Source organism: Phalacrocorax aristotelis, chromosome 12 (genome assembly GCF_949628215.1).
Source record: "Phalacrocorax aristotelis chromosome 12, bGulAri2.1, whole genome shotgun sequence".
Lineage (NCBI taxonomy): Eukaryota > Metazoa > Chordata > Aves > Suliformes > Phalacrocoracidae > Phalacrocorax > Phalacrocorax aristotelis.
This window is the reverse complement of record NC_134287.1, coordinates 6292753-6436931: the sequence shown is the minus strand read 5'-3', so window position 1 is coordinate 6436931 and position 144179 is coordinate 6292753. Positions and strand designations below refer to the sequence as shown.

At 38.2% G+C, this 144179-nt stretch overlaps 1 protein-coding gene and 2 long non-coding RNA genes across 8 annotated transcripts; 1 reads left to right on the top strand and 2 right to left on the bottom strand.

The window, feature by feature from the left end:
• Nucleotides 1–5923: 5923 nt before the first annotated feature.
• On the bottom strand, nt 5924–17633 carry LOC142063512 (uncharacterized). Of its 2 annotated transcripts, XR_012662794.1 has the most exons (5): nt 17339–17633; nt 14632–14803; nt 12655–12842; nt 7118–7182; nt 5924–6184 (listed from the first exon to the last, which is right to left on the bottom strand). It is a non-coding gene; the product is annotated as an uncharacterized LOC142063512 (long non-coding RNA). The 2 variants fall into 2 exon arrangements; XR_012662795.1 differs by lacking the exons at nt 14632–14803; nt 17339–17633 and adding an exon at nt 12933–14529.
• A 23921-nt stretch (nt 17634–41554) lies between these two features.
• Nucleotides 41555–110370, bottom strand: LOC142063510 (heparan sulfate glucosamine 3-O-sulfotransferase 1-like). Of its 4 annotated transcripts, XM_075107321.1 has the most exons (3): nt 93456–93541; nt 89846–90041; nt 41555–43161 (listed from the first exon to the last, which is right to left on the bottom strand). In XM_075107321.1, exon 3 carries the CDS (start codon nt 43040–43042, stop codon nt 42113–42115), a length of 930 nt encoding a protein of 309 aa, XP_074963422.1. In that variant the 5' UTR covers nt 43043–43161; nt 89846–90041; nt 93456–93541; the 3' UTR covers nt 41555–42112. The 4 variants fall into 4 exon arrangements, with proteins under 4 accessions (XP_074963422.1, XP_074963421.1, XP_074963420.1 ...); XM_075107320.1 differs by lacking the exons at nt 89846–90041; nt 93456–93541 and adding an exon at nt 109579–110370; XM_075107319.1 differs by lacking the exons at nt 89846–90041; nt 93456–93541 and adding an exon at nt 108937–109452.
• LOC142063513 (uncharacterized) lies at nt 53494–63603 on the top strand. 2 transcript variants are annotated; one of them, XR_012662797.1, is made up of 4 exons: nt 53494–53568; nt 53710–53809; nt 61191–61280; nt 63493–63603. It is a non-coding gene; the product is annotated as an uncharacterized LOC142063513 (long non-coding RNA). The 2 variants fall into 2 exon arrangements; XR_012662796.1 differs by lacking the exon at nt 63493–63603 and having other exon boundaries at nt 61191–61666.
• Nucleotides 110371–144179: the final 33809 nt, after the last annotated feature.

Here is a 144179-nt window from a genome sequence, read left to right as displayed (position 1 = left end):
CCCCCGCCCACCCCCACCCCCCGCAAGTGTGGCTTTTACAGGTTTTTTTTTTCCTTAATACTGTTGACTCATCCTTAGGCATGTGTTTGTATGGGTGATCTATTGGTAGAACTTGGACATACGCAGTTGTACTTTTCACTCATGTGGTGCAGAGCTGCCTTAAACTGCAGATTGCTCTGGGCTGTCAGGGTACGGCTCCAGCTTTCTTAAAGGGAAAGTAAAAATAATTGGTTTCAGTTTTGCACATTAGGGCAGGCTAAATCTGAACAGTTACTGAAGTGTTTGTGCCAGCCACTCTCTCCCTTGCAAGCAGTATCTCTGAACTAAAATGCTCCATTATTCATGTGTTAAGTTATCCATCTCAAGTATATGATAAAGGTTGCGAGACGCTTTTGCACGCAGGTATCTTCCCCAGAGTACCAGTGAGGAAACAGGCTAAACAGTTCAGTAGCTGACAATTCCCTTGTGTCCTGAATAGGACAAACAACTTGTTCCACAGTTCCCTGGAAAAGATTGTTGAGCTTATTGTAATATTATGACTGGGGGCGATAAGCTGCCCTAAGCCTCTGTCTCTATCAAATATGTACAGCTCTACAAAATGGCTTAGCATTGCTAGTTTCTCATATCTGAACTATGTCTTCCTCAGTTATGACCCAAGCGGATCACTCAATTCAGCAATGTAGGTGTACTCCTACAAAATTTTCCTTTTAAGTCCCTGTAGACTCATTGACTTAAAGGAAAAAAAAGTAATGTTTAAAGTTTAGCAGTGATAGAAGTATTTGAGCCATGGGCACCTTGCATTTCATGAAAAAGGAGCATGTGGGAACAGTTTTAAAAATTCTTCTCAATTTGTCTTTGTTTGCAGGGGATTTTGCTGTCTTCATTCACTGTGCTTCGTTAGTGCACTTATTGAAATACTAACTAATTCAGTGTAATACTGGGGAACCTAGCATGTTCAGAATTAAACCTCACTATTTGTGTTTGTGGAAATCTACACAAAGATACTGGTGGAAGCAAATCTTTCTAAAGATTCAGTTTCTTGACATAAGCAGAGACAATCTTAACAGTTCACTGCTACCTCTTCTTTCTCTCTGAATCACAGTCACATGCTCCTGCTGCTTATTTTGTGCTGGCTCTGGCTTTTGGCTTACCCCTCCATTACCCAGCTCAACTCACTAGTTAGTTTCCAATGAAAGATTAATTGAACAAAAAAGTAGCTTTCAGCCAGATTAGCAAGGCATAGGGGAAATATGGACTTCACATTTTAGTAAAAGCAAGATCAGCTGGCCTGACTGCAAAACCATGCCTTCAAAGTACAAATAGCCAGAATAGTAGGAATTTTTCTGTGTCTTGTCCCAGGATGCTGTAACTGGTAACTGTGTGCAACCCCCCCCCCCCCAGACTGGGTTGTCTCTCTGTTCCAATTGGAAATGGAGTAAGTAATGTATGCTAAACAGCATAGTGAAATAAAAACCTTTGTTATTATTTAATTTATTACTGTAGCTCTGTTAGTGTATCAGCGGAGGGCCTTTTGTTAATATGAAACATTAGCAAGTGTGGATCGCTTTCATTGACATTTGTTTGCTTGAGCTCTTATTACAGGTTCCATATAGATTACACATTATTATTGTCATTGGATAAAATTTTTAAAAATAATGCATTTCAGAGGTTGGTGGAAAAATACGTACATGTTAATAAAATGTGAGGATTGCTTTCACCTGTAAATATGTGGATTGGCTCACAAGATTTCAAGTACTTCAAACATTTTCTTGAGTGATTAGGAAATGGTGGTAGCACTTCTGAACAATCTGTTAGCCTCAATTACAAAGTAAGGTCCTCAGCTGGTGTAAATGAGTAAAGATCTGTGGGCTGAAATTATGTTGATTGACAGCAGCAGGCTCAAAAGTTTTTGTCCTATACATTGAACCAAAGTTCATATTTTAGTATTTAGGAGCTTGTTCAAACTTGAAAGTTGTGCATTAATAAAGCGGATTTCTGAGCATATAGTACTGTTGTTGCATCTAGTCCTTAGTTTAAGTCTGAATCTATTAATTTCATCAACAACTAAGCTGCCTGTGTCCAAAAGCATCACACCCCCCAAATTAAAAAATATTACATGTTTATACTCTGAAGAATAGTCTTGTTTCAGTAGAATTACTAATGTAAGAAATATAAGTAAAACTTTAAGGCTTATACAGCTAATTTATATCTTAATATTTGACATTGTGACTAACAGGTTTTGGTTTTATTTTCCCTCCAATCTGTTTTACAGCCACAGGGGCAAATACGTTTGATCAGGTTCAGGCAAATCCTCTTCAACTTTAATTACTCAGAAATAGAAATGGAAAAATACAGCAGCTTGCTCTACAATGTTGTCACTGAAGGTATAAAAAATTCTCAGCAATCTCACTAACAAGAAGCCTCCTATGTTTTTTCCTGCGTCCTTTGAAGTATCAGTATTACCTTTAGAAACATAACAGACAAATTCAAACAGTGGCCTTGACAAAAGATGAAAACTTCATTTAGCTTTGGTACAAGTTACTGATATCAAACAAGCTGGGAAAGAAATTAGCGAGGAGACAGAATTATCTTCTTACCCTGCCAGAGGGAGTAACAGCAAAATTAACCTTGAAAACTGTTTGGAGAGCATTCTTGTGAAAACAGTATGACACAATGTTGAAGATATGGATATGAAGAGGCCAACAGTTCTTAACTGTTTATGGGGAGTTACACTTTATTTACTGTGTTTTTGAAGTAATGTTACAGCAGACCTATTTGTGCTAAGATTTCTGAGTGCAAACACAGGATCTTCTCATTTTCTGTAGCTGAAGGATTTGTAAATTATTATATTGTTCACCCCTCTCCTTAAAAGCAAAGTTTCATTCAGGTATCTATTTTGAACGTGTCAAAAATATGGCAACCCAGTCTTAGTCAGACTTAAAATACTTGCTCCTGCCTCAGGCTGTTTCAGATAGTCCTCAAGATGAAATAATTAAGTGGAGTAAGAATAAAATTCAGACTTTTTTGATATGTTTGAGGATCTTTTTTCTACTTGTAGCAACCTGCTGAAAAACTATCAGCCATGCATCTCATACGCTACGACTAGAATTCGTATTTCAGGATGTGAAATTTTGTTAATGTTTAGGTCAGTAGGGAATCCTAACTGGGATATATTTGCTCTTGACTGCTTGCTAATATTTGGTGGTTGTGATAAAGTGTTCTAGTCTGTTTTTTAAGAACACCTTTCTTATTTTTTAATTAGTGTGTCTTAGGGTATAATTTTGGTACCTTCATTATATGTTTTCAGATCTTAGTTTAAATATGGTTACGGGGTAATTGATATATAGCGTTATGGGATAATTGTTATACTAAAACCAAAACAAGCCATGAAGCATTGCATTTCTGCTTCCAAAAATAGAGAATTTTGACAAGTACTAGCTAAATGTGAACTAAACTTGGTCATTTATATAGCCTTTACTAGAAAAAAATGATCTTATCATATGTTGGTTATCTCACAGTAACTAACGCATAATATTCTTAAATAGATTTGGTTATCTGCAGTTTCCCTGAAGTTTAGTGGTTTGAGGTAAATTATTGAGGTGAAAATTTGGGTGAAATCAGTCTGCTAATTTATGTGAAGAATGGAAATAACCATGTCCGTGTTAGAGTTTAATGTGTCAGTCAGCTTATGACAAAAGGACATAGATCTCCACCTTCATGGTAAGAAGTACAGGTATAAAGGTACTTGGCCGACAAGATAACACAGACTACTTTGAGCTGTGGGGAAAAAATATCACCTTCTTCTGAGGTTTTTGTCTCTAGAGACAATAAATATTTCAAAAGTTACTTTCTGTATCAGAAAAAGAAATACTTGCCCAGCTTAGCAGCAGCTTGTTATTTTTCTTGAGTGTTGACGAAGAACAGAAAACCCTTCAATGAGCAGTATTTGGTTTTGCCAGTTTAATCTCCTGAGCAACGCAACCTGTTTTGGGCTGAAAACTTACAACATTTCAAACTCATGGAACAGCATCCTTCACATGTGGTTCTTTGAGACTGCTGAACCAACTTACCAGTTCTCTGCTACTGAAAGGTAAAGGTTGTTCTATACTTAGAAATATAGCTGCTATCTGCTTTCTTTTGTATTTCAGGTTTTGTTTGTTTGTTTTTGTGGGGTTTTTTGGTTGTGGTTTGGTTTGGGGTTTTTTTTTTTGGGGTGGGGGTGTGTTTGGGGGTGTGTGGGTACCTCACCCCGAAAGTTTTGATGTAGAGCACAAAATTGCTAACAGCAACACCACTCCTAATAGCTAAAGAAAAATAATTCAATAACAAGCAAAATCCACATTTCATTAAAAAGTTAAAGAAAAATATTATATTTCCAGCCTTTCTCACCATACAGAGTTCTTCCATTACAAACTGAGTATGTCTACACTGAATTTAGGTTCTTTCAGCATGATATTAATTAATAATGTAACTGTAAATGTAGCTGATAGCAGGATCCTACAAGGTTGCAGTCTGTAACCTAATTAGAAGTAGACATTTTTGCGATCTACAACAAACCTGTTAATAAACAACCGAGTCCAAGGTACTAAGAAGTTTCTTGTGTGATTTTGAATTTTGATTTTGAATGTCTCCTCTGCAGCTGCCCCTAAGAGATCCCATTTTTGAAACAGTCTTAATGCAGAATTTTCTTAAAGAGATCTGATTTCTAGGAGCATGAAATTTGGCACATGTGTAAATGACACACCTATATTCCTAATAACTTCTGAGAATCTTAATCCAGAAGCTCACTCACTATGATAAAAGAGGCTGCCGTTCAACTCTGTAGGAGCTACTTTGGCCCTGTAACAGATATTCAGCAGAATGACTAAAAGGGTCACGTTTTGTGGGATCGTGTTTATTCTGACCGTTTCAGAGCCATTCAGGTCATTAGCACATACTGTGTGTAGAAGTTGTTCAAATATATTTTATTCTATTCCAGAACAATACTATTTTTAAAAGTCAACATTTTTCTTTAAAGTTATTAAAAATATTAAGTTTTTCTAGGCTTGCAGAAGACACATAGAGAAACCGCTGTATTGTATTGCACTAAAAACGTGTTCTTTCTGTAGATCTGTGATTTAACCAATTGTTCACAGTTGGTTTCTCGTCTTCGGGGAGCCTTTAAAAAAATACTTAATGAATTACAGCATGATATTTTTCTCTGCTGCATGGGAGATGGAATCTTCTTTGAAGACTGAAGTCTGAAAACCCCTGTCTGGCAATTTGATGATGCTGGACAGTTTTGCCATTCTGATGAAAAATAAATTTCTCCTGCTGCATTCCAGCACTTAATGAAACAAAGACATCAGAGTAAAGGATGCGCAAGAAGAAAGAGAGAAAGGGGCAACATAAAGGACAAGTGAAAAGGACTGGAATTTATATTTAACCAGGGGAATATTAGATTAGCTAGAAGTTACTTTATATTACCATGAAGAGGACTGAGATATGAAGTTAAAGGAGAATTATCGCAAATAACTGCATAAGAATAAATACATTTTGGAGGGATTTTAACTTTCCTGAAGCTTTTAGATATATATGTTGTGTCCCTTTCTATCAGTATGACAACTGCAGTGGCATAAGGTCTGAAATTTATTCACTTAGGTTTTCAAGGTTTAGTCTTGCTTGCTGAAGAGTTAGAGAAAACGATATTTCCATTTAAAAGTTTCCTCACTTTTAATGAGAGTAATGTGGTTTGACCTTTTGACAAGACAGAAAGCTGGCTTCAGACTTGTGTAAATGTGATCACTTTATACAGGTTATGTGAAAGAAAGTTCTTATATAATAAGGACAGATAGGAAGGGTTGGACACCAGGAAAAAGTTATGGCTCTATGGAAGTAAAATGTTATATTTTTCTTATATATCTATATATTTCTATATATAGAGGTAATTAGGCCAAGATTTCACTACAGATGTCCTCATGGATTTATTCAGATGCTTCTGAACCTAAGGGTCTCCTGACACTTCTGTATTTATACAAGCAGACAATTTTTTCTTTAGCTTTGAGGGATTCTCTTAAGTAGTGCCGGGTAACCGCTCATCTCTCCGAAAAGATTCATCCAGCACAGCATTGCACAATGGTCTATTCTTCTATCATCAGTTGAATTGTGACAGACTTCTTCCCCTTCATAGCGGAGTTGCAAGCTCCTAAAATGGAGAAAAAAACCCAAGCGAACTATTTCAGTTTGTGAGCAAATGCAATCCACGTCTGGCAGTATCTGTGACTGAGAATATCTCTAAGCAGCCTCTGTACCATCTACACCAACTTTTTTTTTAGAGAGACAGACTGATAAACAGCAAAAGGGAAAATATTTATTTTTTTGAGAGACACTGATAAACAGCAAAATGAAAAATATTTATTTTTTTGAGAGACACTGATAAACAGCAAAATGAAAAATACTTTCTTTTTGTGCAGTAAGCATTCACTCTTCAAAAGTTGTTTCCAATCTTAACCCTTTATGCCAAGTTCTGAAGTACATTGGGTGATTTGTGTGAGTCATAAACACACCAGAAGAACATCTCACACTATTTTGACTAAAAAAATTAAGGCAGAGTGAATATTAAAAATGGTCTCCTGAACAGAAGATTTTTTTTTTCAGTCAGTTTCACTGTGCAGGTTTAAAGACCTTTCAATATTTTATATCTTCCTTACTTTTTTTTTACCTAAGTTTTCACTGAATCTCCTCTGAAAAAGTTTATTCACAGAAAATTAAATTCCTTTTTCAGTATTTATATATACCTTTAAAAATATTTCAATAGAATTAAGGATTTAAAGCTGTATACAAATCAGAGCTTTGATAACACTGACTTTTTTGTGGTGAAAAACTTTCCCTTTTCTGCAAAAGGACTTTTTTGATGAAAAATATTCTCATAAGGAATCTATTAATAATCTCAAAAGCCATTTATGTTATGCCTTTGCTCCCAAACTACTGCAAAACACTTCTCAAACCAGTCTCAGAAATACACAGGTGAAATGCAGGACTACATAAAAATGACCAGAGTTATTGTCTAAAGATTACTCTTTTGAACGGGAAATCAACATTTTCATTTTCCAATTTATAGCCAGAAAATTCATCTTACCAGACAATGTAGTGAAAAGATTTATATCTTCTTGTTAGAATGAACTCTCTCTGAAGGTATTAAGCCTTAGAAAAGAAAAAGGGTTTGGGATTATTCTGCTTTTTTCCCTGAGTTAAGATCCATCTTTGTTTTGATTCCCTCTTCTCTGTTATAATACAGTAGAAGGTGGTCTGAAACTTCTGAAGTGTGATTTTGTTTTGATGCTAAATATTGCAAATGAGCTGGAATTCATGGAACTCAAGATCTCAAGGAGCCTGAGAAGGCTTAATATGAGGTGGTTGTTTAACAGGCTATTAAGTTTTACCCATCACCACTGCTGTTGAGCCTAGTAATTTTCTTTTACCATGGTTTGTCTTTCAAAATATTACCTAATTTTGACTGAAACATCAAAAGATGGGACCCTTATTTTTCTTGGTAATTCCTGCCCCCTTCCCCTGCCCCAAGTAATCACCCTAAGGTCTTGATTTGCGTTTCTCTTTTTTCTGCTTCTTATTATTAGTCCTTGTTAGGCTATTCCTTAGGAATTAGATCATGCTCTATTATCTAATATTTTTCTCCCCATAAAGGTAGTTTGTACCGCTCTGTGATGACTGAAGGCCAAACAGCTCCTCTGCAGCTGTTAGAACAAAAAAATAAGACCTGCATTCCACTTGATCACTGATAGCTGCGAAGTTAGAAACGCAAACCAGTGTCAATATTTTGCTCCAAACTTTTCAGTAGAAAGCTTTTCCCAGTGAATTGCTTGTAAATGAAAGGACAAGGATTTCAGTATTTAATCCTATTGAAATAATTAAAAGTTCCATTGTCTATTTCTGGCAATTGTGTTATGTATTTTCTAATAAAAATGAAATTATGAATTTAGAAAAGATTAAGGAATTAATTCTGAATATTAACCTCTTTTAACTGCTGCCCAAGAGAGTGGAATGGACAATTATGGTAGGTGATAACATATACTCGTGATTTGCTCTTTTTAAATGGTTGTTTACATGGGAAATTATTTAAATATAGATTGAGTATTCCCTGAGTGCATTAGTCTTGATTTTTATTTGGGCCTTAAACAGGTTTCCAGTGTTGAGAGGGAGCATTTTTGTGTAGTTAAATACAAAGGTAGCTATTTCATCATTCAGTTGAGTGTTCTAAGATCAAAACAATTTTGATCCTATTGATCCGTTTAGTAACAGTTTTTCAGATGCAGTCTGCCAGATGATGTTGCTGAATGAAATAATTAAGACCTGCTGGTTTCAGCCTTGTTTTATTTAGATGTTTGGCTGTCTGAATTTCAAGAGAAAACTGCCTTATGGATGTTACTTGAACTAGCAGCTGTCCAGAATTTCTCAGTTCACCTCCCATCGAGGAAGAGTAAGTCAGAGAAAAAAAAAAAGCTTTTTTGGTACTCTGGCTCTGAGCAATAAAGGCAAAGAAGTGACCAGTATTTCAAAGAGTATTTACAAGGGGGTGCTTCCTTTTGTTGTATCCCTCAGGGCCGTTGTCAGAGAGGAAGAGGCTGCTCTGCCAAATGTATATCAACTGTTCAATTTATTTTATGCTTTGCTTTTGCCAGGAATCAGATATTAGGATCTTTTCTACACCAAAATTCAACATAGTCCTTCAACGTTGTTACTGCCAAACAGTGTCTAACCGTACAAGGGAATTAGTTTAGCCATCCTTTTTCAGGACAGATTTGCATTAACACTGGAGCAGGCTGCCCAGAGAGCTTGGGCAATCTCTGTCCTCAGAACGTTTCAATACCTAAATGGAGAAAACCCCAAGGAATTTCATGTGGTCTCAAAGCTGACCCTGCTTTGAGCAGCAATCTGCACCTAGAGCTTCCTTACATCTGTTCCACCTGAAAGTTGATCTTTTTTATGTGATAGGGCTGTAACACTGAGCTATATCTGTAGGAGAAAAGGAAGGCATCTTGAGATTGTTCCACCGCAGTGATCACACCTGAGTTAGCCTATTAATTTTCAACAGACCAGAAAGAACTTGTGAGGGTTTGAAGGAGAGTGAATTGTGGATTGACCTAGAGGTGGTCACTGCAGAGCTGCTGTTTTTGGTGAGCTAGTTCAATAGCTTATTGCTGCATGTCCTGAACTTTGTAGCTGAACAGTCAAACCGCATCTCTGGTGTTATTAGCTCAAAACTTTCCCTGACTGTTACATCTAGCAAAATGAAAAAAGCAAAGGTCACTTGTCCTGTCTTTTATTTTTGAACACATTACTTCCAAACCAGAATAAAAGTCATAGCATTTAATTCTTTCTCTTTTTGCAACTGTTATTTACAGGTATGCTTAAAAAAATCAGTTTTATGTTAAAAAAAAATTTCCATATACCTTGTGTTATTATTTTTTAATATGTGAAGATAAATAGCCAACTGATAAGGTGAAATTGTTATTGTGATTGTGTTTTTAATTGATTTTTATCAGAGGTTATAAAGACTGTGATTATAGTGGGTACATTATTGCTGAATTCTATAATCTGATAGGTGAATATTTTAACATTTTTGGCATATTTTCTTTACAGGGGTTTAGTAACAATAGATTTGCCTTTATTACAGCAAATAATGAATCATGTTTAGTAAGATTATACTATTTTGAAACTTGACATTTAGCTTAGTCTTGTTTTTTCAATTAATCACAATATGGTAGTATTTTTTAGCTAGGTTTCTTCAATTATCATTAGAATGAAATAGTTTTACAGGCTGCTGAAACCTGCTGTTGAGAAATTAAAAATGTAAGCCTCAGAAAATTTCCCAGTTGCAGTAAAGATTAGGAGTAGGGTGGGCTAAATACTGACCTAATACTGCCCACTTACCTTCTAGTTGTCCTTCTACCAAATGATGCCCTAGTTCTATCTTCCAGTAGCCCTGTTCTGTTATCATTGACAAGTCCTAAATTCAAGAAATCTTGATGTAGTCCAAAACATTGATGGAAGGAAAATGGAATGAAAAGTGAGAATACCATGTGGAAATATTTATTTCCTTACTTTCAAGGGGGGAAAAAAGCACTTTCTAAGTTTGACGGAGAAGGAAATTTACTGGCAAGCTAAGCTGGTATGATTTCTGTGGACTAACCTAGTTTCTCCAAGTGATCCTTTACTGCGTCAGTTCCAATATGGCTTGTTTGACTTGATTTTTTTTTTTAAAAGCACACTAACGCAGTAAAGCATGCCAGTGACAATGAAAAAGCGAAGGTCTTTTAATCATGATGGTACACTGAATGGACAAGCACCGGCACTGGGGCATAGGAGGGAGCAATACTGCATAGATGGCCTGAAAGTGGAGCTAAATCTGAGCAATAAGCATGATTTGGAGGCACAGTCTGAGGATACACAACCGATGTAATCTAACAGCTTGCTCTTGTGAGAATAGGTAAATTCTTCAACTGTTCCTAGCTGCATGATCCCACCTTTTCCCTCATACTAGCTCTAGTACTTAACTGATTCTGTGATAAATCAATTCAGATCTTTAAATCATAGTCAAACTATTCACTCTCCTTTCTTTGTCAGGTTAGCTTCCTTCTGGTTCACTGAGTTAAATTGAGTCAATGCAGGGTATACGATATGCGGGAGAGTCAGAACAAGCAGAATGTGAAAGAAGGAGAAAGAACAGCTTATATAGTCACGAAGAAGCAGGAAGAACAAGATCCCCCCCTTTTGGTGGTGATGAACTACTAGATCATTTCAAGACCTAATGTCTAACTTAATCTCATGCTGTTGCTTTTCAAAACAGCTGAACAGTTTTCATAAAATATAATTCTTAGTATTATCTTTATTTCATTTCAAAGTTAAATACTGAATGTTCCTTTTTCCTGGACCATTTCTGGGCAACACACTGATTTGAAAGCGCTTGTCTGATCCTCTTTGCTAGCTCTAGCAAGTTACAGAATTTGACAGTAAAAATTCTCAGTATGAGCCTGATTTCCACTTTCTATCCTTGCTTTGATTGCTGACACTAGCAGATGGCTGCTTAAAAAGATAATTCAAAATGCACACTTATCTATCGCTTGAAATTATCTCTTGCTTTACACAAGACATTTAATTCAGTGGCTCACAAAATAGTATAACTTAGAATTCCTAATGGTCCATCAACTTAGTTACTTTGACAATGATCCAGTGAATGCAAGAAGTCATAAATGTGCTCAATGGCATAATCTGTGTATTTAATTAACAATGCCAAACCTGACTGATTCCAGAAGCATGATTTTCTTCCAGTTTGCTCAAGTGGCTGGAAATATGAATTTTGAAGGTTTGACTGTAATATGGTAGAGTGTATGTTTATTAATAGTATCTAAATCTGAAGGGATTCCAGGAAGAATGGAAATTTACTGTACAGAATACGATGTGGCTTGTATTTTCTTCTTTCTAATTTGCATAGTTAATATTATCAGAGGTGCATTTGCCTGATTGTATTGTTATAATGAGATTTATCTAGGACCAAAAAACTTAAAATCTAAGAATGAAACTGTCTGGGATTTTGGAGCTGATGAGAATTAAGTGAGCTAGAACTGAAGTTGCTTCTATATGAGAAAATAGGATTACCTTTGTGCTAAAGTATGAGGTTTTATTTTGTACGGAGAGTTAAGTCCAAATTCAGAATTAAATGTACATGTTTGTTTTAACATTGAGAACTGGAAAATACAGGAAGACATTTGGTATTTGGAAATATTCGAACAGAATATTCATCAGCTCACAATGGTGATGGTAGTCAAAGTGCTTATTATACAAGTTTCTGCTAGAATAAAGGGCCCAAGCATTACTTAATTTAAAGAATGTCAACACTCTACAGACTGTGTGCTTAACATATGTAGGCTAAGTACTCTGCTAAATCGATGCTGATGGGAAGAGGTTCTTCAACTAAATGCATATATAATCTATTCTGTGGCCTTGTTATTCAGCTCCCCATATCACAGCCTTTGAAGCAGATCACAGAGTTTGTTCAGCTGAGCTGAAGAAAGACTTGTAGAAAGGTTTTTCTGTGACAGAGCTAGGGAAGATACCAAGGAGAGACCTCAAAATGAGTATGAAAAAGTGTCCTAGAGGCCTGTAGCAATATTTGGAGAAACATAAAGTTCAACTTGTAAAGAAAAAGTTAATAGAGCTCACTGTGACTGAACCCTCAGTGCTTGGTCTGTTCTTTTCATGTGCAGTTCAATTAACAATCAAAACTAAATTTGGATATGGTTGCCATGATTTTGTCAAGTCTGGGATTCTCAGATATTGGTTTTGTTTTACTGGGTTTGTATCTCTTTATGTTCAATGCATAAATTGATTCTAAACTCAGGAGCACTATGAATGATGATCATGCAGAGAAGTAAGATAACCTGACTAAAAAAAAATATATATTAAATGTACATAACTACAGATAATTGCTAAGTAGTTTGCTACTTAGGAAGTAAAACCAGATTATTATAAAACCCCATCCTTTCGTATGAATTAAATTGTCAACTTGAACTGTAGTGAACTCTTTAGAAAGATTAATCTTGATTTAAAGACATCAAATCACAGACAAATACTAAAAGTTTCTAATAGGTAATTTACCTTCATGATTAAGATTGTGTGCCTTATTCTCAGTTGAACTTCAGCCTCTGGTAATGTCCTAGTATCCAGTAATATCCTAGGAGTCAGTTTGCACTCAATGTTTTCTTACTTCAGGGTCTCATGTTAGGTAGGTAGGAGAGTTGGGAAGTGATTACTTTTCAAACAATGACATGAACACTTTCTGTTCACTGAAAAAAAGAAAGAGATTAGCTCCCATTACTTGACTAAGTTATTTCATAATTTATATGCTTATAAATCTTTATGAAGCATTTACTAACATCCACCGCAGTCATCTATGGCTGGTTCAAGGGAAATTTGCCAGAAGAGGAGCTGAATACATTATAAAATACTGCTGTGGCTCTGTACAGTTTTCTTCTTAGGCAAGTATCTGGGTCTTCAAGTGCATGCTTATAAGGAAGGCAGAAAATATATTAACTTTCAAAACTTAATATATACATAATTGCATACCAGCATGGGCATTACATTAGCAAGTAAACAAAGTATAGATTTTAGAAAATGACCTGCACCTTTCCAAATACATCTGATGCAATATAATTTCTAAATGGAAAGTTTTGAAGACTGTAAATTATATCACTAGATGGCAGTAAGAGTCAAGTGAAATGAAATGAAATAGCCATCTAAAGCATCTCAGGGTTTTATTTTGAATTTACTGTCTCAATATCAAATGTAGATATAAATGTAAGGCATGACATTCTGCTATGCCCAAATCCAGGTCAGATATAAATTATGGTCATTCATAGGTCTGTTAACAGGAGATAAAATAGTACAAAAGGCCATTTGCAATGCTTTCTAGGGCTTTGAGGATCTTAACAGAATCTTCAAATTGTTTGATCTGGTTGGTGCTTACAAATAAAAACAAAACAAACAAAAAACCCCACAAAAGAACCAACAAAACAAATAAAAAAAAAGGGGGGGAAAAAAACCCAGATAAAAACCAAAAACTCCCCAATCCAGCCAGGAAGTTAGCTGCACAATGTCCAAAGTGGCTGTTTCTGATGTAGTAAGGCTTGGAGCCTAGAAGACAGGAAATGAACTAGTGAATATAAACTGTTATAAGCAGGAGGCAGATGCTGTTCCAGAATCTTATCGGATAATGTGTAAATTGAAACATCTAAAATAGTGTCCGTTTATAGGATTCAAACAAGCTTAAAGCAAGAAAACTGTAGAAAATGTTTTGATGGCATGGAGGAAACAAATACAGTAATTATGAAATCAAGATAGTAGTTTAAGTCATTAGCTGATTTAACAGCAAGGCTAGTTTTCTGTGTATTTATTAATCAATAAATGTGCTATGTCACCACTGTGATGTGGCACAGATATGCTGTATAGCCACTGGAAAAGGAAAATAATCCATCACAGATACTGTGTATAGCTCCTTTGTGACACTGGAAAGGGAGAAATAAGTTGGCCACAACTTCCTAGCAGAGTTCCCCTGGGTTAGACGAACTGCTGGTTGCATGTAGGTGCAGAAGCATAGCCAGTACTTCACAGGAATTGATTATCCCCCTCTACTCAGTAGACCACATCTAGAATATTGCGTCCAGTTTTTGGTCCCCCAGTATAAGGAAGACATTGATAAACTGCAGCCAGTATAGTGGATGGCCACTGGGATGGTCAGAAATGGGCTGGAACTCACCCCCTGTGAGGGCAAGCTGAGGGAATGCGGCTTCCTCACTTTGGAGAAAAGGCGGCATCGTGGGGACCTAACAGCAGCTTCCAAGCAAAGTTACCAAGCTGGACCCAGGCCCTTCACAGTGGTCCATGGTAGGTGGATGAGAGACAATGGCCATGAGTTGAAAGAAGAGAGGTTCTGACTTGGTATAAGGAAAAACTTTTGACCATAAGGACTGTCAAGCATTGTGGGATCGTGCAGCTTCATCCTTGGAGGTTTTAGCAGCCCAGCTGGATAAAGCCCTGAGTAACCTGGTCTGACAGCCTCAGCTGTTCAAAGCTTACCTTGGTTTGAACCAGAGGTTGATCTAGAGACCTCCTGAGAAGGTTTCCAATGTAAATTACCCTATAATCCTGTATTAACCAGCCAGATGCAGGTTTATGAATGTGGAATGGAACAAGGTCAGAGAAGGCACACTGCAACACCACGGCAATGAACTGAACAGCAGATGGCACCCTAAAGCAGGATATATAAAACAGTTTAACAGCTGTTGGAACTTTAAATTAATATTGTTAAAAATTTCCCATAGTTTATTTGTTTCCAACTTTCAGTATGTTAAATGCTATCCCATACACGTTAGGTATCTCTTCTAATGTTCTTTGATCTCTTCTGCTCTCCTCTTGTTCTCAAACACTCCCCAAATAGTTTTCCTTATCTTCCCTACTTTGTCCACTACACTAATTTTTCTTCCAATGAGAAGAGATGCTATCACCTGTACCAGAAAATGGAAAAGCTATGAATAGTTATTTGAAAAGAAAAAAAATATCTAGATTATTTTAGCTGTTCTGAGGTGGCCAAGAAGACTGCCTCAGAACTAAAAAACTAAATCAACATCCTGATTTGTAACAACTTTTAATTGGATAGCCTACAGGCTGGAAAATTTTTAAAGCAAATGCTTAATTTAATCTCTTCATTTCCAGTCTCCCTTAGAATAGATCCTCTGTGTGCTCAGCCACAGGCACCATCTCACTTTTTGTATTATTCACAGTGAATAAACACTGACACAGCACCCTTCCTTCCCAGATGTCAGGTGATATGCACAGTATCTGTGTGTGTGAAGGGCAAAATAATATTACCGCTATCCTTTTCGTGTATGCTTTAATAGCAGTAAAGATGAGGTAAGACTCAGCTTCTGCCTCCCTTGCTTGTATCTGAATAGTGCTTTCTTCCGCAAGCAACAATTTAAAAGGAATTAATCAGTCTGAGTACGGGTAGTAAAATCAGCCTTGAACTTAAGAGGATGACTCCTTTGCTGCCTCCAGTAACTGCACTAGAAGCAGGTAAGTAAGAGCTTCTATAACAGCCAAGCAGGACAGGGCTGAGATTCAGTCTCAAGTAAATCTAGAATCAACAAAGACAAATTCTGGGCTTTCCTCTGTGTTTTCTGTTAACAACATACAGAGAGCTGAGAGATCTACCGAGTTGTTTGTTTGTTTTCTTAAAAGAACTTAGAAACACACTAACTAGTTCTGCTGCAAAATGTACATTCCCAGATCCAAGCTGAACTTGCTGTGTTCTTTGCCAAGAACAGGCAACAAATCTGCTTTCATGTGAGCATAATGACCTTAACAAAAATGAAAGTGCAGCAGAGTAAGCCCTTGAGTGGACTTTCAGTAGCAGAAAGGCATTCTGCCAAGTTTAGGTAAGAAGGCTCTATGCAGATATTCCTCCCCTCCCCCTGTAATAAACAGCATGTAATTACCAGCACTGACTCTAGCAGCAGGAACTGACATTTCATAGAGTTTCAGAATGCAACTTGATTAGCCTTTCAATGTTAAAATTAAAGCTGTGAGAGCTCAGGAAGGTCTGCCAGCTCAGCAGACTCCTAGGTTGGTTTGGTTAAAGAAAAGTTTTTACTATTCCGTTTGCTATGATTAAGGTGAACTTAGTTAAAACAATGAAAATATAGAAAAAATAAGGATAGCTTGAGGTCCTTATAAATTAGAACAGCAAGAGATTAGTGAGAATAAAAAACACACCAGAGGGAGAGGTTAATTTGGGTTTGGTATTTACATGTATAAACAAAACTCTCCTTACTCAAGAAGCTGGATGTCTGAGCCCCAGAACCTGTACTGTATTTCTGACTTGAATTGACACTGCAATACTTTGAGGAGGAGATAGTTTTGCTCACACTTAAATATTATTAATTGGTTTTTTGTATAAATATTATAATCTTACAATGCACCTGTCGTTACAGGGTCTTCATTTCTTTTGCTTTTACCACAGTCTTTGTTGTAGGTTTTAAGGTTCATACTTAAAGATGAATGGTCTGTTTCATGTCTACCCTAATTTGAGTTATAAGTTGCACTATCTTTTGCTTTCCCATGACAGGGGTATGAAGAGTTTTGTACTGTTTGTTAAACCATTGAATTCCCCACTGGCATGGGTCTGATACTGCAAACTAATTAGTAAGATGAAGCTAGTCTGCATTACCTCTTATGTAGAAATTATCAGTATGGATGTGCATTAGTTCCAGAGAAGCTGTAGAAAAGATGATGACACAGCATATTTTCATTGGTATTTTTACCATCAACACTGAATGAGTGGTTCTAGTCCCTGACCTATTCCTATCATGAATTTGTATTTGCCTGAGATAGACAGTGTATACAGTGTCAGTGTATATTGTTCAGAGAGAGAAAGAAGTAGCTTTTGTAATATCTTTTGTTACCTTTATGTTAGATGTTACTTGTATACTGTATTCATTAGAAAAACTGAATGTAGTGTTTCAGTTGCCTGAACAACTGAAAACAAATGTATCATTTTACTATAAGCATGGGCTCTTAAACTTTAAATAATAGACAAAACCAGTATCTAGTATAAAGAAGAAAATTCTCACGTTGAGGCTTTACTTTTTACATCTGTTTTTACACCATGGTTTTTTTTTTTTTTTTTGCATTGCTCAAAGACCCAAAACCCTGTAGCAATGAGCTTCAGGGTTCAAAAGGGCTCAAAAGATTGATTGGGTGCTGAATGTTAGGGTAGAGAGCTCACCCCTTTCTCCAGAGGCATTTCCTGGATACAGCCACATCATTTAGAAGATAAACTGAAAATACAAATAAACAAAAATGGTCATTCCAAATGTGAGTTTCATTTGCAGTAAAATAAGACTGTACAGCCTTTCTCCTATCTCCATCCTGTACAGCATGCAATTTGTGATAAATGATGGGGAAGTAGCAGGGAGACTGTAAAATCCATTGCCCTCAGCTGCAACCATTTATAGGCATACATACATAAATAACTAAACTGAGATACTGGTTGTCATAATCTTCCTATTTCTTTTCCTTTTTTCTCCCAAGTCATTTCTGGTATGTGTTCAACCAACCAATTCTCACTTATATTTTGGTCCAAACCAGAGAAGTCAGCCTAGAAGGCTGACCTCCTTATTTTATCATAAATTCAACTGTTGGTAAGTGTTGACATGGCACAATGCAATATTATGTACTTAGATCTTGAAAGCACTATAGTTTTAGATCAATGTTTTCTTAGGATAGTTGCTTTGCTGATAAAGCAGAGTAAGTTGCCCAAGGCAGAACAATGCAGTAATTCATCTCTGTTGCATTTGGAACCTGAGTTAGCATGGATGTATTGGCACAATCTTGCACAATCTTGCATTGTTCCATGTAGGCTGACACTCCTGATGTGGAAACAACTCCTGCCATGAATGAGTGAAATTCTGACAGCAAAGAAATCAATAGCAAAAATTCGTGGAGGTCATTGCTGTCAGGGTGTTGCCACTAGATGCCAACAAGCAAGAAGGAGTAAAGTGATGTCAGGTGCGTGCCTTTTGAAGCAGAGGTAGGGTCAAAAGCATAGCCTTATGTTTTCTTTGCAGAAGAGTGCAAAGGAAATGAACACTTGGGTGTCATAGTTCTGGAAGTGTTATAGTTCTGGTTTCTTAGTTTAGGCACCCAAATTACGTTCTTCATATGAGAGCATATAACCCCTCCTGTTGGTGTGGAAACTGCAAATTAGTTTTATATCTGTTTAGCTTTTTCCTGGCCTGATTATTACACACACCAGCTGCTGTTATCTATTCTGTTTCTTTACACTGTCTTCTAAACTATGTAAAATGTTCTTTCTCTTTATGGAAAGACCTTCAGTTTTCTGTGGTTGAAATTTCTTTAAATCAACCTAGCTGCAGAATAGCCTTTTAGCTCTGGTTCATCCTCCTACAGGCTCTTCCTATATCTTTCAAGTCTGAAGTCAAGTCCTTTATCACCCTGTTGCCTTGGAATCTGCCTGCTGGGGCTCATACTGTGCTTGTGGCAAATTTTCATAACTTTTTTTTCTATGGACTTTACCTTTTCTTTTGGTTCTATAAAGTAGGCCAAAAAGTTGAGAAGCCTTGCGCCAGTTTAGTCTTCCCAGGAGAAATCTTCCTTATTCCCTACAAATACTGGTGGCTGGTTGTTACTGAATTTCTTCTTGCTGTTATCTTCATTCATTATTTGTGTATCTCCTTTACCTGGCCCAGGAAATGGGTTGCAGAACGAAACCATTACACACTTGATGCCAATCTCCTGCACTGCCCATCACCTCACTGGGGGAATTGGGATGGACAGAACATAACCCATGGTGAAAATAAAGGAAGTTGACTTGCAAGTGGGAAGGGGTAGGAGTTTGGCTTGATCTGAGCCTGGGGAAAGGGGAAGAAAGATGTTTCTATATGTGTTTGTTTAATTACTTACATTTCCTATTTCTTGACACTTGAATCAGTGATTAGAAGTTTGTGTTAACTGGCAATAAATGAAATTAAGTTAAAAAAAAAAAAAAAGCCTGAGTGTTAAGACTGCTTTGCCTGTGACAGTATTTAATTTCTTCAGATCTGGAGGCAAAGTCACAAGAAAACTTGGACTCATAAGTTCCGCTATAGTTTGGCTTTGCTGCCTAGTTTCCCTAGGATATCCCAGTGGAACAGGGTTGGAGACAGCTGGGAACAGCTATATCTGGACACTTATCTGGGAATAACTCCTATCTAGTTTACATGCTTGGGCTAATCCAAACCTCTGTCCTTATGCCAGGTGACAGAACTAAGAGTTTCAAATATCTTCATGTGTACTTAGCTGTAGTCTTAGGAATTGCCTCAGTTGAACTTTCATTTGGTAAGTGTATTATGCAATTTTAATCACCAGGCAACAATTTTCTGCCTTGAATCCTAATTCTCTACTGGTTTGCACCTCGTGTATTAATTTGCACATATGCGGAGTGAAATTAGGTGTTAAATGAAACTAGTTCAGTTTGGTAACAAATTGCATACCCTTTGAATAGGTGTAAATTATTGTGATGAAATGTAAAGGAGTAGGGATTTGAACCCTTGTGGCAAAATGATTTTGTCTGATCGCTTTCCTGTGATGTGGACAATATAAAACCCCTTTTTGCCTATCTTTATAACTATTAAAACATCTATGTGTATTATCAGATTATACCAGCCAATAATCAACATTTAGGGCCTGAAATTGTCATCTTTCTCTTTCTTAAGCTGTTAACAAACAACCAGCTCAGTAATCGTTCTTCAAAGAAAAACTTTTCATTTAAATAATAGTTCAGTGTAAGCACCAAAATTTTTGTCAAAATAACTTTTTTCTGAGATAATGACCATTGATTACAAAGTGGGAGTGGTATCCTGTGGTTTCTAAAGCTAATGTCGACTGTATTCTGACAAGTAAATTGTACTACAAACCAATTTTTATTTGTACTGTTTTTAATGTAACATTTAATATCAGTTTAGAAATCAATATTCAGTGAAAATAACTATGGAACTACTGGTTGGAAGAGAACTTTGAGGGTCATCTAGTCCAACATCCTGCTCAAAACAAGACTATTACCAACATTAGATAGCCAGCTATGGCCTTTTAATGTAAAAAGAAGGCGTACAGGAAGAGGAAACTAGCATAAGCGACAAAGGAAGATGCTATAAAAGCATTGTTTGTGCACTTAGGGATGAGATCTCTGAGGCCAAGCTTAGCTGGAGCTAAAACTCGGTAAGGACTTAACGAGTAGCCCTAAGTGATGCTGCTAGTATGGCAGTAACAAAAGGAAAACGTAGGTCTGTTGATGGAAGGGTCTAATCCTGTGTTAGGCTATTTCTGAAGCTTTTAATTTGCCTGCAGTTGACTAAGCAACAGCATAAGCATTCTTGATGGCTGGTTTTACAATGCAGGATTACATAAATGAATCTAATACAACTACATTATTTTATCTAGTTCTTTTACATCCTGCTTTTAATATGAAATATCAGTTTCTGTGTATTTATTATACCTCAAGTTGTAATAACACTCCACATCAGAGAAGAAAAAGTCATTTGTTATCATCGTGGCAGGAATGCCTGCAGTTATAAAAGTTGTATGTTTCCTGTTGACACTAAGCTATAGTTCATAAAACTTCAGCTGGTTACAGCTAACTCAGTGGGACTATGTGAATTTCCATCAGGTAAGGATCTGACCCTCAGAAAATAAATCTAAAACAAGCCTCAAGTTGCTAGGTGATAATGAAATAACAGATTTTTATTTAGAGTTTTAGATATTTTTTCATTAAAACAATCAAATCAAAACAAAGTAATTCTGATGTTAACAAAGTATTTGGCATTCAATATGATTGCTTCAACAATTACTTTCCCCTCATTGTATCAACTTCTCTAATTCATTTCTTCCTCTTCTCTGCCAGTAACAGGTCCTTCCCCATGCTTAAAAGGGAGGGTATCCAAACATCCTGTCTGGTACTCAGACCACATTTGCTTTCTCAGTGTTTTCTCTGCCAAAAGAAAATGAGGAAGCAAATTCTCTTGGAATTTGGAAAGAAAGCATCTGTCTTTGGCTTTATGCTGAATGCTGCATTACAATCACTTTGTTCCTTAGCTCCTGTACTTGGAAAAGTTTGAATTTCCCAGTGATGTCAGTATTGGCAAACATGTTGAATTATTGTTTAAAAAGGAACCCCAACAGAGATTCTTAAGTAGCTACAGTTTCTTGTTGTGAGATTGTTTCCATCATTATAGCTCAAGACTAAGGGAAATTACTTTCAGCAGTTTTTGTGCGCACACATGCTCTCACACTCTCTCTTCCTGTGCTTGCTCATGCTCCCTCTCCGACACTCACATGCTCTTAGCCTTAATTTAGAGAAAAATCCCGAAAGCTTTGAAAAATAAATTACGGAAACTGGAACATGCATCTGACAACAAGAAAAGGTTTCCTAATTGATTATATTTGTCCTTTAACAAGAAATAAGATGTCCTGTCTATCTTTTAGGTTTTGTGGTGTGCCTATTTAATGTTTATAGCTATCTATCAAGAACTATTTGAAGTAACATGTATAAAGTGCTTTAGGTGAGTGCCCCATGTTTCTGTTCTCCGACAGTGTTCTACAGCCAATGACTTAATGATGTCAGTTGGTTAGCACTTAACTTTGTATTCTTTATTTTCAGTCTATGACTGAAATAGGGGAGTGATTTCTTATCTGTGCATCATGGCAATCAAATACATTTTCAAAGCTTCCAGTTCACTCTCTGGTTTGTCCTAAAAGTGAAAGGCCAAGAATATTCTGAACAAACAAAAGCAAAGAAGTCTTGAACGAACATCCTTTTGATCTTGCAGCATGGAAAGAAGATTAATTGGTAGAGCTACTGAAGGTGGACATAAAAAGGCAATGCCACTTGAAAAAGCCAACTGAACTACTTAGCTAAACACTTGGCCAGTTACTTGTAACACTATACTGCTAGCAATAGTTTGAAGTCTTCAAAGAGATAATGGCCTGAACTTTATAGATGTTTGAATTTCCAGTGTTCTACTAAAAGGAAATATTTAAAAAAATTAAAAATGAAGTATTAAAAATGTTAGGACCATAAGTTTATTCCTGTTAAAACTCAAGCGTTTTGCTGTGACTTTCTGTGAAAACAGAATCAAGTGTTTATGTTGCCTCTGGTGATTACTAAGCTGATAGTACTGTAACACTGGTTAAATGAATCCTAATAATGCCTACAACCCTAGTGCTTATATTGTTCTAAAACTACTTTCAGTATGAATAAATGATTGGAGAAAAAAAAGTGTAGATATTTAGAGGACAAATACTTCTAAAAATGTGTATTATACCCAGTACCGTAAAATCACAGATTAAATGCAGCAGGTTTTCTGTCTGCCATCTAAAAGAAGTTTATTAGTTCCAGAGTCTGCCATGACTAAGAGCTGTCATTCCTCATCAAGTCCAGCTCTGAAACCCCAAAGCTCAGACAAGACAAGGTGACTGCCTTGGTAGAAAAGTCCCTGAGGGTGTTTGGGTGATTATCAGACTCTGAAGGACAGCCTAGTCCTTCAGCTTCCTTAAGGCCTGCTTTTCTAGGAATTAGCACAGATCTGCTCACTGTGGGCTTGATAGCAGACAAGAACATCTTTCCAAGAGTCAATCAGAGCTTTTAAATAAAAACATGACAACATAACTTAGAGGAACTCTTGGCAGAACTCGACAACTTGGTGTCATTTGAGTATTTGAATGAAGATATTAGTTGACATGCAAGCAGAGTAGAAACTGCTGCCAAGACAAGGTTTGGACAAAACTCCTGTAGGTATATTTTCCAAGGCATCTTCAGATGTACTTCTCCCTTTTCAAGTACATTTAGACTGGGGGAAAAGGAAAGAATAAAAAGAATGTGGAAGACTTAGCCTTCAATAAACTCATACAGGACACTGGGAAAGCAAGAGAAACGATGGAAACGGGCACCTTGAAAATGGATATCTGTTTAGGGCAACAGCTGGGGGGGTTGGGATTTGTTGTGGTTGGGTTTTTGGTTGTTGTTTTCTTTTTTTCCTTTTTTGTTGTTGTTGTTGTTGTTGTTGTTGTTGTTGTTGTGGGGGTTGTTTGTTTGGGTGGTTTTTGGGTGTTTTTTTTTCCCCCTCTTTCTTTTAGTAACTCCTTGAGGAAACAAGGCTTACTTGGTAATGCTGTCCCTCTCTGGTTCTCTCCATCTGGTCATTACACCCATAATAACATTTAAAATAATAGCTACTTTCAAGCACATTTGTAATATACTTAAATTTCTATGAGATCTGTGGAAACTGGCACGTAAATGCAGGAGATTTATTCAAAATAATGTCCCACTAAGGGAAAAGCAGGCAGAACACACCTGGTTCGTTGGAATAATGTTGAGGTTCTTGTGGTGAGTAAAGTTGGTAGGGGGATCAAAGGATAAAAATTCAAAGAAAGGATCCATTACTTGTGCTATTTATGATTTTTTTTTTCTTTAAGAAGACGTTCTTAAATTCTGTGCAACAGCTAGGAAGGAAATGTAAATTTTTAAGATCACATTCTTCATATTGGAAAGAGATTGTCTTATAAATACTCTTAGATATTTGATTGTCTGCAAATTCTGTTTGGGACTAAAATTTGGACTATAATCCTTACTGTCATGTTTGAAGATGGACATTTCTTGGAATAAAAGTTTAAGGCATACAAATAATATATCATCATACAAATAGTGAATCATATTATTGATAAAGTCAAAAGGTGCTTGAAATGTTGAACCATTAACTAGTTCTAAACTGGCTGTCATATTTTATAGCCTTAATACAAGCTTATCAGAAGTTACAGCTGTTATTTGTCTAGAATATAGAATCATAGAATAGCCCAGGTTGGAAAGGACCTCAGAAGATGACCTGGTCCAACCTTTCATGGGAAAGGGAGCCTAGATTACCTAGCACCCTGTCCAACTGCAACTTGAAAACCTCCAGCAATGGGGACTCTACTGTGTCGCTGGGGAGGTTGTTCCAGTGAATGATTGTTCTCACTGTATTAAACCATGAAATTTCTTTCAATTATTAATAATCCGCCTTACATACCAAGAATATCTTTCAAGGTATTGGATTAATTTCTTTCCCTCTAGTCAAAGCCTGACTAGCTAAGCCTTATTATTTCAGTTATTACAAAGTTTAATAAACCTGGAGAGAGGCTTGAGGAAAGCATGGAGGACCTGAAATTAAGACATGCAAAAATTGGATTTAAAATAGAGGCAGTTGCTGGTAATGATGTTTACACAGTAGGAATAGCTTATTAAGGCGATGTCATAATGACTGTTTCCAGCAAGTGTGGAGTAATTGGCTTGAGTAGCCACTTGATGTCATCCTGGTGCTATGAAGTTTGTTTAAAAACCATTTAAAAACCAGCTTTGATTCAAAGAGAGGGATTGTTTCAGTGAACTTGCCTCATCTATATTCCTAAAGTTTTTTTCAGTTCTCTGCAAACCTTTTGCTTTTTTTCTTTTTCCCCTGAAGTCATGCAGAACCTGATTATGAAGCTTTCTGATGGAATGCTTAGTCTCTTATATTTTTTTCTTTGATTTGAAATAGCTGCAAATTTTTCAGGAAAACGTGACTCACTTATGCCTCATGTAACTAGGCTGGTATCGACAGTTATCCTAATTTGGCCCAAATACTTTATTTATATGGAAAATATGTAGGAAACCTTTCAAGAGTTTGAGTGGTGGTTTTACTTCCAGGCTTATTGACCTGTGTTATGCCACCTCTGTCCTTTTTTCTGACCACCAACAAAACAGGTATTTTTGTCCAGGAAAAGTTGTTCTTTAATGTTTTCTCCTTGTCATCCAACTTGATATAAAGAGTAAAAGGTGTCATTTGATCTTTGTGCATTTCTTTGGTGGGGAGGGGAGAGGGTGGAAAGGATGTTTGTCTCTTAGACAAACATCATAGGATTCAGAATAAAATTTTATTGGACTTTGTGGGAATTAATTTTCTCTGACACTTTTGCCAGAGTAAAGTATCCCTGATCTCTTGAAGTATCTTTCTCATACCACTCTTCCTCCTTCCACCTAGGCAGATCAACTTCCACCTAGATCAACAAATTTTCTACTGTTTTTTAAATTGCCTATGACTTGTCCTGTTCTTTATACTTGTTCTTGGTTCTTTGACCGTTAGACCTGTATTTTCTATCATACAATTCATAATATTTTCCCAGAGCACTTCCCTGGAGTTGTAAAATATTTGCTTTGTCAGACTGCCACTTTGTTTTCATGACAACATTATATTCACAAGAGATTACAAGTTTGTATTGTCATTTGAAACTTTCACAAATTCTACCTCATATTACTGTGTAATCTAGAAGATCATCTACCGTCTATAAATCGATACAAGAACATCTTTCTCAAGTTCAAGGAATGAATAAGTCAGTGCACAGGCTCACTGGTAATCTGAGAAACCCTGTGTAAGAAACTGTTACTCGTTTCTGTACCTGTTTGCGATCCCAGTGCCTTCTCTGGTAGCCGCCTAAGAAAGGTGAAGCTGAGACTGAAAGAGTCCAGATAGGTGTTAAGAAATTGATTAAAGCTATAGTAGTACTTCTATAGGAACAAAGAGAGATTGAAAAGAACTGGGAGAATTCAGTCTGCATAAGGTGAATAATAGCGATTTGATTGAGGTGAGAAGATTCGTAAGAAATGACTGTCATCTATTTAGCTCTGTCTCAAAGTATGAAGTAAGGAGATGAAGTGAAATTAAAGGACAAAGGGACCTTTTTTCCCAGGAGTACAATCATTCATTGGCATTTGCTCTTTCAGGAGGTCACTGAGGCAAGTCAGGAGCTGATTGTAGCCGCCTTTTAAGGCTTCATTAACAGCAATTAGTAGAAAATTTTTCCTTTGAGTACTTTGCAGAACACTACTACTGAATAAATCAGATACAGGTTCAAAAACAACGACCTCCAGAGCACAATGGCATATAAAAAAATAGGAGGTATATGAATGAAAGAGAATGCCTCTGCTTGAACTCCCACAATTATTTATGGCTGTGACAGCTCTTTGGGTTACTAGAGTGGGGATGAATACGGTTGTTTCCATCCAGGTTTAGAGATAAATGCCTTTCATTTGCTCTTCTCACTGACAGCAATTTGGGTAAGATTTATCTGTTCAAACTTGAACACTTACAGTGTAAATATTTGCAAATGTTAAGTCTTTTGAAAAATTCAGTGAATGGAAAGATACTTTTAGGGCAAAATTTGTATTTTCTTGCACAGAGGTCTAAAACAGTTCAGACAAACTGTGTTCAGGAAGTGAATATTTCTTCCCCTGCTGCATATTACTGAAAAATCTAGACAATAAACTTACAGGCATGTAGCTACAATACAAGCATACAAAGTTAGGTAGATGAATCTCATATTGATCATCACTCACAGTTGCTCACAACTGTCTTTTATAGTTGCAGTCCTGCAAAATGTTGAGATATTGTCTACAGCCTCTTCTGCTTCTACTTGGTGTCTCCTTTCCATTAATTCTTCTATATTGACTCCTGCAAAAGTGCTATTACAAAATCATATAGCTTTTATTATTCTCTGTGATGGGTTTAATCAGATATTTATGGAATCAGTCCTCTGTTTATATTTTAAAGTTTTAAAATTGGACTATTTTGGATCTGCTAAGACCATTGTGCATAAGAGTTGGCTTTTTTTGTGTTTTTCAAAATTCAGACAATAATATGCTTAACTGACATAAAGTCTTAGTGACTTTCCAGTTGCTGCTAATCCACATGGAGTTTTCATCTGTTTAATGATAGTCTGCATACTGTAACTGAATTTTGTAAAATACGCTTTGTTCCTGCAGACAATACCTGGTGTGTTAAGATCGAATCACATTTCCACAGTAGCTCTTTTCTGGCACTCTAGCCATCAGGGGAAACTCAGAAAAGGTGTAGATGCAATTTGACGCTATGTATTTCACCTGAATGCAAGAGCAGATGAGAACCTGGCTTCTAACGGAGACAGATGGCTAGCTACCAAAGGCATTTTTAGTATCTCTTTGATCATATTACTTCAGACATATGTGGTTACTTATCTGTCTACTTAAGGTTTTGTGTATACCTGATTGCCTTATAATCTTGAATGATTCATTTTCACTATGCTTCCATGAAATAGGAACACTGCATTTACTAAGTGGGGGCAACCTATAGTTGTTCCGCAGTGCCTTATGTATGCTGGAAGGACAGTGTTTACTTAAGGCACTACGCCATTCTTCTGGTTGATGTCCTACAGAAAAGCTCTGGGATTCAGGGAGCCTTGAGTGACTTGTCCAGGAGCGCGTAGAAAACAGAAGTCTTGCTAGATCAACACTGTTAATACTGTTAGAGCTAAATGGTTCTTAGCTGTGCGTAGATGGTTATTAATCTGTTATTGCAAGATTTTGATGAATCTTAAATTTAACCTTTCCTATACTTGAGTAGTTTAGAATATTTTTCATCTATCAAACAAAGAAAGTTTAAAAAATTGGCATATGTAAACTTAGCTAATGTAAGCATTTAGATGACTTTAAACAGTTAAAATTTATATATCCTGGATTAATAGAAATTTGAAATGAGATAAGATTTTCTTAGTTCATAGAAGGGATAGTGAAAGCAGAGAAATTACAAATTGATGTATGTGAAGCAGTATGAGAGATGTGACTGATAAATTATCTTCTGATATGTTAATGAATTCCAGATAGAGAAGTTGACAAGATGATGATTTATTGAGATTTTAATAAAGTAAATTAAAAATTGAAAGGTGATCTGAGTGAAAGAATCCCCAGGAATCTTCTGAAAAAATAATTAGGAGTTTGAACATTTAAAGAGGATTTTTATAGACATAGACCCTGATACTCACATTTGCATTTTAAATAGATACATCTGAAAAATCTACTGACTGAGTCTACAGTCAATACCAGTTCTCCTTATACTTACATAGAAATAACAAATTTTAAAATACTTATTTAGAAATATGTACTGTCCTCTTGCATGCCCTAAAAAACCCCGTAGTCAGTGCCAGACACTTTTCGGCCACCCAGAAAATCCTGCGTGCCTGTTTGACACTGATGAGTAAAGATAATACATAGACAGATGCAAAAATACTTTAACAAATCAGATATTTGTGATTAAGCTTAGCTTTAGTCAAAAGAAAGCAGTTAGGTAGGACTTCTTCAAGGAAAACTAATTCTAAAGTGCTACTTTTTTCTGTTTTGCTTTCCCACAAGAAACACAGACAACTACCTGTAGAAAAAATAAGAAACTATTGCAGAGGCAGGAAAAAAAACTGTAGCTGTTGGCTCAGACTGCTAGTCATTCTAATTAACTGGCTGAAACTTGTACAGCTAAGATGTTATCTTTAAAATCCAAGAACAGCCACCATGGCTTTGGTTTGTCTGAAAAATGTTCTTATTGGCTCAGTATCTGATTCAACGTGTTTGGTTGTTAATGTTCCTATTGTCATTTTCTATCATGAGAAGCACATTATATAAAATAAGTGTAATTAGGAGATAATTCTTATAATACAGAATGTTTCTAAAACCATCAGTATTCTGTCTACACTACAGTAAGCATTCAAATGACATGGATTAAATTTGAGAGGAAAAAAAATCATCTCATATATCTAAAAATAACAATGTAATGGATGAGGTTCAACACACTCAATATAGTTACATAAAACACATGAGAAACAGTACCCCACTTAATTTTACCTATCTAATGTTCTCCTTACATGATACATCAATTTTTTCTTTACGGTTTAACTCAATATTTATTTTCTCTTTTAAAATAAAGATCTGTTTAGCATTTGTTGATTTATATCACACACACCCCGCCCCCCGCATCTAGATAAATCTGCAGCTTACCACAATAAATTTTAACTTTTTCCACATGAAATATGGGCACTGTTTTACGTGCCCCATGTATGACAGGAATGCTTTTAATGTTGACTTCTACTGTGCGGTTTGAAATGTCTCTCAGGACAGAAGCTCTGTTGAATGTCTGCTTTTGGAGTAAATAAATGCATGCCTTTTTCTCCCTCCCTTCTCAGGTGTTCCCAGTAGTTTGATTTCCCACCCCACCCCTATAATTGAAAGACATGGACCTATTGCATTTAAGACATTTGGACGAGAATTTATTTTCTGTTCCATTTTAATTTGTCAAGGTTTATCAGTAGATCAGACATAAACCACCACTGATGCACCACTACAGAGAACAGGCTACCTGTCCCCAGGGACGTTTGCTCATAGCTGAGGTATAGGCACAGTACGGCTGTGGTCTGCGGCGCAGTTCAGCGAGCTGCTTAGGGCATACAGTCGCTGTGACTGTGTATTGACTGGTGCAGGATTACATATGCAAAGGGTGCTGACAGTGGTTCACATCAACAGAGGCACTGTCTGCAAAGGGAGCGTGGCTTTTTAATTTTATTTAAAATTCTATAGCATCATGTAAAGAAATTGTCCCAATAGCACTTGCCTTTCCTTTTTGCAAAATCTTCCCTGGTTAAACATGCATCCAATTTAACTCCCGCTGATGGAAGCCACAGTAAATCAACAGCTGGCCAGTAAGCCTGGAGCTTTGAAGTCAAAACCGCTCCTTCCTCTTTACAAAACGCTTTGAAACAATTTCATTTCTCTTCAGTTATTTGGTCACAGAGATCGAGGTATGGATAAACTGAAATAGATGTGCATTGGATGGAGGAGAGATTAGGATCTACCAGCATACACTGCTGGCTTCCAAAGACCAGAAGGAACTTTCACATTGTCATTTTTTACAAAATGTCAGAGTACAGGTATTTGGTTGAGGATAAACGAAGAGATCTTTGTGAAATTGTTGCTTCCTAGCACTTTAAAAAATTGATATTTCATTTGTTAGTGGGTTTATAAATGCAAACTTGATGTCATTTCCATCCATAACAGACTTACTAACTCCTAGGTCTAATTCATCAAGGAAACACAAGTATGTTAGCTATCAAACCGGATGTTTATTAAAGGATGTAATTTATACTTCATTCTCATAGGCAGAATGCCTGACAGTATTGGAGCATGAATATAGCTCTAATCTGATTTAACTCCTTTCTTGCATAAACATATAGGAAAACTTCATGACTGCGTAACAGCAAAATCCAGATGAAATGTGGATAATCGAAGTAATCTAAAGAACACTATAGGGCATAGACTGAAAAGTTGGAATTTCTGTTTAACGCATGTTGCACAAACCTTTTAAAGAATAACACATCACATTATAAGGAAAAAAAAGAATGTAAAGAGTATGTATCACTGATTATTATCAACAAAAGATTATATCCCCTAGATTAACAAAAGTGTTTGTTCATAGAATTTGATCTAAATGTAAATTCCTACCATGAGCCAAATTCAGATTACAGTAGCAGAAGAATTTGGCTTTGAATTACGTCACTAAGCATATAATTACATGAGGATCTGATGAATAGAGGTTGGCCCCTGTGATTTATAACTGTTTACCTTACCACATTTTTGTATCATCTTCTCTCTGACACTGCAGATCCAGATAGTTCTCCAGCTAATTAGCTAGAAAGGAAGTGTGTAATGAATCTCTCTCCAACTTTCCATCTCCCGTTTGAAGTGCAAGTCTCAAGGTAATCGCTCTTTTTCCCCCAAAAGTTTCAGCTATTGGAAATTTGGGAATACATTAGTGTAAGTATCTTGGCTTATTATTTTTTAATTGAAGAAAATGCCTATCTTTTCTGGTTGAAGAGAAGATCATGGATATATAACACTAGAACACCCTGAGGGCTTAAAAATGGAAGGTAAAATCAAACTGAATAGTATAAAGAAACCTGTGATTTGGCTTTCAGTCTTGCAGTTCTTTGGAACTGGCTTATTTTTCTAAGCCACCTGGGACAGCAGATGGTGCCAGCATGCTTTTGAACCTCGTTATTTTCTTACCTGTTTTTGCCTAGCATTGTGTAGCACAAGGTTCTGGTTTGGGCCCTATACTTATGCGTGAAGCATAATCTGATTTATTGAGAGTTTGAGAGCAACATGGCCTGAGTTATCATTAGCATCATCTATATCTAGTTGCAACTAAAGGAGACATGCAATTGTTTTCCACTTATATGACTGAAGTACGTGATAAAAAGGCGAGATTAGCTAAGACAGAATCCCTGTAGGTTTAATTTATCATGATTGGTTCAGGCAGGAGGTCTGAAGAAAGTGTTATTTCCCTAGGCCTTTTGAATTGTGATGAGGTACCACTCCTGCAGGCCAGCAGGTTGCGCAGTCTACGTGCTGTTATTGACCAGAGGCTGCAATTCAAGGACCTGAAGGCACTGTTAACTTTATTGCAATGAAAATGAGATCAAGCTCTGTTTGAATTCCCTGGAGATAATCACGATGCATATCTTTGTGAAATGGCAGACAGATGAAAGAAATCTGGGCAGTACATTGGGCAACTCGCATAAATGATCTGTTGCCTGCAGCTGGTTCACTATGTAGTTGTGTGTTATTGTTGCAAGAAGAGATTAGCAGAAGGGAGTGTGACTCTTCACAATGTTTTGCTATCTGTCTCAGCTGCCTGGCAGCCCAAGGTTTAAGATTTTTCATGTTAATATTTAAAGTCCCAAGAGGATTGCATCCCAAGTGCATTTTTGAGCTTCTGATGCCCTGTATTCCATTTCAATCTTGACGGTTAGGAGAGAGAGCTTTGGGGCCTGAGGGCTTTCTGAAATGGAATAAGCTGAAAAGTGTACAGTATCTTTTCCTCTGGAGTACTGGGTGTGTAGAATGTTTCCCTCCAGAGCTCACAAATTTAGTATATTTAAAAATATGCTTTCCACCTATAACCAGAAAGCTTTGTGCAACATACTTATAGTTGCAATTATTTCACTGTTAGTAGCTGTGATTTAAAGTAGCGGACTAAGGAAGAAAGACTGCAGAAATGTTTTAATCTTATTAAAGAGTCATCACTCTTTGCCTTGGACATTGCTTATGAAAAATTATTTCATCTTACTTCCCAGTGTTTTTGAGGATCTTTGATTACCCTTACTTATTTTAAATCATAAGATATTAAATACTTCAGACAAATAAGATTTTTATGCTCTTTACTTGTAAAATGGACAAGTGGCAAGCTACTAAACAGGCTGAGACTCTTTTGCTACAGGTATCTTTATTACTATATCTGTATTTCATCTGTCTCATGACTATAAGATGAGTAAATCTGAATTCATCTTCACACCTAGTGAAATTTGGACAGGTTTACTTACCTTGAGTAGGATATAACTGTATCTGAGGTCCTACTGAAGACACAGGTAGTGAGATGAAAATCCCAGAATACAGCACATTCAGATCAATGGCCCAGATCTGCAGCCTTAGCTCAAGCATTACATCTGTCGTAGCTAGGAGTCTTTCCTGGTCAAAGGCTACAGAATCAGTCTCCCATTTGATTTGTTTATTTTGATCTTCCTATCAATAAGGTACTGCAAATGCTAAAATGTCTATTCAGACTCTTCTGTTGCTCTTACTTTTGGTATCGTATTATCTTATGTATAAATTGGTTAGATATAGTCGTACAAAATTTTTCAACCAGTACTACACTTAAGTCAATTATGTAAAATTTGGCAGCTGCTTTTGCCCAGGCTATTACCACTTAAAAAAATACTGCTGCACTGTTGTTCCTTGATATTCAAAGAGATCTAAATGATGATCAGTGAATAACAAAGAAATGGTCAATGAACAACAGCAGCAATAAAAAAAATATCTTTTGGTAGCTCAGATAAAATGCTTTCTAATGTAAACTAAAACGAATTAAAATAATTTCTTTGTGCTCGTGTTAGTGTTGAAAATACTATATTTATATTTATGAACCGGTGGCTTAAGCAGCACTGAAGGCGTACTGGAAAGTGTTAGAATATATTCTGTCATTTGGCTCAGCTTTAGGCAATTATACATGTAAACATAATTACTGTGGTACTCTTTTTTTTTTAAACATATTGGTCTCAAGTTTGTGATGAATGAATCTGAAATGTGTTTTCATGACACCTTTTTGAATTGAATTAATCCAATATTAATTTATTTTAGATGTGCCAGAAGCATCATCCTATTACTAATAAGTTGAAACAGACAGCAGGAAATGCAGGTCCCTTCCTAGCATTGCCAGAATGCATCTCTGTGTGTATCCAGCAATCTGGGTGATATGTTGACAGAATGAGGCCAGCGATGCAAATAAAGGAATTTTTTCCCTCCTCTCTCCTTGCAGTAAATACACTCATTTATATACGAAGTCAGAGAATGCAGTTTATTGCTTGTCATTGACTAACTCACTGACTAGAATTTCTACAGAAAAATAAAATTGAGAGCAATAGCTTCTATATTAGCATTATTTTCACATATTTAATTTCTGTATTAAGTGATAAGAATATTTTTGTTTCGGAAAGTACAGTTATTTCATTTGGCTTATCAGCCACCCAAGACGGAAGTAGCATTCTCTATGTATATGCATTTCAGGCTAGATCCTTAGTACAAATTAGCTACTGTTTTACTGCAGTCACTGTAGCTGACTGAATTCAGTGCCACGTTACATTAGTGGAGCACATGAATCCAAATGCTTCTGCTAAATACAAAACACATACTTTTTTTTAAAATGGAAGGTGAATTTCTTCCTATCCTCCAAAAAATATCCTCAATTGTTATGCTTGCTAACGTATGTCAGAATTAGCTGTTTTGTCTTAATTGCTTGCAGGTTTGTACTCTGATTCCCTGACATACTACCACAGCACAGAGACAAAATTTATTTATTTCTGAAAGCCATAGTATATGTTTTATCTTTTACTTTTCTCAGATCACAAAAGCTCAATTTAAGATCAAAACTACTTATTCCACGAAAGAGAAAAGCCAGAATTCATTAATAAATGAAAAAACCACAGAGAAGGATTTATAGATAGAGGAGAAAATCAAAGATAGTGGGTGACTGGCAGTGAAATTGAATTTATGTGAAATAAACATCCTGGGATTTAGTATTTAAAGTGAGATAACATAATCCTGTTCCCTTTGATCATAGTATACAGATGATCAGGATAGGAAGTCATGCAAGTATATATAAATGAACTATATCAAATAGTTATTTGATAAAAAGGAATCTTGGACAAAGGACCCTAACAAGAGAACAAGCTTCTGTTTTTTCTGGCTCGTTGTATCTAGTAGCTACAGAAAGCTGGATTAGTATATTTTATTCATACTTTTCTGGGTGGCTGTATTTGTCTAGAATAATTACCATCTGTGATGACTGGGGTTTTGGACAAAAATAATGGAGGACCCAGCAGCTAGTAAAAGAAATTAAACAGAGCTTCCAAAGTGAGCTTGCTGTTATGGAATGGAATATATACCACAATTTGGTAAAAGTCTGTCTTGTGGGTAATCTGGGGGGGTGGGGGTGGGGGGGAAGGCACCTAACTGCACATTTCCACACGAGCACCCTAAGAACTGGAAGAAAGACTTTTTTTTCTGATTGAAGCCTGAATGTCTGCTTGATGGAAGGGGAAACCACTCTTCCCAAGCTCACAAAAGATGTTGCAAGAAGTCATTTGGATGGCCGAAGCAGTCCTGATCTCGCTATATCATCTGGAGCACACAATACTCAGTATGATTCAGCCTGTTTTAAGTGAGCAGAGTTTTTCATATGCCATTTTTTCCAGTCATGGAAATGTAAGACTTAGCTACCACCCTACCTAATCTTTGTATTTTTAATGCAAGTGATTAATATTGTGAACGCTGCCCTTTTAACATGGAAATCAGCTGGTAAAAAGGGTATTTGCTATGAAAATATTTTTTCAAGGGAGAGGCAGGAGGGTGCAACACAAGGCATAAAAGAACTAAAAAAGAAAGTGAACAGTTTTCTAATACTACTAAAAATGTAACTTTTGAATGGAAATCTCTTATTTAAGACACTGAAATGAAAATGTTTTTAAATTCTTAGATTAATTTGAATTTTAAAATTCCAAGTTTGTTATTAAACAATGTTGAGATTTCCCCTCTCCTTAATTAAAACACACAGAAAGTTTATTTCTGAAATGTATGAAAGGCAGTTTACTTGAACCCTGTTGTGCTATGCTTACTGTACCTAAACAGGTCCTAAGTGTGTGACCAATTAGCCTTTTTTTTCCCCAGAGAATCTGTTAATCTATTTTATTCATTTTGTCATATGTAGACTTGACAAAAAACGTCAATCACGTAAACATGGGTTGTCTGGCAAACACATACTGGATGAAGCTTACTCTGAATCTAAGACTACAATACCCATTCTCTGCATGGTGAGAGTATTTAGAGCAGTATATGGTGCTAGCTCACAGAAGATATCTAGAGCATGGTCTAAACAGACTTCAGTTTATTAATACAAGAAATAACATGTGACAGATAGCTCATACTGGAACTGTTGCCCCTGGTTCAGTGTGCCATCAACAGGATCACTTAGTGCACAGCTGTAGATTCTGCTTGGTTTTGTTTTAGACAGAGTGTGTTTTGCAAGCTGTGTATGGTGCGTGCGTGTGTAACTATAGCATATGTTGTTTTATGAGCCTTTAATCTTTCTTCACTCAAGGCAGCAATGTACCCCCTGCAGTTTACAGTGTTCCATCTGTGTCACTTGTCTTGAGTTGTAGATTTGTATCTTGGCAGAGTATAGAAAAGGTATCTTCAATCTTCTTGTGACAGTTGCGCAGCACTTTTCTAGGCTGACAGTCCTTGTCAAAGCAACAAACCTGCGCTATTTAGTGCTGCTAATTTTCCATAAGGAATTTAAAAGTGCCCAACACTTAGTGAGGGAATTGTTACTTCCCATCCAATTTGCCTTAGTAGCATTGCAGCATTTCACCCAAGGATAGACGTAATATATTCAATCTGTTCTACAGTATTGCAGTATTTCCGGATAAGATGAAATACAGTGTTTTAAGAATATATATTCACGTATGGCCCTAATAGCATAATGATCATAAAATTAACTCAGGCATGTAGAATACCTAGATAAACCCCCGGAGTACCATGTTACGTACTCCTGTGCATCGTCTCATCGCGCCAGTCATAACTTCGAAATGTAACTGTGCCATATTATGTCAGCAAATATTTAGCAAAGAGGGCCTTCAGCTCAGGTTTTATTGCAGTATAGTTGCCCTTGCCTTATGTTTTCCTATTGCAAATTTGGCTGATACGTTCCCAATAAAAAGTTTACAATGGCTCAAAATGTTCACATCAAAAGAGTTAAAAGAGTAAGAAAAATCTTAGCCAGCCTGAGTGGCAAAGGGAATGGATTCGCAATTACCTGTGCTTCACTTTTATTACTGACATCTGATTTAGATCTGTAAGACAGTGCTTTAGAGTAACAATATAAGAGTTTAATGTTCTTCAGAATAAGAAAAACTGTAACATAGTTGTATTATGTAATGAAGAGAGAGAAAATACAAAGAGGTTGTTAAACTATTATCAGTCCCTATATCAAAATGTTCTTCACCGAGAACTGTAATAAACAGAAGTAATAGTCTTAATTCTGGTATGATAACTCTACTTTTATTGTAGTGTGACTCAAACCACCTTTGTATCTCAGAGGAAACAATACAAAACCAGAGAAATGTCCTTTGAGAGAAAAGAAAAAACGTACCACTGGTAAAAGGCTTACCCTAAGATGTTTTCCTTTAAACACTTACTGGGAGGTTTTTGTAATGGAACTAAAAGAACATAAAATGTAAAGGCAAAAAGACCATTTTGTATCAGAAAGCAGACTTCATAGTACTTGTTACATGGGCTAATACATGAGATACTGTACATTTTACGCCACATCTATTTTACCAGGAAAGTAGGATTTACGTCAGTCTGGTTTAATCTGTTGTATTTTCCCTAAGTAGCAGATTCAACCTCAAGTACTAATTTACGCTCTGCAGTTCCGTTAGTATCTTGGCTTCCAATAATTTTTCAGGAATTGTGGTAAGCTCATGTCACTGTTAATTAACCTTAAAGACATGACAGCTCCTCTATAATCACACAATGATACTATAGAATCTTTTTATCCACCGTCAGTTCTAACTTTTAAACTTGTTTTATAAAATAGCAAAATGATTTAGTAAGTCACATTGAAATTTGAAATAATCAAAGTGGAAATTACCTGGACAGTAGCTAAATATTGGCCATTAACTGCTGGTAATGATTAATATGCTAGGCAAATTAGTACTGATTTTAATTCCAATGTGTCTGTTCATTCCTATGGTAAAATTCAAGCTTTTGAAGGAAATGAAGGCTCAAATCCACAAGTATAGAAAATAATAATCTACAGGAGTATAATATTTACTTAAATAATTTAAATATTCCTTTTTCTGCAAGGAAATGTTATCAGGAGCATTGTTATTGTGCAACTCTTTCTATGAATCAAGGTATTGGGGCAGGCCATGCCTCTCTATTTTTTTTTTTAAACTGTGCTCCTATAAAGCAAAGTAATAACCCGTATTTCTGGTTTTGATCACATAGATTAAACAAGAAATTATAGGAATTATGATGATATTAAAATTTGTGTCCAACTCATTAAAGCATCTGAATTGACAAAGGCTATAAGCAGTCAAACTTGCTGGAAGCAACCCGATTTTTAAATTTCTTTTTGATGCACTCTTGAAATGGCCATGAAGACTGAAAGCTCTGTATGCGGATGCGCTTCCCTACAGTAGTCAATCTAATCTTTCTTCGATGCATTTTATAGGATTATCTGATGGCTTTGTATCAAAAGGATACTGAAGGAGTTGATGTTGTGTAGCAGCATCCAACAATGTGCACTGAGCGTATGCCCTCTGTAACGTTCTCCACAATACTGCCTGTGGATATTCCAAAAAGGTCTCTGCTTTAACAGATATTCTTTGAGAGGAACTGTAAATGCTGTATTAAGGCTAAGCTGTGAAAGAAAAGACTGGAAGTCAGCCCAAGGCCTTTGAGCAGCTAGGTACAGAGGGCACAATGAAAATATCCTACCCTCTTCCTGGTAAAATAACGGGGGTGAGAGTAACAGGGGTGATGAACATCTCTGGTTTTTTTCAGATTAGTTAAGTACTAGGAGCTTTTTGGGGCAAATACTTAGCTCTTAAGTTTCCCACTGCTTTTTCTGTAAGTACTATAGGTAATATATACAGCCCATATAAAAAAATACTAATATGAGACTCATCTGGTTACTAGGTGTGAGTGTGCTGCTTATTGTGGCAAAGGCTAAACTGATCTGCTTACAGCTGCAGTTGCTTGATATTACTAATTCTCAGTGATACTAGATCAAAGCAAAGATAAACTATGGCATTTAATTAAAAAAAGGAAAGGAACAGTATTTGAAGCGAAAGCTTAATATTTGTGGAATGCGAAAAAACATCAGAGCGCTGCTCAAATAATAAATTCTGCAGTAGTTTTACACATGTGACTGCATCGTCTGTTTCGGATGCTCCCAACACCCTTCGAAACAACTGCGTGATCTCCTTAAGCAACCTTCCCACAGGAAATTTATTTCTGCAAACACCTCTTGAGCATCAAATAATAAGAAGAAAGTGCTTTGATGACCAGTTTGGAGAAGAGTAGTTCATGGTTTGCTCTCAATTGTAGAAATTCATATGAGATATTTGTAATTTCTTAAATTGTAAATAGCATCTTTAAATTGACTGTGAGCTGTCAGTTCTTTCCAAAATTTGACTAGTGTTGAATTCCAAGTGCCAAAAATTGGGTACTTTTTATTTCAATATTACTGAAGTGGATCTTCTGTTAAGCTGATCTGCTCCCCCCTCCTGAGGATGAGGGAAGGAGTGTTATCTTTTGAAGACAGTAAAAAACGAGAAGGTCAGGACTTCATGAGGCAATATTTTTTCAGACCACAAAATGAGAAACTGATTGAAACAGTGTGTAATGTTAAATTATAGTCTACTATATTTATTGAATTCTGTTATGCAGAGGTTAAGTTGCATCTTTGCAGACCATTTACCAAAACAAAACTTCAGATGAGAATCTTGATTTATGTAAAACCAAGACAAAACAACCAACCCCTCACCCAAATTATAATATACATAATATAATTCTTCTGGTATTAGTAAACTCTAAAATGATAATTGAATTCATTCCATCAACTCTGTCCTTCCCAAAAATGCTGAGCAGGAATGAAGAGTGCTAAGAAATCAAGTAGATATATGCATCACTAATCCATACAGATCAGCTCTCCTTGAAATGTAAATTCCAGAACAGGGACCTGCATTTTCAAAGATGTATATAGCTTCTGCCAACTGGTGTTCCTGCATTCAACTCATTTAAAGATTAGCTGTAAACTTCAGAAAAGAAGGAGAAAGACTTGAGGCCTGCAAGTATAAATACAGAAAGATGTTAGAATTTTTTTAAATTATTTTTTTCTTGGAAGCCCATGAAATTGGATGTGACATATAGACGTGCAACCTCTTTAATTACTGGCAACTAGCTGAAACCTTTGTTAAAGTATAAATTTTTTTCAAATTAGTTTCTTAAAAAAAAAAACCAAACCAAAAAACAACCAACCTCATTCATATTCAGTACTATTAAATGGAATCATCATTGAAAAGAAGCAAACCAAGAAGAATATGGGAAGTTTTAGAATGTATAAGAAACTGAAAGCAATGCTGAAAGAACAGCTACAATCTATGATATATACCTCTGTTATGTTGCTACCTTCAATACTGTCTTTCTGAAATTAGTGGACTGGAACGCGTTCGTTCACCATTGAGACTGCATTGGTCAGAAAGGACAGGCTATGTTAAACAATATAGGGAATCTGGATTTGGGGCTTCTGTTATCAGATAAAAATGTTGTGCCCACAAAACACAAAGTGTTGGTCCAATATAAAATCGCCCTCCTGATTCAGAGTTCAGAACTTTTTCTAGGTTAACTTTTTACTTGACAAATGACAAAGAAGGTATTGTTATATGACACAACTGTAATTGTTACAGTTTACCTATCCAGCGTCCTTGTGGAGATGGTGTAAGACCAGCATAAACATCCTGTTCTTTCCACACCCGGCTCAGAGAAACTTTGTACTTCTGAGTAGTGCCCAATCTGATCAATATTAATGATTAAGAAGCCACAAGGTGGAAGAAGTAAATAACAATTTTGACCATCTGTAGAAATGAGATGTAGTAAATAATCATGTCAGAAAGATAGTTTCAGAAGTTAATTATAGGCTAATGACAAATAAACATAATTTTCTCCCATATATGCACATACAACTAGCAGAGGAGATAAAGAATAACATTTATTACATTATTTTTAACATTTTATATTTTTGAGGGAATACTTGGTGAATGCTATTTCCACATAACCTGGCTGAGTCTGACTCTGTCCAGCCTCAGTGGAATATTGCTACCTGCCTAACATCTGACCAGCCCCTTCATAAAGTATTCAAAGCGTAAAAATTCGTGCTGCAATATGTACCTTTTAGCCTGTGAAGCGGAAGAGCTGAATCCCACAATAGGAACATAGACTTCTGTAGGCTGCGCAGTGGCTTCGACAGAAGGGGACAGGTTCAGGATTCCCAACAGGATTAGGTGGAGTTTGCTGTGATGCTCAGTGTGGGCCCACACAGCTACAGCTCACCAGCGTTCTGAGAAGCTCAAAGAGGAGTGCACCCAATGAATGCTTCTACTAGGGGGTGCACCAGAGCTCCTCGATTGCAAGGTGCCATTTCAAACAAGCAGATCTGCATCTGTAGTTCTATCTGGCACCATATTTAACATTTCAAGTTGACTTTCTTCTTTGGTATTGACATATAATAAAATGTTTAAATGAAAAGGAGAACAGACCAGCACAATACTGTCAAACAAAAAAAATATTAAAAACTAAAAAACTCTTAATGCAGGGGTATAGATGGGTGTGGCTTTTAGATATAATCTGAGCATGGCGTACTTAGCATATTGAACACTGTGTCTGAGATATACAGTATAACCAGATGTTATTTTAACTTTGAGTACATCCCACGAGAAATGACAAAATAAGAATACTCCCTGCTTTGGAGGGCAAGCAAGTAAATTTTTTTTTTTAAAAAAAATAAGCATCAGTGTGCCAATGGAGATATGTAAATTAAAGCCAGGAGAGCAATGGAATAACTAGTCACAGAATGCAAACATGATTAATATGGTATTACAAATGAAAAGCTTTTCCATCCAAGAGCAAAGTCACATAATTCATATAATCAAATATTTGTACAGTTGATATTAATTTTTTTGCATTAATTTTTTTTAGTGTATGAGTAACAGCGTAAATTGAGGTTGCCTAGGTCTGTTTAATTTCTTTACATTCAGAACTCTCACTTAGAGCTTCTTCAAATAGTTCATATTCTTTGTTTGGAGGTTTGTTGGGTTTTTTTTTCCCCCCAAAGCCAAGATAGTAAGAGTGTGGTTTAATACTAATTATATACAGACAAAGAGGTTCTAGTTCACCTGTTCAAAATCATAGGTGAAATAGATTTGTTTTATTATTAATTGATTAAGAACTTCGGCATATTAACGGAGGACGAATTATTTATTGGAGCCACTACGTATGCCCCTGTTTTAACATATAATTTAGCTTATTGTACGAAAAATTCTAGAAATCAACGACACTATCATTGTGCGTGATATAAAAAAGTACTAACAACAAAAAATACAGAACAGTTAGAATAATACCATTTCAAATATTTACAGTTTTACACTGTTAGAAGCAGTCATTTTTCCAAAACAGCACAAACTTTGTAATAGATACATATCTGAAGTAAGTCTGCTGAAGTTAATGTATTTGCATGATGGGAGAAAGAAGATCAGAATATGACTCACAGTAATCATACAAATATGTGGAACTCATTTTTGCCAGCATAAAGGGTACCATTTAAATGAGTGAACAGAAGTGTTACTCCAATGAAGCATATAACCAGTATATTAAGTTCTCACAATACGAATCTCTACAGTTTAGAAAGATATGTTTGAAAGAGTTTTTTCAGGCCCTTTTTAAGAAACAGTGATTCCAAATGCATTAATGCCAGTCAAAGGAATGATTAACCATTCTGTAAAATTTTGCATTGTGCTCTCTGAAGTAAGAATACAGTTGCTCTAAAACAGTGTTGTTAACAAGCGGATGGGGGCGCCCTTTGGATTCATGTAGACATCTCTCTCTTCCATCACTCCTAATGCAGTAAAATCCCTTGGTTTGGTTAAAATAAAAATTAGAAGACATAATTCGGGAAGGAAGATTTAGAAATCTTTCAACTTTTTGTAATTCAGGAAGAGGGTCCTTGATTAAAGTATTGCCATCCACTATGTGAATCTGATCCAAACTGAAATGCTTCAGCCACTTTTCCATATGAACATCATATAGACTTCTCTGAATAGCTTTGTATTTGGTATTAAGTGCTCCGTTCTTAATAACAATATCTTCAAAAAGCTGAACAGGCTTGTGGCTTTCTACTCGGTTGTAATATACTTGGGTATAGTCAGATATAACTCTCTCAGTGGGATCTCTTAGAATGAGCAGCAGTTTAATGGAGCTATTCATGTCATGAATTCTTTCCGGAGCCTGTGGTGATGTAAAATAGCCTGGTGTTTTCTCAATAGTAATTTGATTTCCATAAGAAAATGGCATCAGACTTCTATACCAGTCTATTCCTTTCACATAATTTTCATCCCAGTCAAAGAAGTGGACTTCTGTAGCTGCTACCACAATATTAGGATGAATATCCAACATTTCCAACAAAGCTCTTGTCCCTCCTTTACGAACTCCTATGATGATTGTCTGAGGTATTTGTCGGCTTGTGCCAGGAGGTCTCACCTGTGCCGAATAGTGTTCACTTTTATTGCTGAATAATCCTACTTGCGACTTCAGTGTTTCCAACAGTGCCCCATTCTCAACAGGAGCACCCTGAGCATGAGTCAGCAGAAGATAAGCTGACAGTAGTAGGAAGGCCATGTGGAGAGGAATAGTTAGTTCAAGATAGTGTTATGCTCAGCTAATGAAAGAATAGGTAAGTCCCCTCTCGAGTTGGTTGGCAGAACCCGTGGTAAACACACAGCAAGTTTCTGAAGCATCTACAAAATAAAACAAGACAAATCAGTGTTTCTAAACCCTTCCCTAGTTGGAAATTCAACTCTCAATGCAATTCACAGATCTAATCTGTGATCACCACAGAAGATTTATACTGAAGATATTTGTTTTCCCTGACTTTATTTCAGAAGAACAAAAAAATACCCCATACAGTTTTTTAACTTAATCATAGGTGACCAATGATGGATGCTAACCCTTCAACAGCTTTTATTTCCTTTAAGCAAACTTTAGAATTTTTTACCTGATTTTAAATTCCTGACTGTTATTTGCTTGCTAGTATATATAGTATATATATAGTATATATAGAAGTATGTGTACAGTATATATAGAAGTACCATATACTTCTCTTGCTATATATATAATACACTATGTATACCATACCCAAAACGATAGTCATAATAATTCCAAAGCATTTTTGAATGTCAATGCCTTTCCCCAAATTCCCTGCTAGAATAGTATATCTGAATCTAAATAATAGCACTGGATGGTGGTGCATCCATTTGGTTTCCAGTGAGCTATGGATCATATGAAAAAAGTTCTGTTTGCTTAGACAGAGAGAACAAAACACAGATATAGGCAAAATTTTGGAATCTAAGCCCTTTAGAGCAGAAAACTAATAGTGTGCAAAGCACGAGTGAAGTGTCTGAGATGTATCAGCGCGGAAAATCTAAATGAGACTGGGTGGATTCTTTGTAACTATGTAGGTACTCGGAAGCACAGTCACTTAAGAGTTGGGCAAATCTTGGCAAATTCAAATCGTTAGTGTTAGATCACTAACAGATCTGTCATCACAATAGCAGTGATAAAAAATTCACTTTTTTTTTTTACAGTTTTTTAAACAAAAAATGGTTTACTATCACAGAAAAACACCTGCACTGGAACCACTATGTTTGGATTGCCTGTTTCTACGTCTGAAAAATCTTACAGGACAAATCCTCAATGAGTGTATTCTTGGACTTCACCCCATTTCTGAGCAATTAAAACACTTCAAGATTTTTGGGATAGACCTATTTCCTTACCTTGTTTTGTTTTCAATGTCAAGTGTGGAAACAAGCTACTTCATACAGTGATTTTAAAAACAATAACTGTTGTTGGAATCTGTTTGAACTATGGCTCATATTTTAAAGTAGTCTCAGAAATACTAAAACTTCAGCTCCTTCTTCAGTTCCACTGTCAGTTAGCCTCTTTCTTTGTCTGAATATATTGGTCACAGTACTTCGCCTCTTAGAAACGACCTTAGAAAACACAGCCAATTCCCATTTGTCATGGCTCTGAGGAGCACTCGGTATTTCTTTCTAAAAATTGTTTACTTTGAGGCTTACTTTACAGACTTAAACATTTAACATAACATTTTTGGTAATAACAGTCTAGGCAATGTAGCAGATTCATTAATCTATTTTTCTAAATCTTATTAAAACCTACTCTAGCTTCTTGGATATTTAGGGAGTGACTCATTAGCCTGAACAAGCTCTGAACTCACAGATAGATAGCAATTATTAACCCTAAAAATGCCATTTAAAAAATAAACTATGACCTTTAGAGTAATCTGTGGAGTTATGGAGTTATGGAGTTATTCCCTGTTATGTCCAAGCAAGACCTAAAGGGCAACTGCTTCTTCAAAAAGAGCACAGATTCAACCAGGTAAAGTGTGTGAACAAACACTTAGTAAATATTGGAAAAGTCCAAGTACAAATTTGCTTTGTAATCAGAGACCAGAGAAAAACTTGTTCTCCTTTACAAACCTTAAAGGAAGTTTCATTGTAAAGGTCACAGGTTTTTTACTAAGAACTTCACACGGAAGTTCTATTCAAAATTCTCAAAGACAGGGCATGCAAGCATTTCTGTGGCAATTTCAGGATGGAAGAACAGGTATGTTTATACCAAAACCATTTGTAGCTACATTTTTCAGAATGACTGCTCTTTTGGATGGCAAGTAAGGGAAACGGCAAGCATGCTATTTAGCACTGCTGAGGAATCAAAATACACCCTGCTATAATGGCAGGATGACACCTGCCATGATCACACCCCCGATGACTCCTGAAATAGCGGCCTTCAAATGTTAAGCATGTTTGTAGGCAGTGACTCTGCCAAATTTTTGGTGATTCACAAGGTTCCTAACCAGTCCATTCTAAGGATAGAGCTACGCATAACATGGTTTTGAGAACACCTCTTCTCTGAAATAGGAATATACAGCAGTATGGCTGCTTTCCAGACCTGTGATGCCAGTAGGCTGGGATTTGGGAGCGGGGGCAAGGGAGCAGTTAATCTTTTTTTTAACCTGTTCCAAACCCCCAGTGTTAATTTACCTCCTATTCATCTTCATCTTTAAATTAAAATTCTTTCAGGAAGATTGAGGAATTGTTTTGTAAACACCTTACAGTTTTTTCAATTTACCTTTCTTGTGCTGATACACACAGCACATTATAATATGTATATACCTCTCTACATCAGATTATACGCATTTCGAAACTAAGGCAAGACCAGCCTGACTGTCTGTCAGGCAAGAAATGCCTTGCAAATACCAAGGCGGAGACATATAGTTCATTATCTAATTTAAATTCCGGAACTGTCCCATCTTGAAACAGTTTTATGAACTGATTCTTGAGAGATATTTTAGGCAACTTTATTAAAAATAATTTTCTTTCTGATTAGAGTTTTTGAAAAGAAGTCTTCTTGAGCCTGACTAGGTTAATAGCTTAACCAAAAATGAGTTTTTTGGGGGAGGGGAGAGAAGAAAGAAGGAATTTCTCTGAAATACACTAAAACCAGTGTAAAAAAAGATATAACAGGATTTGAGGCCAGGGACTCTGCAGTGGTATAGACAGAGGTGTGGTCTTCCTAGATCTGGTAATAGATGAAAAGATGTTCAAATCAATTTATTTTAAATTTTATTTTTTAAAAAATCAACACATTACTATTATTTTGTCCCTGATTAACTGAGAGCTATCAGGTCTCATGCACCTAAGAATCAGTGGCAAATACTGCTGTTCAAAGAAATCTGGAAGCTGAATGAGAAATTTGTACTTAGAACTAAGGAAAGATTGGACTTCCAAGATATTTTCAGGTTCATGTGTGATGTGAGTGAGAGTCTGTGTAATTTATCATCTAAAATCAGCAGTTCTCTCTAGAGAAACTGCTTAGAAAGCAGGTAAGTAAAGAGATTTGGCATTTTCTATGGACCAAAGTATTAGTAGCATTTTTTGAAAATAATTATGTTCATTTAACCAGTTTGCAATTGATTAGTTGTTCTATATAGTGGAAATTTCTTAGAGTCATTGCTAGAACAAAACCAGGAAATACTACCAGAAATAATCGAATTCAGGATGTGCTGTAAAACTGGTGCCTAAATAGATCAAAATTGCCTTTGGGGGCAATTCCATCAGAATAACATTCCAGCTTCAGCCTAAGATACTTGATTGATTTTGATGAAGCTCTAAGATGTTAGATCCTGTGGTTACGTTATAATTGCTACATGAATGTAAAGGTTTTAAAGATGATTTATCAAATATAATTGGAATGTTATTTGAATAATTTTTGTGGTGCTTTTCTGCCTTTATGCAATTAAATGCACATTTTTAGAAGATATGAACTGCTTTTTATAATGAAAACAATATATTTTATGTTGCTGCACTGCACTCTCTGAATCTCAGAGTATTCCTAAGAAATTAACCCCATGATACACAATCAGAATTATAGTGCCTTATTACATGGGGTTTTTTCCTATTATTTGGTAGTGTGGTGTTGCTTAGTAACATAAGGAACATCACAGATATAATACTTATTAAGCAGAAATGAAGTTCAGAAAGAAATTCATGCTGCAGAGAGGACTAATTAAGTAAATAATACCTTGCACTTTTGTAAGCTTTACGTTTTTAAAACCTTAGACTGCACTAAAGAAGCTAATATGCTGGCTGAAAAATCATTTTAATATTGCAGAAATATTCTAAAGACCTTAACTGCTGCTCTCTATTGTAATTCTAAGCAGCTTATCATTTATCTTGCTTCAGGGTAAAGTACAACATCATAGGGTAAACCTAACTGTATTATTATTACTAAGTTATAATATTAATTAATTTCTAATACTTTCCACTGCCTGTAATGCTTTTCATTGGACAATTTCACAGCACTTTGTGTTAATGAACTGTCTGCACCCTACTAAGGCACCATTCTGACCTTACAGGAAATTGCAACTGACCAGCCTATAGATCCAGTTCAGGCGTGCAAATGCTCTGGAAAATCAGGGCTACTATCATCTGCTCAAGGTCATTTAACGGGTTTATAGTCCAACCAAGAATAAAAACCCCAGGGCTTCCAATTCCCCTTCCAATTCCAACTTTGTGCCATTTCATGGCAGCCACTCACATCTCTTATGGTAACTTACACTTGGGTTACATGCTGAACTGAACAGCAGAGATTCCTCAATACTTCAGCCCAAGATTCAAGCATTTTGTGGAATACAGCAGTTTCTTCCCACTTGCATCCGTCCCCACCCCAACTGAAACAAAGTACGAACCCAGGATTTTGTTGTTTCAAGGTGCTTGTGCAGAAATACTCCTGTTCACTACTGAAAACTACAACACGGGGAGGTGATCAGAACAAGTATCACAAAGCACCAATTTTGGTCTCGATTTTTAAAAATATATTTGGATTTTAAAAAGTGTACTGTTTTTCCTGTTTATTGTTGTTAGATATCAACTCATCCCAACACAGAGATCATCCACTGAGAAGAGTACAATTCAAACATTTTAAGGCTTACTGGCACATAAATTTGTAACAGCTCAATTGTATCTCTGTAATTAAGAACACGTTTAATGCTGACAACAAAAAAAAAAAAGCTATAGCAGCCTAACTGTATTAACAACCAAAGGTCATATGAAGTGAACTGTTTCAGGAATTTTTAAAAAGAAAATCATACTGTGATTACAGTTATGGCAGTGTAAAGTATCCACATACAGACTGGCTTTATGTAATAAATAATTCTAAATAACACCACCACTAATACAATTGTAAAAGTTTTCAAATATCTGAAATTAGGCTGGTTTTTTCTTTTTCCTTTGGTAAAAGTAGAGCTAGTTACATAGCATAATAAACACAAATCTGCTCTCAGTAAGGCTTATACATTTTTGAAAAACTGGCAAATGAATAATCCAGTGCATATGGGACACATTACTTTATACAATCCAATATCAATTTATTCAAATCCAATAAAGCAATGACTAATTCTATTAATTCTAAGCATTAAATGTTAGAAATAATGCAACCATCAAAAGTCCTCTCCATGATACCTTAATTCTGCTTTATAGAATAATTTATGAAATAATGGCCATTTAAAAATACTTGGCACATGTCCAATGGTTGAATAAAAAAGTATCCTTTTTAATATAAGGCGAAAGGGAACAAAATTCAGCTGCTTCTACCCACACAAGTCAGATATGCCTAGACTGAGCTCAGGAGACAATGACAGCACATTTCTGAGTGTGAAAAATATTAAAATTTTTTAAAAAGTTTCCTGCATAGAAACAGTTGTGAGTCGACCTTACATAAGCTGTACAATTACTTTATGTTTATGTTAGAATAAGATCTATTGGAAATAGGTGCAATTGAATATGTTTAGAGCTGTGTCCTAAAAGTTTCCGTGAGATCTCATTCAGAAGAACCCCAAATTAACTATTCCATGAAACTCAAGGCTAAGTGTGAAAGGACAGTTACTCCAGCACATGACAACCCTTTATCTTCAGACAGGGCATGAAACCGTTCTGCTGCACATTACTCTATACTCCATTGTCAGATTACGTGTAATAACTAAATAATATTCCCATGATGTCATGACTGGGCTTTAGCAAAATCTGTTAGGAGAGGTTAGTCAGTTTCCATGAAGATACACAGACTGGACATGAAGAATACCTCCCACCTCAATCATGGAAAATGCCTGATGCAAACTGGAGAAGGCACAAAAGGTTGAGTGTGAGTAAAATATGACATTGGAGTTTTGTAACAGAGCTTCAAGTTGAGCTGTGCTGGTCTCTGATTATACAAAGAGCAGAAGACTAAGAAAGTACAAAAAGGACCTCAGATCCCAGAGTCAAACAAACATCACAGCAGCTCATACTGCTGAAAAAGAATGTTAACATTCTCGTGTGCACTTGGGAATTTCGTTCACTTTCATTTTACTCAAACCGTGGATGTATTTTTACCAGGGAGGTGCACTAAGAATTCTTAAATGAGGTGCTACCTAAAAAACCATGATCTCAAAGACTGTGCCAAAATGCCGTCTGGAAATGAAAGAGCCTAAAGGTGTCTCTTTAAGCATCAATATAAAAACATATGTTATCCCAAAGAAAGACAGAGACATTAACATTTTAAAGTCCTAGTATAAGCAGTGAATGTATTTGGATGAACCTTTTCTAATGAGATTGCAGTTTTATAACAGCCAACAGTTACTACCTTACAGGAATAAAAAAGAAAATAGCTATTTGGTGAGTAAAGGTAGGAGCTGCAGAGTAACTGTAGTTGGCTGCAGGCTTCCCTTCTACCAGGTACATAGACTATAAGGGATAAAAAGGAAAGCTAAGAAAGGTTAGCGTAAACTATAAACACATTAAATCATTGGCAGGTGATATTAGTAGATAGGAGTTTTGAAAAGTTTGCTTCCCTGAGGCTAGCTTTATATTTTCTAATTGCCTTTTCTGATAACTCAAGACAGAAAACCGCCTGATGATAATATGACTGCAAATATATAGCAGAACCTTATATACGGTAATATATGCAGTATAAATACACTAATATATTTCTGAGCTAAATAAACCTTCTACAGCTGTAGCCTACATATTTATATTTCATTGTATCTTTGAAAAATATCATACTCAAACCATCCACATAAAAGTTACTGAATTACAATTATATGAAGGCCTTTAATATAAAGCCATATAAAGCTGGGTACATTCTAAGCATATCTCTAAATAGACTTTAAAAAAATTTCTGTTCCTGTTAAGATGTAAAGCATAGATAGTGGTCAGATTAATACAGTTGACAAGGCTAATTTTGTATGTCTAATCACTCTACATATCACACTGGTGTATTTCAAATGGAATCGCATTATTGTTTTGTTGAATTAAACTCACACCTCTAATTGTTAATTATGCATCAGGACTAATATAAACTGAAGTAACAAAGATGCCATGCCAGGTCTTCAGCCAAACAAGCAGTAACTGTGTAATTATAAAGGTGCAAGATGTAACTGCGTGGCTGGTAACTAGCTTTTGTGTTTATTTCTACAGGTCTTACTAAGGTAAAACTTCAACCTCTCTACCTCTGGTATAATTAATTGCATATTACTCATTTGCCCACATTCGTTGTCACAAAGAACACCTTAATACTCACTGATGTTTAGGAATTAAAATGGCAATTTGCTGCAGAGGATTTATGAGACACCTGTCCTTCAAAGGCAAAGATTCCTCAGAGGGTCAGAGATGGCGACAGAAGCATTTGATAGGGCCAAGGACGGGTTAGGTCTCTGTCGTACAAAACAGCAAATTCCTACAGGCCATCTATGTCAAACAGGTGACCCTAGAGCCTGTTATGCTCTCTTGTAAAGGGCACAGCTTCCTGGCATCTAAAAAAAATACAGCCCAAAACCATAAACACCTACTGATCTACACTGGTGGGGATTCTAAAACATTACAACTTCAAGGACTCCAAAAAGAGAAGACTTTGGCTCACAGGCGAGTTTTTTTGGGCAGAACTTTTCAGCACTGGCCCAATGCAGGGTGAGAGCACTCCAGGCAGAGCGCATCAGACATTGGCAGATGCGTGGGCAGCTACCTAGGACAGCCAGGAGTGACATATGCGAGGAGCTGGCCAAGGAGAGAAGCCATGAAACAGAAGTCTTGCAGGCAAGGAGGCTCCTTTGTCCCCAGCTTGCATGCGCTCCCACATTTAAGCACTTCAGCCAAGTCTGCTGAGCCAAGCTCAGTATCTTACCCTCTGTTTATATTATCTTTTTGGAGAACTTTTCCAGAGCCCTGGCATCAGTCTCTGGGAAGTTGTTATACGATTCTGACTGATAAGAATTGCTGTATACCCCCATTATATAACCATGAAATAAACTAATCCTTCCCTTGGTAGTAAGTCCTACTATCCAACAACCAGCAGATTGGAGGCCTTCTAATGTCAAATTCTGACTTAGTGTCAGAGAAGGAGCCAACTTCTTGGCTCAGGAATATACTGAAAAGTACAGGCATGAAGTGAGCTGAGAATTCACCCACAATAAAACAAAGCAGCTGAAAGGCCCAGCACAGTTGAAATGATCTGGCCTTGTAAAGGATGACTGAACAAAGTTTAATAGTACTGCGTTATTGCATGCAACCAAAGGACATATTTATTTTTATGACTACAGCTACTTCTTAAGTACTTGATATCTTTAATAGTTTTTAGTTAAGTCAAGATTGTGAAAAATACTGCAGAGAAAAATAAAAAACAGCTCAGGAGTAATATTTTTTTTTTAAAGAGTGACTATAAAACAGGATGTGTGGGAATATAAAGAAGCTGCAAAGTCATCTAGACGATTGATTTAAGGCTGAAAATCTAATTTTGAAATTTTGGGTACTGGCATAGGCCCTGGTAAGAGACAGGATCAAGATAAGGATCAGAGACAAAAGAGTCTGAGTGAGTATGAATGTTTGATGAAATAACAGGATTTGCAAAACTAAGAAACGTACCCAGTCCACACTCAGTTTAGTCATGCTGAGACACATTGGGCATCACAGAATCCAAAATTATAAAAAAAAGCCTCATAGTCTACCTTTCCTTGAAGTAAATAAACATGCAGAGCTTGAAGTCAGAGACCACAGCGAGCAACTGTCTAGCAGTTCTTAAAACTGATTAATACAGAAAGTAGTAAAAAGGCAAACCTGTCTTATGCTGGTGAGCAAATCCTTGCTAACAAAGAAGATAAATACAAGACCATAATATAGAACAGGTAAACACATTAGAAAAGAACCAAATATACTCTTCTTGAATAAAAACTCAATTAATGCCTTCAACACATATCCTTTGTCGAGTTACATGCACGTTCAACCCAGCAGGCAGCTGAAGAGACAGGGGAATGGAAGCAACTGAGGAAACATTTGAAAATGCCTAATAACCAGAGTACAACACAGAAAACAGCCCAGTGTGCCAAATTCGCGCCACTTTGGCACTGCTCCTCAGGCTAAAACAGAGAGGCAAAAATGACAGTCTGAAGACACAGAGTAAGTAAAAGACAGCTTATTTTCTGGGTATCATAGAAAAAGTAGAAATCAGATGCTTTGCTCCTTACCAGACCTGCTCCCACTGCTGAAGTAATATAATACAGTAAAAGAATATTCACCGCTCTGAAAAGTCTGAGAGCGGATAGGTAATATCAAACACTTCTTATGCTTATCTCCAGGATTTCCGAGATTTAGTAGGGGTCCTATCCGATGGCCTTTTGCACTTCTTAGTTAGGAAAGACAGAACTTAGAAAAGCTTTTCTGCAGTCCCAATCTTTCAAAAATTTTGCTGTACAGCCTGAACCTGTAGACATGTCAGTAGTCCAACCAAAGCCAAAGTATTAAACTTCATTGGAAAATGAAGCAGCTCCTTCTCCTCTTTTCCCCAGTCCAGCCAGTTATTATGACAACTTCCCTGTGCAAAAAGAATCTCTGCATCTACAAGCTTATGGTCTCCCCAGAAAAACCACTCTCTGTGGTTGTGCTCTAAACCTGAAAAGCCAGGAGTAAAATACCTGCAGTACCACTGCATCAAATAGCATGGTTAATTCAAGCAGAACATGTTACCCGCCATACAGCATCACTGCTTTTCCATAGCACAGTGCTACTTTGCACCCAGATAAGCTGTCTGCACTATTCATTTAATGCTGCTTCACTTCAAATCAGTTACAACCTCTCAGAAAGGCTCTTTGATGGCTGAGAGTGCCTACAGCAATTCTTTGGAGCCTTTAAGTGCTCTCTGTCAATTTTCACCTAGGTATTTAAGGTAAAATCGTATTTAGGAGCCACCATATACATTCAGGATCTGGATTTTAAGACTTCAAATTTGTGACACGTGTGACAAATGGTAAGGGTTTGTCACACTAGAAACTCTGACTAGGTCACAATACATGTGGTCAGAGACTGACTAGTAAGATTCCTTCCCAAATTCAAATATTGTGTTTGCTGGCTATGATGATAAAATTTACAATTAGTACTTTTCTTACTTGAAATTGACCTATCAATTTGGAAAACATCTGTTGCACCTAGGTATCTTATAATGACCTTTTAATATTTTTCTCCTTAGGTCTGAATCGTGTTATCAGTATTCCGGTAGTTGGCAAGGTGCTAGAAACCCCTGTAACAGAGGAGAAAGAGGCAGAGGTAGGAAGAGGGTCTGATATATTTTCATAATTAACTGCATTTTAGAGCAATAAAGCATTAGAATGTTCAAGTAATTCTCTTACCAGTGGGTAGGCTGTACATCACGTGTACTTTAATTCATTGTAAACCCTCTGTTTTCAGTTACTCAAAAAGCTACGGTATGACAGCAGAATGGTCTTATACTGCCACAACTGGACATTTCCCCAAGGATCAATACTTTAACATGGCATAAAGGCAACAGGTACTTCCATTACCTTGTATTCTCCCTCTCAGTCTCCTTGTCTTCCCAATAAAGGAGAAAAAAGCACAAAATTTTGTTATTTCAGTTCCAGAGTGGGCGAAGACCTTTCTGTGGGTGATCAGTTTTGTGATCTATCATTGCCATTGTCTAGCCACACTTAAATTTTTTTTCTTACTATATAGCTTACAACCCACACATTCCATACCGGTTGTGCTGGTTTTGGCTGAGAAGGGGTTAATTCTCCTCACTGTGGGGGTCGGCTACCTTTCCAGCTTCCCGCGCTCTGCCGCGTGGCGGGGGGGCTGGGAGGGGCGGGGCCATGGTGGGGGCGGCTGACCCCGACTGGCCAATGGCAGGTTCATTCCATACCATGTGACACCATGACCAGTATATTGAGGGGGGGCAGTGGCAGCGCGGGGGCGGCGCGGCGTCGGGTCGGCGGGCGGCGAGCGGCTGCGGCGCGTGCGGTTTGTTTCGGCGGTTCGTTCCCCCTCTCCCCTCCCTTCCCCCCTCCCCCGGGGCTTTGCGCCTCTCGTTGTTCTCCTTTACATTGCATTTCTACTGTTGTTTCTTTTAATTTTAATTATTAAACTGTTCTTATCCCAACCCATGAGCGTTACCCTTCTGATTCTCTCCATCTACCGGTGGGGGAGTGAGCGAGCGGCTGTGTGGGGCTGAGCTGCCGCTAAACCACGACAGTCTTTTTGGCGCCCAACGTGGGGCTCAAGGGTTGGAGATAACAACAGCTGCTGGTCCCAGCACCATGTTGTCCTTTTTGCAGTTGGTGTTAAAAATCGGTGTTGGTTGTTTGAGTCTGCTGTGTTCTGCTGTGATTAGTAATGTTTTGCCTACAAGATTTGTTATACAAACACTCGTTTTCAGCTTCATCTGGTATTTGGGGTTTTTGCTGAAACCGTTACTGTACTTCGGATACCACCTTGTTGAGGCAATTAGCAATTATACCTCCTCCTCTGAGAGATTTTATATGGAGGAAATACAGAATAGTACCTTTGCAACTTTGTTCTATGATGTCTGTGCCTTTGTTACAACAACGTTTTTGTATCTTGAACATCCTTGGGTGGTTAAGGTGCACTTATTGTTAGTTTTTGGGCATGTTGTTTTGGTTTTGACTAAGCAACTTAAGAATATCAACCAGAAATCTGCCCCGAGGCTTGATAGTTACGAGTGGCAGGGCATGTGGGATAGCATGGGCAAATACCTAGGGCAGTGGGCAGCCCCAGTGTTTTGGAGTTTCCCCCCCGAACAAGTGCAGAATCCTAAAAAACTAGTAGAATATTTGGAGAAAGTATGTTACGCTGGGAACTCCAGAGAGACACAGATAACTGCAACGTGCTGGGGCCTGGCCCATGCATACCGAGCCCTGCTCAACAGTATTCAGTGCCCCCAGGGGGAAGAGAATGTCTCTGGATTGAAATGCAAAGTGACTGGCACTGTAGACAATCCAGCCCTGACAACAGGCACTGCAGCCACTCAAACCCCCACAACAAGTACCGGAGCTGACTCAGAAAATAAACCCGTACCAGTATCAGTTGCCCCCATACACAAGACGAAATATTGGAAGCGGACATCAACTCGTTTAGAACGGGATGATGAAGAACCAGGGCCATCGCGGGGAGAGGAGGGAGAAGTAATAAATGAAATAGAGACCACCCGATCCCTGTCCTTAAGCGAGTTGCGAGATATGCGAAAGATTATAGCCGTCGTTCAGGTGAGCACATTGTCACCTGGCTGCTCCGATGCTGGGATAATGGGGCCAGTAGCCTGGAACTAGAGGGAAAAGAAGCCAAACAATTGGGATCCCTTTCTGGGGAAGGGGGCATTGACAAAGCAATTGGAAAAAAAACCACAAGCCCTCAGCCTCTGGAGGCGACTCCTGTCTGGAGTGAAGGAAAGGTATCCCTTTAAAGAAGATGTTACATATCGTCCAGGAAAATGGACAACTATGGAGAAAGGCATCCAGTATCTAAGGGAATTAGCTGTGTTTGAGGTGATTTATGGTGACCTGGATGATCAACGGTCATCCAAAGATCCAGATGAAGCTGAGTGCACATGACCCATGTGGCGGAAGTTTGTACGGAGCGCACCATCTTCGCATGCAAACTCATTGGCAGTGATGTCCTGGAAAGATGACGAGACACCAACGGTGGCAGAGGTGATAGACTCCGGGATTACGACACAAATATCTCTTCCTCGCTTGTCTCTGCTGTGGAGAAACTATCCCAAGAGGTCCAGCAACTCAAAGAAGATCTGTCCTGCTCCCCACCTCGACAGAGCAGTGTCTCAGCTGTTAGGAATAAGCGTCCTTTGGCTCAAAGAAGGGGATACACACCACGGGCCACCCTATGGTTCTACCTGCGTGACCACGGAGAGGACATGATGAGGTGGGATGCCAAGCCTACTTCGACCCTACAGGCACGAGTACATGAACTGCAAGGAAGAACAGTCACTCAGGGAGGCTCTTCCAGGAAAGCTGCTGCTCCAGTTTCCAGCGAGCAAGTCCCCAGACAGAGGAGTAGAAGCGCAGATTTTATTTCTAAGTGTAATAGAGGGACTCCTGATTCACATTTACAGGAAGTGAGTTGTGACTGCCATGATCAGGACTAGAGGGGCCCTGCCTCCAGCCGGGTGGAGGAAAGGGATAACCGGGCTTACTGGACTGTGTGGATCCGATGGCCTGGCACGTCCGACCCACAGGAGTATATAGCTTTAGTGGACACCGGCGCACAGTGCACCTTAATGCCATCAAACTATATAGGGGCAGAACCCATCAGCATTGCTGGAGTGACAGGGGGATCTCAAGAGCTAACTGTATTGGAGGCCGAAGTGAGCCTAACTGGCAATGAGTGGCAGAAGCACCCCATTGTGACTGGCCCAGAGGCTCCGTGCATCCTTGGCATAGACTACCTCAGGAGAGGGTATTTCAAGGACCCAAAAGGTTACAAGTGGGCTTTTGGTGTAGCTGCCTTGGAGACGGAGGAAACTGAACAGCTGTCTACCTTGCCCGGTCTCTCAAAGGACCCTTCTGTGGTGGGGTTGCTGAAGGTCAAAGAACAACAGGTGCCAATCGCCACCACAACAGTGCACCGGCGGCAATATCGCACCAACAGAGACTCTCTGATCCCCATCCATAAACTCATTCACCAACTGAGGAGCCAAGGAGTCATCAGTAAGACCCACTCACCCTTTAACAGTCCCATATGGCCAGTCCGGAAGTCTAATGGAGAGTGGAGACTAACAGTAGACTATCGTGGCCTGAATGAAGTCACTCCACCGTTGAGTGCTGCTGTGCCAGACATGCTAGAACTTCAATACGAACTGGAGTCAAAGGCGGCCAAGTGGTATGCCACAATTGATATTGCTAATGCATTCTTCTCCATCCCTCTGGCAGCAGAGTGCAGGCCACAGTTTGCTTTCACATGGAGGGGCGTCCAGTACACCTGGAATCGACTGCCCCAGGGGTGGAAACACAGTCCTACCATTTGCCATGGACTGATTCAGACTGTACTGGAACAGGGAGAAGCTCCAGAACACCTTCAATACATTGATGACATCATTGTGTGGGGCAACACAGAGGAAGAAGTTTTTGAGAAAGGTGAGAAAATAGTCCAAATCCTTCTGAAGGCTGGTTTTGCCATAAAACAAAGTAAGGTGAAGGGACCTGCATGAGAAATCCAGTTGTTAGGAATCAAATGGCAAGATGGTCGTCGTCAGATTCCAATGGATGTGATCAACAAAATAGCAGCCATGTCTCCACCAACTAGCAAAAAGGAAACACAAGCTTTCTTGGGCGTTGTGGGTTTTTGGAGAATGCATATTCCAAATTACAGTCTGATCGTGAGCCCTCTCTATCAAGTGACCCGGAAAAAGAATGATTTCAAATGGGGCCCTGAGCAACGACAAGCCTTTGAACAGATTAAACGAGAAATAGTCCATGCAGTAGCTCTTGGGCCAGTCCGGGCAGGACAAGATGTAAAAAATGTGCTCTACACTGCAGCCGGGGAGAATGGCCCTACCTGGAGCCTCTGGCAGAAAGCACCTGGGGAGACCCGGGGTCGACCCCTAGGGTTTTGGAGTCAGGGATACAGAGGGTCTGAAGCCCGCTATACTCCAACTGAAAAAGAGATATTGGCAGCATATGAAGGGGTTCGAGCTGCTTCAGAAGTGGTTGGTACTGAAGCACAGTTGCTCCTGGCACCCCGACTGCCAGTGCTGGGCTGGATGTTCAAAGGAAACATCCCCTCTACACACCATGCAACTGATGCTACGTGGAGTAAATGGGTTGCACTGATCACCCAGCGGGCTCGAGTAGGAAACCCCAGTCGCCCAGGAATCTTGGAAGTGATTATGGACTGGCCAGAAGGCAAAGACTTTGGATTATCACCAGAGGAGGAGGTGACACGTGCTGAAGAGGCCCCACTGTATAACAAACTGCCAGAAAATGAGAAGCAATACGCCCTGCTCACTGATGGGTCCTGTCGCCTTGTGGGAAAGCACCGGAGATGGAAGGCTGCTGTATGGAGTCCTACACGACAAGTAGCAGAAACTGCTGAAGGAGAAGGTGAATCGAGCCAGTTTGCAGAGGTAAAGGCCATCCAGCTGGCCTTAGACATCGCTGAACGGGAAAAGTGGCCAGTGCTCTATCTCTATACTGACTCCTGGATGGTGGCAAATGCCTTGTGGGGCTGGCTGCAGCAGTGGAAGCAAAGCAACTGGCAGCGCAGAGGCAAACCCATCTGGGCTGCCGCACTGTGGCAAGATATTGCTGCCCGGGTAGAGAAACTGGTTATAAAGGTACAGCATGTGGATGCTCACGTCCCCAAGAGTCGGGCCACTGAAGAACATCGAAACAACCAGCAGGTAGATCAGGCTGCCAAGATTGAAGTGGCTGAGGTGGATCTGGACTGGCAGCATAAGGGCGAACTATTTCTAGCTCGGTGGGCCCATGACACCTCAGGCCATCAAGGGAGAGGTGCAACATACAGGTGGGCTCGTGATCGAGGGGTGGACTTGACCATGGATGTTATTGCACAGGTTATCCACGAATGTGACACATGCGCTGCAATCAAGCAAGCGAAGCGGGTAAAGCCTCTGTGGTATGGGGGACGATGGCTGAAATATAAATATGGGGAGGCCTGGCAAATTGACTATATCACACTCTCACAGACCCGCCAAGGCAAGCGCCATGTGCTTACAATGGTAGAAACAACGACTGGCTGGAAACATATCCTGTCCCCCACGCCACTGCCCGGAACACTATCCTGGGTCTTGAGAAACAAGTCCTGTGGCGACATGGCACCCCAGAGAGAATTGAGTCAGACAACGGGACTCATTTCTGAAATAGCCTCATAGACACCTGGGCCAAAGAGCACGGCATTGAGTGGGTGTATCACATCCCCTATCACGCACCAGCCTCTGGGAAAACTGAAAGGTACAATGGACTGTTAAAACCTACGCTGAGAGCAATGGGGGGTGGAACATTCAAGCACTGGGATACACATTTAGCAAAAGCCACGTGGTTAGTCAACACGAGGGGATCTGCCAACCGAGCTGGCCCTGCCCAGTCAGAAATCCTACATACTGTGGAAGGGGATAGAGTCCCTGTAGTGCACACAAAAAGTATGCTGGGCAAAACAGTCTGGGTTCTTCCTGCCTCTGGCAAAGGCAAACCCATTCGTGGGATTGCTTTTGCTCGAGGACCTGGGTGCACTTGGTGGGTGATGCGGGAGGATGGAGAAATCCGATGTGTGCCTCAAGGGGATTTGATTTTGGGTGAAAACAGTCAATGAACTGAATGGCACAATGTGAACTGCTATATAATACTGTGTGTCACCTCTGTGTTGTATCAATGATATCAGAGTACGAGCCTCCCAACCCATGGAAGATCAACTATGAAACAAGCCGTGCAGCAATGATGGAACGATGACTGACTCGGTATGCAGCAACCCAACGCCACACACCATCTCTCCCACCCGGAAAGACTGATACAACAGATGGAGCCCAGAGTCATGGACTGAGTGAACTCAATGGACATTTTAATGGGCATTTTACAGGGAAGGTCCATGAACTAAGGGAATGATGTCTGTGTATTATGTTAAAGGATGGGAAGGGGAGGGGTGGTGGTTGGTACGGTTGTATTGCATCATATGGGACCTGGGCATGGTGTAAATGGTATGGAATAAGGGGTGGAGAATGTGCTGGTTTTGGCTGAGAAGGGGTTAATTCCCCTCACTGTGGGGGTCGGCTACCTTTCCAGCTTCCCGCGCTCTGCCGCGTGGCGTGGCAGGGGGGGCTGGGAGGGGCAGGGCCATGGTGGGGGCGGCTGACCCCGACTGGCCAATGGCAGGTTCATTCCATACCATGTGACACCATGACCAATATATTGAGGGGGGGCAGTGGCAGCGCGGAGGCGGCGCGGCGTCGGGTCGGCGGGCGGCGAGCGGCTGCGGCGCGTGCGGTTTGTTTCGGCGGTTCGTTCCCCCTCTCCCCTCCCTTCCCCCCTCCCCCGGGGCTTTGCGCCTCTCGTTGTTCTCCTTTACATTGCATTTCTACTGTTGTTTCTTTTAATTTTAATTATTAAACTGTTCTTATCCCAACCCACGAGCATTACCCTTCTGATTCTCTCCCCCATCTACCGGTGGAGGAGTGAGCGAGCGACTGTGTGGGGCTGAGCTGCCGCTAAACCACAACACCGGTCGAGTCCATTTAATTTTTTGTCAGGAAATTTAAAAAAGGAAAGTTGAGGATCAGTCCTCATTTCTCTTTTACCTGTTCTCCATTACCGCTAAAGCCCTGTTATGTAAAGCAAGGATCTAGGTGTTTGTATGTGATGGTTTTAGACATAAAATATGCATCTTGTGCACCCTGATCCTTGTTTTTCTTGCCCCATAAGCATGCTCAGCAGCCCCTATGCATGGTGGAGTTTTAAAATAATTAGTTCTCTCACTGTACATATTACTTCTGAGTACATTATTTTTCCATTTTCAATGAATTCTGAGTTTTTCTGGAGTATTAACAGAAGTATTTTCAGCAGATTTTCTGTCGCATCCTTCATCAGTAGCTTAGCAGTTACTTTAAGCCTTTTGAAGAACAAATGTCAACACCTGAATACCAGTTAATTTGCAAATCCAGCAGGATTCATAGAAAAAACAAACTGAAGCACCAAACCCACTCTTTAAAATCAGACTGCCTAAGTGTACATAAAATAAGAAAGACATCCCGCTGCCATTACTCACAGCGAACAGTACATTAATAAAATGGAGTTGGATAGTGCTGAATGTAAGGCTAGAGAATCTTAATTCCCTACATAAGTGGTGGTGTAATCTTTAAAGACGTTGAGCATCTGAAGCTTTTCTATCTCTAGGATGGCCGAGAACTCCACTGAAGGTCACCTTGCTCCCAGACACTGATGCAACTCTTTTCCAACTCAGCAAGATGGAAGAAACGTGCTCAAGTATGTGTAACGACTCTCTGGCAATCATTTGCAGACTACCTATTTGCAGCTGATGACATCTGTCCAAACCTTGCACTGTTTCAGAAGAACTCTAAATTTAAAACAGAACCTCACAACATGCAGTAATTCGGAAAGCTTAACATGAAATTTAGTTAGGGAAACAGGATCTCTGCTGAAATCCCAGAATTATTTATCACAACCTATCTCTCCTCCTGCTCTCAGTTTTTATTATCTCACTGATTGGTCACTGATACATAAGGTGGTTTGCCAAGCATAGTCATAATACTATTTCCTCCCAGTCCAGCTCGTGAAAAATGTATGCTTTTATTTAAAGCAACATCATGTTTAATTTTGTGGCAATAAAGGAGTTTTTTATTGCATTCTGATTATGAATGTTCAGTCCTCTTACCTTAAATATGTGCCCACAGGGGAAAATAAATCTGGATGTAAAATTTAATTTGTACCTATAAAATATGGAATAGTTATTTCTGGTTTTAGCATGCTAAAAAAGGTAATACAAGTAAGCAGTGTAAGCTACCGGTTACTGATGCCAGCTCAGTTTTAAAGCAATGGTGATAGCTTTTCCTCTCAAGGAGGACAGTATTTCTTCTAGAAACTATAAATTGTATACATTATTTTACATTTTTAATGCTGAATTTTCATCTCAGATCTGTAGTTTGACATTTCTTGGCTAAAATATTTTCACACTCATGTCCCACTTATTCCTTATGGCATCTATCAATTTAAGTACATTTCAAGCTAAAAGGACATTAATATTAAGAGCAGGTTAAATTTCTTCCAGAACCTTTCTGTCCAGGGGGGAAAGCCTGACATGGATGTACTTGGAAATCTGTCACACCTACTGATGCCTTAACAGGAACTATAGTCAAAATAAAAAGCCACTAACTCTGAGTTTATAGATAACAAACAGTTCAGAGCAAATTTTTGAGATGACAAGCAAGATGTTACAATCAAACATGGAAGTGTCAGTGTGTGAGAAATAAGAGGTTCCATTATTGAATGTGAAAGAGTCTCAATTCCTATACTATGGAGCTTACCAAAATTAGTTATGAAATTAGAGAGCAGCACATCAAAAACATTCATAAAATGAAGCTATTTCTCTTGACATTTAAAAAAAAATGACTGATATAACTGTCATTCACAGTCTGAGAATGTTTCAGAAACAAAATTTCAGTCAAATTTGAAAGTAGCTGGAGAAATAAATCATGAAGTCCAATCTATTTCATAAAACATTATAGATCTGCAGTGTTCTTAAGTATGCAAGAGAAATTGGATGTGAAGTATTTTAAATTATAACATGTAACCAATGTCTACTGAAAGCACCACAAAGCTGGTAGTGAAGGAGTAAAGGAGTGAAGAAAGCAATGCAAGTTACAAAAAGCAAAAAATTAAGCATCTGCAGGCAAAACCATGTTATTAATCATTTTAACGACCAGAGTTAGGTTCTATGTTTGTGCAAATACACGCACACATATATAGCACACAGAGGAATAAAGAACAGGCAGTAATAGAAAATAATGTAGTCAGATACAAGAATTTAAATTACTTGGGTTCATGAGCAATGCAGTTCATGCTGATAAATGTAGATTATAAAAGTTTATTGCAAACAGATAAATGTGTATGCACTGGAAACATGAACAGCTGTTCAAGCACAGAAGACCTTAGATTTGTTACAACACACCAAACCTTAGGAAAATTTAGATTCTACTATAGTGCAGGTATGTAGGAAGGCAGAAGTGCTACAATGGTGGTGTGGTTGTGATTGGAGTGGAGACTGAACGAATCTGTTCAATTTCCACGTTTTCCTGTATGGGACTAGAGCAAACATACCTTGCACAGTGATGCTGTAACAAAGTGAGATGGAATTTGAATTTACAGTTGATTACATTACATGCTTTCCAAGTAGAGCAACCTCCTCAGACTCTGAGATTATTCACATGGGGAATTAGAGCTCAGCAGCTAATGTGTTTTAAAATTTTCACCTCAGCTTTCTTATGGTAATTTCCCCTTGTAGACAAGCCTTAAGGGTGAAATTTTTCAGAAGCATTTACACTGGTCTAATTTTAGTCCCATAGAAGTCAGTCATAGAAACATCTACTTGTAGCAAAATTATGAAGGTTATGAAAGTTTTTAAATAGTCCCCTCTCTTCCTCACCTTGTGCTCTTCAGATTCATGTTTTTCATCTTTCAGTGATTTTACAAATGGCTCAACAACAGAACTCAGAGGGTTGTAATCAATGGGGCAGAGTCTGGATGGAGGCCTGTCACTACCGGTGATCCCCAGGGGTCTGTGCTCAGTCCAGTCCTGTTCAATATATTCATCAATGACCTGGATGATGGGACAGAGTGTAACCTCAGCAAGTTCGCTGATGACACCAAGCTGGGAGAAGTGGCTGACACACCAGAAGGCCCTGCTGCCATCCAGCGAGAGCTGGTCAGGCTAGAGAGCTGGGCCCAGGGGAACCCCATGAAATTCAACAAGAGCAAGTGCAAGGTCCTGCCCCTGGGGAGGAACAACCCCAGGCACCGGTACAGGCTGGGGGCTGAAGTACTGGAAAGCGTCTCTGCTGAGAAGGACCTGGGAGTGCTGGTGGGAAGCAAGCTGACCCTGAGCCAGCAATGTGTCCTTGTGGCCAAGGCCAACGGTGTCCTGGGCTGCATTAAAAGGAGTGTGGCCAGCAGGTCGAGAGAGGTTATCCTCCCCCTCTGCTCTGCCCTAGTGAGGCCACATCTGGAGTGCTGTGTCCAGTTTTGGGCCCCCCAGTGGAACTGCTTGAGCAAGTCCAGCGGAGAGCCACCAAGATGATCAGGGGACTGGAGCATCTCCCTTATGAGGAAAGGCTGAGAGACTTAGGTGTGTTCAGCCTGGAGAAGAGAAGACTGAGGGGGGATCTTGTCAATACTTATAAATATCTAAAGGGCGGGTGTCAGAAGGATGGGGCCGGACTCTTTTCAGTGGTGCCCAATGACAGGCCAAGGGACAACGGGCACAAGTTGGAACACAGGAAGTTCCACCTCAATATGAGAAAAAACTCCTTTCCTGTGGGGGTTCCAGAGCAGGGGCACAGGCTGCCCAGAGAGGCTGTGGGGTCCCTTCCATGGAGACATTCACACACCGCCGGGATGCGGTCCTGTGCCCCCTGCTCTGGGGGTGCCTGCTCAAGCAGGGGGGTTGGATGGGGTGATCTTCAGAGATCCCTTCCAACCCCTACCAGTCTGTGATTCTATGAAATCCAAACACCTTGAATATCCAGGTGACAGAAAGGTGGAGGCAACCATAAAATCGATTCCTTAAGAGAGCAATGGTGAGCTGCATTGCTACAGCTGAACAATAAAGGAAATGTTAAATCACTATGCATATTTGAAATATATGCAGGTGTTCTGGAGGGACTTTGAATTAGAGTTGACACATTATCAAGCAATATCAGCCCCCATGTTGAAAGATAACAATTTTAAAGCTACGAACAATACTAAAAAAAAATCACAGTCATTGATATAAACTGGGAGAAACTGCATTGTAAAAAATCAAGAAAATGGAAGGGAACCATGATATGCTAAAATGAAATCCGTTTATTTTGACTACAACCCCTGTCCCATACAATCCCAACACATATCCCTTTTTGCTCAGCAAAATTTTTACATGGCTTTTAGATTCCATTGACCATGCAAGCTAAATAGCACAGGGAAAAGAAGAGGTTGACACAGTTTACTTGACCTTTTGACAAAGTACTTCACTATTAGTTTCTTGGTAAAAAGCAAAGATTCAATGTGAACTAAAAAAAACAACAACTCAGAGACCAAAGTGTAGGAATGCACAGGAAACCTTCAGTGTCTGGTTAATTCAGAACCTTGCACCATGCATCTCTTCAGAAAAAGATACAGGCTGAGAGTTTCAAAGGAGCCTAAGGGAGCTTCAGTTACGAATTCATTTGAAATTTGAATTTAAAACTAGAGATGGACACCTAGATCCCTCAGACTTTCCAGAAAGCCCTTACCCTTAGGGTTCTTTGTGAAACACTCAAAAATCTCAACGGAACTTCAGCTTGCTGCACAGTAGTGGACAAAGGCAAGCACACCGTTAGTATGCAACAGCAGTAAGAAAAAATGCCAGTACAATTTTGTTAAACTAACGGTTCAGAATCACTAGGAACAGTGTGTTTCTTCTGGTCAATCTCTCCCAAGAGAGAGTGGGAGTCACAGGTGTCTGTCAACAGGAGACTACAAGCAGAAACAATTTGTTAATATAAGGAGATAGTCAAAAGATGTGTGTATTTTTCTTTCTCAGGAGTTCGTACTTTGACTGCTACATTAGATAAATGAACTAGGATAACCCTTGCTCATCTCCTTGCAAGTTCAGGAAAAACATATTTCAGTGAAACAAAAAGGCAACAAAATTAAAACTGACAAAGTGGTATGCTCTGAACAATGCGCAGTTAATCTAGGAGCGTCATTGCCACTAAATATTACTGAAGATCTATGTAACGCAAATGAAAAAGCAAAGAAGAAAGAAAGAAAGAACAGCCAACAAAGAAAAAGGACATTTGAAGCTGTATTTCAAAATACAGTATTTAGTGTCTTATATAAGCAATCTACTATAAAATAGATTTTACAAGAGCTCAAGGGGAAACAGAATTCCATTTGAGAAATCTGCACTTCTGCGATCATAATAACTAGGAGGTAGATCATATAAAGTATGTAACAACTTACATATTTTCCAAATAAATTTCCAAATAAATAAAGACTAAATACTTTTAATAGGTTTGGATGAATTTGTTTACTTTACTGAGTTCTGTGGAAAGATGAGCAAAGAAAAATCTCAATTGCTGACTAAAGGACCACAGTTTCCACTGCCATAGCTCAAAGCACAACTTTTTGTGTTTCACTAACTTTAGAGATGATCAGGAACTATACAATTAAGAGTGTACAGTTTGACATCCATATTGAAAGTACAAGCAAAGTTGGATGACTTACAGAAGACAAGAAAAAGGACAGGAGCATCACAGACTAGAGTCACATATGCCAGAGGAAAAGAGGCTGTAAATATAAAAAAAAATGAAGCAAGCTAACAGAAAATCATGAATTCGGATCCTTCTACACATTATAGATGCCAGGGCAAAAAGTAACATGATTAAGTGATGAATCCTAAACAGTTGTCTTGTAACAGCTTTTAATGAATCTGAAGACGTTACACTGTACAAAGAAAAACGGAAAAGGGTACATGATAACAGTCACAGTTCATCTAATTTCTGCTTGTGAATCATGTTTGCTAGACTGCTGACCATTCTCATGGATATCTAGACTCTTTCTGTCGCTTCATATCCACTTCGATCATGACACTGAATCCTAGGCCTCTTTCCTCAGATAAGACCTAACTAACACAGAGAACAACCAACCGCCCCACTTGGCTTCCAGACTATGGCTCGTGTAAATAATCCTTACATTCTTCCTGCTTTTTGCTTGGATGGCATTGGGCACTTTCTAGTCCATCAAATCGCAGGAAATTCTTCTGTGCAGCACTCTTAGCTGGTCAATAACCTCACACTTGTGATTTGTACAGTTAAACATTCCTGTTTATTTCTACTTGTACTTGCCCCTATTAAACTGCAGCCTATTTTATCCAAAACATTTACTGAATATAGCAACAACATTTTGACACCCAGCCCTGTTCTCCAGTGTGCTTGCACCCTTCCTTGCTTAGTGTCACCTATGTCTCCTCCATCATCCAGGTCATTAATAAAAGATACTGCATATTGTTTTTCTTATGCTTAAAAATTGTGTAGTGCTAATAAACACTGAACTCTACAGCACAACTCTCATTCAAGATGTATCAAGAAGAAAGTATAGGAATTAAATAGAAGGCAACAGTTGATATGTGATTACATGCAGAAAAAAAAGATATGAATATATGCAGTGAGTAAATTAAAATATAATTAGCCATGAAAGTAACATACTTTCATGTAACAATAACAACAAAAATCTAGAAATACTATCCCATTCATCGCAATGGAGATGATAATTTCAGATTAAGTCAAATTAAAACAAACACACAAAAGAAACAAAGCCAGCTCTCCGTCTCTGTAGCTACATGCAAATTGAAGCATGCTTGCATCTTGGCAGCAGTTTTAAGTGAAATCACAGAATCACAGAGTCACTGAAACATTTGTTGAGTTTACTCTAAGAAAGGCTACACTTGGTCAGAACAAGCATTTAGCCTGTCCTGTACTCTGTGCAGGGTACCCTGTACCCTCTCCAGCAGTGGCGGATCACAGCCACGGAAGGGAGTGTACAAAACCAAGGCAAACATACAGTGATTTTTCCAAGCATATTTTCCCAGCCTCAAGCAAGTCTGAGAGTTTCGGTGGCTCTCTGAGACAGAATTATTAAGTTTATAGTCCTTAATGGGTAATATCTGCAACCAGTCTTATTACTTTTCAAATCAGGGTAAACTCAGCTTGTGCCAAGGAGTTCCATGGCATAACTATAAGAAACATGAAATAATACTTCCTTGGGTTTAACTTAAACATACCACCTACTAGTTTCATCTAATGCCCAATGCCCTTGCACCAGAAGAGTCAGTGAACAATCACTCATAATCTATTTACTTGGCACTTATAAGTCGATAAAGTTGTCATAGCCTCCTTCAATTTTCTTTTTCCTAGACTGAAAACTCATAGTACTACTTGTTCCTTGCTTGAAACATTTAATCATCCTACTCATTCTTTGTACCTTGTCAAGGTGCAGGTGCACGACTGCGACACCGCTTGTAACCACGACTTCTCTACTTCGTTCTCTTTCTTTCTAAAAATTTCTAATACTAAATTTGCCTTTTTTTGACTGCTACTGTTTTCATAGCTCACAGTGAACACAAATCTCTGAATACATAATCTCACAGTGAAGTTCTTGAACAGTAACTATCAGTTTGAATCCATTCTTAGGCACAAACCCACTTTTTTTTTTTTACCCTTTGAGAACTACTTTACGTTTATTTACAATGAATTTCACTTGTCACTTTATCACTCAGCATCACTGTGGTGCTTCTTTGAAGCTGGCTTTCATTGCTCCTACTTAGTATCACCTATAAATTTTGGTATATAAAGACAAGCTTCCTCTTCCTGGTGCATTTGAAATAATGCTAGCCTTATGTCTTTAACAAATTGTTTTGTAAGCTCTTCTTTAGTCTACCTAATTGTGGTTTATGTGTTCTATTTGTGGTTTTTATGTTTCTATTATCCTTGAATAATAGAAAAACAGGCATGTCTTCATTTCTTACATATTGATTTATTGGTGCCTCCTTGTAAGAAGGTTTAGCCAAAAGTCTGAACTTTAGAACAGACTAAACACACACCTGTTAGAAATGTATCAAAAGTAGCTGAATAAAGGCACTTAAGTTATAGTAAGAATAATTCAGTGGAACCTTTTTGCATTCCAGAGGATTTTATTTTGGTACTTTATGTCTAAGACCAAAACCAAGCAGATGGTTCAAGATGCCAACACGTTGCTTTGGAAGTGTTCTAGATGAAAGCATTCTGCAGTTCAGTTGTTGAGATTTGATTATGTTTTTGCAAACATCCTCTATAGTAAGTGTATGATACAAACCCCACCTGCCAGTAAGAATCATTTGCACTGAATTCAATAGCTTTGGAACAGTTATTACGAAAGGTTTAAATAATGTTAACAAGCCCATAATGTCTGTACTCTTGACATTTTATAATTTTAAGTCTACGCAGCTTCTCTGTAATCGAGCTATAACTCTATGCACTACTCATTCCAAAACACTTAGGCAGACACCTGTTTACAGTAAGATGACAGCTATCATCTACTGTTATCCAACTATTATATGCTCTCCTTGATTTTTATCTCTCTTATTTAACTTGCTCTGCACCCTCAGCATCTACCTTCATGGCTTCACTGTTCTCCTTTTGTACTTTATTCCTCCCTCCTTCCTTTCCAGTTCTCCCTCTCCCTGTTCCTACCTATCTTTGGCATTTTAATGACTGTTAGAATGACTTACACCAATGCTGCTCAACACAGCTTATTAGCAAATCCAGTTTTCGGTTGCATGCAAACTTGCCAAAAAACACATCAGCTGAAATTCTCCACACTTGGGTGATTTCTTTTTCTTGAAAATAGCAGCTTACTGAGCTGAGCTGCTTCCAAGAACAAAGCTGGGGAAAATCACATTGTTTGTTCAGGTTATAAAAAAAATATTCAGCAACTGGCTTTTTGAGAAGCTTTAGTGTTGTTTTGTTACACGGGGCTTTGTAATGTGACAAAGAACTGTCAGCATTTTGCTGAGCCCATGAAAATTTCCCTCAGATTTGGCCAAGTTACAGAATTTCTATTAATTTCTGTTTATACACACACAACAGCTTTTTTGAAACCTGGCTGCCAAAACTCTTTGAATCACCATTGCACACAGCCTACTCCACCATCTCACAGCTTTTTTACCCCAAACCTGCCCCACCATCCCACACAGCAGCTGCCAAGCCCGGCAGGAAACCCCCGTTATGGGCTCAGTGCTCCCCGCCTGGCGCCCAGGCTGCGAGGCAGTGGCCACACTAAAGCGCACTGCAACGAAAAACTGTGCAATACAAAGATGCATAAAAGCCACAAGGGTGCTGAAGAAGCCGAAAAGAACAGACAGAAAGGACAAGACACTTGGAAAGGAAGACCAGATGTGTTTCAATACAGAGAGGAGCTGGAGGCTTAGGTGTTTGTAACCACTAAGAGCCCACGTCCTACAGACCTCAAAAAGTGACCTCAAGAGAGGGAAACCCTTTCTACAACTAACAGATGTTTCAAACTTTTAGTTTTAAGAGGTTATACCCATATTTCTCCTTATTTATTTTTAAACAATTCTTAGCTATAGGTGAAATAGGTTAATTTTGAGAAACGTTCAGCTTAAGACAAATAGTTTGCATGGTACAGTAACAACTGATAATCGAGGCATTATGAAAAACTGAAAATATGGTGCTATTAATGTGCAGTATGAAATGCAGAAAAACAGGCACCTCTTCTAGCTTCCTCTTTAGGACAGGCACTTCCATATAAACATTTACAGACCTGTCCATGTTAACAACTTACTTGACCACTTCTCTGAGGGCTCTAGGGGCTTTTGAGTGAATTTACTACCTTCACCAGTCCGCTGAATGAACAGTTTCCTCTGCTGCGCATGAAGAAAACAATTATCAGAGCATGACCAATAATTCATATATACATCTATACATTCACTGCACACAGGATGCCCACACACCGTGTTGTTGGAAAACCCAGAACAATAATATGTGATTTTCTGAATTTTGCATTCCAAATACTGCCCGAGGTGTTGCTATGTAGCGGCATTATTAAGGCACAGATAAGATGTCTAGATTGTATCCTGATTTTATTGTCGTCATCCTAAGTGTGCCTTCTTCTGTCTCGACTTCCACCAGTTGCCTCCCTCATGTATGGCATTGTGGTTATACTTTAGACAGCCAGCTTTGTGGCTCTATCATATTTAAAGCTTCACAAAAAACCCCAACGATACATATGAAACAAGTACTACTAAGCACAACAGGAGAACTGAAAGAGAGCAAAATGACTATTAGTCTGAGGTAGTCCTATGCCATTAAACAAAACAAAATAACGAATGACAAAACACAATTTAGCCTTTCATTTCTACTAACCAACTTTTTGAGATTTTAAGATTGCACTCAAATACATGCTGCATTTGTGGTTTAGCATTTCTTTAAATGATTGCATAGGCAGTGGCATCCCCACATTCCCTTAACTTCCTCTGTATAATTAATATACACATACTGACAGGTTATTACAGTCCATAGAAAAAAGTACATTACTTTCCAAAAGAGTTCTGTTTTACAGAAGAATCAAGAAAAGAAGAAGGCATGCTTCAGCGAATTAGTTAATATATGGCACAAGAATTCAGCTGAAGGGTGGAGCACACCTACATGAGAGAGACATATATACCCCCAACAATGGTGAAATAATTAACAAATGTTTGTTGTACCTGCCCATACAATAAACTGCCCATGCAACAAAATTCATACTGTATGAATTTAGAATATAAGTATGTCCTAAAAACAGAACAGTTGAACAATTATTTCTTTGTGGTAGTCTTGTGTAGCAGAAGTAGTTCCAAGATCTGTCTACCCAGAGGCTACTTCAAAGATCATGGAAACTCCATTTTAAACATAAAAAGTTGTTAGCTGTCTCTGGATCTGATACCCAGTGAAGCTTCTCATTTTCTCACAGTCCTTCTGCAGTTCTGAAGAAAGAAGACATTTAATCCAACTTTGAATATCCTTAAACCTGTTCAACCTTACTGCCATTTCTACCTTGAAATGGAAGCTTTCAAAGATTTGTTTCTATTCCCATTCTAACCAAAACTGCCCAAACGAAATTTGTGTAAACTGATTCTTCTTTACATTGCAACTAAAATTAGACCTGCACTGAACCTTTCTTCCCCCAAACCCGTGAACCTTGGTTGCCATAACTAAGGACTTGACTATTTCTTTAACAAAGATCATATTTTTTTTTCTATGCAATGTAACTTGTTTTTAAATATAATTGGTGGTACGTTGGTAATTTGCTCCACTAGCAAACATCACTGAATGTTCCAAATACAATACGTGAACTATAACAATTGAAATCAGTGAAATAAGCTGTTCAGTATACTGGTCATAGTTAAAGTTTGCTTAGAATGGTCACGTGTAAAATTTAAGTAGATTAATGCATACAGATTCAAGATTCTTCAGAAAGGAAGTAGTAAAAATCACTGACTTTGTCTCTCCTTTCCTAAAACAGAAGAAAATATTTTTGATGCTATTAAAATGTTAGTAGTTTATGCCTTTGTCAAAAGCATTGCAATGTATTTAGGGTTCCAGAGTGCTTTAAAAAACATTAACATAATACTGACTTTAAAAACAGAGTGAGTGCTTACCTGTTGACACGTAACATTTTAAAAGTGTACAGCTGTTATCCTTCTCAGCATGAGAAGATACACATAAAAAGTCTCTAATATATGACACATTTGAAGCACAATCCACAATAGACCATTTGGTAATTCACAGCTCATTTCCTGAAGATCAGTTTTCAGTATCTCACCTAACTTTTAGAACTACTTTTTCCACTTTTTCTCTCTATTCAAAACATGACTGAGTAGAGATATCCAGTAAAGCTCATAGCCATGTTCTTGAACTTAAGCACCCATTAGAATTCCTTGAGGCAAAAAAAGCCATATTTTGGTTTTTTAGTTTAAAAAAAGTTTAAAAGTGTTTGCTTACATTATTTTGTTATCAAAGGTTTCATCCCCTAACCAAAAGACACCCAAGCAAAATGTGTATATAATTATTTCCACATTATGCTGCAATTTCAGCAACATCAATCTGCAGTTGACATATCTTCCACATCAAGTCCTGGAATATTTTAACTGGACTGTTGTATTTGGCACTTGGACTTCACTTCAGCAAGTAAAAGCCTTTAGGCTTATGTTAATAGCTCAGTTTCAAAAATCCACTGGAATTGCTCACATATTCTTAAATACTTGATTAACTGTGACAAATAAGCACCCAGAACCAAAAAGGCTCAAACTCGTCATGTTCTATAAAAATTATATTCAGAAATATGCACATAACCACATTTCAAGACTCCATAGAGATGGAAACGTAGGCCAACTTTTTCAGAAACTTCCAGTATATTTTAATGTTTCCATTCTAAACAGACAACCTTTAATATCGAAGTCCAAGTTTTCACAAATGCAAGACCTCTACACAAATACAGCCCATACTAACAAGAGCAGCCAGGTACACATCATCTGATAATAACTATGCCAAACAGCTAAGAACAGAGGCATATAAAATTAATAAGTACTTTAAAAAATGCATGTTAAATATTTTTCAAGGCAACAGAAAATACTTTCTCATATTATTTTCTTTGTAAGCACATAAGCAAACATTAACTTTCCATTATCAGCAGTTATGTCTATTCAGAATAAGAAATTTAATTATGCATGTAGATATGCTACCTACATGTTACGAGATTTTTATCTTACTGATGGAAAATGGTATGTAGTATGACAAATAGAAGGACATGCTTTAGTCCCATGCTGCAAGGGCTTTCACTGACCTCTTAACTGTTCCTATACTAAATTGCTACTTCATTTTTAATGAGCGTTCTATAAATGGAGTCGTCGTTTGTATTCTGAACCTGCAAATACTGCAAAAATTTCTAAAAATGGGTCAGTTGCAAAAACCTAAATACTTTCAATCCATTATTATACAGTAGTATTTAAAGAACATTGTACTGAGTTTGCGCGGCAAGGTTTTGGTAGCTGGGGGCTGCAGGGGCGGCTTCTGTGAGAAGCTGCCAGAAGCTTCCCCGATGTCCGACAGAGCCGGTGCCAGCCAGCTCCAGGATGGACCCACTGCTGGCCAAGGCGAAGCCCATCAGCAACAGTAGTAGTGCCTCTGGGATAACATATTTAAGGGGGAAATAAAAACCCTGCACAATTGCAGCTGGAGAGAGGAGTGAAAATATGAGAGAGGAACAGCCCTGCAGGCACCAAGGTCAGTGAAGAAGGAGGGGCGGAGGTGTTCCAGGCGCTGGAGCAGAGGTTCCCCTGCAGCCCGTGGGGAAGACCATGGTGAGGCAGGCTGGGCCCCTGCAGCCCGTGGAGGTTAGCGGTGGAGCAGATATCCCCCTGCAGCCCGTGAAGGACCCCACACCAGGGCAGGTGGATGTGCCCGAAGGAGGCTGTGGCCCCACGGGAAGCGCACGCTGGAGCAGGTTTGCTGGCAGGAGCTGTGACCCCGCAGGGGACCCAGGCTGGAGCAGTCTGTTCCTGAAGGAGCACCCATGGAAGGGACCCACACTGGAGCAGTTTGTGAAGAACTGCAGCCCGTGGGAAGGACCCATGTTGGAGAAGTTTGTGGGGAGCTGCCTCCCGTGGGAGGGACCCCATGCTGGAGCAGGGGAAGAGTGTGAGGAGTCCTCCCCCTGAGGGGCAAGGAGCAGCAGAGACAACGTGTGATGAACTGAGCACAACCCCCATACCTTGTCCCCTCACTCGGGGGGAGGAGGTAGAGAAAATCAGGAGTAAAGTTAAGCCAAAAAAGAAGGGAGGGGTGGGGGGAAGGTGTTTTAAGATTTGGGTTTATTTTTTATTACCCTACTCTGATTTGATTGTTAATAAGTTAAGCTAATTTCCCCAAGTTGAGTCTGTTGTGCCCATGATGGTAACTGGTGAGTGATCTCTCCCTGTCCTTATCTTGACCCATGAGCTTTGTTATGTTTTTTTCTCCCTTGTCCAGCTGAGGAGGGGGAACTGATAGAGCGGCTTTGGTGGGCACTTGGCATTCAGCCAGGGTCAACCCACCACAAGCACCCTCAACAACTAATGTTTAATAGTAGACAGGTATTTTAATGACAGAATTATTAAATAATAATATCAAATAATATTAACTGAAAAAATCATAACTCAGCAATATTCATGGGGGGTCCCATCACCCAAAATAATAGATGTCTTCAACTGACCAAAACCCAATAAACACTGACATGCATTTGCACAGATATTGTTACTAGGCTTGAAAAATGACTTATGGTTCGGGCACACTTCAGGAGCTGAGACCAGAATTCTGTTCTACGAGGGAAACTACTGATGTACTTTCATAAGAGTTTTAATTTCAGGTAATTCTAGCAAGTTTAGCCTGCTTTGGATGAAAGAAGCCACACTATTTCTCATACCAACTAAGTTACATTAATTGTAGTTACAACATGTACTGGATATCACTACTACAAAGCCATATAAACTCTAAAGTTTTCAAATTAATGTTCCTTCTGCAGAAAACCAAACTGAAACATTTCGATGTTTAACAAAAATGGTATTTCATTAAAGTATGTTTGATAGGCCTCTGTTAGAACACTAATCTGGACTCTGGGAGAACAGTCCAGTACCTGATTTGCCTGACTGAGAAGTTTCCATTATTAGACCACACCATGTCAGGAATAATGGTTGTGTTTTCTCCTTATCCCCTGTCTTTTCCATCCTTTTCTCAAAAGAAACATCTTACAGAGCAGTATACTTTTTCACCTCCAGTTTAATTACCAGCTCCCTTGGGTTTTCAGTTTTTGAGCTTGGGAAGTTGATAATAAATTGCGCAGGCATAGCTGCATAGGCATAAACACTGCTGCTGCCAGCTATAGTTTTGAAGAGAACTGTACCACTCATTCCATCCACAGGACAAGGCAGACAGTAAGAGGCTGCAAACACACATTTTTGTTAGCTTCGCAGAAGAACAGTCCGAACAAGCATGTTATTTGTATCACTGATTAGTAAAGGCTAACAACCCTGCCCAGCATACCATCATTGTCTGGAAGAAATAAAAGCAATGCACTTCAATAAATGTTATTTCCTTGCAGCAGTCTACCTTTTGAATTCTATCTCCTTCATTCACAATTATAAACGCACAAATGGAAAATCTGTGGGACAAGACAATCCACTCTGTAAAGCAGTGCCTGTCATTGTAACTCTCTTACACTCCTTCAGATCCTGCTGAACTTAATAGGAGTTGTGAATCCTCAGCACCCGGCATGGCTGGGACTTCACACTAAACTCACCTCTCCACTCTCAGTTCTAACATTCGAGTCTCCTCTGAGGCAATGCCAGTCTTTCCTCCTCATAAACTTGTCATACAAATACTTTGTCCTGTCTTTATGGATACATTCCGTTTAAAATATATTTCAATAAGAAAGGTTGATTTAGCAACCTTTAAGTCTTGATCTATGCTGCTTCACTTTTATCTCTTCCTTGCACTCTGTTCTTTATCAGTCTCAAGGTAGATCTTAAAACGCAGCCTCCAATTAAATGGTATTTCAAGTTTCCATAATTAATTAGGAACCATTCTCCTTTCCCTTCTACTTATACCCATGAATCCCCCAAGCTTTAGAAACAGGAGTGGGATAAATCAGTACAAATAAACATTTATAACTGAGTAACTTTTACATATGTATCTAGAATATGTGGCATCACAATGCCACAGAATCACAGAAAACTGGGGTGGAAGGGACCTCAAGAGGTCAATTAGTCTGCCTCTCAGCCCCAAGGCAGGATCAACTATATTGAAACCATTCTTGACAGATGTTTGTATAACCTGATCTTGAAAAATTTCCAGTTATGGAAATTCCACAGCTTCCTTAGGCAATCTACAAAAATACTGTTACAAATTGCACCTACTAATAATTCAACATAGCAAAAGTTCTTACTGACACTGGTCTGCAAGAGTAATTCTTTGCCAGTTTTAATGTACAATATGGCGCTCAAATTCATACGGATAATAACAATGCACATATATCTCTTATTAGGCATACAAAATGTATCTTGGTTTTCACTTTTATAAAGAGAAATTCTGCATAACTGATCATCAGTGCTCTTAAATTAGTAAGTTACAAAGGACTTCATAATTAATCAAAGCACAAATACTCTGCATTCTCTAATATAGTGTAATTTGTGTGCTAAATACCTTTATGCATCTTACTTTCATATTATTTTTATACAGAAGGATTGAGATGCTTTCATGTACACACACACACGTGTATATATATATAAGCCCACATCCCCCATGGGTGGGCTGCGGTTTAATACAAATTTATAACGCAAAGTATTCCCAGGGTCTTAGGTCCACTGAAGCCAAAGGATCTAATGATAAACAAATTAGCACCTTCACAAATGAGGATTCTATGGTCAAGCCAGCCAGCTCTTGACATTCATCTGCATCTTGACTTGCACTAAAGGGTCAATATAACAGTTAATTCGCAAGCGTGATTTGGGAATGCCAGTTGCTTGTAATTAGGATGCAGAATTAATTCTCTACTAACAACATAACAGCAGAATTTTATTTGCAAAGGCATCAGTTCTTTCCAGAATTTAAAACAGATTAACTAAGGCCTCTTTTTTATTTCTTTTTTTTTTTTTTTTTTTGCTCTATGAAAATAATTTTACTACACAAATTAAAATTTTCACAGTGGTAGAGAGAAGAATCTTGCTCTTATGGGAAAAAGGCTGCTTTAGGGCTTTAGTCCCGACACCTGGAAGAAAAGGTACCAAACAGATCAAAAACTGTTTTGAGAAGTGGAAAAATGATGCATCTCTTTTTTGTTTTTGTATCCCCTAGAAAAAAAGTTTTGAACTCACTGAGTTAAATATTGACAACACTCTACCAGTAAGTGTGTATGGGCTTTTTCAAACAGCTGGAACATTATCCATAGATTTTTGCAGGTTCACAGGCCCTGTGCTCACATTTCCAGTAAAAGCTGCTGTCTAATATACAAAGCTAAATGCCCCAGGGACATTGAAGTGAACATATTTTTCTGCTGTTTTAAGCACACCAGCAGTCATTTGTAGAGTTTACATGGCTTTCTTGTCAATACCTGCTGGTCACAGTTGGTGAAGAAGCAGTTTCTCTTATGATCTGCTTGCTAATTAAGCATGGCAGTAGCCTTTCAGAGTCAAATTTTCAACAACCTGACAGACAAAAGGGAAGAATCAGATGTATTCTCAGAAGGCTTCAATGTTTAAATCATTTGGATTCTGCAGTTACTGTAACTTCCAGATTAACATGTAACTTTTCTGATAAACTCTACCATACTGTACATAGGATGCTTTAACCCTAATGCTCCACAATGTAATTCTTTAAAAGAAGAAAAGTTAAAAGGATTTGAAGCTATCACAACATAAGCCCAAAATCTGCATTATCTTCTGCTTCTCCTCATTTTCTTCAGTGCTTCATAATCTACCCTTGTTTGTTGCTATCTTTCATTTGTCATCATCCAGCTGTAACTTGTTTCTGCTGTCCATTCCTTCACTCGCAGGAGGACTGTAGGGTTTTCTCCTATGGTACCCTTCTGCACACAAAACATTCTAGAAAGTATTAGTAAAGCCACGTCATTAGCCTACTTTAAATTCTTTGCTTTCTTAAACTCTTTTGCTCCAAAAGCCAGTTGCTCCTTTGCTGAATGACCACCTTCTAACGTCTTATTGTTTCCTCATACTACCCCTCCTTCTTTGTTTGTATCCATCTGTTGTCCTTCGCTCACGCTCAGATTATAAACTCTTGTAGGCAGAAGCCTCTAGCATTTGTACAGCCCCACCCAGTGATCCCAGGCTTGAATTCCAAGACACATTGTAATACAGTAAGTAAAAAACCCATTAGTTTTCCTCTAACAGTTGAGATTTCACTGTTTTGTTAAGCCCCTTGAGTGCAGGAAGGACAAACCTGGAAGCAAATCTTACTGGGAACCAAACCTTTGGTTGGGAACCAAATCTTACTACTAATTTAGAACAGGCTGTTTATTCTGAGAAGGTAAGGAAATAGAATACATCAGTAAGTGAGAGCCTTTTTGAGAGAAACCTTCAGATGGCAAAGGCATTAGTAGAACTACCAAAGGTGACTGAAAGGCCTCTTCCTACTCAGGGCAAAAACTCACTCCACAATGAACAGTATCACATCCAAGGATGTTTTTAATAATCTATAAGCTGTGTCCAAATTCTTTAAATAAAATATAACAAATGCTTATTTGTATCTAGTTTGCGGTCACAACTTCTAAGTTCTTGTCCACCTATGCCTTATATTAATCTTCTCCTCTAAAATCGGACATTTGATGTAATTGTAAAAAAAAAAGGTACCTTTTGTGATTTTGGACAAGTAATAGGCAATAAAATATATTTTTAAAAATATCCTAAGGACAAGAATGCAACAGAAGATGCTGCTTGTAAAGGCAACTGGCATTAAAAAGCTTCGAAAGTCTAGTACTTTAAAAATATGAGAAGTGGAGGGCTTTCCCATGCTTCTGGGAATAGAGATTAGACATGAAACAGTAAGCTTCTACTAGCTACTGAATTGCCTTGTCTACCTTAGTAAGGTAATAAAAGGATCCACAGCTGCAACAAAGCTGCAACAAAGGGTCATGTTCCAAAAGGAGAGTGTTACTGGGTGACAAGTCAACGCACACAGAGAAGACCTCAGTCCACCACTGCAGAGTGTTTTGAAAAAGTAACTGTGATGCACCCCCTCCCACTATAAACAGTCTTGATTTTAGTTTGGATGCCGCAGGTGGTGAGGCAGCTCTCCTTCCCAGACACCGGCTAATGCTATTAATGTCTACTCTGCTCAGCATAAGTCCAGTGATATACTTCTGCTGGGAAAAAAATGTGGTACTGTTATTGTAAACCTGCTTTTGAAAAAAGTAATACTTTAAAAATTACGGACTTTATTTTGAAGCCTAAATATATTTTTTTTCCATTAGTGACAAACTAAAGATCACCTGGACAGATAAAAGAAGAAGAAAACTTCAGGAAAAAATATATAAGATTTCATTTTAAAGATTGGTGTTCTTTCCCTGTCCTTTGGCCTATTTTTTTAGTTTCTTAATAGTAAATGAGGTTGAGTTGCTAAGCTGTCTGGAGAGAATACATGGTAGTGTTAAATAAAGCATCAAAATCCCGACACAGTAAAAAATGCACTTAAAAAAAAATCTACTAAAACTTTTTAATTAAAAAGTCTTCCAAAGAGATACAAAACATTTACACTTCAATTTGATTAAGTTGTACTGAAAGAGAGCTCCCCCTGTCTGGTTCTGATAATTTTATTTCACCTTTCCACAGTAAACTTTTTTCTTTTTAAATACCTTGTCACTTCATTGTTATTTATTCTTCAAAATGCACCTCTTGCCTGAGATTTTGGCTGCACCTATAATGAAATATTTTCTGCTGTGGAACACTTGCAGTATCCTGCTAATAATCACACATGCTAAGAGTCAATCTTCAGGTTTTCACCTGCCTGCAAGTAAAATGATTTGAAACATCCACAGACAAGTTGCCTTGCTATTCCCCAAATTTTTGCCACCTTAAAGGAAAACATGAGCAGAGAAATAAATGTTGGGGTAGGTGAGGAGGAGATACAGAAATTGGCTTTTAAGATTAAAGAAACCAAATTCAAATAAACTGTCAGAGGGTAAATTGTCCTTTAAGAGGCTTACTTTAGGACTACTTTTCAGAACCTGTCTGACACGAATTAGTCAGTGTTAGACGCCTGATATTTGTCTCCATGAAATTTCTTCCTCTCTGTTCAAATCAGACTCTTATTAAACCCACTGAATAACACAGTCAAAGCCATAGCTTAATGACATCTCTGGGACTTTCCTTACCCTGCAGCCCAGCTCTCAGGAATCAGGAGAATTTTGTCTGACCAGATGAGAACAGAAAAGGCCACAGTCTCTTTTAAGACATGTATCATTCATCTCCCCTTCTCCCATCAAGCATTTCCTCCTCTTGTGATCTTGGGATTCCACAGCGATTATCAAGAGATGAAGCTGAAGAAAACATATTGCCTCCATGCATTTAACGGACAGTCCGTGAGTCTCTCTGCAAGGACATGTGAAAGGGAAGGAGCAACCTGCACAACAAAAGCAAGGTGGTATCAGCTTCAGCCCCCTTGTGTTTAAAGCGCTGTCTGCTCTGCTTGAATGGTAGCAAGGCCGCCACTAAGCCCTTGTCAACTTGTAGTAGTTATATTTGTATTTTTAATGAGCATTTGTAATAAATGGAAAACGGGAAATTCTACTAATTCTGCATTACAAGAGATCCTAGTATAATGTGATTTCTGTTTGATTATAAGGTTAGTACATACAGGACACAGAACAGCACATCACATATGGTCAGTTTATTAGTTTCTGAAGTAAAGCATAATTAATCAAGATCAAATGTAGTGGAAAAAAAATATTACTATGCCACTTAGTCTCCAAGAAGTATTTAGCTAACTTTATGCCACATTTTTGGCTTCCAGTGATTGCTTCTTAAATTAGCGTAGTTTGATGTTTTTAACTGACGTCCTCTGTGAAATATATATTGAAACAGGTAACCATAAAATGACACAAAAATAAAAAATGGAAGAAGTTAATTTCCATAAAACAAAGTATTCTGGCTGCATCCTGCTGAAATATCTAGAGATCCACCTAAAGTACAACACAGACAAAAATAAGACAGGAAATGTTACAGCAAGCAGTACTGTCAAACAGTACTTTCTCACATGAAAGCCTGTATCAGAGAACAAAGAACAAGAAGCCTTTGAGCTCCTTGCAACATCAACTGCCACTTATTAAATATCAGTGTATTACTGACCATATTTTTTTTAATAAATCTGTCAAATAGAAAAGTCACAAGAAAGCCACCAGTTAACATTTTTTTTCCTATTTGAGACTGTTGTGCAAAGGAATGTTATCCTTGTGCAAAACTCCAACACCTTTTTATGATGTAAGAAGCACAGTGCTTTGCATAAAGCTAGTCTCACCCTGAATAAGAACTTTCTGGTATAAAAATAAATTAAAAAGAACAGATGGCTGCGGAACATAGTAAAAAAAAAAAGAAAAGAAAAAAAGAAACAGATATCAAAGCATCACCTTCTCTTCCTAAATTTTCCCTGAAAGAAGCAGAACGGGAAGCTTTAAGAAGTTTAGATCATCTAATCCCCATAAGATTCAATAAAAAAACCTCATATACCAAACACTTTATTTGTAAAAAGTGCTAGATGCTCATCATGGGCTAACTTGGACACTGCAAAATGGTCTCTATAGGTGTTCTCAAATATTCAGGAACTGAATATAACTAAAGGGGAAAAGTCTTTACTGGAACTATTTATGTCAGAATTCATCAAACACAGCTTGGTTGTAAGTCTTACCTTGTTCTCTATCTGCCCTGAAGACATGGCAATGCTGCTCTTTGTTTACCTATGGAACATTTCCAGAGCATTTCCAAAAAATAATAATAAAAAATACTGCTAGGTAAAACCCAAGAAGTAGTAATAATTGCGTAAAAGCACATATATTATTTACAACATTAAATTCCTCACTTTCAGTCATTCAAGAGTTGTTTTTGTATAGCTCTCAGACAGGACAGCTTTATCTCTGGAGAGTGTCGGATTATACTTCCAGTCTACGTCTGGGCTTGTTGAAAATTGACCTCTTTTACTCGTGTAAGTTATAGTTTATAAACAAAACAGCTCCTTAAGAGCTAATGTGAGAGCTGCAATCATGGCCACATTAGCAGATGTACATGAAGTTGCCGTGTGTGCTCGCATCACGCTGCAAAGCACACCAGCAACAGCCTCAATGCATCCTACAGTAGAGGGACTACATGTGTGTCAACTCACTGTGCATGCACAGCAAGTCTTCTCCGTTGGGGGAGCAAACTGTATTTACATCTTTATAATCTACAGAAAAGCTTAATGACTCCCATGACCTAGTTGGACACAGAGATTTACTTGATTTGACCTCCGTTCAGGGTGAGATGAAGTATCCCCACCCATGGATACTGTGAGTATTTCCCATTAAAACTGACACATTCATGAAAATAGTAAGGGAAAGTCATCAAATGCCAAGACATTTGAGCAAATAGATAAGCTTAAGGAATGAAGTTGTAAACTAACATGTGAAGTTAAGTCTGGCTTGAATCTTTTATTTGTAATTAAATGCATGCAGATTTTCTTCTGTGGTTTAATAATGAGTTGTTTCACATGCACAGTCTGATCATGAAGGTTATGCTTAGTATTCTGCAGTAAAACAACATTTTAATTAATTTGTAAGAATATCAATTTCATTCTAGTCTTTGATGCTCTTAGAAACAATTACAAAGCAGCAAGAATTTCAGAAAACAACTGTTAGTATTATTTAATTTTAATCAGAGATCAAAGTTATAAGAAGTGATAAAAGCATCAGAAGTTTCTCATAACAGCTGAAAAACCTTTACATCCGACTAATTAAAAGTACAGTAATCTATAAAATGCACAATATGGATAACTCCAGTGATAATGACTATAATAGTCTATTCTGTGGCACATTTTCAGGGCTTCAAAATTACAAAAAAGAATTACGGAGTGAGTTGGATCTATTAAACATATTGACAAGTGTTACTTTATAGAATCTGTAATAACTATTTTAAGAGCTCTGTTGTGCCACAGCAGTATCTGTGCAGGTCACCACACATGGAAGGAAAATTAAAGAAACCCAGCCAAACAACCAACCAAACAAAAAAATTGAAGATTGGGATTGAAGAATGTGCAATTAAAGCATGCTTGGTTTCATTTAATGTCTAAAATATGTAATCTTCTAGCTAGCCCTGCACTGAGCCATTGCAAAATACCTCAGTCTGTAGAAAAAGTGATATATTCATCAAGCTTCATCAACTACATTTTAATTTTAAAGTTGGTAAGTGAAAGTGTATATATAAATATGAATATAAAATTATTGTGGAGTATCTAGAAGGTAGCCTTGTTTATTGAAACAATAAGCACTGTTATTTACCACCACTGATACTACCAAATCACTTTAGCAGTAAAGTTTCTATTCAAAATTAGTTACTTGCCTCAAGTTATAAACTGCTGCCTTTGTGTACATATCATGTTTCAAAACAGATCACTAAGTGAAGTAGCTCAGAATACTCCGATGTGCTTGTAGCACCTTTAATGTAGCTCATTTTTCTGAAGACTAGATTAAGGAAGAAAAAGCAGAGTTTCAGAAACATGACATCATTTTTAATTTATCAGCCAAGGAAACAGAGCCTAACTACATTACATTTAGGCTATTAAAAGGGGCATAACAGGAAGGTTATATATTTATTTACTTGTAGAACTGGTAGGGATCACTGTCCGTCACAATTACAGCCGCAGCACTTCATTCCTGACTAGACTTCACCAGCACCTCGGTTAGCCCACAGCATGGACCTTGGGGCTCCCTGTTATCAAACTGATGAATCTCAATGTGCCATGTCAGTTTTAAGCACCACCAACTGCTCAAGCACATAAACATCAGCAGCTAGCAGGTGCTGTGTAATACAGCATGCTATAATTCATATCTGTGCCCTACACTGTCCTTCCTGATTTTCATTTTAAGATATGCATTTTCAGTGTCATTGCTATGTTACCAATTAGCAAATGCTTAAAAGGTGCTGCCTGAAGCCGTATCCAGCGTCCCAAAAGGATAATCTGAGGAAAAGAGGGGCAAACTAAAAACAAGTCAATATAAAATGTAAAAAAGAAATGTTTGGGTTTTTTTGGTGTGGTTTTTTTTTTTTTTTTTTTTTTACAATCTATTTGAAACAGAAGGCCATCTGGTAAAATTTTACATGGTGTCAATAGAAAGCAGCATATTTCTGTCATGTTATTTTATATATATATTTTGCTTCAGTTTTCCTGAAAACAAATCCTAAAATTTAAAAAATAAATTATGACATCTGCAGGGAGTATAAATGTGTTATTTTAAAAGTGATAGATGAGAAAGAATTAAAGCATTCTTTAAGACAGAGTTGCAGGTATAATAATAACTAATCAGGATGGTAAGAGACAGGGAAAACCAAATTAATGATTTTTCAACTCAGGATTTTTTTTGTTGTTTCTAAAAATATTTTTACAAAACAGAAATGAAAGATGTGAATAGTGCTTCTATGACAGTGGCTTTGGGGTGGAGAGAGTATATTTTTCTTCTCTCTTTGAAGAAATAATTAGAATAATCACATTTCAAAAAACATCTTAGAAACTCAAAAATTCAAGGTTAGGTTAAAGACATTTCCTCAAGAACATCTACCTCTATATATGCCTATCCCTAAACCTGAATATATTGATCTGCATTTGCAGCTAACTTTCTGGGAAATGCATGAAAACCAAAAAGCCTGAATAAAACCTCATTTACATTTAATGCCCAGGATATCAAAGCTTTAAAACTTACTAAATGAAATGATCACCAAGTGGTTTCCCAGCAAAGCTTATCAATGCAGGAAAACACCTTACCTAGCACAGAGTCACCATAAATAAATAACAGGAGAACAACAATGAAAATACACTTTCACCTAAAAATATGTTTCTAAAATCCAAAGGCAATCTTCTTCTATCTCAGAGCATGACTAACTCTTTTACAGCTGAAAGAGGAAACTTGATAGTACCAGAAATACTTCTGAGCCAGATTTGTTCATATTTAAAGATTTTTTTTTTCAAAACACACCTTTATCAAAACGCTGCATTACAGATACAGATTCTGAGATCTCTAAGTGACTAAATCCCAAAAGTTACACACTTCTAACCATGAGTTTCATAGCTGAAATATAATCTAGGCTGTTGATATTTATAATACCTCATTTTCAGAAGTTCCAGTAAAAACAAAACCCAAAATATAAAACCAACCTGTACCAAACCCCCTAAAGAATACTATGGTTACGGAGAGGTTTTGAATCTATGTAAAAGACTTGGCAAAACAGTTTACCCCCATGGGAGCCATCTTCACATTAGTGCTTTGGCAGGAGAGGGATATATGACAAGCATACTAAATTCTTTGCGTTTTGTTACCCAAGGAGAAAATTAAAACCAGAACAGAAATATAATCCTTAATGGTACCAGTGGATTAACTGTCACTTTCCTAGCCAAATAATCAAGGATTAGAGGTCTAGCTTCTGAAAGGAAGTTTTTGTTTCTAGTTTTCACTACTCCCACAATGTCCTCATAAAACCCTGTCATCCAATCTACTGGAGATATATTTCCTAATGTAAAAGTAGAAGTTTGACAATCTTGGTGTGAAAACTTACATGGCAGACACACCATGATAGGAAAATCTCAGTGTACGGTCTTCTCTCTGCTGCTTCTGCATTTATATTGATTTGCATAGTTTCCCTAGGACTACTTCACAGGTGGGGAAGTGATCTCCAGGCAGAGGAAGTCTGGTCTCAAGGAGTATTTCTTACACAGAGCTTTGCCTTAGGACATGTCACTACTGACATGCAACATATGTTCTATATACATCAATTAGCCAGACAATAGTACGGAATGGCTGCAGGTTTAAAAAAAAAAGAAGAAGAGAAGAAGTATTGACACTGTTTTTCTCTGCATTTTGATCTGTTAAACCATTTTAGACTTGTTAGACAATAGCTAAGATCACCTCTTTGGGTGACACATGGTTGAAAAATTTTCAGTCTCATACAGCAAAGTTCTATCTACTGGGACAAGAGGCAGGAGCGCTTGACCTGTCTCCCACTATGTCTGTGAGGGGAAAAAAGATTGCACTAAAAAACCCCAAAAGCCAGAAGCACAATCTATTGTAAACCGCTTCCCTTCCCAGGTTCTGGGAGGGCAGAGAGCTCCCTTGTAAGGAGAAGACAGGTATAGATGGAGATAGAAGGAATGTTCCCTTCTCCCTAGATCCATAATTTAATTGAAGAGCTGTTCCTAAGGCATTTAAATTTGCATGAAATGAGGATCCTCCGTGCAAGCAACACAGACGGTGTTCCTATATTAGTTGAACCAGTCTCTGAAGCCACCACTGACTTCAGAGGGCCTAGACTCCTCTAATTTTAGCTTTATTAGGTGCCAAAGTTATAGGGCACAAAGAGGGTTGTTTGTGTAATCACATGACAGAAACAGTTACCTCTGACTTGTTGGCATCAACATTCTGGATTCTAATGTATCAGCATTACCTAAATATGGCCCTTGACATCATCAACTCCCCAAGTTTACTTTCCCAAATAAGCTTTGAGACATACAGAAATAACCCATAACTAAAGAAGCTTGTTTACTTTTATTAGACATTAAATAATAATTTTAATATATAAAAATATAAATTATATATAATTCAATGAAGATTAGTAATCTTCAGTTCACTTCTGAGGTACTGATGGATTTGAGATATCAGTATTATTTCATTAAAGCAGCAAAAAGTTGATCATTTTTCTGAATCCTACCTTGGGCCCAGAAATGTCAGCCTACTGTGGTTGCTGCCAAAACTTCCCAGTGTTGCCTGTGTCTCATGCAACTATTAGTCTTTCTTGCAACATCACTATGTTTCCCACTCTGAAAACCATGACTTCATTTAGCAGGGCCTATTGTGATAGGACAAGGGGTAATGGTTTTAAACTAAAAGAGGGTAGGTTCAGACTAGATATGAGGAAGAAATCTTTTACAATGATGGTGGTAAAACGCTGGCACAGGTTGCCCAGAGAGATGGTCGATGCCCCATCCCTGGAAACATTCAGGGTCAGGTTGGACAGGGCTCTGAGCAACCTGATCTAGTTGAAGATGTCCCTGCTCGTTGCAGGGGGCTGGACTAGGTGACCTTTAAAGGTCCTTTCCAACCCAAACTATTCTATGAGTTTCATCGATTACTACCTTGAGTTCTCTATCACATCTGCTGTATCACAGGACTTTCTAAGCTCCCGAGTGAGTTCCTTAAGTTGACATAATAGTTAGGCTTTGTGCCAATGGTGAGTTTTGGGTCTTGCCCAAGACCTTAATCTCAACCTATGATCTGACCAGAAACTCTGTTAGCAAGAGCAAAACAGGCTTTTCCAATTGACAACAGCAACAAACTCTTCGAGTGCAGGCAACACTGGACATGAGTAATAAAACACAAAGTTGATACGAAGATGTTCACAATTAATCCTGGTGATCAAATGAACCGAGAAACAACTAAAGCCACCATATACAGTAGAAACAACTTCTTGAAGAAAAAAGACTAACTTCTGTACACCTTACCCTCTACTAGCATTTACTGCTTGTGTACAGAGTGAAACAGTACAAATATTTTCCCTGTGGTCAGCAGTTTTAATTCTGACACTTACTTTTACACTGTAGCCTATTTCCTTTACATCTCATGCTTTGTGTTGCATGGGAGTCTAACACAGGTGACACATTCTGTGCTTGAGTTCTGGTTGATCAAGGTAGCATGGAAGGATGATCTATGAGCAACACAGCACTGGCTCCAGTCAGACCATCTTCCAGAAATGTTCCTTCTAGAAAATTGGTGCATTAGTGCTGAATCACAGTAGCAATAGTAGCACAGAACGTATCAACATTCTGTGGACAGAATATATCAACCTCAGCATACACGCTTGTCTGAAATAAAGGACTTATTGGGCCCAATGTTATTCAACATCTTTATAAGTGATCTGGATAACGGCATCAAGTGCAGCCTGATGAAGTTTGCAGATAACACCAAGTTGAGTGGGGAAGTAGACACTCCAGAAGGGAGAGCTGCTCTGCTGGGAGATCTGGATAGGCTGGAGGAGTGGGCCAGCAAGAACCTTATGGAGTTCAACAAGGAAAAGTGTAAGATCATGCACCTGGGAAAACTTAATCTGGGAGTGCAGCACAGGCTGGGATGCACCTGGCTGGAGAGCAGCTCTGTGGAAAGGGACCTGGGGGTCCTGGTGGGCAGGAAGCTCAACATGAGCGAACAGTGTCTGCTGCGGCCAAGAAGGCCAACAGGATGCTGGGTTGCATCAAAAAGGGCATCGCCAGCAGAGAGAAAGAAGTCATTATCCCGCTCTCCTCAGCGCTTGTCAGGCCACACCTGGAGTCCTGTGTACAGTTCTGGTCCCTGCTGTACAAAAAGGATGTGGACAGGCTGGAAGGGGTCCAAAGAAGGGCCACCAACATGATCAGAGGACTGGGAAGCTGCCATATGAGGATAGGCTGGGAGAGCTGGGTTTGTTCAGCCTTGAGAAAAGGAGGCTCAGAGGGGATCTCATCCCCACGTATCAGTACTTAAGGGGCAGCTACAAAGAAGATGGAGACTCCCTTTTTACACGGAGTCCCATGGAGAGGACAAGGGGGAATGGACACAAGTTGCTCTTGGGGAGATTCCGATTGGACATGAGAAGGAAATTTTTCACACTGAGGTTAGTCAACCATTGGAATAATCTCCCCAGAGAAGGGGTTGACTCAGCCATGTTGGACACCTTCAAGAGTCGCCTGGACAGGGTGCTGGGCCATCTTGTTTAGGCTGTGCTCTTCCTAGAAAGGTTGGACTAGATGATCTCTGAGGTCCCTTCCAACCTGGGATTCTGTGACTTAAAATACCAGCTTAAAAATGTTTCGCTATCCCACAATGTGCATTATTTTTGCAATTTAGTAATTAATCTGTAATTCTGAATATCTTCAGTTACAAGCCATAAAACTTAAAACGCTTGTAAAAAACTGAGTGCATTTTCAAATTACTTTATTCTGTAGAAAATTTAATTCAGGCTGAAATTGAATAGTTATCTTTAAAAAAAGCCTGTTTTGCTTTGTACACCTAACAGAATCAACTTCTACTTGCCTTACTTGCTTTATAAAATCTGAGAGATACGTAATAAAAAAGCAAGAATAATTTTTGGTTATATGATGACTCACAATACTTTACCTTTTCCCCTACTGGAACAATAGGAACTGATTGGACACATAACCCACAAGTTTTACTGAGATGCTTGACGTTACTGAAGTAATTAGACCTGGTGCGTTCACAGAAGGAAACAAGAACAAGATCTTTTATTTGCATTTCAACAGATATGTGCTTCTGAATAAAAGGCAATTAATTAAGAACATGTGGTTAAAAATTTGTTTTCTTCCAACAATATTTTAGCTATTGTTCAGTTGGCTTTCATTAACTCGCACCTCTCCCCTTTATCATCATATAAAGCTTACTTTTCTGTATCAGATTATTTCCAAATAATAAAAAAACCAAACCCAAATCCAAAAACTCACACTCCAGATTTCCCTCACAGTAAATAACTGTTTCCTTGTGTTCAGATGGAACTCGTGTTTCAGTTTATGTCCATTGACTCTTATTCTGCCACTGGGCACCGCTGAGAAGAGTATGGGTTCATCCTCTTTGCGCTCCAATCAAATATTTATAAACACTGATAAGGTCTCCCTGATCCCTCTCTTCGAGCACCCAGATCTATGAATGAAAAGATTAGACACAGGATTAATTCCCTCCAATACATTTTTGGTATCAGAATCACAAAAAAGGGAGCCAATCTAAGCGAGGCAGAGTACTGAAACACCTATAATGCTACTACTAACAACGAAGGAGCTTGTCTACAAGGAGGTCATCACAATGGTGGAGCCAGGTTCTTCATAGTGTTGCATAGTGGGAGGACTCAAGGCAACAGGTGTAAGCTGAAACACAAGAGATTCTTACTGCATATGAGGAAAAGCCTTTTCATTATCAGGACAGCCAGGCATTGAAACAGGTTGCCCCAAGAGGTGGTACAGCCTCTGTCCTCAGACATTTTCAAGACCAGACTGGGAAAACCCTGTGTAACCTGGCCTGGCTTCAACACTGACCCTTTTTTGAGCAGAGGGTTGGACCAAGATATCTTCCTGAGGCCTCTTCCAACCTGAATTTTTGTATGAGCCTATAATCAATGACAGAAGCGTTCACAGTTCATTTTTAATGAACTGAATAAGGTCTGAGCTAGCTCTACCACTGCGAAACCAAAACAATCCAGTCAAAACACCCAATACCTATGTTCTGGAAATACACACAATATGGACACACATACCATGCTCCCATAAGACTGTGTGGGAACAGGAAAATAGTCTTAAAGTAGAGGTAAGTGCGAGATATAGATGTTAAATGCTAATTCTGTAACAAGTACCCACACATACAGTAAAAGAGTGAAAATGGTACAGGAAACAACACTTCCAGCAGACACACATAATTGTCTTGCACACTACCTGTGCTGCAGATTACAGACTCATACTTTTACACCAGCCTAGGTAAAGGACCGTATTACCCACTGCTTCACAATTATCTAAGTTTATAAAACTACATCCCATTCTGGAGGAATTACCCTCTTCCTAGTTTCAACATGACTAAGGTTTTTTTTGACAATTACAGTTCTTGTTACTGAGCAGTTGTGTAACAAGTCAGATGCAAGAGGCACGTTCAGTCCTTTCCTCATCCAGTACCTAGGTAGGCTCCTCCGGTATTTCAGTGAAAGCAGGTGCAAGTCTTTCTTAAGTGAGAGTGCACTGAGCAGATTAATTAACTGCTTCCCCAACAGACTAAAGTGCTCCTGTTGCTCTAAAAAAATAAATGAGAAAATTTAAGTTTTCTAGAGATCTCCTGGGACAACTACTCAGATCAGAGATGAAATGCTTCAAAGCATGACGAACTTGTTTTTTCCATGCTTATCTTGATTATTTTAGCAGGAAAGGTGTTGGTTCTTGCTAAAGGTGGGATCAGCTTGACTACAGCTGACCTAAACAGCTATATAAAGTTACAGTGTTCTCAAGGTTTCTTCCAATTAAGGAAAGAAACAGATGATGGAACTTGGTGTCTGATGCAGTCTTGCTTATTTACAGGTAGTATTTAAGTACCACTTTTCTTAGCACAACAAAACACAAGCAGGCAACTGTTTTCTGTTCCTTACTACTCACCTTCATCTACCACACCATCTAAAGAGCTCTCACAAAGCTATGTCTGAATTCACACTTCAAATAGTCATTTGCACAAGGTCACGAGCTTTTGGCTCATTTTCACCTTTCTGTCATTTCCTCATTTCTCCTAAGAATTATTCAGCAAAACCCCTCAGCTACATGTACTGTTATTTTACTGAGTGACATACCTTTGTTTTGGTGCTTCTTAAATGAAAAGCAGAGGCCCACCAGCTTCAGTTAGCATTGTTACAAATAGAGTTTAAATTATTCTGTTATCCTACCTAAGAGTGAAAAATAGTGACCCCGTGCTTCTTCCAGGAAGAATTAAAACAGTATATACTCTTAAATGCTAAAGTGCTTTTAGTGTTTTCCTGTTTGTCCACTTATGCAACTACTCTCAACTACTCTGACTGTAGCATCCAAGAATCACACTAAATGACTGGATCGATCTCTGCTTTTTACGCTAAAGGTGCAAGCAATGAAAACTATGACTACTCTTCTGTGACATGTCTGTTACATGGAATTGTTCCCTTATTAGCTTTCCAAAGAGATATTTTTTTCCTTTAGTGCGATCCTGTTCTTACTGTCAACAAATTCAAAGAAAACATACAATAAAGGAATTGGGTCCTTTCTAGAGAGACAAGAACTAGCTAATATAATCCTGTGCTGTGCTATTCTAGTAGTCTACTCTCACATTAATCCTTCTGACAAATAGAGGGGAAAGACAGCATATACACTGAGATGATATACAAAAACCTAAAAATAAAGGTTTCAATTTAAGAATTACAATGGCAGGGTGATGTTTTGGGCATGCAGGCTGTCTTCTACAAAAAACATTTACCATATTTGGGAAACAAAAAAAAGCAAAAAGGGAAAGGGATAAAAGGCAACTGAATGCTTTACTTAAAAGCAAATAGCATGAATTTCAAGCCAAACAGATATTATTTCTTTACACTAGCCTCAGAAATGACTGAACACAGAATTCATTTAAGCTGACCACAAATGAAGAGCAGGGAAAAAAAAATGAGCATCTGCCACAGTCAAAGCGCCCCACTTCAATGTTAAAGAACTGAGTATGAGGGGCATGCAACATTAACTTCAGTAGGTTAATTTTGGGTGTCTCAGATTTTATAGTGCTAGAATTAGAATTGCTCCTTTGCACCACTGGCTTCTTACAATTTCTTTTCTTCATCCTATACCATCCTCAAAGTAAGAGAGTCAGGGTAGGCAGCCAGCATATATTTCAACTAGAATCTGGCCAAGGTTCTGGGACTACAACTATAGCTTAAGGTTCTGTCCTTCCCCGACTTCTAATGCTGGTTCAACATCAGCACTATAGCATTATCATGTTATTTCTTACAGCATCTATGTTTTTCTCCAGGAATTGGCTATCACTGCTAGGGACTGTTAATTTCTAACCTCACCTATCTGTCCCCACATGGCTGCAGATGGATTTCAGACATGAATTATCTGGATGATAAAACACTAGCTTTCCATAACAAGGCTCTACAGTTGAGCCCTACCACACATAGCTGCTGGTCAACTTGAATAATCACAGCAGAAAGCTCAGCTTTTTCACTGACAGCCAATCTGAGCCCCATCTTTTTGATTCACTAATAAAGTCAAGACCCGTAGATGCAAAACAGACTCTCAATTCTTGTGTTCTCAGCACCAAATACAGAATCTGATGAAGGGCAAAGAATGCCATACTTAGAAATGGAGCACAATGTACAACCACGTTTCGGTCTGTAAGAGGTGGGCAGGAAAATGGATGACACTGGGCTCTGCAGGCAAAGACAGTCCTCTTTTATGCTGGTGTCATATGAAGAAACTAGATTACCACATACAACAAGTCAAATAAGTACAGACTATGAGAGTAGGATAGAACCTAATCTATCACCGGATTAAACCCAGGCATTCCTCTTACCTGGGCTCTATTAAAACACAGACATCTTTCCACCCTGTCGTTCAATGTGTTTCGTATTCTTTGCTCCCCACCCCGAAAGAAGAATACATAAATTTTTTTATTATCTTCTATTTACTCTCTACTATCCTTTTCAAAATAAGAGTTTCACATGCAGCAGGTTAAGCCTGATATTTGGCAAGAAGATATAGCAGTATTTTTAAACTGTTTGCATTTTCACTGGGAGATAATGTGAATCTACGACGAGCACACGAAGTAACTATTCTCAGACAAGCACACAGAGTACACCTTAATTTGCCAGATAGGATCTGAGGTCACATCAATATAAGAAGATTCAGGAATATTAAACCAAATTAAATCTAAAATATACTGATGCACGTGTACACATATTTCTTAAGAAATAAAATGGCCATTCAGTGAAATACACTGAATGGACACAAGGAAGTAGTGTTATGTACCTATTGGTTGATTTAAATAAAAATGTTTAGTTCAGTTTAACTTTGAATGACCCCATGTTATACAAGTTAACACACTTCTATAACTTCAAATTATTTATGTACATAACTCACCCTTTTCTTTCTCCCTAGCTACAGTACAGCTTTATACAGCACGTTATACACCAGGTATTCTTCTAACAGGTCTTTCTATCCCTCCACTGGTCAGCACGCTCCAAGATTTTTCCATTCAGTAGATGCCCTCCATTTTAATCTTCCCTCAGAGTAATACTACACATCTGCATTTAACTACCTCTGACAGTTATTAGCCTGAATACTTAACTAATCTGCATTCTTTTGTACAACATGTGACTGTATTGTTTCTCTCAATTTAGCATGATCCGCAAAGTTGGAAGCCTTTCTTTCAATACCACAATCTAAATATCACCTAAAAGTAATTAAAAGTTTTTCTTATGCCAGTTCCTTAATACATTCTTAATCTGAAAGAAACACATTACAATACATCGCTTTTCCTTCTGCTGAGGTCCTTTTCAAAATCTGATATGCTATGGGCTTTTTTTTTTAAAAAAAATCTTTGTCCCATTTACCTATTAATTGAATATACAGAATGTATTCGAATATTAAACAAACACCCCTCTCAAAAGTACTCAATGCAAGTTCAATTGAAGCAACTGTAACTTCAACAACATACAGCTCTATGGATTGTAGCAGAACTAATGTTATGTTTGCAAGTACCCGTGCTAAAGTGTCTGGTGAAATCTGACAGTTAAAAACCACTGTGTTTCAATTACTAATGTAAAGAAGGTCTATCACCTGCCTTCAGTGAAAAACCAGAGGAAAAACATCATTAGAGTAAAGCAGTTTGTTCTGTCTACTTGTAAGCGAGCCTATAAAAAGAAGCATCGTGAACATCTATTAAAGTACATAAATATATAGGACTAGATTCTTTAAGCATGAAGCCAGAATTTGAAAAACTGACTCCTTTCAAGTCAATCTAACTCTCAGAAACATTAAATATCAGTTGTCCATAAAGGATAAATATACCATTTGGTAGCACAAAACTGAGAGAATCCAAAGTCACCAGCCAGTTCTGAGACTGTGCTGGTAGTAGTGCTGTAGGGCATTCAAATCTCTACTTCTTTACTTCACTCAAGCATACTCTACTAAATAGACAGCTTTACTGCCATCCAAATATTTCCCAGGTCTTTTCCCCAAACAGCACACTACAGCAAGTTAGATAATTTCCAGCTCTCCCATTGCAACCCCATTTGCCCAAGGAACCCACAGGAACCAGACACAACACAGCCTCTCTCAGATGCTTTTGGCACACAGTAACACAGCTCTCCTTGCTTTTTGGGCAGTTCCAATGTCACTATTCTCCAGCTGTCAGAGGAGGCACTCAGGAAGCAGTGAGAAACCAGGAACAATTGTATTGCCTGGAGGGATCTGAACATAAACCTTCCACTATACCTGCGCATCCATTTTCAGATGCTGGAGGAAAATCAGGAAAACAAGGCCCATTTCTCACTCACTTTGTGAAACTATTTCACTTTGCAGGCGTTGATTAACTAACCAAAGATTAAAAGTGAAATTGTCTCTGAGGCAACTGCCCTTAAAGACAGGAAGCTCTGAGACACAGTCCACTTCTTCAGGGGAGGGGTATGGGCACTGTGGCTGCTTTCTCCATCTCATTAATATTTAAAATAATAGAACAGTTTCAGTGTAAAGGTCCAAATCCAACATTCTACTACAAAATGTTCTATGAACTAACAGCGTGGACACTCTCCCAGCAGGTAGAAGATGTGGATTCAAAAGCATGTAGGAGACAACCCAGGTTTCAAATCCTGAATGAGTCCTATGCGTGCATATGCTGTGCTATGAATTGTATGTCCACTCACTGTCACAGCCAGTAGCTACTACACAGAAGTGAATGATAACACACTGAAGATCCCTTCAGAAAAAATTGAACTACAGGCATCTATATCTTTGGCACCCAGTTATTTCCAAAATATTTTACTTTAAGTTGTGACAAAAATATCCCAAATCCAAAGTTCATTTACATCTAAAGTTGGTCAGCCAAAGATTTGTTCACCAAGAAACACAGTGATCTACTCTACAGACAGTTTCTGCTGCTTCATAAGAAAGACTGGTTTCTCAACTTTAAACAGAAAAGGAGGGAAAAAAAAAAAAGAGAGATATTTACCCAGTGCAATGCATAAGCAAAATATGGCAAGACAAACCACTGATCCTGCCTAATTTACTGCAATCCAAACACCAGGTGTGCACCTGAACCAGTGAATTATTGATTTTGTCAAAATACAGGTGAACAGGTAGAGTTTTGACAAACTGGTGTCATCTATTGAGAAATATTTCAGAAAAGAATTCCATCCCAAGCAGCACTAATCAAAACCTGCAGTTCAACAGGGTTTGAGGTTTAATTTCAGAACTCACAAAAACCACATCTGGGAGATGGTGAAGAATGAGAAGCAGAGAGCAAAAACAGAACTGGAAAGGAAGTGTGAGGAAAATAAAATAATAATAAAACCCCAAACCACCACCAAAATAAAAACCCCACAAAAAAAATCCCAGAGAAGCCAGAAAAAGAAAGCATAAATATGTGACAAGGGAACCACAGACTTAAAGGGAAAAAAATCTGCAAATAGAATGCATAAAAAGAAGTCTGCATTAGATATTGATTACATTTAACAACAGACAACAGGAAAGAGACAAAAGAACAAGAAATCAGAACTCTTAAGAAATGTAAAAACTGTAACTAAAAAGAAACTGTGACTAAATTACACTGAAGTTCCTCCCTCTTCAACAGACAGAATAAAGCGCCTTCTAAAAAAATAGTCGCATTATATATTAAAGTGAGGAAGAAAAACCTTATCATCAGCAAAGAGGTGGGTGGGACCTTCTTCTGCCATACTTGTCTGAATAACACTGAATGGGCCTTAGAAAGGATTATCTAGGTCTTTTGGGGGAAAACCATTTATAGCCCTTCCCATCTGACTCTGCCTTCCTAAACTCATTCCCTTGATATTAAATAAAAAGGGACCAATTTATAAAACTTCAAATAGGCACAATGTTTTCCTTTTGACCTTACAAATTAGAACACAATATTCAATATTAACTTTTCAGAGCCATCCCACATTAAACAAGATGGTACTAAAGCTAAGTAGGTCTTTACTCAGCATCAAAATTAGAATGTTAAGACATTAAGAGATCAAAATGAAGGTATTTTATACTTAGATACTTTGCTAACTAGAGGGTAAAATTCATGTTCTGAGGAATTCTGAAGCTTCAGTAGTACAAGAAATTATTTCACTTAAGAAGCAAAATTTCTTACAGAATTTGGAGAAGGAGAAATAAGTTTTCCCCAAGCTCTGGCAACGTGGTAAGCTCGGCCTTACAACTAGGATTCCTGTGACCTGTAGTTCCCTTAAAGTCAGTTAAGCGTAGGAAAGACACTAATTCTATTAGACAGAACAAATAGTTTCTCATTAAATACTAAGCTGAAGTAGTGTGTCAACAGATACATTCCCTCCAAAAGTTTCTGACCAACCCTACAGTGATATCCAAAATTCCTTCATGTCTTATGTAAGTACTTTTTAAAGTGGTAAAAACAAGCTCATCTTAATTACACACTGCAGTAGATTTAATCCACTGTACATGAGGCATGCTATTCAGTGAAAAGTTATATTGAAGACCTCTCATTCGATAGCTACCAAAAAGAAACTTAAATCTGAGTCTCCTCCAAGGCTTCCTATTAACAACTCACTGTCTATGCTTTGGCTGCTCCATGTGTTTAAAAAACTAAGATTATAATAAGACTGTAAAAATACACATTGTTATAATCTTATTATCCTTATTAAAATCTACAACTGAAAAATTATGAAGTAGCTGTTGCTCTTGTTAACTGTGCACAATGAACACATTTCATGGGACCAGGATCAACAACACACGACTGCAGAGGCAGAGACTCTGTCAAAATACTAATGCACATATAATAAGCTATATGCAGAGACAATTGGTATTTTTAGATGCATAATTTAAAAATTGCTCTGCAATCCTAACAATCTTTCTCTGAATCTTTTTAGCAAGGAATCTTTTACAGATAAATGCAAAATCCTCTCCATCGAAACAAACACTTGCAGTTTAAGATCTAAACAGTTATTTCCTTCCTCACATATATATATGCAAATTATTATTTCCTTTTAGTAAATAAGAATACCCTCGGATCACAAAAAGTAAATTAGAAACAGCAGAGCAGCCCATATTTCTCTATCAACAGTGTAAAATAATATGATCAGCTTGCACAGGAACAACATGTTAAAACATGTGTAGTGTTATTCTACAATTGGCTGAACATTTAATTATCTTAATCAGTATATATTATCTGATTTTTTTAAATGAAAACTTTACACACTGAATATTAGAGTTTCTACAGAAACAAAATAACACAACCCAAAATGCTTTAACAGCATTTCCTTCTAGTGCGAGCTGGCACAATTTAAATATGTCCCAGAGGGCAATATAGAGCTATGTTCAATGCTTGTGTATTTCTATTGGCTTCCATTTGATTAAAGGAAACTGCTTCATTATAGAAGCAAAGTAGAACAATCCCTTGGAGTATTAAAGTACAATGTGCATATGACCACACAAGGATTCAAAAGGAGATACAACGCTCTTTTCTGAATACCTGATTACCTGACTTTGAGAAATGACTCTTTAGCGAAGATTTATATTACTCCCGTTTTCTAAAACTCCATACGTAATTATCATAACAGTCCTCTTTTCAAGATAATTTTAGTTTTTGAATTTCTGTTTTCTATCACTGGCACTATTTTTGTCATCAGGATACAGGAGATAAAGTACAAGCATAAAAAGCCAGCCATCAAACATTGAAACAAGTGTCTTAAGCTTCCATGATTTTGCTGAGGGGGGATGAAAAAAAAGGTGAAAACAACAAAAACATTCATCTCTCTAACCTGGTAAAGAGGCCTAATCTCTCAGGACTTTTTGCAGTGTACAGGCATGGATCTTACTTTAGGATCCAGAAACTTGGAACTAAGATAAAAATGCACTAGAGTATGAAAATAACAAGCCTTTTCTTTTTCTTCATTCTTCAGTGCACATGTCAGATTTTGAATTTAGAAAACCCTAGAAGCACAAAAGAGTCTATGCATTGTAGGGATATTTCATTAATCTACTACAGGACGGGAGGGAAAAATATCACAGCCAGAAAATCAGTGATGCACAGGTTACCAATACTACTGGAAGGCTCAACATTTAATAGTATAGCACAAAATCAAAGTTAAATGAAATTCTGTAAATTAAGTAATCAGATTTTTAAAAACCCAACAAAACACCATCTCACTAAATTAAGCTATTTATTTACAGAATAAACTAAAGGTAGCATGTGGTACAAAGGAAGCAGAGTTGGATCTTTCTGAGACTGACAGAACCTGATGTTCGGGGACTAGGTCTAAAAGACGTCCAACTGTTGCAACCTACAAAAAAAAAAAAGTCTTAAGTGCTTATTTTCAGACTGCATCTTAGGAATCTATCACTACAAAGTGTCAAAGTTGACAATTGCAAATGATCTTCCATCTTAAATTTGACAGTACTTTTCTTTATAAATGGTACAATGGGAAACACAGCAGTGTGGGAATTCATGTGAGGCAAGTCTGGAAGATGTTTGAGAATCTGGCTGTTATAAGACATGAACTTTTTAATCCTGAGAATTATCTATGCTTCCTTCATATATGACAAGGTCACAAGATAAAATATTTCATTACAATATCTGTGTAAGGCTTATTTTAAAGAATTAGTTTATCTAGAAACAATAAATAAATTCTGATGTTCCAGTCAAAATTTAACTTTTTGTATTTTGTGTTACAAACTACTGTTTGCAAGGCTTGACTGCCTGTCATTAAATAAGGTCTGCTTACTGTATAAAATGCACAGAGCAGCTTAGTTGAGTAATATGGCATTTTTATGGCTATGATTTTAACTAGTTAAGCCAAGGAAATAGATGTCAGCTACTTTATTTTTATCTTACTGTTGAAGTAAAGCTGTAAACCTTTTCCTTTCAGAAATAATCCTCAAACTGATTGCTGTCAACTGATTGCTGGAGGGAAAGTCTGTCAACCAAGGAGGGTGGAGAAGAGGAAAGACAAGCTCCTTCTTTCCATGTGTAACCACCTTTCCATAAAAATGGAAGCTAAATCCAACATAATCTTTGTAAATTAAAGATCTATTCTGCATGAACATTTAAAAAATTGTTCTGTATAGTAGCCAACACATTAATTCAGGACAAACTACATCTGACTAGACTCCATTATCAAAGAGACACGATGTTATTCAAGTGTTCAGAATGAAATCCTGTATGTTTGTTCCTTAAAAATGAAAGCATATCTTGTAAGAGCTGATTTTGGACACTAAGGGATATAGTCTGCCCTTTATATGCTCCAAACAAATTTATACCAGAATTCAAACTCCTATCAGATTTCTACGTCTAATGGCCTTATACCGTTCATTTACAGAAGATGACCTACCTCCTTCAGAGGGCATAATGAAGATCAGTAATATCTATAAAGAGTTTTGTACCAAGTAAGCACTATATAAATGCTAAATTATGGCCAGGGTAAGTAGCCCAGTTTCTGTCCATCCAGAAACTAAAAAGTGACACTCGATAGTTGGATTACTTTATTCACTAGTGTCTAAAAAACAGTATATCTACTTACTGATATTTTGCCATTTATCAACACAAGCTATCTCTTTATTAACTTGCTTCTGGGCTTTTAATTTTTTTAGGATATTCACTAAGATCCTATTGTAAATAAATACAATCTTAGAACACATATTCTGTGGTCCATCCCTGCAAAAAAAGGAAAGTCTTCTATTTGCAGTTTATACAAAGTTTGATTAGGCATCTTTTTTTCCCCTTTAAACACTTATTAGATGACAAGAAGGTAAGACTTTACTTGCAGAGACTTAAATGTAATACACAAAAAGATTGGTTAGCACTCTGAAGAATCATAGTAGGGAAAAAAGATTAAATAACTTTCTTCATTGTTCTGCAGGTAATGTGTAACATTATACCTAATAACTATATCTGCACCGTTTATAGCACCAGTTGAAGAGGATTTGCTCTGCCTTTCCAACTTGAACAGATGTACAGCATTAACAGGAAATTTTAGACAACAACAAGAAAAAACAAAGCAATTATTTTTCTGAAATTCAGATGATCAGCATATGCATTTGTATTGATTTTGGAGATAAAAGTAAAGGCTAGAGCTGCGTACTTGCACAGGTGCCCATTAACACTTTTTCGACTCCCACCTGTTCACTGCAGTTTAGATGCCAAGAGCCATTTCTCTCAGAATTCTGGAGGCATCCTGAGATGCCTCAGCATCATACAGAGAAGTAAAATTCTCCTGTTTTTTTAATGGAGTTCCTGCAGGATGTGAATTCAGAACCAAACTGCAAAGACTAGATTGCTTCTCGAAATCAGTGTCAAGGTACTAAGTTGAAAGTATAGTTAGTTCATCACTGTGTCCCTACAACACCATATCTTCCTTTCAAGGTGGAGAAAAAAAGAGAATCTGCAGTTTCAGTATTTTAAGTACTACCTTTTGCAGTATTCTGTAAATGGAAAGCCTTAATTTCATGAGATGGTTCCCTTTCCTTGCTCTTCTGTGCACACAGACACGAAGAAAACACAGCTTTTTAGCTAAAAGCAAATGCATCAGTGACTTGCTAAGCCAACAGAAAACTCTGTTCAAGCAATATTGAATAAATTTTCCTCAGACAAAACAGCTTGATCCTAGAAGAAGCTTAAAAATAGCACTCAGTATCACCCTAGAAATCTTAAGCTTTGTTTACAATGAGGGTAGTCCAGTTTCTGCTTGCTGCTGCTGGCAACGCAGGTGAGTGTGGCCTAGCAAGAGGAAATGTGGACTACAGGTGCAAATTTTCCTCAAGCTTTTTTGCCATCTGAAGCAAGCATATATTTAAAAGCCCTTGGATTTTTCTAACATAAGATACACAATTGCTTCAGCTGAATGAAAGGCCATTTGGACTTCATGAACTTCAGCCATAGCCTGATTAATTCACCCCTATTTCACAACCAATTACAAGACGACACATTTCAAAATCTCCATAACTATATCAAGCCCAGAGGGTCCTTCTCCCTTAAAAATGAGGAGGGGAAACAAATTTAATAAAAAAAAAAAAAAAAAGCAGTGCCTCTGTGACATACAAAATAACACTCTATTCCCTGTGTCAAACACATGGTATGGGTAGTTCACACTCATCCACAAAAACATAGCCAAAAGGACAACTGTCAGTTAGTATGAGTGTACACACATATGCCAGTGCTATTAAATCAGAACAAGGAAATATGGTGAAAAGATATTTTTACCTGTTAAGTATCTTGGCCACACAGCAGTAGTAATCTACATTATCACTGATGAAGTATGGAAGTGAGATGAGATGAAAACTGGTAGAACTGCTGGGCTCAGAGGATTGTGATCAGTGCCACAAAATTCAGCTGGAGGCAGTTGCTAATGGCTCACCCCAAAGGGCTGATACTGGGGCCAATGCTGTTTAACATTTTCATTAACGACCTGAATAATGGGACTGGATGCACCCTCAGCAAATTGGCAGACCATATGCAACTGGGAGTAGTTGTGCTGTCATTCAGAGGGACATCAACAGGCCGGAGAAATGAAGTTCAGCAAAAGGAAATGCATGTTCCTCACCCAGAGCAGAATAAGCCTGTGCACTAGTAAAAGGCTAGGGACCAACCAGACAGAAAGCAACTGTGCAGAAAAGGACGTGGGCGGTCCTGCTGGACAAGAAGTTGAACATAAACTAGCAAAGTGCCCTTGTGGCAATGAAGGCCAACACCCTCCTGAGCTGCATTAGGAAAAACACTGCCAGCAGGCTGAGAGAGGTGATCCTTTCCCTCAGCACCAATGGAGTCACATCTGGGGTACTGTATCCAGTTCTGGGCTCCCCAGTACAAGAAAGACATGGACATACTGGTGTGCATCCACTAGAGGGCCGCAGAGATGATACGGGGATTGAAGTATCTGTCACATGAAGAGAAACTGGAAGAGCGGGGATCGTTTAGCCTGGAGAAGGCTCAGGAGGGATCTTATCAGTATATGTAAATACCTGATGGGAGGAACGATAGAAGACACAGACAGACTCTTCTCAGTCGCATCCAGTGAAAGGTCAAGAGGCAGAAGGCATAACCAGAAATACGGGAAATTCCATCTGAACACAAGAAAAAACATTTTTTCACGTGTGGGTTGTCCAACACTGAAACAGGTTGCTTAACAAGGCTGTAAAGCATCCATCCTTGGAGGTATTCAAAACCCAACTGGAGACAGCCCTTGGCAACATGCTCTAGGTGACCCTCCTCTGAGCAGGGGGATCAGACTACATGATCTCCAGGGGTCCTCTCCACCTTCTCCAGTTCTGTGCTTATAGATCCATTTGATTTTTTGTGTAAGTAGCTCCATTACATATATAAAGGCAAACTACTGCTATTTAGCATGATAACATTAACATCTTATCCTGAATTTTCAATGTATCTCTTACATGACATACTCTGCTTTCTTATCTGCAATTAAAAGTTTTAAGCATGACACAAGAGTGATACTATACCATCATATTTCTATGGAAATCTTGTTATACTTTGGGGATTAAGCAAAATCAACAGTAGTGAAAGGTTTAAAAAGAGTTGCAATTGCAATATCAAACTGCAATAAAAGATTAATGCAAAATACAATTTCTATTTTTAAAAAGTAAACATTTAAAAAATAGTTTTTTCCAAACTACACTTCAACTTGATTAATGAAATGTACCCATATCCTTATTCCAGCTCAAGTTATTCAAGCCATTGCAGCACATATGTCCCTTTAGTAGCTTTTCCACTTACTTCACATTTCAGTTAAACGTCTGTTTCATTAATATGAAGGGCTTACCTACCTGCTCAAGGCTTAAAAACTTCTTAATCTATTTGTTAGTTTTAACCAAGGAGGCTTAAATGCATTTTTTCCCCTATAGAAATTTCTTCAATATTTGAACAGAATAGATTCTTACATTAATAATTAGAAAAGCCAGAATTCTAAATGTGCATGAAAGGGTGATGGTTTTTTGAGGCTACAGATGGAGGTGCAGTCCTGCAGCAACATTAGCAAGAAATTCTGATCAATTCCACAGTTTCTATTCAAAACTCTGTGGGCAGCAGGAAGACTGCTAAAGCTCTGGTACTGGCACTTGTTTTGCAGTTGCAAGTAGAAATAAGGACTGGATTGAAAATAGGAGCAAGAAAGGTCTACGAAAGAAAGAAAGAGACAGAACCCTGGAGAGAGCCTTCACTTTCAAGGTCTAGGAAACTTGGACATAAAACTGAGAAAAGGGTTTCAAAACCCTTTCAGCAACAAGACATAGTTTTCTTCTGCGGATCCACATGAACCAGCTATCCGCCTAAAGTGATAGCTAAAGAATTACAATATGTTTAAATAATTTCAACAAATTTACTCATCACAAACATAGGTTATTCTGTTAAATAACAGACTGACCTAAGTAAATTTTAAGTTATGCAGTCACAGTTACTACTTTCCACTTCTATAGTACATTTTCAGTAGTAACTCAATGACTCAATTTTCAAGTGTTGCCCATGCCATCATGAAAATCCCACTATATTCCACCTCTATCCTGTTTTTTTGTTAAGTCTCAAGAGAACACCATCTGAGCAGCTGAACAGAACGGACAGTAATTGCAAGGGGGGAATGGGGAAAGAAAGTAATAGTAGGGACACAAAGCTGAACTAGGAAATTGTTAAAGTATTAAAAAAAAAAGTGTTTGGATCAGTCCCCTGTTCTCAATGACTAAGGCACAATGGCTTTTGAGCTATTAAATTATTCCTCCCTGGATTACTAACGGGTTGGTCACAGGGTAGGGAATTTACAAAGGCCCTAGTATCATCAGCAGAAATCTGTAGGGTACCACTTCTTTTAAACACTGAGTAGCAAAAAAAGCTAGATCAAGTGGAGAGTATATTGGACAGTAGAAAACATGGTGCTTAGGTGTAAGAAAAGAGAAGCAAGTGACCTAGGCAATTGTTATCCTGACTTCAGTGTTTGAAAAGCTGGGGTTTTCTTTTTTTCAATTAAAAAGTAATTAACAATAAGGAGGACAATTAAAAAAAAATCATGATAATTTCAACATAACTTTAAAAAGACACATTAGTCTGGAACAAACAAGTTAAATTTTAAAAGCAAATATTAAGGCAAAGGAAATCCAGAGTCAAATCGCTTCAGATTTCAGTAAAGAATTTGATATGGTATCACTGAGCAATTATTTACTGAGTTGGAAAAGATAGGGCGTAACAGAAAAATAAAGTGGATATAAAACTGACTAACGGTGACATATTGAGTGGACTTATTTAAAAGCCTTCTGCGGATTAATTTTATTTCAGGTCTGTGAACCTGGCAAAAAGTAGAGGTGTTTTAATAAGAACTGGTTACAGGAAGCATTCTTGATACAGGGGAGGCTCTTGCTAACTTACAGACGAAATTGGAGGACCATTGGGATAGGCATATTAGAAATGGGAAAACATATAGCAACTTTTCAAAGACCCATGATTACAAATAGCAGACTTTCTGTGATTACATGGTGTCTTATAACCCGAGAGCAACAGAAAAAAGAAATCACACACCCATGTCTAGTTTACTGCAAGAAGATTAAGCCAACACAGGATACTGTAAAACAAACTTGACCTTCACTGATATCTGATGAAGTATTTTCAGTAGACCAGGTGGAGTATTAGCACTATTATTCAAGACTTTGAGGAAACACTTCACATACCTCACCTGCATCACATACTTTGTATGTTGAGAATTCAGGAGAATCAAGTTACTAGGCTCTGTGTCTTCCGATGTATTCTGTTTAACTAAGCAGGCTAAAAGGTGCTTGCTCTGTATGTTTGATCCTAGCACATAAAAGCTGAGGAAGGCACATGATGAACAGTTATAGTTTATCGAAGGCTACACACCAAGGAAGGAGTTGGTTTTAAATAACAATACTGAGATATTAAAAATTAGGAATCAAAGAATATATTTAGGCTGGAAGTTCAAAGAATGTTCTAAGCATTAGGAGAGAGGTTTTGAAATGTCTTTCCAGAAAGAGCAACCGGGCAAAGTACTTAACTGGCTTTAAGATAGACTGTAGTGACTTTATGACCGGGATTAGATAAGATCGTTGCCTAACTCAGGCCTTTTCTTCAGCCCTGCATTGCTACGGTGAAGTACTGGTCCCTGTTCTGCTCCCCCCCTTCCTAGGCTTCTTGTTCCCACTATTCCCACTAAAGTTCAGCTGGGGCTTTGAGAGGACTACATGCAATTTTTTTATCTTGAAGAGAAGAGAGTCTTAAGACTTAAACCCCTACCCCTTGAGCTTACATGTTTTTATAGAATATTGCATCAAAGAAGATGACTAGAAGCTCTCCTTGAGATCAAAAGATTTAATCAGCAACTAAACAGAGCAGTACATTGCAAACATACTGAAATGATATTGCCTCTTTAGGTCTTCATTAAATATTTGTCCTCCTTGCCAGTTTAATGGATTCCTGCTTACTATACAAACAGCCGAAAAGGGAATTTGATTGTACTCTGTGCATATATGGCTCAAATGCTGGCACTATCCTTTCTATATTGGTGTTGCTATCCGAAAACTGCACATAAGCTTCTGTTAGGACATACAGCTACCCACACCCCTCGTAACATGCTACTTTTACGTTAATTGTTGAACAACCTGTTTAAAAGTTCTCTTATGGTAGTGGGTCATTCAAAAACAGCTACAGAAAATAGAGAGGGCACATTCACGTGACTACAGACACGGACCAGTTGCCACATAGTTATTTGTATAGCATTAAGAGAACATTAAGCAACGTTGCAGACATCTAACTCCTCCATTCAGCTCCTTCCCAAGCTATGTGGCTTCATGATACGAAAAGCATGCTCAACCTCTTGCGAATGTTGAAAAGTTAGGTGGGTCTGTCATTCACTGAAGTCACCAAGCCACTGTATCAAGTCCACTGTACCAAACACAATCAACTCATTATTGTATGCACAACGAAGTCTGGTGACTGTAAACACACTTCCCTACATCCTTCTGGCTGCCAAATCATTTTTAATTTTAGATTAGAAAAGAAGCAAATATTTTTGCAATGTAACTTGATCCACACTTTGGCATCCAAACATAAATTTCACTTAAAATGTACACGGGATTGAAACTTAAGCAATGACAGAAATTTTTTCAAACTCATAATTTTTCAGAACTTCTATGTTATCCACGTTTAACCTACATAGCCAAAGCACTGGCCAGAACAATGCAGTTACACAGAAAACGTATTTCTATTAAAGTGCTAGCTCAGACCAATAAATGTCCACCACTTAGTATATTTCGGCCACTTTGGGGACTGTTGTTCATGATAATATTTCCAGTTGGAGGCAGATGAATCAGAGAAGAAAAATTGCTCTCCTGTTCCAAGGTCAATGATGAAGTCCACCTTTACTGAATGTCATTTGACCTCTACCATCTCTTTTTCTCTGATAACCCAAATCCTCAACAAAACAATCGTTGGTTATAGACTAGACCAAGGCTTCCACCTTAAATGTCATAAACTGGTGTATATGAGAGTATGATTTAGTTCAACAATGACATGCAGTCTTGGATTTGACAAAAAGACTCCATTTCAGAATGTTTCTTCCCCTCTGACTGGTCTCCTTTTAAATTTTTGTCTTTTTATTTCCAGCTTGTGCTTATTTTTGGCTCCCTTATTTTGTTGCTGTAGAACAGTGATATGAAAATGACTGCGTACATGCCTTGTTTTCAAAGTAAGCATACTGAGTGGTTAGCCCAGCTCATATGTTCTCACTTACCTCATAGATTTCTGGGTTATTATTAGCTTGTTTTACGAGTATAGCCCTCTTTCACCACACGCATACACACACTTTTACAATAAGCTCACAACTTAGGAAACTTGCAAGTCACATGTGCTGGTGAAGCACACAAATGCCTCAATTCCTTCATTCTAATGACATGACTTAATGCAATGTACAGGCTCCATCTATAACTCAGCAGCTTTTTAATCAGAAGGCAATATTTTTACATAACTGGAACAAAATAACTTAATTTGCCATTTGCAGTAGTATCAAAAATATGTTAGGCTACTAAAGCAATTAACCCCAATCTAAATCAGCTCCATCTGAAATGTCAAACCTCAGTCTAGTTTTGCTAGCGACAAAATGAGCCAAATACATGAAATTCACTGATGTCATAAAACTAAATTATTAATAATTTCTACAGTATGAAACCATGATCTTATCAGCCTAAACCCCTCATTTCCTATTTTATGAAGAAATACCTGCCACAGGAATAAATATCCCTAAACACAAACATCTTACTGAGCAGTGGTTCTCCCCAGTTCAGCTCATTTAACAGGCAAGTGCCAAGAACTACTACAGTATTGCCTTAGAGGCAGTAAGTGAAATTCTTGGAAGTAGCTTATCATATTTTAAAAGTATTTTTTCAAAGGATGGAAATAATCAAAGCAGGCATCACACAGATTTTAGATGCTGTAGTAGAGAAAGTAAACCTTTTCAATGGAAGTTGCATTCTCCCTAGTCTAAGTTTTCTCCATTCAGCACCTCAGAAAATACGGTTTTGCACAGACTAAAAACTGAAAGTAAAATTTAACAGCTTGGTTATTCTCAGTCTTTCCATGTGTAGCAAAAATAATAAGAAATATGTGATTCTGAAGCATTATCCTTATATCGTCAACCGCTTCCAACTCCGCAAGAGATTTCAGGCTCTAACGTGTAAATCATTACTACATGCTCTAATAGTACTTTCTGTTTAATCAGGAGAGAAGAAAAATCCCCTCTGGAATGACAATAAATAACTACAGTTTCGTTTTAAATGAAATGAGGTGGTTTATATCTGACCTGAGTTTCAGTCTTTTCCTAGTGGGAAATATAAATTCAGCATTTGGATACATAATCCTACAGCTCTCAGAAGCCGACTCCACCGCGAACACTTTACATGATTTATAGCTCTCCTCCAGATTCAGACGGCAGGTCTCGGCGGGGCAGGTGCAACGGGGTATTTTTTCCCTTCCTTCGGAGATCGTTCCCTCGTCTGTACGTTAATTAGCAAGTCCTCCTCAGTCCCGCGCGAGCGGGGCGGACGCCGCTAACGGCTCGCCAGCGGTGACTGCCTCGCGCGGGGCGCGCGACCCGCAGCGCGGCGGAGGGACGGCGCGAGCGACGGAGGGCGGGAGCGAGGGGGCCGCTGCTGTCGCCACAGCGGCTCCGACAGCGCCAGCGGCGCGCGGAGGGAGCCCGGCTCCCGCGCAGTTACGCCGAGGAACAGATTTGTGAACCACGGGCAGGATCTGCGGGGAACCTCGGGGACGCGGGGCGAACCTTCCCCGCGCTACCACCAGCATCTCCCCTCCTCCCCCCCACCCCGGCAAGTTAAAACTGCCCCGCCAGCGCCGCCGAGCCCCCTCCACTCCCCGCACCCGCCGGCCCGGCCCCCTTCCCTGACTGCCGGGGGAAGGGGGAGCGAGCCGCGGCTCCCGTTACCTCCTCCGGATCCATGGAGAGCGCTGCGGCCGCGGCCTCGGCCCCGCGCGGCTGGCGGCGGCTCCGCGCCGGGGCAGAGAGGAGCGGAGCAGAGGTGCCGGCGCTCTCCGCGCTCCCTCACGCCGCCGCGCTACGCCTGGAGCCGGTGGCACAGCCCGCTCCACATAAATGCATTAACAGCAGCCACATCATGATTAATTCATCAGCCCCAGTGACCAGCGGAGGAGGCAGGCGTGAGGGGAGCCGGCGAGAGGCAGGGCGCTCGGGAGCGTCCCCGCCGCCGGCGCGGAGCGGGTGGGAGGCTGCGCCGAGCTGCCCGTGCCCCGCCAGGGCTGAGGGAGGGAGGGGTGCTCCCCTGGGCAGGTGACTGGGCGATGTCCCCCCTCCCGCCCGGGAACGGTTGGGGCTCAAGGGGCGCTCCCTCAGCGCCGTGGCCGCCGTACCCTCGCCCCAGACCCCGGCGGGCAGCGGTCCGCGCGGGGCGAAGTAACCGTGGCAAGTTGGAAAGGCTCCACGCCGCGAAGCGGTTTGCAGTCCCCGCTCAGCAGGCCGCCGGGGGGATTCCCCCCAGCTCAGCGGGAGACGGGCCGCCGTGGGGAGGTGCACCCCTCGCTTGTGTTCCCGCTGCCTCGGCCCTGGAGAGGGGCCCCAGAGCGCCGAGCTGCCCGGCACGGAGGGGATGAGCCGGGCACTGCCAGCATCCCTGACGGCGGGAGGGCCACTGAGCATCCGTGTGGCTGCGATCCCATTAACAGGACAGGGATCACTTGCACAAAAGTGTCCAACCACCCCCCCACCCCCCCCACCCCCAGCCTTAGTAAAAACAACTCTTCGGCCACTTGCCAGTTGCTAGAGCCAGGCTCCTCCATGCAAGGCACCGCTGGTGTGCATGTGAGCTCGCTTTGCTCTGCTGGAGCAGCAACACCGGCTCCTTCTCCAGACCTCGGGCGCCGATCATGGCTCGGGGCTTTACTGCCCTCTCTTCTGAGGGGCAGTGCTGATTTCTTCAAATACCGTTTCTTTAAACTTGCAGTACGCCGAACTTGGAGTTTCTTCACAGCAGGGGTAAGCGACCACTCAGATTTTAAGGGTTTCTGAACAGATGCTAAAGGCAGGAGCCCCTTTGCATTCTTCTGCCTTTATTTTCCGCTCCAAATATAGGTAGAAGTCCTGCAAGTCCACCATCCCTCTCCAATACTTAGTACCAGATGCACTTCATCTACAACACCAAGCAAGAGACACGTGTGCTTATCTTCTTGATCAGGTAGCTCCCTTATCAGGCGATGAAATATGTGTAGAACAGATGATTTATCACCTATTTATTACCTCCTCACCTCATCTATAAAACCAGGTTTGCCTACCTGGTAGCATTATCAAGCTTCAAGGGGCTGTATTTGAAAAGGCTATTATCAAGGTTTAACAGTTCTTTATTGATCGTGTGCCAGGGGCAAAAATTTCACCTGTCACCTCTTGTGTATTTTAGATTAGCAAAGAACTTTCAACCTGACATAGCTATATATAGAGATTCCCAAGCATCAAACAGAATTCATAAGGTTTACATAGAGAGATCCCCCAAATTGGCACAAGCCCTTAGTTAGATAATCATAGGCAAGGAAGATTAAAGCTGTGTAAGGAGGAAGAAATTAAAATTAAAACGTAGAGCACTTTTGTGGGAAAATTTAATTTACATGACACGTTATTGTTATTTTTTCTTCCCTGTTACGCTGTAGATTTTGTGTTACTTGTATACAAAAGGGTAATTACTTGTAACTCTACAACTGAGGTTGCACTGTGGTTTGCACTTATAGCAGGACTAAAATCTCTACGTTTAACACTTGAATGCTTGCATTTTGACTACACATTTGGCACAATAATACTTGAGAATTACATCTGAATTTTCTGTTTTAAGTAATACTTGTTTGCCTTCTGCAGAGAAAAATCTTAATTGCCCTCTTTATTAAAATTTTCACATTTCCATCACAGTTGTGAATTCTGAGTCCTTAGTATTGCAAGCCATTCTTACTGTAGGATAAGAGCACACATAAAGCCAATTTTGGATTTTTAAATTAAGCAAAGTCATCCCAATATTTGTCACAGGCCAATTAAGTTTGACAGAGATTTGTCAGAGAGAGCTGTTTCTGATTTTATGTTTAAAAGTGTGTGTCCTGGATTAGTATTCTGATGAAATGAAGTTTTCTTTTGATTTTGGTGTCTGCTTCTTATGTGGTTTTAATTTTCTTCATTGTTTTCTGACTGCTTCTGCCTATAGCCACTGTATTACTTCACTGCACTTAGTAGTGGTGTTCCAACATAATTATATAATATTAGATGGAACTGCACTACCTAGTTTTTATTAAAAAAAATCAGTTTGTCAGAATTGAAAGTTTTAGCAGGAAAACAAAGAAAATCATGGAACTCGAGTAAAACCTCTGAATCACCAATCCAAAACTCTTTGCTTTTCAGCAGACTATATTATCTAATACCTTCTGTAATCCAGTGGTTCATCTTAAAATCTTTTTCACTCTTCCTACAGTCCCTGACCATCACTCCTCTGATGTGACATTGTCTCATTTGTTTCTCTCTCAATGATGTTCTTAAGAGTTATTCTCTTCAGTTCACCATTTGATGAATTTATATACAGCACTCAGTTTTTATTGAATTGATCCAGATCCTCTTTTAATCTCATTTCATAAAACAAGTTCTGTATTTCCTTGATGACATCTATGACCTATTACAGTGACTTAGTCTGTCTTAAACACAAAGTTTTATAAATGGTGTTTTAGTAAACTCTTAATCGTCATGTGCATAATAGCATTAAGTCTCTCATCTCCTTTTGAACACTGATAAAGATGGGATTGGCCTTACTCTCTTACATGTTGATAGCTTATAGCTTGTCCTGTGCTCAGTACTAAGAACAAATTTTTCTCCTGCTGTACAACTTTTGACTCTCAAACTACAAGATTATACCAAAAGTTTTTCTTAGGCTTTAGTGCATAATCTTGAATTTTGTTATCCTATAATATAACACTGTTTCTTGGCTCCAATATCTTGTGTGTGCTGTTGACAAGTTGGGAATCAACAGTAAATTTAACTTTTTCTTTTTTTCTAAGATTACTAGTGAAATTATTAAGAGATACTGAAATAATAAGACTGATTCTTTAAAAATCTAGCAAATACCATGTTATTCGTTGATATATTTTCAACATAAGCCCTCTTCCTTTTGCAGGTCCTTATCTTCTTCACAGTTTTGGTACTAGTTTTCATCTCTTCCATTTAAATAGCTGCTCATATACAGGCACCTGCTTCCAGGCGGCTAGCATTAAACTGTGGAAAAAGCAAAGGTATTAAAGGAGATGGTGGATGATGTGTCATGTTTTGCAATAGAGGGATAAAGGTACAGTATAATTAAAAGGATAGAGGCAAAAACCATATATGGCTAGCCTGGTGAAAGTCCAGTCTATCTGCTGCGCTAGATTTCCACTTACAAATGGCCTAGGACTATGATGCAGAGAAAAATCACTGTGGCGGGGGGGGAAAGACCTATTTTCAATGCTTTTCACTTGTTTCTTCTGAGTATTTTTGGAAATTCTCCAGATTCCTTATCACAGAACTCAATTTTGTTCATGAGTCATCTCAGTGTCTCGTGTAGAGCTACGTACCTATAAAAGTATTCAAAATTTCAAAGCCTGGATTTCTTATACTGTTTTTATGTACTGAAGGACAACTTCATGTTTCTCTACTAAATGATTAACAACCTTGCTGATGCCTCATTGGTATTAAAAGATGGACAGATTTATTACATACGGATGCATAGTTCCACTACTGAACATCTGAATTTATATAGACATAGATCCATTGGAAAGATTTCAAGCAATATGTGTGTTCATGTTGTAGATCACTTCAAGTTTCAGTGCTGTCAGATCTAGACATTTAGTCTTGGTCCATGTCTTTGATAGAGGAAATCTCGATCACACAAAAATCAAAGAAATTCTGCTAGTTCCTTCATCAGGGCTAGGATTTAATTTACTGAATTTTCTCTGAAGCTTCACTATATTTGACATTAAATTCCTAATTACAGTAGCTTATATAAAATATAAACTATAAAATATAAACATAGAAATTTTTGAGATTTTTTTCTAGAAAGTGAATTATATTGAAGAAGGAATATTTTATGATAGGATCAATCCTGATTTAGTAAAGGTAAAAGCAAATGATAGTAGTACAGCTATGTGAAATATCCCTGGCCTGAAGGCCATATGACATTTGCTTGATTCAAGGCGTAATACTCAGTCTGATCACAATTCTTCATCCACTCAGGTTCATGAAGTTGGTCTGATTTACGACTAATTCTGGCCACTACACAGAAACTGTGGTTTCAGTTGAATTAGCATGATTTGTTTCAGTTTGAAGCATAGACTAAAACTCAAGGCATAAAGGGTGTCTTCTCCCTTGATTTTAGATTAATTTTTAAGTGAATTAAACATCTGACAAATAATGGGGCAGATCTACCTTTCTGTGCTCAAGTCACTAGCATTCATTAAGAGTGAATTTGACTCAACAATTCCTCATTCTCCAAAGACCTTTTCTTTGCAGCTTTATAACAAATTGAGATTATCTGGACAAATGTGGATTTCAATCTGCATAAAACTTACAGGAACTTTATAATATGAAACCTCAGGGCGTGACACAGGCAGCATCTGGTATTCAACACAGTACCAACCTTTGAAAGACTCCAGAGAAGCGCATCTTCTCTCATGTTTAGTTAGTAATTGAATATTGTAATTCCCGACATCTTAATTATCATGAAAGGACTTTTTCTCACTGAAGTCGTAAGGACTGTTAGAAAAACCTTATTAACAGTAAAGTGATAGACACAAGTTACTGAGAGGACATCAACGGTGTTGAAAGATGACAAATTTATTTTCCAAAGATGGGGCAATTCTGTCATTCCTGAAGGGTTACTGAGGGCATTCCAAACAAGTGTAGATGATTTTTGAAGCTGAAACACTTTGCCATACGCTCTATTTCTGATTCTAAAAGTTGCCCTTGATTTTAAATACCTTCACTCATATATCCATTGCACTGCTCTAAATTTTGTCACCAGAGGCAGTGAACTGAAGAAAGAAAAGAGAAAATAGGAAGGGTGGATGAACAGTCACAGCAAGGAATAAGATGATCCAAAAAAAGACATTACTCTGAATTGCTAGTACCTTCTGCAGACTCAGAGTGGACTGTAACTAAAAGTCAAATTGCTTTTGTAGTTCTCTCACCCTGAAAACAGTCCAAAATTATACACAGCTAGGGTAAGTTGCAGATAGGCCTGGTGTCTACAGTACACCATCTCTGAACATCCTCCTGGAGCTGTGCAATTAGCCAGAGAGTAAAGGGTGTTGCAGACTTACCCTTCAGGACCTCAATGCATTTCCAGCTTCTGGAAGAACAGACATGAGGTCACTGGAAGGAAAACTCGCTACACCGCAATGCTGAACCAAGGCCTTCATTGTTTTGTTAGCCCTGAAGTTTCAGCTGAAATGTGGTTTATAATGCTGTAAAATTATAGGTCAGGTAAACCTCATCGCCACTCTTGGGTATAGCTGTCCCTCTTCATTTAAGATAGATGTAAGAAGTCATAATGCTCCTTCGCAGAAACAAGTAGCTGGAATGACCATACTCTCTAAACCCCAAATACAATTACATGTCTCTGTACAAAACAAAAGCTTGAAAGAGCCAGCTCAGAATGTGAATGAAGTGGGTGGAGTGGTTTTGCTCTTTGTAAGCAGGAAATAAATACAAACGAAACAAATAGGTGCTGTGTATGTAGGACAAACGTAAACATGCAGACACAGGCAATATGTAGAAGGAGCTCATGTCAAATTACTGTGAAAGAATAGGTACTTATGAGAAAACCTAGACAGGTTTTGGACTGCTGGCACAGACTGACATGGGTTGAATCCCCGAAAAAAAGAAGCTTTTTCAATATGTATAATTTCTGCTATACTCCAGGAAACGGGATTTTTTTTAATATTGCTTTTTAGAAACAGGACTGCACTGAAGAAAGATCAATCTCTATTAACAGTTCCTCCTTCTAGTGGGAACAGTCTACAAACCCCCAAATTCTGACCAGCCGTTGGGCGCAATAACAAAGCTGTGTGGCAGAGTGATAAATCTCAGATGTAAATATACATGCTATTATTAAAGTGATAAATCTCAGATATAAATATACATATCGTTATTAATTAACTTACAGAATTCCCACCCTACATTTTCAGAGGAATATCTTCCTTTAAGGTGTTCATAAGAATTATTTATGCTTGGGAGCTGAAACCGGTATATCTAGTTATCATTCAAATACCCCAAAGACCTACTAAATCAAAGAGGCATTCCTATACAGGAGAAAAAGTTTTTAGTGCCCAACTTCTATGCAAAGATTTAGGGGTCTGTAACCTCCCCAACACATACACATCCCCTCTCCAGCAAGTGTAGGAAAAAATAAGAGGCAATGTAGGTAGGTATCTTTTGAATTTTCCCCTGAAGCCTTGAGAAAAGCTTACAAAAGGAGAGAGCCTTTGGGGTAGTGGGCTGACAGTGGCTTGGAGCAAGCGGTGAAAGAATACTCCATTGCCTTGTTCAGGGAAGCAGGGTTTTGCAGTTTCTTGTATACAAACAGGATCAACTCAAAGAAACAGCCATATAAGAGGACAACCTGTCAAGCTTTGATCCAGTGTTCAACTCACTAAAGCATGAGTACATTCCTGACTTATACAGACCAGGAAACTGTTATCTCAAATTATTCTTCCCAAAGCAAACCTTAAGAATAATCCAGATAGTGCAAATGATTAATTTTCTCAGTGCACATGTAACTGGTAACTTCATTATTCATCAGTGGGGTTTTTTCTATACCTGTAAATATATGAAACAACGTAAGTGGAAGATGCACCACACTCATGAATGAAACATTCGTAGTGTGAAAGAACAAAACATAAATATTTAAAATTGACACCTCTGAGCTCTCTAAATCTCACAGTATTAGTAAGGACTCCCAAGCTCTTTTAGGTTAACACTTAACTATGGAATGCTTTTTTTTTTTACTTTGCTACATAAATGTACAGCATATTGTATCATGGTCACATTAGGGCAGTTGCTCATTACTGTAAATAAGGTAAGTATAGATGTTTAAAATAAGCACACACGTGTATTTTATTCAACAGCAAAAAAGCACCATCTTGAAGAAGACAACAGTGTTTGTTCAAGTGCTCAATACACAAAAAAATTCTAGCTATTAAAAAAGCATATGAATGCCATGCTGGAACTGATCAAAGGTCCAGTGCTCTGTCTCCAATGTATAGTCTGTCTACTTTCCTATCCTTGGCTACTAGCAGATGGTTAAAGAGTACGTGTACAAAGTGGTCCTTTCAGAAGAACATCCTCCTACCTTCTGGCAATAAACAGTGTAAAGGTTATCTGAAACAGAGGTTTTGTACAGGCTTGTCGTGTTTAATAGCCACCGATGGGCTGACTGAAGAAAGAACAACATAAGCAGCGATTTAACACTTGCTGAAAAGGAACAGCGGCAGCTACTGAATCTTCAATGCCACCACATACAGCACCCTGGGTTTTCTTCAGAGGTCTCCTATCTAATTACTCACCAAGTTCAACCTGCTTAGCTCATGAGATCTGACAAAATCACAGCCTGAGGTGGAGCAGCTGGGATTTAACATTTATTTATAAAACTTAATTAGGATTTTTTTTCTTACTTTCCTTTTTTCCAGCTCTTCACTGTTAAAATCACGTGACACCCTACATATGCACATACAAACACATAAAACAAAGAGTAAAAGCAAACCACAACAGTCAGTGAAGTTACTTGCTATAGAAATAGCAGCGCTGGCATTAGCACTTCAAAGGAAAAAGCTATTTTAAAATTTAACTGCCTGGCAGATGCAGCAGATATAGAACAGGAACCAAAGAGAGGTAAGGAGGGAGGCAGAGTAGGAAGAGGAGAAAATGAGGTGGGAGGGGTAGGAAAGCAGATGAACTGTACATTAATTCAAGGTAAAAATAGCCTGTGTACTGACAATGAAATGTTGCCAATGTGGAACCCAGTAGCAAAATTCCCATTGACTTCAGGGAAATCTCTCTTTCACTCTGCATTAGTAGTTTTATGTTCTACAGTCTGTCAACACAATTCCTTGATGTATTTATTTCCTTTTAGTTCACAGTTGCCAATCCTTTATTCTACAGTAATTCTGCAAATATTGTGAAGTCTAGAAGGAAACTGACCCTCGCTACTGTTTTCAGTACTGGATTGGAAAATCAGGATAGAAACCTGTCAGTTTTTATGCCATAAATTGCTATTCACACTGATGGTATTATACAAACCACAGCCTTTCAGCATATATTAAACTCATGTATTTTGAAGCAAGTGGTACAGAGTTTCAGTCCCCTGATTCCTGGGATTTGTTGTCATCTACCTCACTGCTGAACTCCAGATGCACTAATGACTTCAAAGGTAGGTATTTAAACAGTATGTTTAGTCTGTAATGCAAGATATATGGAAAGGTTAGTCAGTCTACATCGATGCAGAACTGATTATACTTCAGGCTGAAAAAATATTCATGGAAAAGTATTTTATATACAGTCAGGCTGATTGCTGTGGTAACACTGAATAACCTTAGCTGGTTCATTAAATCCATCTATGACGGAATTTTTTCCTTTTCTGTTCTTTGCCAATAGTAGTAATAATCATGTAGATAAGTCATTAGACTATTACAACTTTGTCATTTACTCTTAGATCTGTTCTAAACAGAGTTCAGATAGCATGGTTAAAAAGTTACTATCCTTGCCACTGTTGTTGCAGAAGACGGTTCAGGTAAAGTGCATTACAGCAAATATAAAGAAATATACTCATGTCAAAATAATTTACAGGACAACCTTTGCCTTGATATCAGCAGTCCATTTTGTAAGCACTGCATGACATCATTTCACATGACGCTTTGAAGGAAAGGAGATGTATTCTCAGTGCTCCTAAAACAACTATGGCAGATGCATACACTGTTCCAATGGGGAATCAAACTCCGTGAATCAGGTGAAGTTTTCCGAGTGGCCTATGGGAAGCGGATACAAGCTCATAGCTCCAAATGTATCTACCTTGTGGAGAAGCTCAGAATGCAGGAGATGGCACAGGATGACCCGTGAACTTGTGGGATCATAGTGGAAGGACTATACTTGGCTGTTTATAACAACTGTAAAAAGATGATGGAACTTTGCAACTTAACTGAAGAAGGCTAATTCCAGTTTCGGCTTTTTTTGGCAAACGATTTTTATCTTTTTCATAAGCAGAAAAATGAGAACAAAGTCGTCTGTTAAGACATAAGAAGTACCTTTCCAATTTTGTTTGTTTGTTTTCCTGGAAGTCACTTTTAAACTTAGCTTTGTTCATGTAGGTGCTCAGATGATTTTAGAAGGGGATTTTATTTATCCAGATATTACGGAATGGCCATTGTCTTCTTATCAGGATAAAAACTCACTATGATTTAAGAGATGATGGTAAAAGATACAGAAAAGGCTAATGCAAAGAACAGGGTAAATCCACTGTTTTCAAAGGAGAATGTGAAGTCTTACCAATCAGCCTAGTGAAGCAGACTGAGGGACGGTTATGTTAACAATAATCATATCCCATACCTTTATCTTATTCACTCCATCTTTTACGTGTTTCCTCCTGCTTACTTCTCCATGGGTGTAAGTTTCAGGTTGTTTAAAATTCATTTATCTGTATGGTGGTTGGGTTCACAGTTATTTGATTAAATTTTTAAAAATCAGTAGTTTTGCTCCATGGCCTCAAAAGTTTAAGTCTTTGGGTGAAAAAAAGGTTTGGTAGCACATAAGTCTCAAGGAAAAAAAAAAACATTTAAAACGAAATGCCCAGGGTTAAAAATAAAGAAATATATCTAAAATACGAATAATTAAATTCAATGTATAAAATAATTTGGCCTTCATTTTCACATATGTAGCTATGATCATTCTGCGTTAAATGAATCTGAGGAAATGTGAGTGGTTCTAAACATAAAAATATGAAAAAATTATACTAGTAATACTTCTAAAGTGATTTAGTTACACTTTGTTCAGCTCCCAAACTACTTTAAAGGCTGACTCCATTTTATAGTAGCCTGGAGACTGAATCTGCTACAGCTCCGTTAATACATTCCAGATTTCAAAGTTAAGAGTTCTCAGCTCCTTGAATTTGAAAATATTTTCAGTTGTTTACACATACATCATGAAATGGACCTCTCACATCTGTGCCTACATTTGCGGAAGTCAAATGAGACTTTGCCATTGACACATGACAGAGGAAGTTGAAAATATTTGACTGAAGTGTTTAAGATTTGCATCACAAAATCAAGATCAATATCTCTTTTTTGAGGCAAACTGTCCTTGCCTGGAACAACCTAACTACCAAATATCAGAAAAGAGGTGAACAAGGCATTGCACCCTTTTTATAGGTGGGGAATTGAGGAAATTACAGTAACTAAAACAAAAAAGGGTGCCCTGTCATTTAATTTTTGATATTTGGTCTCTGCAATAGTTTTTGATATTTCAGTTAGATTTTTTTTTTTGTTGGTAAGTATATATATTAATTGGGTCATTTTTACACACCAGAGCACTATGGGATATTTTAACTAAACAGAATACACTCTAACCCATCAAAAAAGCATACTCAGTAATGATTTTAGTCTTTAAAGGAACAAGTTGACATTAAGAGAACAACTTGCCATACCTGTCAAAAAAAGAAATCATCTAAACCAAGAAAATAATGGTATCTATATTCTTCCGATGGTAATTATCTCTTTTGTTGTGGATTCCACTCTCAGATAATAAACCTAATCTTCTAGTGAGCAGCCTTGCCTTCAGTTTGGGATACATAACTCATGTCATAGTCAATTCTTTCACAGCTGTGCCTGTAACAGTGGAGACCTGCTTAATTAGACCTCCCTCCCCAAAAAATCAAAGAATAATTGTATTCCTGTGGTTTTAGGTACCACATAATGTTCTAAAAACAAAACAAAAGGCGTATGAGCAAAATAAACTCTCCGCTATTACCACATGGCTCTTTGTAGGCAAAGGGTAGCCATGCAGGTTAACACAGAAAATAATGGATCTGTTTGCCTCAGAAATTTTTGTAGATAGGCTTAATTGCTTATTAACTCTACAGGTAGAGATAATTACAAAGATTTGAAAATAGGCCTTCAATTTTGACATGTCCAACCTACGCAAAACTGGGGCTTGATTTTTTCAGAGTGGTTTGTGCTTTTAAAACCCATCTGATGTTGATGTGGTAACTGTCGGTACTCATCCCCTAAAAATATTCTTATACTTCGTATAAGTACATACTAAATATAATATTCTTATATAAGTATCCAGTATTTGAGACATCAAAACCAGAGGCACCTTTTAAGAATTTTCTTTGGTACAGCAAACCTCTTTTCATAACTCCCGTTTACATAATCTGCGTTTTCTGGTGCCATTATGCAAGCAGCAAGATATAACAAGCACAAAACAAAACAAAAGCACCCTCTGAAATATTGTCTTCAGTCATACCCTAGCTTAATTTTGTTGGTTTTAAATAAAATGTTCTTTTTAACTTTTTTTGAGTTCACTTCCAAGAAATGGTTCCCACACTCTCACTCAGATCAATCCTCCATAGAAAGCATTCTGCAGCTTTCAAAATGTATGTGCAGTCAGTTGTCATTGGGGATCCAAGCTTGTCAACAAGGTGGTTTGGGAGAAGGATGGTGCTGCATCCTCTGTAACAGTAGTGAAGGTTTATGTCACAACATTCTTTTAAAGAGTAACTGTGCTAAAATAATTTCAAAGCAAGCCACAAAAACCTACAAGTGTTCTATGCTGTATCACTTATTCATCCGATCTGCCAATACCAGCAATGATAGCTTTGCACGTACATAATTTGTTAACTATTGATTAATATTAACGTTTTAACTATAGTAAACATACTTTAAAAACATAAAAATAAGAATTTTAATTTTAGAGTTTTTCTCCCTCTGGATGCTTGAGAGTTTTGGATATGCAGTGTTGTCCTTTGTGTCCAGAGGCCTCTGTATGAAAAAACCCCAACAAGGAAAGTAGAAATCTTCTGACTAGAACTAACTAAAAGGCTGAGTCCAGGCCTACTGAATGACACGCTAAATCAGATTATGTTAATAGAGGGAATATCTACACTGTATTTTACTACCAGATGCAACTTCAGTCTCCCTACATTTTGAACTGATTAGAGGAAATCATCTTCAAAACAGAAGCCATTGCTGTGATATAGGGTGTTGTAGCTATGCTTGGTGTCGTGTTACTGAAGCTATATAGCTGTTGGATGGCTCATAGTTAGTGACGACTGGCTCGTGTTGCTTCAGAGAATGGGCAGGCAGAGATCATGTCTGCCTTTAAGAGCTCGTATAAGTATACCTAACAGTCGAAGAACAACTAACATCAGCATTTTTGCTGAATATGACCAAAGCTTATTTTTCTTCTTACGTATTTTAAATTATTTTAATGTACCTTATTTTTCTATCTGCTGTGGAAACAGACATCAACGTTGAAAGTAAATATATCCACACGGCATTTTGGTCAAGTTCTATAATTTGGGTCATTTTGCTCAATTTATTCACAGATGTTAATTTCATGATGTATGTAAAACCATGATCTAAAACAGTACTTAGATACTTAAAACAGACATTTTTAAAAAGTAGATTCTGCCCCCCTCAAATTAGCCAAGTTAGCAAAGGATAAAGTGATACTTTTCTTTCCTATATTAAAAAATGTACGATGGCCAACACATATGCCATCTGTTGACTGTTGACAATGACTAGAAATAGGACACTTTCAGGAGCATAATAACAATTAGAATATTACTAAAATGCATTGAATACAATGGGCAGTTATGGTAATTATGTAGACGATCACAGAAAAAAGGTATAGTGAAGATTCATTGGTTATTTGATTTATGTCTTCAAAATCTGTGTAATTTGCAAGAATTCTTTCGTCTATTTAGAGGATGTGAATGAAAATTTTATCACTGTGATTTTCAACACATATTTTATGTGTGTTTCAAATGCATTTGAGCATGAAGGGAAAAGGGAGTTACTTCCAAATATCTGCACCCCAGGTATTCTCATAAATTAATGTCTCTAAGTTTTCAGTGCTTCCTTGTAAGTGCAATGCCTTTCAATAGCACAAAATATGATCTATGAGACTGCAGTTCACCTACATAAGACAAAGGGAACTGAGACACAGGATGCTGAAGTCACGTGTCTAAGCAACATGCCCAAGGCCACTGAAGTCATGGCAAAAATTGCTTCTTGTTAGTGGGAGCACTGTGGCCACTTCTGGACCAAGTGGCCTATCAATAATAGATTAATGGTCTTGAGTTTCCACATCCTACTAGCAACTGTATTATATAGCATGCTTGAATTCTCAATAAAACAAGATCTGATTCTGGGTAGAATTACTGTGTGGGCGTAGAGATGTTTGGATCCATGGTATTAGGGCAGATACGTAACTAACAAGGACGTATCTCAAACCCTGAACAACCAGCAAAGTTCTGTGCTGGAAAACCTTTCATTCCTTTTCAAAGATTAACACATTAATAACATTTGTGGTGACCTGAATGGCGTAAATCCTATTCTTATTTCAGAGGATGATAGATCTCCCCTTGACTATGCCAGGAAATACTGGGTACAAGTACTGAGCTGTACATGCTGCTAAAGAATACTGACACCTCATACCTGTTGTTAAGGCTTTGAGTGATTTTTATTGAGTAAACAACTGAAGTGACTCAACATTTATAGAAGGCAGAACATATGAATAAGATTTATTTCTTACTTTGGCTGGAAAGCCACGTGGCCTTACAAAGGACATTTATTCTATCTGGCTCTCACTTCTTCAACTATAATGCCTCTTCATGGCCTGCAACATCTCATACTATGCAACTGCACAGTCTCCAGCACAACAGAAACAGTGTTAGATGGGCCTCCCAGGCACTGAGGACCTGAAAATTTACATTCAGCCTTAAACATGCAGAGCTATGGATTAAAACAAAAAAAAAATAATTAAAATGTAGGCTTTAAACAGTTGTGCACATCCACTCCATATATTTTTCATAGCATTGTTGCTTTCTAAATTTGTAATAACCTTACAATAACTCCGTCTTATGCATATTTGATGTGAAATAATACCTCTAATAGAATAGTTGAAATGAACTGTGGTCTAAGTCCCTTTTAGGTATTTTTCCATGTTGCAAAGTGACCAGAAGTTGCAAACTACAGATTAGGTCCATTTAGATGAGAGGAGTTTACATCTCAAGGCAAAAATAACCAGTCTTAAAGTTTAGGGGAAAGGAGAGGGGTTTTAAATTATTTATTTCCATTTGTATCTTTGTGGTGCAGCTAGCTAAAGCATTCATGTTCCAAGGCTGAACTTTAATCTGGGCTTCTGGGTTTTTTTAGGGCTCCTGGGATCTCTGGGAGGGATCTCCACAAAGAAACCTTGCTGATTTTTCAAGGACAGCTTCAAGAAGTCAGAGTTCTCAGATATTGGCCACACTATTCTGTGGTCAAGAAACACAAGGAAAAGCCCTGCTTATGAGCCGAGTTCCTCTTTTTGGTGGTCTACCCCTGTAGCAAGACCTCATTGTCAGCCCGCTTCTCTGGAACAGCTGGTGTCAGGAAACACTTTCCCTGTCTTCCCTTTTTCCCGGGCTTGAGTGTCTGTCAAACTCTAGTTTTTCCACCTAGGTTGGCAAGGCAGCACCTTGGGCCTGATGATGATGAAGGGAGTGAGATAAAGGTTCATGAAGGAGCCCGAGAAAATCTGAAATAACTTTTATGATATATCATATCAAAGCTCTGTTCATACGATGTTTCAGAAATCTGTCATAAAGCACTCAACCTCAGCAGGCTTTGATGTACCTTCATACATTGTCCTCGCACAAAAGCTTACAGTGAAATAGAACTTCCTCGCAGCAATTATTTTCTGCTTTGTAGAAACAACACCTCAGAATGACTCCCCAGAGTGAGCCGATGATTGTATGGCCTTTTTCTTGTTAGAGTCAGAGTCCTAACATTTTAAAGTTTTTAATAAGCCTTTTAGTAGAGTTTGCTAGCATGGAAGCTGCTCATTATGAGCTAATTGTTTCAAAGAGTTGCTGAAAGTGCTTAAATGTTAAATACATGCTACTGTAAGCAAATATTCACCAGTCTTTCAAAACAGATGTTTGAGAAATGGTAGGCTGTCTGCCCATGGTAGCAGTACACAAAGGACATGAAGAAGTAGGATTTAATAATAAATATGCTCACAGCTACATGGATGCTAATCCACAATGTTTCTTTTTTTATTTTCAATTAAATGCATAAGGCAGCAATAACCCTAATCAGTTTTCTAAGGCCAGGCTCACTGCAGACACCCGTAATTCCTGGCTTTCCTGTGTTCTCCCATTCACTCCTCTCTGCAGCTTTGCTACCCACTCTCGCGGGCCTTGGCAGGGCCCTCCCAGTCCCAACACCCACTCAGACCCCTTGTTTTCTTCTGCCAGCTAGGGCTCTGCATGCACTGCATCTGCGACAGACCGCTCCATCTCACACCCTTCGGGGATGCTGCGCACTCACACATTCCCTTTCCACTCACAGGGAGGACCACCGCTGTCCCTGCTACTTGTTTGGTAGGAGCTACCATGCCCTAAAGGCCCTTTGCTCCACTTTACTCCATGGTAGGGTCTGTGTTTCCCCACCTTCCTTCACGCCCTCTGCTTCCCTGCTGGGGTTATGAACACAGTACTTTCGATCTTTGTGCACACACCTTTCCCCCCCACCCCTTTCTGTTATTATTTGTTTGGGAGTAATAATTTTGATGTCAAGATATCTTAAACTCTAAAAGGTGGAGAAGCAAGGTTGGATAGGAAGGCACCGAGGGTGCCATCCATTACAGATAACTGCAGAAATGCTAAAGCTGAGATTCTGCCAAACACATGGCAATAGCTCCATTGTCCTCCCTTTTGCCTTTCCTTTTTCCTGATACGTCTCCAAATCAATAGCATTCTGTTGATTGATTCTTAGAATATTCCCTGGTATTGACTGGCTAGGACATTCAGCAGATACTGCGTTACAAATGGATAGACAGATGTTATTATATTGTTAATCTGGCCACACAGACATTAAGAACTGGTATTTTTTACTTTCCTGTCTTTACTTTTTATTCTCGTGGTTTTCAGTTGGTTTTTTGTGCTACCTTGTTCACAGCCAGTGTTCTTTGCAATCTGATATCCGAATATCACATGGGTTTATTTAAGGTGGATATGTTTGCAAGTATTTAAATACGTAGCGCATCATAGTACTTTGTGATCGTTAAGGCGTCTGGGGGAGAAATCTCTGCACTACCAAGCTCACAACCTAGGTAACAGGCTGACCTATAAAACTGTACAGATTACCATTACAGCAAAACTGCTAAATGAGAGTCACATTTTTCTCATTAAATTAAATAGGCGGGATTTCTGATCTTAAAGCACTGAACACGAGATTGAAACAGAACTAACTGCTGTAGCTCAAATCTACCGTTAATTTATATCACAATATATAAATATATATTACATTATATCAAGTTCCAAGATATTAAGTACATTACTACAGCATTATACTTAGCCTGAGCTTATTTTTCTACTTGCTGAACCTGGAGGGCTGGGAGGTTTTTGTTTGGGTTTTGGCGTTTTTTGTTTTGTTTCTTTTTTTAAAACAGATGATTTCTTATCCGTCTCCTTTCCCTCAGAAAGTATCTCAGCCTTTTATTATACTGAACTGGAGCTAAAAAGACCCTTTTGATCTGTTTCCAAGAGTGAATTAGAACAGCAGCCCTGCACAGACAAGCAAAACCTGACATCGCTACATTTTTCTGTACTTCTACATTTTAACCATTATCACTTATTTATTGTAACTTCCTGTGGCTTTTGATATACCCAGAGCTTCTTAGCTTGTCTCCACAGATTTCTCATGACCCTCTACTTCTGTTCACAGCTATGCCCCTCCCCTCTTTCTATTATTATACCTTTTCTTTTCATGGTGAACCACCCACAAACTATGTCAGAAGCTCAAAATAAGAAACGGAGTTTGCTGAGTCAGCAAATGCCTTGAAAAATATCATTGAAAAATACTTGGCAGCTAGGGCAACAAAGAAGGAAAAAGTTTCTTCCTTGCCCAAATGTCCAAATTACACTCCTTAGGTCCATTGTAATGCGAGTACATTCATGCACTAGCTTTCTCTGTTTAACATTTGTATGGAAGTACACCTTGATTAAATAGCCCCTCAGTTAAATCTCTCTGCTATCTCTAGAAGATGGGAACTGTTAGGGCTTATTCCTGTATTTTGAGGATTTGTCTGCTGTAAACAGGGCATGCCAGGATATTTACAGTGACGGCCTGGCTTAGTTAGTCTCAATAGAGAAGTTGCAGAATGTCTGAGCAATCTTTTGCAAGCAGAGCTTTACCCATCACCACAGCATAGGGATTCCTTTTTTGTTTGTTTGAAAATGTCTGTGTTCAAAGCAGAGTTTGAATGGCAGAGCTGAATCAGAAAGGCCAGTCATTTTTCTCCCCACGGACCTTGCTCCATTAGGAAACTATGAGAGTAGGCAAAGATTTCAGTGCCTGCAGAACTGAACTCTTACAACTTTTTATCATTTTATAGAAACACTGTTGAAGTTAAAGAAAATATTCTCTCATTGTTAGATTACTTCACCAACCTGATCTGCCACAAGAGGGCAGAGGCTTATGTCACTCCGCTTCATCTACTGTCATATAAGAATGTCAGGGATCTTTAATGGAGAAATTTATCATGGTTTAAATACCAGGGCGAAAAATGAAATTCCATTAACTATTTTAAAATGGCTTTAGGCTAAAAAGCCAAATGCAGCAGCACAACTCCGTCATCTCTGCTGCAATACAGCTGCCGTGGTTTGTTTATAAGGCATTAATTACTATGCAACTATGCAAAATGGGGGCTACATGAAAAATAATGTGTATGGAGCAAGGATTTGTTAGTTTGAAAAAAGTGTCAAGCCAAGATACTGAAACTTTTATGTAAATAGGGTGAATTGTTTCATTGCAATAAACGGGTAGATTTTGGAGAGGGAAGGTGTTAGGAATTAAAAACTGATATTCAAATTTTATGGCAAGTCACACTTTGGGTATAAACTGCTTCATGGCTCCTTTATCTTTATATTTAAAAAAAAAATAAAACAAAGACAGACCTAGAATAGTTTAATTATCTGCATTTGATTAGCAAATGCCTCACAGTGAAGTAAACTTTGTTAAGCCATTTAGCAAGCTGTACTCAGTACTTCACACATGTGTGCTCCCCTTAATTATCTCTTGCACTTTCCTGGAGAAAGAACAATTACTGGAGTTTGTATCCCTAAGTCAGCAAAAAGATGATGAAACATTTATCTAAGATTTGATCAGGTCTTAACTGACGTTGGAGGGTTTTTGTCGGTGAGAAGTTAGAAGAATGCTATGTGTGAGCTGACACAGGGAGGCTGCAGGAGCACCCACAAGACCATGGCTGAAATGCAAAGAGTAAATCTATTTTTGTTACCTCGGCAATTGAGGGATCCCAAAGCAGCACCTGGGCAGAGGCACACAAGTGGGAACGCTGGTGCTGTGGAGCTCGGTCCATGCTACAGGATCACGGAACCTGCTGGTTTCACCTGAATGTCAGGGATTCACACAGGCGTAATTTATCACTGTGCTTTGATCTTCCACGCAGCAGGGCAAGAATCTCAAGCACGTTTGATAGGAAGCCTCTAAGTCTATCACAAGCCTCTGTTATCTAAACACAGATGTTCTACTTGTCCAACACGAAAGGCCAAACAACAATTTGTGATATATGTGGTTTTCAACAACCCAGATGCAAGTCACTTGAGCGGGTTTAAAATCCTCCTCGCCAACCTTCCCTTATTTTCCCATACACTAGTTTAGCAACACAGTTTAGCTGGCAAAAATTAGTTAATCTGCTGCTATAGGCATAAACAGGCCTTCTTTCAGAAGAGACAGTATTAGAAACAACGGATATAGGATGCTCTGACCTGCTGTCATTACAACATGCTGCTGGCTTGTGGCTGATCAGGTAGTAGAAAAACTCAGATCAATACAGTAACATTTTATACTTATATTCTGCACTGGTGCAATGGTTTTGATGAAAAATGAGGAAATGAAAAAGTTAAGGATACTGTTTTCACACTGGGGTGATTTCCATTGCGTGCACTGGCTTCCACCGCATCAAAATCTGTTATAAATGGACATTTGTGGAACTATGACTTAATGATTTATGGGTTTAGATTCCCCTCCCACCCCCACCCCATTTTTCTACTGTTGCTTCATGAAAGAACAAAGTAACGCAGAATATTTTCTCAACATAGCAGTTTGTATACCTGGGTTATAATTATATTCAGATCTGAAAACAAAAAGAAAAGTTTTCCACAGTTTATCAGCTGATTTAACTACTGAAATGAAACCTTTGACATCAGTAAGTGATGCATTTGTCATTAACACACTGCTTTAAAAAAGCAGGAATTTCCCTTCCCTCTTACAGATATCACAGCTGTAAAGCAAGAGCAGTTCTTGCCTAAGACAGCTTTTTACTAAGCATTAGCTTAGTAAAAGACTATGCTACAGAAGCAAGCAAGAGAGGAAAAGTTAATGCTCTTTGCAATTTAGTTAAAGCATATTCTGGCAAAGTACAGATCTCTGTATAGTGAGATTGCTTCCACATCCTTTCTCCAATGCCTTCTTAAAGGTACTGTTAGACACAATTGGTGGGAGGAGATACAACACAAATCACTGCACATTTACAAGCTCACAAAACTGATGGTGATGATTGTAATTATCAAGGACATTATGAAGGAGGTAGTTATAGAATTCCATTAAGATAACTGAGTTAGCACATTGCTCAGTCAAAAATGAAAATCTACCCATAAGAGGGGAAAAACACCCGACAGCCTTTTCTCTACCTTAAAGAATTTGGAAAAAAAATCAGAAACCTCCCTTATTTTTCTTCTTAGGTAAGCAGATTTCATATTCCAGAAGCTGGAATATATCCATTTCAATAGATTTTAGGTGACAATTCTGCTGCATGATTCCATGGCCACTTCAGATTACACCCTGGAATCTCTTCTCCTAGAACATTGATAAAATGGCTCCAAAAAGTACTCTCCATTAAAGCTACTGTGGACTTTAAAAAAAGTGGGGGTTCGTGCTTTTATGATTGGAAAACAGACCAGTCTGCCATCTGGGAATCTGGATAACCCACAGTCCCTGGCTCTGCAGCTGCCCACAGGCTACCAACGACTAGCGGGGTCAGGTGCTCTGTTGGGAAACTAAACAGGTTCAGTATCAGAAACTTGTCTGGTTTCATTCAAAAGATTGATCACAATTACCACATATCAGTTTTTTTTTCCTGACAAACTAATACTGCCTGATGGAAATGTTCCATCAGAAGTTTTCCAACCAGGCCCAGCCTCTGTTATAAACTAACTTGTGACAACACTAATGTGGTCAATGCAGCAGGGACAGCAATCAAAGGACTGATTCCAGCTTATTGTCCCATTCGCAGATTAGGCCTTGGGCAACGGTTACTACCACATCAGCTGTGATTATCACAGTTGACCTGACTTATTTCCAGCACTTGCAAGAACACTAGTACCTGAAAGACTATTTTCTGGGGAACAACAAATGTAGAAATAAAGTGACAAAACGGTTTCCTTAAAGCAAGGGTATTAACTTAAGATGAAAAGAAAGGGACAAAGAATTTACAGCTTAGGCAGCAGCAAAAACCTAGGTGGCTGATTCTAGAAGGATCACCCAGGGAGTCGCAGCTGGGTACCCAGGTTCCCCTCAGCAGTAAATACAGACAGACAAGAAACTCAGCAGGCTGACCCACAAAAACCCTTCTGTGAGTGGGCAGGGAACCCAGTTCCAGCCAATAAACCACCGTGAGCATAGCAGTGAGCGTAAAACCCCACCAAATGTACCAGTGACAGTGTGGCCCATTAAGGCCCTCCATGCATGCGGGCTCTAGAGACTGGAATAGTTTTCTGAAGACAGGCACTTAATAAGTTGGGACTCACTTTTTGTGGAACTTTGCTGTCTGATGATACCTGCCTTTTTCAAAACAATGCACCAATTAGGCTAATCTGTTCAAAAGCATAAAAACTGGGTTTTTTTTCTCCTTAGCCTGTGCAAATTCAGATCTATGCCTCCCACTTCCCAAGTGTACATCCTACCCACCAGACAGTGGAAAAGCTACTTATAACAACCATAAAAACCAGGCCCAGTATATGTTAGTTTTGGATTACAATGCATCAGGAACTCTATTTGCATAGTTTCTAAAAATAAAACCATACAATAGACACTTTAAGCTCTTCTGTCAGTCTTTTTCCAATATCAGGAGATGGCACATTTTGCTGAGTTAAAATCAGTTGTAAATTCCCACAGATTTCAACTGAGACAGGTTATCACTGCAAAACAGTAATACCAAAGACAAAGAAATTATATAATATAAATTCCTTTTATAACTGGATTAATTTGTACTTTATTCATATTTTTAAATGTCATTTTTATATCCAGAAGGTCAACTGTCATTCTTGTACCCTTTCAATAAGACAGCTATGAAGGGGACTGATTAAAAAACGCTGTCATTTTAATGAAGTTTCCATTCTCTATTGGTTTTCTTCAAGAATCCTGCACATGCATAATACCTTACAGCCAGGCCTCACTCCTAGCCATTAGTTCTGCCAAGTATAGAAGACATCCGTAACCCTTCACCACAATGTAAAATACATCCTTCTGCTGAATAAAGTCTGCCGGTTTTATTAATCTTTTTTACCACTTAATATGCCTTTATATTAGACACCTACTCCTCACACTACACTCTTCAGACTTTCTAATCTCTTTGGACCATTTTCAAAAACCTTCCCCAGAAACTTAATATCAGTGAAGCTGTAAACAGCAAAGAAGGATCTGAAAGGACTCACCTGTTGCAAATTTAGGACAGTACCACAGCAATTAGAACATCACAGTGCATTATGGAAGAAAGTGCTGGAAAAAAATTAAATGGTTCTGAAGCAGTGATTTAAATGAGAGTCAAATGAAATTCACAAGAAGTTGGCCAAAATCATTGTCAGCAAAGGAGAAAAATGTGACTAGTAGAGGCATATCTGTGATTAGCCTACATTCATATTTTCAGAAATATTTAAGTGACATTGGCGATTAATGGTATGATAAGACAATCACAAGCGGTCCAATTAAAGCAACAAAGGAAGCTATTACCCTTTCTCAGGTGAGATGCAGTAAACAACAGTGTGACTGCTCCTCATTGGTTTCACTGCAAAGTAAAATGTGTTCACTTAAACTTTAAGCAAACTTGTTCAAATTTCCATTGAAAGGCTATGGAAAACACACACGTCATTGCTGAATCTTACCCGAGCCACCAATAATTCCCAGCAAAGGGAGTGAGAAGTTTTAAAACTGTGACAGTTGTATCATTTCTGTTCATCAAGCAATACCCTAAAATCCTGTTTAAAAAAAGACCTTGAGATGTCTATATCACACAGTGAAAAATTATGTGGAGACGTCTGAAGCAGCCCTTCGCAGCTCACGCTCTTACTGGGAGCTGACGTTACCGCAGTGCCCTGCTGGCTACAGTCATACAGTTGCCCTGATCTTCCACAACATGTAGGCTCTGAAATCTCATAATCTGTGCCTACAATGGCTGTGATCTTCCTTTTGCAGGAGGGTCTACAATTGACCAATATGAGCTAAAGACTGGTCAGAGTTGATTGAGGCGGGAAATGTCAGACAACATTCTCCTACAATACTTCTGGATAGCTGTCTCCGTTTGCTGCTGCTTCTGCAGTCCTGGACTGCAATATAAAATTCTTGCCCTTTAGGATCCAACCCAAAAAACCAAAACATGCAGACACCAGTTACACCCTGTGTAAGTGTGCCATGGTTTTGGACCAGACAGATGATATTCCTTCAATCTTAGAACCATCTGATTCCAAACTGATACCAAAGATGTACAATTAACAGGTACTGCTGTGAGAAGACATTCTGTGTCATGGCTGTCTCTGTCTCACTAAAACTAACTATACCAGTATTACAGTTTAGCTCATTTGAAAAGATGTAACTCAAGTAGTGTTAGAAAACTCACATCAGTATTCTGATACACATAAATGTAAGCATGTTCAATAAACTGAATTCATAGTGTGTCTCATAAAATATTATCCACTGCAGAGCTTCTCTTTGGGGGAAGTGGTGATTTTAGACATTGTTTGCTATATGACAGTAAACTGAAACAGTTGAAATTATTTAATATTGAGTAGATCCTTTCAAAGTTCCCAGGTCTGTGTACTTGCAAGTCCTGACCTGATATAATTTCCATCCTTCCTTGTCACGCTTAGCGTCACTAAGAGGACCACATTTTCACCCTTCTATGTTGGATGAATTTTAACAATGAATTTCAGCGTTGTTGTCTTAACTCTTTTATGGCTTCATAAAACAAATATTTCAACCTGTTGTACTAAACTTTTTTTTATCTGATGCACTGAACTATTTCAATAATTGCTCCTTTGAGAAGCACTATGAAAACTGTATATTAATTAGCGCAGGTCATACCTTTCACCAAGGACGTTGGTTTTGCCTTTGTGGTAGTACATTCAACATCCTCAAGTAAACAACATTTAAATGCAGAATAAAATTAAGGCAAGATAAACTATTTAGGTCCATACTGTTCCCTGTAATGCCACAGAAACCTATACAACTAGAGCAATCATCAAGAAACCTTTTTAAGATTTTTCAGGCTTGATCTTACCTAACTTATGGGAACAGTTTCAAAGGAAAATATATCTAATGTGTTAATTTAAATTCAATGCAGGCAAAATAATTTACTTTTTTCAGCTGGAATATATTTAATTACAAAAGATACAATTAGAAATAACACAAGAATGAGGTATCAATGGGTAGTACACTGAACATTTTAGAGAGTATTGAGATGGTTCTAAGTAGTTTCCACTTCCAAGAATTTTTAGAACTAAAAATTAACTAGAAATATAATTTGATCAATATTCTTCAAACTTACATAAACAAAGGTTCTTGCTTGAGAATAATAATAAAAAAATTGTTGATGTTCAGAATACTATTCTTTTTAAACACCTGATGAAGGGAGCAATTTGAGAATGCAATACAACTCCAGTTATACATCCTTAATTTACAAGACTTTCCCTTGAAATCCTGAGAAATGCTGATCTATTACACCTTTGAGTTTTGGGCATTAGGAGTTTGTGCTGCAACACTATGATCTAATTTTTTTAAGGAATCAATCATAATGCTATAGAGCAACAGCGAAAGTAATTTTACTGAGAACAGAAGATAGTTGGGAGATCCTATGAAACATTAAAAGATGATAATTACATGGCAAATGTCACAAAGAGACAATAAAAGCAAGACATAAGAGATTTCACCCATCACTGAATTAATTAAAAAAACCCACAAAACCAATGAATCATTACTACAACTTCTATGCAGTACAGTTCAGAGGGTTATGTTTCAGCAGCATGTGTACTTGTCATACTCATTATAAATCTCCTTGTAAGGATATGACCTTCATTTAAGGTTACTATGCTTGTGTTCCTAATTACAGAAATTCACGTTTTCATTCACAGTGTAATATGAGCTTCTCGCTTTCCAGATGTTATTCCAAGCAAAGAGAAAAATTTGGTGACAGTGCCTGAACTCTGATGATAGTTGAGGCTGCAGTATCCCTAATTTTAGAAAAAAAGATATACAGGAGTGATTTTATCAAAGCAAAATTCACCATTAATTAATAAACTGGGCCCAATTCTATATTATCCTGCAAGATTTAAGAATTATTTACTTCTGTGCAAAGCTAGTGTAATGCACCATCAAAAGACAAGTTTTAATATTCCACAGGGCATCTGTGATTTTAGACTATGCCTGACAGTAGAGGCTCAGGCTCAGTGAACTATGTTACTGCATTTACTTAAGTATATGCATAGTAGCCTGTGTTTAAAAACAGCATAATCACAATTGTATGCTGCTTTACTCTGTGTACTTGGCTTGGCTGAGGACAGTATATTATAATACTGCCTTCTTCCTGTAATGTAAATGACATTTAAGGGACATCTACCGCCTACAATTACTGGTTCAGAAGAAGCACAGATATATCTAGACAGCCTTGCATTGCGTTGTGTGGCTCATCCAAAATTACCAAGTCATCTATACATTGCTAAAAAAGAACTGACCACCAGAAACTCCAATGTGGAATACTGCTTTGCAGATTTAAAATAAGATATAGTTGAATAGAAACCATAAGAACCCCTTAAGGACCGACCCCCAAAAGAACCCCAAACCCACAAAAAAACCCCAACAACGGCAAACCCCAAATTGCAACAGGGCATCATATTTTAGAGGAGAAAGTGGTGGGAACAAAGGCTGGCTAATATATTACCTCACACTTAGGCTTTCTGCACATTCTCATAACAACTGTGATTTCTGCAGTGTTATTACATATATTATAGGATCTGTAATATCCCGACAACTCAGTCTTTTTTCAGAATTCTCTGTGCCTCTTGCTCTAAGAATTCTAGCCAATTCTTCCAGGAGAGTTCAATTCTTTTACAGAAAACAAGTTACTGAATTATCCCAGCTACTTTGACAGTTCTTTGTCAGCCCAGTCTCATTACCAAAAGTCCACAGACCTGGTATGGGTGCCCATGAAGCACTTAGGGCAAGGATCCTAGGTCTGCCTAAACTTCATAGAGAAGACCCCAAATAATCTGTCATCCCATTCTCCTGAGCTTTGACTAGACCAGCCCCTGGCACAAAGCTGCTTGGAAATGTCTTCCTTAATCTCGCCACCGGCTGGGGACGGCCAGAACAGTAATACCTCCAACACCTCTTGGCAAAACTTTGGTCAAGCAAGGGTATGACCTGCTAGTTCGGCTCGCCATTTCTTTTCTGCTGCCAGAACAATGTAAAAGGTACAGAATCAATCCTGTTCTTTTTCTTGGAGCTGGCTTCTTGTAGAAATGCTTCCAGGAATGATCAGAAAACTAATTGTTCAGGAGATTCTGTTAAACCAATGGGAGATGGATGGAAAACAAATGGTTAGTCCTGTAGCTTCCAAATTACCTGTAGCTCTCTGTTTTGGAACTGTGAGTGGCCAGAGGCTTCATCCAGCATATCAACTTCCTATTTTATCTTCTTTGATTCAGTTAAAAGTGATCAGGGAAGAAAACATGCATGAATTCTGTTCTCTCCCTCCAGCATCTTTTTTCTGCCTTCGCAGGCTAAAGACCCAGCTCCAGCAAATTAAGTGGAATTTATTACTGTTTAGCTCCCAAAAATGAAAGTGCAAATAGGATTAAAAAATATTAGTTGAGATTAGATATAACATTCATAAATAATCTAAACCAGGGTCTTCTATAAAATATTATCACATTATTTTTACCATTCATATAACAGAGTCATTGGTGTTTTCATTCAGAAAGGTTAACAGCATACGTAAGATGAGATTGAGGTCTCAAAATAGTGACAAATGCTGTCATCATGCTGGTAAATGAATATGGTAGAGAATGCGGAGATAAGGATGCTCTTGCCTCTTTGCATTTCCCCACTTCACCCAAAGCATTTCCTATCACAAATTCTACTTTTCCACTCCTCTCGTTTAAGCTTCTTCTATACTTATAATTGTATAGATGAAGGTAAGCTTTCAGTGTGAAAACATTTTTACAGCAGTTACAGCATTGCATTGCAGAAACATGGGCTCGTATTAGAGAAGAAAATCAAAATAAATTTATTTGCATTTTCCATATGGAAAATCAAGTGTTTGTAAATTTCTATAATAAAGTTCTTGTAGCATATTCAGTTGAGTTAGATACCTAATTGCCTTTTCTACCTTTGAAAAATCTTCCCATAAATCCTTAAGTAATCTGCCTAGAGACAAAGTATCATATGTAAACAGGTGGAGAAAGTCATTTAGTTATCATCTCTCCGTCTCTGTATGAAAAGCAAAGCACATTGGCATCTCTAGAGACAGAATGAAAATAAGGACATTGGAATTAAATTTAGCTTAGTTTCCTTTGTGGACACAAAATTATAGCATGCTTCATAAAATATAAACAGGTCTCTGGAAACAATAAGTGCCTGCTTTTGTAGGAATTTAATGTAACAAAACTCAGAATAAAACCTTATGGAAGGAGAAGGCGATATTTATTTTAAACAAAGCTGTTTCTAGTCATTCACAATCATTCTCTTGAATTTCACTCACAAGCACCAGAGGTACCTCTGGTCTGGCCAAGGTCTCTGTGCTCTGGTCAAGGTCCCTTGTATGAGCATGGAGGACAAGTGATGGCTGGTATCAAGACCTTGCTATTTCTCCTGGGTTTCTCTTGATTGCTGACAATGAACTAGTTTTTGGACTGGCTTTTTAACCCTTTTACAAGTCAAACCATTATAGCACAGTATTGTGCCTCAGAATCTTGCTTACTTCAACCTCCATCATTCTGAGGGCAGGTTATGGTCCACTGTTACTGTTCCCTCCTTTTGGGTGTCTGTATGGGTACAGCCTGTCTTCCTGTGGGGATAACACGGGGGAAGTGCTTATGCAACGGGCTGTAACTATGTCGCCATCTTTCTTTTCTCAGAGTGAAGTTTACCTGCCAAAAATTCATCCATGCTGTGACCTTACCGAGACACAAACTTTCTTGTCTTACTGCAAAACCCCAAATTCCTCAGTGTTTACTGGTTTTAATGATATCACTCAGCTCCTTGCTCATTGATGCAGGCCTTTTTTTTTTAACTTATATTTTTTCTTGTGATGCTTTCAAACTCAGACATTTTCATTCATGCTAAACACTTAAGTCCTAATATTTTTGTCATGAATCTTTCTGGTTGGCTGCTTTAACTAATAATTGATAATAATTGATATAAGTGATAATAATTGATAATAAGTGATGATAATTTTCAAAACCTTGAATTTCATTCTATATAGTTTTCAAACACAGGTAAGTGTTTAGATGAAAAAGGAGTAATCTTCATCTTAACAGACACCTTTGCAGCATGCGTGCAGCAGTTACGTTTTTCCAACTGCACATCAAAACCCAAACCTGACTGCCTTTAGAATCAAATAGACAAAAAGACACATGTCTCTGCATCAACCTCATGCAGTCACATTAAACATCACATGGTTCCCTCATGCCTCTTCTAAGAATGTGAAAGGGAAGAGCAAACGGGAACACGATCAGCATACAGAAGCACTCCTTGGGACAGAATAACAGAATATTCTGTTCTGTGTAAAATCTGAACTGCCACTAACTGATAAGAGAGAAGCAGCGCCTAATAAAACTCCTAATGAAGTTACTTAAAGACATGATCAACCAGCTTCCTGACTTAAAAACCCAACACTTTAGATATTTGACTAGTGCTGTGGACAAAGCTTCACTGATTTCAATGGTTTAATGGACCTAAATAATTCAGAATCTGAAACAGTACCACTCATCAATACCTAAATGCTGCCCCTTTTATACTGGTGTCCAGGGCCAAGCTAATGGAACAACGTAAGTATGACTATTGTTTTATTAACAATTTCAATTTTAAAATTTAGATTTCTCCAAAGTGGTTTAAGTTTGTAGACTAGAGCTCTTTGATGTATTATTTAGGAATCTTGGGACTGATGTTAAATTTCTTCTAGCTATTCTAATTGTCCATATGCATGCTTGATTGATTATACAAATAAAAAACATTAAAAGACAGCATATCAGGTCAAACATTGTGTAGGAATCTATAACAAGTTATTAGCCAATGATTAATTATTGGAGATTTCTTGTTCACTACCACAGAACAAATGAAATGGAAACTATTATTTCTCACATTTCGTACAAGACTATACATACACACAGACGAGATACCTAACTATATATCTTGTGCAAAGAAAATCTCAGTAATGAAATAACCAAACAGCAATATTACATACAGCAATATTATATATATACATCGTGTGGTCCTGCACCTAAGTTCCTCTTTGGAAAGGTGCTTGGGGAGAAAGGGAATGAGAGACGCATGGCTTCTCTTAATTGCCTGTTGCTGTAAGGGCTGATACAGCTCTGTGGATGGCAGAGATTGCTGCAGGGTGCTTCATTCTTTATGTGGCTTATGCTTTTCCGTAATTGTCAAGGATGCCTAGGGCTCAGCATAGGCACCTCTTAATCTATTTATATGAATCTAAATAAATACATAGATCTCATAAGTCTGTGACTTTGTGCTCTCCTGAGACTTTCTCCCTATTGTTCTTTATGAAATGTGTATTCTTGTGAGCCATAATTCAGAATTATTTTGCTTGCGTGTATTTGTTTGCATTCTGCAGCAGTGTGTCAGTTTAGCTTAGTTATGAAGATGTCTCAATTTTAAAGAACATGGGATATTATAAAGAGTATTATTTATACAATGTCTCCATGGCCTGTTTTGGCCTACATCCTCTGAGGTAATGGAGAATCTATGAGGAACATTAAAGAGAATGGAATGAGAAGATAGCGCCTCTGGTTTTCTCTATATACGTATCATTTTCTGTGGTGGAACTACTGAAAACACATTCCTCCAAAGCCTCTTATGCCCCTACAGAAATCAGAAAACCCAAGGATGTGATATTTTCCTGAGCAAAACATATTTTTTCTTTCAATCTATTTCAAAAGAGACACACAGATGTTCAAATTATAGCAAGGATCCTGACAACTTGCTATGCAGCGCTCAGAGAAGCAAAGTCCTGTGGCAAAGCGTATTTGATCACAGCCCAGAAGATAATTCTCTATCCTATGAACCTATCCAATATGACAGGGTAAGCAATCTGCAATGAACGTTGTAGAAGGCGGGGTTATCATTAGGCTATCTCTGACACCACCACCAAGTCCTGCTTTACTCAAAGGTGCTGAAGGGTTGGTCTTGGGAGAAAATAGATGTGTCATTTCTTAGTGCTCCAGTGGTACAGTGGACACTGTGTTCCTGCTGGCTCAGCAGCACAGATTGCCTCCTCTGAGTTAACTGCTCTGAAACAAGGCATCGCACCCAGAAGACTTAATGGTGGCTCAGTGTTGAAACTGAGAGTGGTTGGGAAATTTGCACACATTTCCTTCTTTTTCATTGACATTTCATTTTTATTCAACTCTCAGTCTCCCACAAGCCTTACTGGTACGTTTACTGGTCCCAAAGTTTCAGACAAGTTCGGCACAATGAATTTTTTACACATCTGACTTGTTTATAGAAAAGCAAAATTATCTAGAGCAGACCTCTACCAAGACAGTAAACACTAGATGCAGAATCAGAACAAATAACTTTCTGGAGAATTATACAGCAATGAGAAGAGCTTAAATATAAGTATAAAAAGCTTAGGACATTATTCAATAGAAATTAATATCTATTATCAGCTTAGATAATGCAATTTTGTTTCTGTTTAATTTCAATATAGGTCAAGTAAATGAGCTAGAAGAGACAATTAAACAGCATGGCAATTTACTTAAAGGAAAAAAAACAACAACAAAAATTAAAATTGAGGCAGCCTGTGGTTTTGAAGTTGGGTATTTTATAATGATTGCCTTTCTTTTGGGGGGCATATGCCCATGAGTATCACCTTAGTGTTGCGCAGTAAGGCCTAGAGCAATAAATGAAAAGAAAAATCAGTGTAGGAAGAGACTGCAGCTAATAAATATTTGATCAGATACACAAATCCGCACAGTTTGATAATGCCTTGAGGAATTTGCCATCATTTATTAACTCCTGCAATGTAAACGTATGGTATTATGTGTCTTAAGAAATGGCAAGCCAATAAACAGCTATTAATCTTTTCAATTAATTATTTTCCAGAAGTATATACATCTGAAATACCATTGGACATATATTTGTGTGAAGAAAAAAAAAGAAAAAAAAAATTACAGAGGATTGCTTCTGCAGTACAGAATCTGTAGAGTCATTCATGCTTTTCTGAAGAATTATACAGTTTTAATATGGGAAGAAAAGATGTTTTTAACAATTAAATTACTTTGCAAAAAAAAAAAACCCCATCCGTCCTAAAGTAGAAAACGTCAGCTGTCTGGAGCAGAAACACCTAGTTATCTTAATTATTTAGGCATTAAAAACTACTTTAACGAAACACACATGGGATAGCACCTATTGAACTCAGGAGCAGCTGGAAGAGTAACGTCACTCAGAATCAGACTGTACGCAAAATAGGTTTTTCATAGTTGTCTTCACATCACTGTGGAGTACTATGATATTGCTGTGGTGATGGAATCTTCTTACAGTTTCCGTGTTACTGCAAGTCAGGTAGTGCTCCTGCATATCCTACCTTGCTGCAAGGCAGTCATCCCACCGAAAGGTATGGGCCTGCTAAGAGACAAAAGTACTACGAGAAAGAGCAACTTGGTGTTTGTGATACAGCACGCGTCGTTACAGTGCTATGGAAAGATGGTGAAAAAATCTGCAGGTGTTAGGCAGCAGAAAGTAATAGAAAGTAATAGAAAGTAATAGAAAGTAATAGAAAGTAATAGAAAGTAATAGAAAGTAATAGAAAGAATGTTCTATTACTGCTTTATTGGAAGTGTAAGGAAAAGACTTTGCTGGTTCGTTAGTTCTTAGGATGGATTAAAACTTCAGGCATCTTGTTACCAAACACAGCAATTAGGGGAATCTAGGGAGTCTTGATGTTTAATGTCAATTTTTCTGTATGCCTTTAAAGATGCTCAGCAGTCACACATACAATGATATTTATTATCCATATCATGTCTCCCTTTACCCTTGAAATTATTCCTTTATGGGGGACTTTAAAGAGGAAAGATCTTCCCCTTTAGTCATTCTAAAATGTAATAATGAACCTAAATGCATTCCAGTCTGAATAAAGTCACCTTAAAATGAGCATGAACAGCACAGAAAATGTATTCATCACCTTCACATTTCTGAACAGTACACTTTTCTGCCTACAAACCCTTTACAGTCCATGTCTGCAGGAGGCAACGTGGCAAATGCTCCGCTTCAGCAAAACTAAAATTGCTGCAAGGCTGGACTTCTCCTTACAAATCAGATAACACTGGGAAATCCTAAATGGTGTTAGGAAAAACTTACTGTATGAATTGGTGTATGTACTAGAGAGTTTTCTTACAGTCCAAATTATAGTTTGTGCTATTTAATCCTAGTTAACCACATGACATTTTTTAGGAAGAAGAACGGCTAACATTTTCTCCACAGTGTTTTAGCCACTGAAGCTGTCAGGCAGAGCATTGTAGTTTGTTAATTTATAGTCTATGAAATTATATTAATACATTTAGTCCCACACTGAATTACATGCAGTTTTTTTCTCCAAATTGCACCTCTACCAAAACAGGTATTAGCACAGGGGACCTTAAAGCTATTTTGCTTTCTTGTATGGAGGGCAAGTATTTCAGGGATTAATATTAAAAAAAGCAAAATGCAAACACTTTGAAATATTTCTGCTCCTGTTAAACTTGCTGTCGTGGTTTAGCCCAGTCAGTAACCAAGCACCATACAGCCGCTCGCTCACCCTCCCCGCCCCTGGTGGGATGGGGCACGGGTTATGTTTCCAGCCATCTGGTCCAGTACCAGGGATACCAGGACACCTGCACTAAAAAAAACCAAAAACCAAACCTGTCTACCCATGACGGAATAAAAACCCCACAAATCTGGTTCTACTGATTGTCATGCACAAAGGTAAGGAATAATTCATGCAGATAAAACATTCTTACTTGAGCTGTAGAAGCCTCTTAGACTAATTCTCACAGATTCCTGCAGATATTTATGTTGGTCTGTTTGGGCTGCAGGTAACAAATTATACATTCAGAACCATTTTTCCTTTGTTTTAAATACAAATTCTTCATATTGTGTCTGGGATCAAAACTTTTGCAGTCATATACCATGTAAACTTTGCCTGCTTCATGAATTTGGTGGAGTCCACAATTTTTGATAGGCAAATATGTTAAGGAATCCATCTTGATCAGTAACCTCAAGTATGAAGAGGAATGATTTGATGTTTGAAATGTACTGCAATTTTAGTTTTGCCGAAGCTGGGCAAAAAGGGAGTCAATTTAAACTAGTTAGAAAAATACAGTAGTTTATCAACTCCCTGTGTTTATTTTCTACAAATAACATATATATGCACATTTAATTTTCCTAAAAGTATAAATTGCTGTAATAAATACCTTGTCCCAGGTGGAAGTTTAATTCCTAAATTTCTCAAAAGCCCAAGAAAGATACTGGCAGAATCTTCTACAGATAATTCTGTGAGTGAAGAACTCAGCTGCCATTGAAATTCAATATCTACTATGTACTCCTTTTAATCCCAGTGAAGATTCCTTCAGAACTAAATGTATACCTCAGCACTTTTTACACAGAGACAAAATCAATATGATAGTTTGAATACCCATGCAAAATATGGTCCTACAAGTGAATATTTAACAGTACAAGAGTACAAGAACCCAGTGAGGCCATGCAAGAGAATCTTTTAAGGAAATACTACATGAAGGGGCTAATAGCTTTGAACTTCATGTAAAAGATGGCATTGTAATTAAGCCATAGCTGTGCCTTGTATAAGCCATGACAATGTGATTGTTTAGAGAGGAGAACCTTTCACCTGAATATGGATGGTGCAAATTTTTCTGTGCTTACACACAAAGAAATTAGTCGAGATGTGTTGGTTTTTTTTTTTTCAACTTAGCAGTCATACAAGACAAAAATTAAACAGGTGATAAGAGGTGGCACAACAAATGGATTGAGCACTTTTTAAAGGTTAGTAGCAGTCTCGGGGCCTAAAAATACTATTTGAAAGTCACCACATGATGTGCAATTAGATGGATGAGATTCTGCATAATTTGGCATATGTCAGTGATAAGATTCCCTGCAGAGCTGCTTTGACTGCAGAATATAATAGATGTGACCTTTTAGGGCTGTAAAGACAGTAGTACAGTTAAAAATCATACATTTCTAAGTATTTAAGAAAAGCTCTAAACACTTCAAAATACAAAAAATGTGTTGTCCCAACAGCCAATCAAGTTTAGTCGGGAAAAAAACCCCTAGAACTAAACTCACCTTGGTGAGTTTGGTCCTGTAAGGTCCCTAGGGCCCTGGATCTAGCTTTTACATAGGACAGGGCAAGACAATCCAATACTTTCTTGTGACTGAGCTTTATTTCAATAACATCTTTCACTCTGGCTTGCTGGAACTCAAAAAATTGACACGGTATATGACATCGCTATCCTGCAAAATTCTTTCTCTCTTCTCTGCACTCGAGCACTAATGATGTGGCTTTAAACTAACATAAACTATTGTCCAAATATTAAGCTAACTCACTGCCTTTGTTTGCCTGTGTGGTAAGCTGGTAGGTCTTCAGAGTGAAAATGATTTTTGACTGAGAATACTCAGTACCAACTGGTCAAATAAGGTTTGTAGAATTTGATCATAGACAGTTCTCTTGTTTGTTTC

Coding starts and splice junctions, on each gene's coding strand:
- LOC142063510 (XM_075107320.1), bottom strand. CDS start 43,042: ATGGCCTTCCTACTACTGTCAGCTTATCTTCTGCTGACTCATGCTCAG.